This window comes from Hoplias malabaricus, chromosome 3, assembly GCF_029633855.1.
Source record: "Hoplias malabaricus isolate fHopMal1 chromosome 3, fHopMal1.hap1, whole genome shotgun sequence".
Lineage (NCBI taxonomy): Eukaryota > Metazoa > Chordata > Actinopteri > Characiformes > Erythrinidae > Hoplias > Hoplias malabaricus.
The window spans coordinates 31,266,451-31,397,678 of record NC_089802.1 but is presented as its reverse complement, the minus strand read 5'-3'; the positions used below and the strand labels follow the sequence as shown (position 1 = coordinate 31,397,678).

Here is a 131,228-nt window from a genome sequence, read left to right as displayed (position 1 = left end):
TACACAGAGTATTTTCAGTCTTTTACGAGAGGTCCTTTGGCTCATTGTCTAATAATAGCCACCGGTGTTCTTGAGGGACACACACACACGCACAGTTGTAGCATTGCAGTCAGTCTGAATCTTTGTCCCCCTGGATAGTGTCTTCTCCAGATGTAGGTTTTAGGATGCTGCCACGTTTTACAGTCGTTCTCTCTTACTCCCACTCCATTTCTCTCTATAGCTCTCATTTTTTCATAGCATCTGTCCAGCCTCATCAGTCTGACAAAGCAAAGACAAGCACATTCTTGATTTTTGCAGTTGTTTGCTGTAGGTTCATTTTATTGATGTGGATCACTTGCTGGGAGTAAGTGGAAAGTTATTTGTTTTTATTAGGGATTTAGTAAAGAATTAAAATTATTTGCCTGAAAAGATAATAAATAATAAATAAAATAAATATATCCTGGCCGTATAATTCTGCATTCATATTTTCTATTCCACATTAAATTGTTTAGCTCTTATCTGGCTCCAGTCCACTATCAATGGTGCAGCAGTTACACTCTGTTACCTACGCCTACATGTGGCAAATATTCATCTACATCTGGTAACGATAAGGCTTTCATTCCTTCTTAAAATGCTCTCTATGCTATTTTTTCTCATTCTAAATATATCTTTTCCTTTACAGAAGAGATAATTAGTACTTTGTGGGCAGCTACTGTTGGACAAGCCACCATTTTGTGTACATAGCTGGTATATAAGATTTGATAGTACAATATTGAAATTAGGGGCACTATGATTAAGTACAAATGCTGTTTTTCCTATTCCAGTGTCCTTATTTAGGTATAAAATGTCCTGGATTCCCATCTGTAAAAAATAATTTGTTCATATTGTCCACACCAAGGTTAAAGTTAGCTGACTTTTATTCAACCCCAAGCCACTGGTGGACGCTCAGGGCTTTGAGGATGTTAGCAGCTAGTTGGTTAAATAAGTGTGAAGAGACTTTTATGAAGTGATATCCTGTGTGAGCAGTGTGGAGTATCGAGAGAGAGAGAGAGAGAGAGAGAGAGAGAGAGAGAGAGAGAGAGAGAGAGAGAGAGAGAGAGAGAGAGAGAGAGAGAGAGAGAGAGAGAGAGAGAGAGAGAGAGAGAGAGAGAGAGAGAGAGAGAGAGAGAGAGAGAGAGAGAGAGAGAGAGAGAGAGAGAGAGAGAGAGAGGTTGGTCTGGCAGGCTCAGGAGGATAGGGCAAACATCTTTGAATTAAATTGTATAGTTCAGCACTTGCTAGTCCTGGGTACCTCATGCTGAAATCACTGAGATTATTTTAAACATCTACAACCCAAGTCCTTCATAGTGGCATCTTGTTGTATATAATATTCCCTAACATGATTTCCAGAGTCTTAGTCTCAGCTAAAGGCTATGTTACACCTACTTTGTAGCACCTTCAGCTGTCATAGTGCCTTAGATTAATACATGAAAGGAAATGTGACATGGCATTGGTAGAGAACACACAAGAAGGGAAAAAAAATCAGATGTAGTGTACAAGCTTGTGTGGAAAATATTTGTGCATTGAGAAAATAGACCATCATACACAGTATATTGTTGTAGTCGGGTCTAAATGGTAGATAAAAAACATAAAATTTACAGCAATATGTGAAACATTGTTAGTATTGGTCGGAAGTTAATGGAACAAAAATATAATTTTCAACCATTTTATTCTGTTCATTTGTTAGGAAATACAACCTCTATAGCAACGGCTATTTCTAAAATATGACAAATAATATAGCAGACAAAAACAGAGATAAATTATGCTGTTCCCAAAACCAACAATTTGTTGCATATACTTCTATATTGATGCTGGTGTCAAATGAAATAATTATTTTTTAGCTATATAATACATTTGTAATTTGTCTGGTTTAATGTACTGAATAAGGTTCACTCTCACATAATTTTAAGTGAGTAAAACAGATTTCAAAAATCTAGTTAATATTTATATACTATGATATATTTGAAAAAATATTGATTATGAAATTTGAACAAAACTGCGTAAAATCAAGCTACTTCTTTACACATTCTGTGTTACATTATGTGGTATCATTTGAAAACGTATTAGAGTGAACCATTCTCTAGTCTTGTGATTGCATTTAGAGGGTGTTTTTTATTTTTTTTATTTTTTTTGTCAAGCTGTCATTTTGTATTGTGTAGAAAAATGGTTTCCACTATGTGAGACCAACTACCAACTAGGTCACAAGACTTCTTGTCACATCGCTGGATTTTGACTTCACATCTCAGCAATAGATCTCTTAGATTAGTTAAAGCCTTAGCTGGATGATTTACTTGGAGGAGCAGCACTGAATGATTGCATTAGACTACAGGATTGGTTGGGGAAAAAAGCCTGAGGCTCTAAAACATCACATTTCAGCCAGGAGATATACAAGGAAGTGGACTGACAGGCCTCCATGACTTTAGCTGGAGATGTATACTTATAATAATCATTAAATACTTGTAGAAAATTTACAAATACCCTTATACATTTTTATATTTTCTTTACCATTTCATTTGAAAAAGGCATTTTCCAAATTCTTTCCCCCTTACAATTAAGTAGGCAGTCCTCTGTACTATGACAGATTTAAAAAGTCTATGGTTCAGTGTGAATAGGCAGCAAAAGTGAGTTAAGCTCATTTGTTTGCATACTATGTTATGCACAATTTAAAAAAGAAAATGGGAATAGAGGAAAATTCAATTTTCTACAGTATTCAGCCCTTAAACATTTGTAAACACGTCACTGAAAGAATCGTCTCTGTGCCCTGAAGGAAAACTTGTAAAGCTTAACTACAGACGACCACAGGTGAATTTTAAACAGTATTGAGCCATGGACTATGTCATAATTCTTAGATCCAAGAAAAGATGGGGAGGAGGAACAAGAGAGAAAGAGAGCAAGAGGGATGAATGACTAATATGAAACTTTTCAGATCTGAAGGTTGAGATATTTTTTCCTGTTAATGAATTTAGAAATTGGTGCTGTTTCCAACACAAAGTGTAGCTAGATGACAGGGAAATTTTCCATCTTTTTTAAAAAAAAACCTATAGAAGAAATTTAAAAAATATAAAATGAACTTGAAAAAGCATTATTATTTTTAAAGGCTAAGCACCAGGTATATGAAAGTGGCAAACAAATAAATACAGTGGAATTTGAGTTCCTAACTTGTGTTTATTGATAGTCAGAAAAGATGTAATTTCTTACTAATTCAAGGAATAAGGTTTAAAAGACCGTTGCTTCCCCCCCCCCCCTGGTGTTTGGAACGGTGTTTGGAAACTCTAATAGGCGTCTTGCATGTGACGTAGATGGTGGACAACAACTCTGGAAGTTGCACTTAATTTAATGCAAAATGACGAAAAGGTGTTGTTTTTGGCTGCAATAATTCAACGTACAGTGGGACATCTGTGCACAAATATCCAGAAAATGGACTAAATTTGTCAACTTTAAACGGGCACTTTGGAAAGGACCATCCCCTCACTCCGTTATCTGTAGTGCTCATTTCACTGGCACTTTTCCAACACTATGGGCATGTAAGGAAACCAACGAAAGGTGTTCAAGAGCCTCTGTATACATGGAGGTAAACAGGGTAGGTACACTTACTTCGCCTGTTTTAGTTGGTGTTAGTTAACGTTAGCTTGACTTGCTAAACTCGGTGGCTCAGATTATACTCAGCTACGTAGCTGCATTACGGAGGTTTACAGTGTCGGATGAATTTGAGTTCGACTTCGATCACATTTACAAGAATAACAGTACCTCTAAATTTGAGTTTAGCTTATTGCTAGGCTATTGTCATGAATAATGTTTGTTATTTAGCTAAATACTGTCATAACAGTCAGTCATAACTGTGTTTTACCGCGGCGTTGTTCAGCTGTTGTCCACCAGTGACGTCACGATTGCGTTCAAGAATTTTACAGTTTCATTTTTTTTTTCCATCAATTTAATAAAATTGTCAGTTTTAAAGCAAATTAAGCATGGTATTTTCTTTTTAATTCACACTTATATATGTCAGTAACTGAAATAACTTGAAATATTCATGGAGGTCCATTAAGGGGTGCTTAGCCTTTAAATGAGGGTAATATCGTAAATACTGCATGTACTGTATTGGATGCATTTATGAACTTCTGTTTTCTGTGTCATCTGTTGGCCTTAGGGTGTCATCTGTGGCTTCTGTAAAACTCTCCTCAAAATGTACCAGTTATTTTCTTATAGTGACATGAAATATATTAAAATCCTGATGTGGAAAGTCACAGTGTGTAAAGGAGGACTGTACTTTTTTTATGCATGTGTAAAAACAAACGTCTGTGCAAATCCTAATTAGTAATATACAGCTTATAAATAGTTCAATAAATATGAGTACATGCCAGCCATACATATTTATTTTCCTTTTTTATTCAGTTTCATTTGCCAGGTTCTAAAAATGACTGGACTGTTCTTACCTTCTTTTTTTTCTCCACATCATGTCTCCTCTCATCATTGTTGGCTAACTGATATAAATTGCTTTGTTGATTATAAATAGTATGTTTTGTTTTTCATTGCTCATATTGTTTGTTGGAAGGACATGTATGAGTCAAATCACTGCTTGTCTTGGATCACTAACTCCCTCTTGTTCTCATTATCTCCCAGCTGCAGAAATTGAAGCGCTCCCTTTCCTTGAAGTCCGTGATGCGGAGTAAAAGTGTCGATAACTTCTTCCAGCGGACGAACTTTGAGGTTCCCCCTCGTCCTGACCTCATTGCTGAGTCTCCCCCTCCTGTGATGGAGTCCCACTCCCCACCTCTCTTTAAGGAACGCCCTTTGACCTTTGACCGGTCACCATCCCTGTCGCCGTCCATCAGCCCGAACCCTTCGCTGTCTTCTCGTTCACCTTCAGTGAGCCCCTCCCTCTCCATCAGCTCAAAAACCCCACCCCAGTCACAGCCCCACCCACAGAAAACACACTGTTTCCAGGAGTATGTGTTTCGCCGGCCTACCATTTGCCAGCAGTGCAAGCAGGTGATCTCAGGTATACTCACCCACACACACACACACACACACACACACACACACACACACATAAACTGAGCATATTTAACTTATCTATTGTAATACTAGTTGTAGAGTTTGTCTTTAATAACATAAATAAAAATGTCCTCAGGTCAGCTCAGGTAAATCCTTATGTAACTTGATGCATATGTTAAAAAGTAAGACTTGATTAATTAAGCCACTGTTCAATTTTCTCTTATTAAACAGAGGCACTCATTATAGGGAGGGGGTTCTAATAAAGTGGCTGTAGTTGTATTCTAAGGAACGTGAGTGGTTAGTTCATTAGGACGGTAGGGTGATGCCTTCCTCTTTTATCCTTCAGCCCCTCAGCATTAGGTTTGGTTCCATACTGTTTTTGGTGGTCCCACCTATTTTTGGGCGATTTCAACATAGTGGCAAATTGCCCCAAAGTGGTCTCTTAGACCATCACGTTGAGGCTTTTTTTCCCCTTGAGCTGCAGAGCCTTCAGTTTATTCTCAGTGGGTTCCAAGAAGAGTCACCGCAACATTCTTTCGTCATATGAAACCTGAGGTGCAACCCCCATCCCCCCATCAAATTTGTCAGGAGCAGCCACTGCTAAGGATTTCTACCAACTGATGAGACACATAAGTGTAGTGTCTTCACAAAATACTTTCCTCAAGAATAGTTGTGACAAAAAAACGTTTAGTGCAATACATATTTAAATCAAACAGAATAGAGTGAGCATATGAAGACTTGTTTAACTTAGCAGTTGCAATTAATGCTGATTTCAGTTTATTTTCTCTCTCTCTTTTTCTCTGTAGGCAACTCAAAGCAGGGTTTGCGCTGCAAAACATGTAAACTTGGAGCTCATCTTTGGTGTTCTTCTGAGCTATCCCAGCAAGTTTGTAATGGAAAAGTGAGTCTCTCTCTCTCTCTCTCTCTCTCTCTCTCTCTCTCTCTCTCTCTCTCTCTCTCTCTCTCTCTCTCTCTCTCTCTCTGTCTCTCTGCATGCGCTCAGACACACACTCAACTGTTACAATCTCCTGTTTTATACACACACAGTAACAAAACATCAGCCAAAGTGTCTTGCTTATAAAAATACACACAAGTTCAGGCATAATGAAGTCTATTTTACACACTGTTGTCTGAATCTCTGTGTTGATATTCCAGCTTCCCTAGAAATAGCCCAATTAATACCAGCAGTCAGTTGGGTGCCCGCCTTCCACATGTGGTGGACCACAGTAGTGTTTTAGGTGTCATCATGCCGACACTGCCTCGGAGAGATAATAATAATGAGTGTGTGAGTCAGTGAAGAGCCTGCCTTTGGTTCTCGCACACTTAACAGCCTCTTCTTCACCATTATCTCACTTTAGCAAACTAGGTCATTGAGCCTGAGAAAACAGCCCTGCACCACAAAAAAATACTTTTCAAATGTATACATCTACTATTATTCTACTATAGCCAAGTGATTGTATGTAAATGATCTTGCAGCACTGGGAGTAAGCCTCTACTGTTCTTAAAAGGCATTAAATTGGATATCAGAACATTGCTGTGATGATTTAATAGCATTCAGCCACAAGAGCATTAGCAGCTTCAGGTTCTGATGGGAGACTAATTCTGGACCATAAACACCAGATTTTAACAAAGATATTGTTTGTTGCTCCATCATTTCAGAGAATGCAGTTCCACTGCTCCACAGCCCAATGCTAGAGGTTTTTTTATACACCTCTAGCTTACACTTATAAGGAAAGTCTAAAAACTCATTTCAGTGGCTTTCAGTGAATATTGCCTATAATTCTAATAAAAATATACTGCTCAAGATAACAATTTTTTGCAGTGTGCAGTCAGGATGTGCTGAAAGCCGAGTCCCAACAGGGAGAGTGAATTAAAGAACTGGCAAATAAGGAGGCAGGGCAGAGGATGGGAACCAGAAAAAAAGAGTGAGTGCAGGAGATAAGAAGGATACACTGATCCCGGATGAGTCTGAATTTGTGACAGAGGACAGGAAGATTCTGTCAACGCAGGGCAGCTGATAATGTCACTGAGAATCGTCTCTCTGCCCCTACCACCCACCTCTCTCTCTCTCTCTCTCTCTCTCTCTCTCTCTTTCTCTCTCCTCATAGCTGCTGGTGTGCACTGCAAAACATCTCTCTCTTTCTCTCACTCCCTGACTCCTTTAAGTCACTGTTCTTTTTTCTATCTTACTATCCCTTCCCTAACCTCATTTCCTCTCTTTCTGTCTTCTGTTTCCTTCTCTTGCTCTCTCTCACTCCTTCAGCCTTTCTTATTCTCCATTCTCTCTCCGTCTCTATCTCTCCATTTCCCACATTATTTCGCCACAATTTTCCTCTACTACTTTTTTCTCATCATATATTCTCCCATTTCTTTCACCTCTTTATCTCTCCTTTCTCCCTTTATTTAGGACATACTTTTCTTTCTGTTTTTCTTGCTTTTTTCCCCAGTGTCACACTTCATGTCTGTAGTCTTTTATCAGCCTTCACTGTCTCGGTGTGTGTGTGTGTGTTATCCTTCTCTTTGTGTCTTCCACCTTGCTGTACGCCCAAAAGTCAGTAAGTAAATCAATATCTTGTGAGAGCAGACGGTGTGTCCAATACTGCGTATAATTCAGAGTGAGCAGGAGGCGTCCATGGCCAGTGTCCAGAGCGGCAGCTGAGCTGTGGATGGGGACAAAAACGCACTCATAAATGAACATACCACTCAGTTTGTGTTTTGCAGTCTCACAAGACAAAAATCTGTTCCCAAATCACCAGCACCTTATGAAAATATTGCCTGCTGGAATTAATTTGTAGGGATTATATCTTCAGTGAATGCACCTCATGTCTTCCAGCAATTGTGAAATAAAATTAAATCAGAATAGAGTGTAGTTTGTATGCTATTAGCTGCCAGTTAGTGTAGCATACTGTCAGGTGATAATGTTTGACAACAACTATTTAATTTTTAAACAACAAAATAAAATGACAAACCAGTCAAGTTTACCTATCACTAAACCCTTTTACACAGTATTTTTTTGTGTTGTGTTGGCTATATAGAGTCCCTGTGTATTCACTAGTGTCATCCATTTCACAAGACACAGCATGGCTTGTTGAAAATGGACATGTGATAGAAATTGTTTACGTAAACAACAGGGCTGTGAATTACCACAAGAAAGTTTTTTAGAACATTAAAAAATATTAGTGTTAACTACAGTACATTTTAGAATTATTTACATATTTTGTATTTTATCTGCAATGTTAACGTTTGTGTGTGTGTGTGTGTGTGTGTGTGTGTGTGTGTGTATGTATGGGGTGCTGGTATGAAAGTCTAATTCACTGCAGTATTACTGGAATTTGTAAGTACATCAGTATATTATTAACTAAGACCCCCTAAAAATATAGAGAACACAGAGGCTCTGTAACCAGAAATGAAGGACTAGAGGTGTGTAAACAAATAGGCTCTTAAACAACTCTATTACTACTTACTATTTACTTATCATAAGAATATCAGTAAGCTGTTTTTACAGGGGTGTCTTAAAATGTGTACATGTTATGTGATGAAAGTTGGGCATAAAATGGAGATGATGCTAAGGATTTAATACTAGGTTTTTGTTGCAGGAGTTGGTCGAGATGATGCAGCGCATGTTCTCTCAGGAATGTGATATTCTCTGCCAATTTGAATCCATTATTTAGAGCTTTCAGTGAGAATTCTGCACTTGTTCTTGTTCAGGCTCTCAGTGGAGCAGCGCCTGTGTGTGTGTGACAGAGAGAGAGAGAGAGAGAGAGAGAGAGACAGAGAGAGACAGAGAGATAATGAGGCAGTTAAGAAAAAGTTCCAGTTCATTTTGTAGAGCCAAAATCTTTCTCTCTCCAAGATCTGGCCGCCTGCTGCTTGGACTGCTTTTGTGTCAAAATCAGCAATTATGAGACCTTTGTTTTTTCCCGGGGTCCTATACTGCTGCCCTCCACTTGTGACACCTTCCATTTTTCTCTGGTCCCTTATGGCCATGTTGCTCATTTGTTAGGTAAGAGATTTGGTGAGAATAGCAACTTGAGGACAAGCACAACAATCTCGGTCATTGTTGACCTTATGGACTGGCTGTAGAGGACATCATATGTTCTCTCTCTCTCTCTCTCTCTCTCTCTCTCTCTCTCTCCCTCTCACCTAACTTGTGTTTACACTCATTGTTCATTTTATCAGTTCCACTGGCTCCAAAGCACTGCTGTGTCTGATCCACTCATATCAATTCAACACCCAAACCGTACCTGTTCTACGATGGTCCTTTGTGGGTTCCGACCATTTGAAGATCAGGGGATAAGAAAGTATGCAAAGAAACAGGTCTGTAACTAGAGTCTGTAATTGTAGAACTACAAAGTGCTCCTGTATGGTCAGTGTTTACATCCCCTTTGCTTTTGAGACAGCATTACATTAAATGTTCAAATTCCACTGTAAGGATTTGATTGCATTCAGCCTCAAGAGCACTGGCGAGGTCACATATTCATATTCAGTAATTAGTTCTGATTAGTTCAATGTCTAAATGCAGTTTTTTTAATTATAAAACTGTCTATATATTTATAATATGTATATGTAAATATACTGTGAGGGGTTTGGTGTGTGCTCTGTGTCCATGTGGGTTTCCTCCGAGTGCTGCAATGGTCCAAGATTCAAAAGTGTCCATAGGTTTGAGTGCGTTAGTGAATATAAGTGTGTCGCCCTGTGAAGGACTGGTGCCCCCTCCAGGGTGTATTCCTGCCTTCCAGGTAGGCTCTGGACCCACCGCGACCCTGAACTGGATAAGGGTTACAGATAATGAATGAATGAATAAATATCATATACTTTTAGAAATACAGAGGTTTATTTTTTATCTTGTTCTCTGATTAATTTTAAAAAGTAAGATAATACAGATTTTTTTACTCTGCTATTGTTGTAATTTATTTGCATGCCTCACAGAAGCCTCCCTGTGTTTGTCAAACTCAAGTTGACACATTGTCTTCGGAGTTGACAGCTTTGACTCAGCAGCACCTAATAGGCGCAATTACATTAGACTGTGTGAGTAGAGCGAGGAGGCCCGAGTCAGAGTCACTCAGCCGAGGTAATGAGCAGTGAAATTACTCCTATAACTCACACACACACACAAACACACACACACACACACACACACACACACACAGCATCTCTCTCTCTCTCTCTCTCTCTCTCTCTCTCTCTCTCTCTCTCTCTGTCTCTCACACACACACACACACAGAGCATCACACACACAAAGGCTCAAGAAATAGAAAGCCTTCATTTATTGACCCGCCCCTGCTCTTGGCAGGGAGATGCAGCAGCGATGAGTGGATGAAAAGTGATGCAATTACATTGTTCCTCTCCCATCAAATCACAACTGGGCCTTGGCCAAAACTGATCACATGTCACAGGACAACAATAGAGTGATTTCGTTCTCCCTTTCTTTTCTTAGGACCATTGAAACAGACCCACGCTGCTTGAAATGACAAGCACATACACCCACCCCTCACTTTATGAGAACGTCCTATTGTACTTTTTCACAGGGCACTTTATGAGCCCCACTTACTTTATAGGGGCACTTTTATAGGTATAATCACATACTGTAGCCCATCTGTTGCTGCCCCCTCTAACCCATTAATCAATGGACAGTTTCTGACCTCTGTATTACTGTTGTCCAGATGTTTTTTTTAGTGACACTGACATTATAACGTTACGGTATTATCTGTGTGTGCAGCTGGGATGAGTGTATTTGGGAAGTAATAAGCAAATTTAAATATACGTGCAAGATCTAGGGGTGTAATGGTAGGGCTGCAACAAAACACTGCTCACAATTTAGACAAAAAAAAACACTAGGTTTACAGTTTGGGTTCTCACAATATTTTGGTCAAAATATTAATCAAGAAATATGATGGAGTTGTAGAATAATCTGCTAATGAGAGAGGAATGTGGTGCATTACATGAACTCATTGAAGTTGGGTAGTTGATTGGTGCTGGTTGTGTTGAATGTATGCTTTAGATATATAATAAATATAATCCATATTCTCCGCTTAAACAATATCAGGGGAATGTTGTTATATTGAATATCAGTATAGCCTCATGCAGAAATATTACTGAATAGCTTTGAGCATTATATTTCTTTTATACAGTTTAGTGAGTGCCATTTATTAAATAACAGACAGAACTGACAACAAATGATGATGTGTTGGTTTATTTAATCATTTATTTGACTCCACCCACATGAATTGTTCCACAACATGACTGGGAGTGGGCTCTTGTAGACGTTATCCTGCACAATACCCTGCTGCTTTACCACAGGCCAGTTAATTTGTATCATGTACATTCATATGTAAAAAATGCTCAAGGAAGCTGATGCTGTAGAGCTCCTCTTTAAAATGGGCTCTAGTGATAATGCTTAATTAAACATTAACAGAACACACCCATAAAAGTGGAGTGATACATGCGTAGACCCATTGATGTACTCTGTATCTGTGACTCTGTCTGTGGTTATTATCAATCGTGGGATGTCTTTTGTCCATTCAGATTACTTGGTCTGACCTAGCCGTTGTAAAATGTGCACTGAAACATCTTCACAAAGAATATTTTGCATTAAAAAAATTAATGCATGAAAGTTTCACGATAACACTTTAGCATTGCAGCAGTAATTATTAATGAATATTTTGTATTTTGTGTAAATAAATGTAACATTTCTCTGTAGTTCTTCTGCAAATAGAAGTAGCCTTCTGAAACTGCCCTATTCTCTATATAGTGCACTATTTAGGGGTTCTGCCATTTTGTAGCAGTATCTACAAACATAGTGGACACATTTCAGGGCACTCAAATGATTCCACAATGCACCACAAGCCAATAATGTACAAACCCAATGTAGTATCCGAAATCAGACTCCTGAATTCAGTTCCCTACAAAAGTGAACTATATAGTGAGTAATAAAGGGAGTAGTTAATAGGGAGTCATTTGGGACACGTTGCTTTTTTTTATTTTATTAATGTCTGTGGATGGGCATTGGTCTGAAATAATTATACTAATGCATTCATAACCAAAACTGTTACAATTTCCAGTTGAGTTTCAATTTATATGTGATTATCATTTCATGTTATACTTGACTATATTATTATTATCATCAAATCACTACACACACAGATGAAGGGGTTGTAGCACAGGGCAGTGTTACTGCTTTGTTAAGAGATAGCCAGCCTACTAAAATATCCAGGCAAGAGCAGTTCTGTGGTCAGAAACTGACAAAGGATGGAGGGTTAAAGGATGTCTAACAAAAGCTTAAAAATGGTCTCTTAAGTGAAGTAGTTTGACCAGGAGGTTTGTGTTGTTGATTTTACAAATAAAAATCATAAAGATTATAAAAAAATGATTAATTTATAGGTGGACTGGTTACTGGTGTGTAAACTTTTTTTTTAACATCCTGGACAGTGATGTTCCAGATGACAGACGTCAACTTGAATATTATCAGTGAGGGGAGGGAACGGGGTGCTTTCACTGCCACAGGGAGAACACGCACACAGTCAAATGAAGTGTGTGTGTGTGTGTGTATATGCACACTTACTTTTTCTTGCATGCTCTTTCTAATTTCTAATTTCTAAGTCCATGTTCAATCTGACTGTAGGCTGATCTGGAAACATGTATTACTGGCCAGTCCGTGACCACATGGTCTTTGTTGACAAGACATTATTTGGTACTGATACCATTATCAGCTCAGCAGTGATGCTTAGACTTTTTTTGATGCTTTATTATTTAATTCTTCATTGGACAGTTTCTGACCACAGTTGTCCTGATATTATTGGGTAACGTTGTTAGTGTTGGTGTGTATGGTATGGACAAATGTACTAAAAATACATGGACGATGTCATGATAGCTAAGGCTATAACGGGTTGCAGTGGGGTGCTTATTGATCAAGTTGTAGTATAAATAAGGAGAGTATTCGTTTTTAATGTCATCATTTGTATAGAACATTATAATACGATACTGCAAGCAACCTAGTGATAATATTCATCATAGAGATTGTAGAGAATGGGTGCTCTATTTATTATGGAGGTTTTTTTGTTTTTTGTTTTTTTGTAAAAACAATTTTAAAAATGAGGGGGAAAAATGTGTTCAGAAGTGTGCACCTGTGCAAAATACTAGCAGACAGCGAAGCGCTCAAAAATCAGGGTTTTTATTTTTTATTACTTTATTACTTTTCTGTATATACTTCAGTTAAGAGATTTTTTTGTTGTTGGTGTCAGTGTACTTAGAGAGTTGGTAGCATTGCCAAACGACAGTGGCAAAAACTGAGCTGCTGGCATTTTGCACTGTGAGAACATGCCAAGGAACAGAAACACAGGCTTTCTCAGCACATCTTCAGCAGAGGCATCTTAAAATAGAATCCAACCACAGCACTTTTCCCCTTAAACCTCAAGTAACAATGATAACGTAAGAGATGTCTATATATGATATCCTCTACCTCTTTCTCTCTTTCCCTCTCTCTCTCTCTCTCTCTTGCACGTTTATCATTCTGTCATTCCACAACCTCTACTCTCTTTACTCTTGTGTTGTTTCTCATCTCCCTACCTCCTTCCCATTATTACAGAGCCTATTTTTGGCAATGAACAGTTCTCACTGATGTATTGCTGACTTGTATCTCTTGCTTCTCCTACCTCTTTCTCACTCTATCCTTCTTTTCATTTGTCTCCTTCCCTCTAATCTGGCAGTCAGGGGCATTCAAACGGAACTTCAGCTCACCTCTACTCACCAATGAGCTGTTTGGGGTTGTAAAAGAGACTCCACCTCCCCAAGGTAAGAAAAGCACCTGTTTACTTGTTTTTATGTTGCTCTAAACTTCTGTAATTTACAAGTGTAAGCACGTCCTTCTCGCAGATGACAGGAGAGGTCACCTGTCTTCCACTCACTATATTAGAAACCTCTACTATATACTTCAGCTTGCTGGCCACTTTATTAGAAGCTCTTACACCATTTCACTGCTTTATTTCACCTCCCTTATCCATCTGCTCTTTAAAGGAACACTATGTAGTATGTGTACCTTAAAATTACAGCTTCTAAGTAATTGTAATGTTCTACTGAGCTGTTATAGGGAGAATAGAGCCTCTCTTGCAGCTACGCCATGTCCTCAGCTGGTTTACTGCACTAAGCAACTTCTGAATCACGGGGCGGAGGACTCTCCCAAGAAATGTGTAACACTTAATGGCACATAGCTCACAGGTGGATGGGTGCCTAGCTACAAGAAGAATCTATCTCTGTATTCCTGGTACAGACATTATAAGGCAGAGAGGGCAAGGAGTAGGAAAAGAGAGAGTGAACGGCTGTACAAGAGTTAATACTGGACCTAATTTACACAGTAGATTGAGCTGAAACAGACGTGAGGACACAAGTGGCAGCAGTAAGTATTCGTTGTCTTTTTTCATGTGATGCGGTGCTAGTTAGTGATGGTTTTGTTGATGAAAGTGTTATAGCTAATCAGTTTCTGAGAGTTACTGAGCAGTGAGCCAGGGTTTGCAGCTGTTAACTTTAGCTCACTTTTTCATGTTAAACATTGATTTACGTAATAAATGCTTTTCGTCGGTTACATTTTGTTTTGGTGGAACCCAAGCTTTGTTGAGGACAGTGTTATAGTCTGGTTTTGAGAGTTACTGATGAATGAGGGCAATTGCTAGCATCTGCTTACTTTAGTCGCAATTTAGCATCGATTCTGCTAATAAGTGTTTTGCTCTCGATTACTGTGGTTATAACGGCTAGTGTACCACCAAAGTTACACTTCATGGTTGTAATAACATAGATCAGTGTGTAATATGAGTGATATATGGGTTTTATCTTGTAGTCGACATTATTTTATTCAATTAAGTTCTCTACTTTTGTAAACATCACTCGATGAGTGAGTGGGTAAAAGAAAAGAGAGAGAGAGGTGTGTGTTTGTCTGTGAGACAGGGAGAGTGTGTGCGTGAGTCAGTCATGTTTAAGTGAGTGAGCTAATGAGCAAGGGAGAGAGAGGTGTGTGAGTCTTCATTTCAGGACAGTACTGTAAACGTGAATTACACTCAGCAGCAGGTAGGGGGTGCTCAGGGGACAAAAAAAAGCCAATTCTTACATTGTATTCCTTTAACCAATTCATTAGAAACACCCTGCTTATACTTGCACTGACTGTCCACTTTATTAGAAATTTCTGCCTTGTAATTTCAATGGCTGCCCACTTTATTACAAGCTGTATTTACACTAATGAGTCATTTTATTTTATGTCAGTTGTACTGGTTTAGGGTGTCACAGTGGTGCAACAGGTAGTGTTGCAGTCACACAGCTCCAGGGACCTGGAGGTTGTGGGTTCAATTCCTGCTCCAGGTGACACTCTGTGAGGAGTTTGGTGTGTTCTCCCTGTGTCTGCGTGGGTTTCCTCCGGGTGCTCCGGTTTCCAAAAACACACGTTGGTAGGTGGATTGGCGACTCAAAAGTGTCAGTAGGTGTGAGTGTGTGAGTGAATGTGCGAGTGTGTGTGTGTGTGTTGCCCTGTGAGTGACTGGCGACCCCTCCAGGGTTTATTCCTGACTTGCACCCAATGATTCCAGGTAGGCTCTGGACTCACCACGACCCTGAACTGGATAAGGGTTACAGATAATGAATGAATGAATGTACTGGTTTATTTTAATACTGAATGTGTTTAAATGTGCACTGTGTGGCTGTATTACCCCAAAAAACATATAAAATACCTCAGGTTATTTTTATATGCTCATTATTAAAGCATCAGCATACAATAACAATTTTTGACCTTGACCCTGTTTTGCCTTGGGTAAACCTGTTTGCTGCGTTTTGACTCTTTCTGTGACCCTTGTCCGCTCTGTTTAATTTCAATTTTCTCATTTTACAAACGTATACAGTTCAGTAACACACTACTGTGTGTGTGTGTGTGTGTGTGTGTGTGTTCTAGAGCAGGGAAAAGGGTCTGTGGACCCTGTGTATGAAGCCTTGCGATATGGAACCTCTCTTGCACAGATGAGCCGATCCAGTTTTGGAAGCATCTCAGAATCACCATGCCACCAGGTAACCCAACATTAACACCTTACAGGATGACTATGTTTTGTTAATACCACTGCAGCTATGAGGGAAGATGGATTTAAGATGTTTTCAGTGATGAACCCCTACAGGTTCGTTGTGACCCATACTTAGGTTCATCACATTCATAAATACATCATATAAATTCAACTGTGTTGATGACCAGTTTGGCTTTTTATTCGTCATCCTCCAGCCCTTTATCAGTGATCAGTTTCTGGTTTGAAAGCTACTGATAAATCGCACAACAGCCCTCTACACTCTTTGACTGTACACTTATATAATAAAGGTGCATGGTAGGTGGAACTCATAAAGTGTTGAGTGAGTGGGAGTAAAAGATAGAGGTTTGTGCGAGTTTGTAAGAAGATTAACAGATCATTGTTTGTAGTAGTCATATTTCAGAATGGATGGTCTGCAAGTAAAAATATAACTCCACCATAATTCATTGTCTTTTTTCAGTTTCTCGTGTTATGTTTCTCTCTCTCTATCTCTCTCTCTCTCTCTCACTAGAGTAATGGAGGAGAGGAGAAGTTAGAGAGCCAAACAATTGCTGAAGAAGAATCTGCCCCAGAGTCTGAGGGTAAGACATTTTTATGTCCATGAGTTACTATCTGGCACCTGTATCCCATTTTTTTGGGAGGAAAACTATTGACCTCTCATCTCAGCTGTGACAATCTGCCTGTTCATATCTGCTAAAACATTTCCCCCCCTTCTTTCTTTTTCTGTTCTCTCTTCTCTTCCTCCCTCACTCCCTCTCTCTCTCTAGTGGTTTCTCTGGCTGACAGTGAAAAGTGTGAGACAGAGGAGAGGGTCAGTTTAAAGGTGAGAGATTTTTATGGGATGTTTATGAGGGATATTTATGAATGCATTCCTGTTTTTTCTTACTTAATAATTCCTATGCCCTTACCCTGACCTTGCACTTGATTAAAAACTTAAGGACTTAATATGATTTTTACTTCACAAATATTTCGTGGAGTTTGTGTATATGCTTGTGCGTCTTTGGCAAAAGTTTTGGCAGCAGTTGGCTAGAGTATGGGAAGTGGAGCTACAAATATGAGGTTTCTTATGAATAACACAAAATAAAAAAAATATTGAGCATAAAAACAATGCAGAAAAATGAAATGTGTTCTATTCCATTTTTAAAACATTGTTGTGTCTGTAAATTCAGGACCAGAACTGAATATATATTATTTCTATCCCTCGTCCTTTTTTCTGCCTTTCTCTTTTTTGTCACGCAAACATATATTGTGTGTTTTTTATTTTCAACCTTGTTTTCTTTGCTTCTCCATCCACCCTCTGTCCACTTTCTATTCATTATGTCTTGCTAACAGAAATCCAATATTACATATTCTCGTACCAACATCTCATTCTTTGTGTCTGTTCAGATTCAGACTAGAGATTATTCAGTGGAAAGTTCCATAACATTTGTCTGTGTGTGGGTGTGTGTTTCTAGGCCCCTAGACGCATTGAAGTTCACTCCATTCACACATACGTAGCGCTGTACAAGTTCCTCCCTCAGGAGAAAAATGACTTGGAACTACAGTAAGTGACACACTCGTCAGTCTGTGTGTGGGTGTACGTGTGTGTATGTTTCTTTGCCCTTGTGTACACCTATTCTTATTCACCCTTTCATACACACACACTCTCACACAATCTCATTCCTCTCTAAGCCCATCAGTTCCCACTGCGGTATGAAATTCTGATGAGGAAGCAGAAACTGACACCAAACTCTAAGTCCCAGCGGATCCTGCAGGCTTTTTTTCCAAACACTCGGTGTCTCAAGAGCAGTCCAATGTCAGTTGCTCCCTGCACTGAGGAATTACACCACTCCGGCCTGGGCTTCAAAAGGAGTTCATCTTTTATTCTAGAGATAGCTTGAGTCCTTCAAGCTGCTTAATTAACAACTGCCTTTGTCCATTTCATACGGATATGTTCAGAACATACTGATTCTAATATAGGTATTCCATTCTGTCACAGACTGTGCTTTAGACTCTTGAGTGCCTTTGAAAGAGACAAAAAAAACATGAATCTAAATTCACTCTGTATGTCAGACATATACATGTTTGAAATATGTATTAAAATAATGAAAAAAATCTTTAGCTGTAACATCACAGGATGAGAAAGACTGAGATACTGCTTTTGCAAGTTTTCAATCCAACTTTGAAATGCTGGATTGACTTTCATTTATAGGATTAGAGTCAGTTGCCACAAATGTTTCAGCCTTCTATGAAAGCTATGAAAGAATAAATTGTAGTTAATCTATACAGGTGTAAAATGAACGTAAAACACGTTTTACTTAAAAATAATTGTTCTACAACAAAATTATATGTGTAAATTAACTCAGTCATCTCTGATATCTGTATAAATCTGTGGCAAATCCCTTGTATGTTGTAGTTATGAACTAGTTTACGCAAACTGAAGAAGTGAGCTGTAAATTATGGAAACCATGGCTTTTTTCTGGTAAAGCTAGACAGAGAAGCAAAATAGGGCAGTAAATATATCAGGATAAAGAGGAAAAAAGTGGTGGATGTGTTATTGTAACATGGCTAAACCCTTAACAGAGAGAAAGAGAGAACAGAGTAAAGACAAAGGAGCATTATGGAGAAAAGCTAGCTCTCACCATCTGCTGCTCCGGTGAAGGGGAGGGGTGTCACACTGCTCAGATGCAGCAGGGTCCGCAACACAGTGTGAGACCACAGAGTATAAAAAAGCACAGAGCAGTACAGCAGACCATCACACACAGATCGGCTGCACAACGTATAGGTTTAACAGAAAACTCATAAAATACAGAAAAAATAATGAATTTTTATTCACACTTATTCATAAATGCCTGTATTATTAGGCACTGTCCCAAATATTTTTTAACCTAATGAGGATGCATAGTATTTTGTGTAAATCTATACATTTAGATAATAATTTTAGTTTCAGAAGAAACTTTGTTTTGTGTGTGTATGAAATCTAATCTATTGTCATGAAATCCATGCTTTTAAGCATAAATGTATGACAGCAATACACCTTACCTGCCAAATTTTGTTATTATAGTTATTGGTTTTACTTTAAAAAGGACATATTCCTGAGTACATTTCACATCGTTTTCTCTCTTGAGTGCTATCTCACTAGTTTATTCCATATATCTACACCAGAGCCAGCCTTGTTAACTGTCATAGACAACAAAAATGAAAGTCACTCATGTTTATCAGTTCTTTTCCATCAGACACTTACGGAATTGGTCTTTACATCAGGTAAAAGCACACTGATCACTCTGTAGTTTTGACTTTGATTCCACTTTTTTATCCACTCTTTTTCTGTATGAATTTACTTGCTCGTCTAGTTTCCGTGCTGCATTTGTATGCAGAGCATACTGTAATGAGATTATTATGAGGAAATTACTGCTCCTTTCACTTTAAAGGTTTTTTATTGTTTTCACAATAACAGTTACATACAGGAGAATAGCCTCTGGGCCTAACACAACAGACATCTTGTAATAGCTTTTTCTAGAAGAATAGAAAGGAAATACTTACGAGTCCATAAAACTGATCCATGCACATGTATTCCAAAATATAATTTTCGTGTATAATTTGTGGCAGGCCTGGGGACCGTGTGCAGGTGATGGATGACTCAAATGAAGACTGGTGGAAGGTGAGTGCCTCAATTATGGCCATCAACAATAGTCAGTTTTCAGTTTATACAACATGATATGGTTGCCGGTTAATTGTAGTACCTTTAAGGGTGAAGATTATATAAAAAGCCATGGGCAAGGGGTGTATATGTGCAAAACATAATAAATATTCTAAAACCAGTATGGTTTTACCAATATGTTTTTAATAATTTATTAAAAGTATTCAGAAAAAAATATTTTCAGCTCTGGTACAAAATGGCTTCTAGACAAAGCATTGGTCCAATCATCTGGAGATCGCAGATTTGAATCCAGGTGCTGCAACATCCATCCGAAGCCAGGAGTGCTAGAGAGCACAGTTGGTCTTTCTTCCTGGATGTGTTTGACAGCTCCTTCTCCCTCTTCTACCCATGGTGCTAGTTAGCATCTGTTAGTTGATGTACAGGTGGATATTGCATTCTCCTGTGATGAACTAAACCAATCAGTAATGTTACATTAGTGGCAGTTAATGGGAAAAAACATGTAGAACATGAAGAAACGTAATAAAAAGGCTATTTTTATTCTTCCAAAATTAACAAATGTGTAGGATATATTTAACTAGTCTGTGTAACTAATGTGTTTTGGACTAAGACTAGAAGTATTTAGACCAGATATACTCAAATACAAAGCTCAGCGGTCCACCTACCTAAGACCCAGGGAGTGGATTTCACTGTCATCTTTTCTTCATACAGAACTATTTTGATGGCACAGGTTTGTCTTGTGGATATGATATTAGCCTACCTTGTCGATATGCTGAGTAGCTTTCCAGGAACACATTTGAAAAGCTAAGGGATATCATTTTTGTTTTGGAAATTGTTTTACAAGCTCTGTGATCATGAGAAACAAAAGAAGATCTCAGATGTTCAGGGTTGGGAGGCGGGTATTTTTAACCATCTCTGATGTTTTGCTGAAATTTAGGTCTGTGCTCATAGCCTGCCTAGTGAGTAACCTATAAAAGGATCTGCATTTCCTGAAAGGAAAATCTCAAAATATCTTGGTAAAAATGCCCTAGAGCTTTTAAGTAAGCTCATGTTGAATATAATTATAATCAAATCTGACAAACCAGAATCAATCCTGCTGAATTTCCACCTTGAATTTTTCTACACATCAAACCCTTTGGCCACATCATGTAGATGTTGTGAGCTTTATTGTTGTGTTCTCTGGATCTTCAGAGAGTCCCTGCTGTGAGATGAAACCCTAGGGTTTTGGGGTCATTTTTATTCCTTCTTCATCCTGGTGTCCCCTGTGTATCACCATGAAGACCTTAACTCTAATACCACAGATCTAACACACAATTGGATCTGCTTCTCAGTGGGGTAGGAAATGGACTGAAGAAAGCACAGGGTCTCAGTTGCTGCCTTCTTTCTTCTCATGTTTCTTCTCTTTTTTCTGTCACCTCACTCTCTTTTCCAAGTCTGCTGCTCGTCTTCCTGATGGAACATAGGCTGGAGTCAGTACAAGGCTCCATTTTTCATTCTTCTGGCCAAAGCACTTGCTACTGCTATTCATAGAGTCCTTGTCGACAACAACAGAGTGTAATGGCTCTGGTGGAGGGCTTTGACAAGGAGGAAACAGCGCTTAATGAAAAATTAATAAGCTTTCCTATCCCCTAATGGAAGAGAGGCCCTGAATAAGAGCAAAGCCAAATGCCAGCTCACCCTGGAATAAACAGAAACGCACGTAGACCAAGGAAGTGATGTGGCCTTGTGGACATGGACACACAAATTGACACACACTCACACTGTCCTTTATGTTCTCCCTGTTTTTCAGTCTGTTAACACCTGCTTATTCTCATAGTTATTACCCTGTATACTTTTCCCATACAGACCTTCACTCAGGATAGGAGATGTGAATAAAATGATTTAAATAAGTTTAAAAAAAAAGCCATAATAAAGACCTGCTTTTAATTTAGTTATATACAGTACTTATGGATTTATGCTGCGCACAGTTCAAGTTAATTGTCACTGTGTCTTTAGGACAGATGTATGTAAATGAGCTCTGCTTCATTCACAAAACAGTCTAAGCTTAAAAACACTCCTAATAACATCAACATTAATAGGCAGGGTTAAAATGCTACATGCTGTGTTGGTGGACATATGGAAATGTGTTTTTTTGTGACACATGTAAATAGTGAGCTGCTTTTACAGTATACTTTTTTATATAGCTAGAGTTCACTAAATGTTTTGAAACAGTGACAGCATTTGCCTACTACACCACACTATAATTTCTTTGAGGTATGAAAAACTTTTTGATGGTATGAGTCCAAGGACACATTTGTAATCGAGGTAATTGTGTGAACAAAAATTGACTGTCAATTTTTTGTCATGTTGAGAAAAGCAACCCAAACTGCCACAGAAAAATCACAAAGCAAGCCTTGGACAAATTTAGAAGGACAACTCCAATCAACAGGAGGCATTACACATACAATAGCAACATAAAGAAGAATGACAATGTAATAACAGTAATGTAAGCAGTAATAATCTGTGATAACGTGAAGAACCTTTGATGTGCTTTTCATTTGACAGAGTGTTTTGTGAGTCATACAAATCAAAAGGGCCCCAAGAGAAAAACCACCAAGATTTTTGGTAGGGGTTGCTATGGAGACTAACTCTGTGTGTGTGTGTGTGTGTGTGTGTGTGTGCCCGCCAGGGGAAGAGTCATGATAAAGTTGGCTTTTTCCCAGCAAACTTCGTCCAGAGAGTGCGTCCCGGAGAAAGAGTGTGGAGAGTCACTGAGAGCTACCCTGGCAACCGTGAGAAAGGTCAAATGACCGTGAAAGATTCGCAGGTAAGTGACACACTGATGCACACATATACAAACACACTCTCTCTCTCTCTCTCTCTCTCTCTCTCTCACTCACTCACATACACAATTACATGTGGAGGAAAATCTGACTCATGCAAATTCAACAGGTCTGAGCTGTAGACTGTTTACTTTTCCATTTTTAAAACCGGCCCACTCCATTTACACTTTTCCATTAACCTTCCCTGACCTCCCGTGGTGTTCACCCAAAGCCTTTATTTATTATTTTGTTTATTGATGCTTTCTCATTCTTCAAGGGTTCTTTAATTAATATAATATTTATATAACACTGAACAGCCAAAGAACCATTAAATATCAATTGTTCTCCCATAAGGGAAATGGGGGATTATACAGAGACCCATACATATTTGTATATTTTTAACACCATTAGAAAATGTAAATCCTTCTTTGCCTGGTAGACATGTCTTTCCCTGGATGGATAACTTTAGTATGTGGTTCATTGTCAGTGCTTAATTTTAAACAAAAATGGGTAGATGATCTAATGTAAGTAATTTTGTACTCAATTTAGTAACTACATCTAAATTGTGTAAACTTACAAATTTTACTAATTTTATAAACTAATTTCCTCCTGCTTTACTCCTTGATGCCAGATTTGTGTGGGTAAAGGTGAAGAGACAGACGGTTTTCTGAAGCTGAGCAGTGGAAAGAAGCGTGGTCTGGTGCCCTTGAAGTGCTTGGTGGAGATATGAACCATATTCTTGTTCTTCGCTCAGACTGAGGAACAACAGGAGATACCACACCTCCTCACCTCTCACACCCCAACGGCAGGGACACACCATGCGTACATGAACAAGAACACACACACACACACAAACAAACTGATGAGAGGGAGAACTTGGATCGGCTCAGAAGAGGATGAATCCTCAGCCTCCAATGGATGTGCGTATTTTTTGACTTGCACGAAATGGAGAGGTAAAGTAGAAGAACTGTTGAATGTTTTATGTAGAGATGAAGTAGACCAATGAAGGGATAAATCAGATGGATTAGGCTTTCCGGAGGCCAAATTATTGGCAGTTAACCGGCTGCTCTGACCTCTAACCTCTCTCAGCTACGGAATGACCTCTGTTGGACCAGTTGCACTGTATCTACCAATCTGCTGTATTTGTGTTGGGGGAACCATTATTGTAGCAGAATAGCAAATTGTAGATGACGTTGGTCTATATTTCTCATATTATCACTGTCTGCTGTAAGAATGACTGTTTGTGCTCTCTTCTGTAGTGAAGGGATAATCACAAAAGCTGACTGTGGAGAAAATTCATCTAGAAGGGAATGGTTTATCATGTGATCATTTCCATAACAGCTTTTGTGGATGATGCGGTAGATCTGAGAAGGATAGAAATTGAGGGTTGTGGGTATTGCAGCCTATGTATGACCCTTCAACATATGGTTTTAATACTTGTAGGATGCAAACAGGAAGCTGTTGCTATGTGAATCTGATGTGTCAGTCTGTCCGTGAACCTGGTTCAACGAATCCAGACAGTAACTTCTAAATATTTTCACCATTTTGAGTCATGGTCATATGTCAGCTCAAGTCATCTCTCTTAAGTCTTTCTGTCTGTGTGTAATATTGCCTAAAGGGACTCTTAACACATTAGTTGGAATCTGCTTTCTCCCTGAAGCATTACCAAGGTATCTTTCTCCCACTGCATTAGACTCAATCTCTCTCCATCTGTCAATTTCCTTTATTCTTTACAGCTCTCCTGCTGTGTAAATCTTATCCAGTTCTTGAAGTCTGTTTCTTTCAAATTGAATATGAGTCCAACATGGCCTTGAAAACTTCACAGAGATTCTGATTCATCCTTTTGCCCAGTTTAATGGTGGAGCAAACCATAGCCAAAAGAAGTAGAGTATGTTTTCAGTAGAATTAGGAGAAAAATATGTCCATTACAAACACTACATTTAGGCAGTAAAAGAAAGAGCATTATATTTATTACACCATTAAAAGAACATTTTATTATAATATTTATTTATTTATTAACCATATTTAATAATACACTGCTAATGGCATTGTAGAACAAATACCCAACTATGCATCTGTTCTTCATTTCCTAATCAATTTAATCACAATCAGCTTGGACAACAAAATAAAATCAGATCATTATAGTGAAAAACCAAACTTAAAACCCAGATATTGGGTCACAATACCTTTTGAAATGATCGTGGTAAGGGCTTTTTGTGTTATTTAATTCTTTAAACACTTTTAAGCATGTTATGAATCTTCAAACCACACTGCAGTATTTTCACCAGCTGGAGTGGGCAACAAAACGACACAGTGTTAGAGCCTGTATATGCACGACTAACCCTACTATAACATATACATAAAAGTGTACCCCCATCTTTAAAAAAAAAACAAAAAAACAAAAAAAAAAACAACAGAGCCCACAAATGTAGAAGCGCAGAGAAAACAACTTCGGCATCTGCATTAATGGATAGCACCAAGTGCTCTTGCATGGCATTGGCCTTCACAGCATGAGAAATCCACAACTCATATTATTAGCAAGCCTACGAAAGCCTTAAGGCAGTTGCCAAATGTCATCAATGAGTGATTGTCATTAGGAGGTTTTTAACAGCTGAATCATGCATGCAACGAAAGTGAGGAGGAATGATTTTTCTCTTTGGGAGAAAATGCTAAATGCTTCGGGACCAGATGGCAAAATACAGAAGCAAGTCCCTCATGTACGATTACTCTTCCTTTTGGTGTCAGTATTGACTTCTTGTTTGTCTGCCATGGTTTGTTACTCTTAAAATTCATGTATATTTATTCCGATACTCAATGGCATACGACACTCTTCCTGAAACTTAGCAATAATTCTTTTGTCTTTGCTCTGGAAGAAGCCAGTCTATTGTAAAAAGCTGAAGAATCACCACTGGTAAGAATACACCACTGGTTTCCCAGTGAGAAATTATTACTTACACCAGACACATAGCACTTTTACTGAATACATATTCATGTTTAAATTTACGAAGCACACAATTCTGCAAATGAAACATTCCCATGTGGGAAGCACTCTGTGAAATGCGCTAAGCTTTGAGTGGGTTAGTCACGGTACTGATGTGATTTAGAAATGTAGCTAATAAATTAATAAATAAAAGTTTACTTAATTATACACACCATTAATTGCAGAAATCAGAATCAGGACATTTTTTTCTGAACCACATCTGTGGCTGAAGATCCAGGTCAGAATCCACTGATACCTCGTAATAATTTATAGGCTCGGGTTTGTCTGACAAATCCATAATCCAGCATCAATAACCCCAGGCTCAGCACTGGCCTTCCCCTGTGCGCATGTAAACATCAAATGTGAATCCACATTAAATATTTCAATAAATATACGGGAAAGAAGCTGGGGTTTGGGTCGTCCCTGTCTTTAGTGTTGTGTTGACTGAACAGTCTTCTCTGGAAGAAATCATCTGTTTTGGAGTTGGAATCTATTCCACATTAGTCATATCTTGGTAACTATTATAACACTGAAGCTAGGAACACAATCACAATTCTCTGTTATTCAAAATGACAGAAAACAAAGCCAGGCTGTTTGGACACAGAAAGGAACACATCTAGATTAGACATATTAAAGGTGACATTTTACCCCTTTCCCACAAGTTCACACAGTTCCCTGGGGTCTGAATGAATTGTCTGTGGACATGCTTTGGTCAAAATACAAGGATCAAGCACCACATTGTCTGAATAACCCTGTTCAGAATGACTTGTTATAGCACCTGTTTCTATAAATGACAAACCATACGTAGCTCCCTCAGGACAAGCACCGGTGTCACACAAGGTACATCCATGTTTAAGCTGTTTTAGCCCTGTTCCTTTCATCCTCTGCTCTGGTTTCACTTGTTATTCTTGGTTTCCTTCTCTGCTCTCATTTTTGCTTTTTTTTAGCTTCGTTCTCTCATTTCTCTATTCTTGTTTTGTCAGTTTTACAGTTTAACCTGCTCTCACATAAACACAGGTTTAGCACAATGCACCTGCACTGATCAAATGAAATAGCAGTACAGCAATATTTGGACAAAATTTACTTTTAATAGGGACAGGATGGAAAATGTATGGGTGGCATTATTGCACTTAAAGATGAGTTCATTCATTCATTCATTATCTGTAACCCTTATCCAGTTCAGGGTCACGGTGGGTCCAGAGCCTACCTGGAATCATTGGACGCAAGGCGGGAATACACCCTGGAGGGGGCGCCAGTCCTTCACAGGGCAACATAGACACACACACATTCACTCACACCTACAGACACTTTTGAGTCACCAATCCACCTGCAACGTGTGTTTTTGGACTGTGGGAGGAAACCGGAGCACCCGGAGGAAACCCACGCGGACACAGGGAGAACACACCAACTCCTCACAGACAGTCACCCGGAGCGGGAATCGAACCCACAACCTCCAGGTCCCTGGAGCTGTGTGACTGCGACACTACCTGCTGCAGCACCGTGCCGCCCTAAGATGAGTTCATATGTATTATAATTTTCTTAATAATATACCTCTATAGCTACAATTGTTTTAAATATTACAGAACTTGCGAGGCATCAAAGTTCTCTAAAACCCTTTTCTAAATTTTTCACAATATAATTTTATAATAAAGAGTCAACATTAGCGTACAGTGAGAAATTTTAGCATCATGGAGTTTAGAGGCTTATGACACATGAATGAGGAGAGAAAGCCCCCCAGAACAGAAGCATGCATGCTATTCATATGAGCAGAATAGAGAAGGAGCTCTTAGGTATTTATTATATTTTATCTTATTTTATTTTGTAGCCAAATATTAATACACAAAATCCTTGGACATTTGGATGATTTTACCTGATTTTTTATACATAACCTGCTTACTGCATATTGACAAATTTATTTTTGTTTGACGGGCCAATTCTAAAAGCTTGGTTATAGGATTCTTTGGAGAAAAAAAAGTTTGGATATCTCTGATGTAGGGTTGTATACTCTTGTATAATGTGGCTTAATGTACATATTTACTTCAACTCCTTTCAGCAGTTGGTTGAACATATGAACGTATAATAACAATGCTTCCAGTTCCATTGTGTTTAACTTTGTCGCTAAACCTTTTAGGACTAGTCCAAGGTGAATTGGGAACAGACTCTGTGACCTCAGCAATGTCTCTAACCAAGCTGCTCCAAGAGCATCACCCCATCCACCTGCCCCTGGGGCGTATTTCCAAAAGGAGAAAGCGCAGCCTTGTTTCTGCTGATAAAACAATATCCGGGTGTCATCTGTAATAAAGGGAGTGAGCTCTATTTCAGCAAGCAGCACAACCTCCGGCAGCACTGTCCAAGAGCAGACAACAAAAACAATACACGACCCGCCTCGGTCACAAACTGCTTCAGCTCCAGCCTCCTGGGCCTGGCAAGAGGCAACAGCTTCATCACAACACTGACCACTGGATTAAAAATAGTCTCTACCCCCGAGCTGTCTGCCTCATAAATAAAACCTGTCTGACTTCTATAAAAAAAGAAACACCAATAGGGACACAGCACTTCCTCAGATTAAATACAAGCCCACTGTACCAGCAGCAGTAGGCCCAGCTTGCTAATTTATTTTACTTTCTATTTTTCAGGAGAACAAAGAGACTGGAGAAATGGAACACCTAAAAATATCAAAGATAGAGACTTCCATAAGGCAATGCAAACAAGAATCAGCCAGTCAGTCGCTATTACAACAGGCCCAAGTTACAAAGACTTAACAGTCCTCCTATCTCCAAAATGGCAGCTAAAATCACAAACCCAAATCTGTTCTGTGGTGGTACTGACCATTGAAAAACAGGGTGAAATGGGGCTAACAAACTATTCAGAGTAACAGATGGACTACAATCTGTAACTTTAGAACTACAAAGGGCTCCTGTATGAACAGTGGAGTTGGCACACCACAGCTACACATCATCGCCTTCTTTGTGTGTTGAGTCATATTTAATTGAGCTGGAAAAAACACTGAATTATGTAGATCTCTCACACTCAAGATTTAGCTCTTCACCAGTGTGCTGCAGGTTCTGCTGTTCTAACAATTAAATCAGCCTCCTTATGATACCTCCATCTGGGACATAGACGTTCAGTTTTGCATGCAGTTTGTATAATGTCCACACACAAAGATATTAATTAACTGGGACACTCTGGAATAAGCACAAGCCTAAGATCACCATCCGTAGTGCCAGTATTGGACTAGAGGAGTACAAACCCCGTGGAGCAGTGGAATTGTGTTCTCAGGGGTGATGGAGAACCATTTAATACCTTTTGGATGGCTCCAGAGTTGTAAAACATTCTAAGCAATCCTCAGCCATGAGTCCTAAAGGGTACATCCATCCATCCATCCATTATCTGTAACCACTTATCCAATTTAGGGTCGCGGGGGGTCCAGAGCCTACCTGGAATCATCGGGCGCAAGGCGGGAATACACCCTGGAGGGGACGCCAGTCCTTCACAGGGCAACACAGACACACACACACTCACACCTACGGACACTTCTGAGTCGCCAATCCACCTGCAACATGTGTTTTTGGACTGTGGGAGGAAACCGGAGCACCCGGAGGAAACCCACGGGGAGAACACACCAACTCCTCACAGACAGTCACCCGGAGCGGGAATCGAACCCACAACCTCCAGGTTCCTGGAGCTGTGTGACTGCGACACTACCTGCTGCGCCACCGTGCCGCCCCTAAAGGGTACACTGCATCTTTATTATTTTTGGCAGCACAAGAAAAATATCTGGGTACTTTAACTGTTTTTGATGTTTGTGTTCCTTAGTATGGGAACAAAACCTCAGCAGTGAAAATATATGTCAAGCAAGAACACGAGAATGTAAGAATACACTAGAAAGCATATTGAGAAACTGCCAGTGGCTGGCTTCACATGTCTCAGAGGAATGGAAGCATGTCTTAGTCTTCATCTTACATTATTGGTGGAGACCAGGGCTGTGTCCCAGTTGTGTACTACACACTAAAACTACATATTACATACTATGGTGTGAGTTCAGCAGCCTAGTACACAATATATTAACATACTACACTGTTTCTTACTAACAGGATGTGATGAACTGTTGCTGTGACAACACTCAGCATAACATAATGCTGAAACTGAAAAATCACCCTCTACACCGCATAGTGTAGGTCATAAAATAACAATTTCTGCACTAAAACACTGCATTGTATGTCAGATAACAAAACTACTTATATTAAATATAAACGTCATGTCCCACTGTCTAATTATTAGTGCACTGTCTGAGTGAAGTATCCATTTTAGTAGTAGGAGTAGTCAGTGTAGGGAGTAGCTCTACTACTCCATTCCCATTTGACTGAAGGACAATAGTGTTCATCGTTACATACTCAATTAACTGGCTCTAAGTATGCATTGTGTATTTTAGTTGACTATACTTTAACACTTTTAACTATGCTACATACTGAAACACTGGTTAGAATTAGTATTAAGTGCACAATTGGACCCAGCTCAGGTTGGGTAAAAAGTTAAAAACGGAAAAAAGGCGACTTACAGACTACTTGACAACAAAGGTAGGCCATTCCTACAGGGGTGCAGTTAGAGCAAGGTGACACAGCTGAGCTGTCATAGTTGGCTCTGACTTAATGAACCTTTATTAAACCATTAGTTCTTAATTATCCTAAGAGCTGGAGGCAGAAAGGGGGCCAGCCCAAGCACATCAGCAACAGAGACCACTTTTCTTTGCAGGTGCTCAGTACATTTTCAGGGTTTCAATTCTTCCAATCACTGCCAGGTATAATTCCCACAGTTGGGCCTCTGTGTGATATGGCACTTGAGAATGCAAAGTTCTCTTCTCATTTGGAAATTTGACATGTCATGGCCCATGATTCCCATTCTTTGCAATTTCCTGCTGTTTCACCCATTCATAGGAAGAGGGGCTGTCACACAGCTTCAGGGTCCTGGATTCCATCTTGCCTCATGTTTCTCTCATGAGAAGTGTGGCGTTTTCTCCATGTGTTTGTGTGGGTTTCATGTGGGTGCTCTGGTTTCTTCCCACTATTTGAACATGTGTTTTGATAAGTTTTGCACTTACAAAAAAATTAAGATTTTTCATTTAGTCAAAGAAGTAGAGACAGTGGACTTTATTCAAATTAAAATTACAAATATAAACATAATACATTTATTAAATGGCATCAGTAAAATAAAATTGTCACAAAGGACCATTGATATGCATACACAGGTCCAGCCCCCTGGACTCTAAGGAACTCTGAAATTCAAAGGGACCCTTCTGGCAAAGGAAAGTCAAACATGGAGGAACAGGGCAGCCTTGCCCTTAAGCAGGGGAATGCCTCACTCCCTGTGGAACCAGAATGCACAATGTTGAGAGTACAACTAACCTGCCAGAGACTGCATTGAAGATTAATGCTCTAACAACTGAGTAAACTTTGGTCAGATATAACCTCCGGCAAGTTGTTTGTCTCTCAAGATTTTGCATTCGGTTTCCTCAGAGTGCAAGGCACACCCTTGTTTTAGGGCGTTTTCTCACCAGGGTTATTTCAAATTTCAGAGCTCTTCAGGTTCCAGGGTTCTGGACCATTGGTAGCGGAAGCAGACCCCCAGCAATATGATAAAACACAACAAGGTTCAGTAAATATTATAAATTACCATTAATATAACTATAATAGACTGTTCAGCCGCCAAGCAGTGTCTGATGTAACAATCATCTGGAAGTCTGAAATGTGTCTAAAATAATTGTGAAACTACCACCTTACAACAAAGTACAAGATACTGAAGTATTTTCATCGTCTCCTCAATTTTCTGAACTTTAACCCAAGCCTTAGATACAATATGTCTCTCTCATTCATCTTGATGCCGCCCCCCTACCCCCACCTCTCTCTCTCTCTCTCTTTCTCTCTCTCTGCAGTGTAGTGCAAATGAAAGACCGCCCTGTGTAAACGAGTTCCAGTTATCAGTTCATTTCCATGCTAGTGACAGGAGAGATCAAGGGAAGATTGCCAGGCAAGAGACTCTCAAACTCCTCAGCCATGCTATTCTTACCCTGTAATTACACACAAACAATTCCACAACCCTGGGTGACATTAGCATATGAGCTGAAACCTTAAAAGGAGACCAAGTAAACACACCTTCATTTTCCTCACCAGTTCTCATACATGTTATTCATCACTGGATCTTCCATTCCAGAAACGGTAAAGTATTAGGAACATTTCCATTTAAAAGCCAGCCTTTGTATGCACAGCCACCAAATTTAATGACTCTCCTTACTAACCCACATAACTACATCCAATAAACCACATAACCAAACTCAGCAATCCAAATAACCACAGCCCCATCCAAAATAATCACACTCAACACCTCAAATAACCACTTTCCACATAACACCCATGAACCCAGCCTTCATAAGCACACCCTTCAATCCAAATACCCACTCCAGCTATCCCATTTATCCACACCCACTAACCCAAATACACACAAACAAACAAACCAGTCGTAATAAACACACTCCATCCCACATACTACTACATCCACTATACCACAAATACACATCCATCTTAACTACATTCATCAACATACACAGCTACATCCACTAACCAAGTCTTCATAAATGACACATAATTTTAGCCCCTTAAGACCACCCAAGATGATCTTAGAGTTGAATTAGAATTTTCAGTCTCAAACCTTCAGAGGTTTGTTTGTGGATCTAGTGATTCTTTTCCTTTAGCATGTAAGCTAGCTTCTGTATTTCTGGTAAAAATCTAATATGAATAATGCATAAGTACTGTGTAATTTTAATGAACATTTCACAAACCCAGAGAGCACGAGAGTATTCTCAATTGAATTTGGAATCAATGGCCAGAAAACATCAATTTCTTCACAGACAAGAACATTCAGAATTATCCAAATTGTTTTTGCTCATCACAGATGAGTTTCCAGTATGTCATGTATTATTACTATGCTCTCTGGTGTTTTGTTAGACAATAAATGTGGAAAGAGGTCTTTCTTTCTTTCCATACCTGGACATTTCTGCATGAGAATGGTCTGTTCTTTCTCTTGTCTCCAGAGAATGGTGGCACAAAATGTCATATATGGAATAACTCCCTTTCTTTTCTGTTGAAATGTCAAATAAAACATTATCAGAGCTGTTATACATCACAGAGAACTGTGTCCTGTGCTTTGAGTCCCTTTCATTCTTTTTCCTCCTTTTTTATACGTTCCTTCTATTTCTGCCTGTTTCTCTGAAGACTCACAGTGGGGGTCTCTTTGTTTTAAAGGGTGCAGGCTACGTTTATACGGAATCCAATAAAAGCAATTCCTGCTATACACCTTGTATCTACATTCGTCCATTTTATCAGGTCCACTGACCATACAGGAGCAATTTATAGTTGTGCAATTACAGACTGAAGTCCATCTGTTTCTCTGCATACTTTCTATCCCTATTTCACCATTCTTCAATGGTCAGGCCCCATTATTTGGGTGTACAAGTGTATCAGACACAGCAGTGACACTGGAGTTTTTAAAGCCCTCTGTGTTACTGCTGGACTGAGAATAGTCCACTAACGAAAACCAATGGGTTTCATTCTGTGTACACTAATAACGGACAACCAACACAAACTGTACAGCAACTGATCAGCTACTGTCTCTGACTTTACATCTACAAGGTTGGTCAACAAAGGAGGAGAGTCTAACAGAGTGGACATACAATGAGAAGTGAGAGAAAGCACTAAAAAGAATAGTAAACATCATTAACAATGCGGCAGAGGCATAGAACAGAGATTCGATTAACCTCGGGGTAAGGAGGCTAAGCTGGTTCAGTGAACACAGTGGACATTTTGGCAGTTGTTTTAGCACAGTCATTTGAAAGGGTGAATTATGCAAATGAAATCAAAAGCTGACAGAATTGATCAGAGTTTAAGTGTGTGGAAAAAGGCATCTGATCTGATTGCTGAGAGATGTGCCACACACACAAACACAAATGCCAGGTGATGTCATTAATTTTCAGCATGAGCTTATTCAGCGTGGGCCTATCAGTGTGAATGAGCCTTGCTGAATGTGTGTGTCTTTATAGTGTATATTCATTATTTTACAACAGCACATACACTATATAGGGAGGCACGGTGGTGCAGCAGGTAGTGTCGCAGTCACACAGCTCCAGGGACCTGGAGGTTGTGGGTTTGAGTCCCGCTCCGGGTGACTGTCTGTGAGGAGTGTGGTGTGTTCTCCCTGTGTCTGCGTGGGTTTCCTCCGGGTGACTGTCAACATTGGTAGGTGTATTGGATTAATCCAGAGGTTAATTGGAAGAAAGGCTGAACTAATTAAACCAGCACCGCCTCAAGTTCTATCCTCTGAACACAGGATCTTCTGGGAGATCTCTTGTCAGTTAGTGAAGCGTATCATGCAACCCCTGCTAATTTAATATGCCATCGCTCACCATGAAAACAGCTTGAGATCATGTGATCATTAATTCACTTTAGGTTTTTTTTTTAAGTCCAGCTCAGTTCGTCTGGGGAACTGAGTCTAATCCCTCTGAACTGAACCTACACCATTGTAAAACGCATTACATAAAAGATTTATGCTGGAATATTCCTTTAAAGCAGACCAGACCTCCGTGGCAGCTACAGGCTACACAACTGCTAGCAAAAACATATTAGCATATTAGCTAGCATTAACATCAGTTTTTCAGACAGAGCGGGCGAAGCCTTTCAGAGACATGAGGAAATACGGGGGGTTTCATATTCAGTATTAATTCTCATCCCAATCCCGATACTCAAAAGTGTCCCTAGGTGTGTGTGTGTGTGTGTGTGTGTGTGTGTGTGTGTGTGTTTGTGTGTGTGTGTGTGTGTGTCTGTATGTGTGTGTATGTGTCGCCCTGTGAATCACTGGTGCCCCCTCCAGGGTGTGTTCCTGCCTTGTGTGCCCAGTGATTGCAGGTAGGCTCCGAACCCTGAACTGGACAAGCAGTTACAGACAATGAATGAATGAATAATTCTGAAATAGCTGTGGGTTCAAACCCTACTTAAATCTCCCAGTTGTCTAGAAGCAACTCTAAATTGATCCACTAGGCATTAGACTTGATTTGAATGGAATCTAGTCCACATTATTTAACCCACACATGAGCCTAAACTGAAATGTAGTTTTGTTGTTGTTGTTGTTTTAAATAATCCTACAAAAAATATATAGTTTTTATACTAAAACAATGACATTTGATTATCAGGCAGTAAAATATATCACCAAAATTCTACAAAAATATATTGGTCTTGTAAGTCCACATCATTCCCATGAGTGCAGCTGAAAGGGAGGGTTTCCTTTCAAAGACAAAATATAAAATTCAGAACTGAGGGGGCATATGCAACTGACATTTCCACGTCATGTCTTTACTCCATCTCTTTGGAACCAGGTCTGGGGTTAAACATGTCTTTAAAACCTAAGAAATATGAAAATGATGGGGCTATTTTATGCTTCACCCTGCAGTTAGCAGCTGAGCATGTGCCAGTTATGCAGTCTGCTGGGGTGCATTGGTATGAGAAGTTGAATAATCATACTGAATATGAAACCCCCCTGTATCTCCTCATGTCTCTAAAAGGCTTCGTCCACTCTGTCTGAAAAACTGATAGTGCTAATATGTTTTTGCTAGCAGTTGTGTAGCCTGTAGCTGCCACGGAGGTCTGGTCTGCTTTAAAGGAATATTCCAGCGTAAACCTTTTATGTAATGCGTTTTACAATGGTGTAGGTTCAGTTCAGAGGGATTAGACTCATGTTCCCCAGACGAACTGAGCTGGACTTAAAAAAAAAACCTAAAGTGAATTAATGATCACATGATCTCAAGCTGTTTTCATGGTGAGCGATGGCATATTAAATAAGCAGAGGTTGCATGATACGCTTCACTAACTGACAGAGATCTCCCAGGAGCGTTGTAGCGGTCTTCAGCAGTCTGCTGCTCCTCAGAGGGAGGAACTTGAGGTGGTGCTGGTTTAATTAGTTCAGCCTTTCTTCCAATTAACCTCTGGATTAGTCCCTCTCACTGCACCCTGCAGAACTGAGCTAATGAAACCAGACTCCACTGGCTCCAAACACATCCCTTTCCCTGTACTTTGGAGCGAGTGTTGGTTGAGGTTATATTTTGATCCACTGTAGAAATAGATTCCAACTGGAGGCTATTCTCTCCTCCCAATTTAGAGGTCAAGTATTATCAGCAGATCCATTTTTAAGCCATAACCCAATAATGTAATATTAGCCGTGCTTTCTGTTAGCAAATAACTAAGCTAATCCTGTTACTCATTGCTTGTGGCCCAATATATTTGGATAAAATATTGTTAATGCCATGATAGAAACAGTCCAATGACAATAAATTCTTGTCAAATTATTATTATTATTTTTCCTTGGAATTAATGTTTATTTGTATTAAATAGCCTATAAGCTAGGCTAGCAATGAAAACATCTTGATAACACAGGTTTCCAGTGCTTTTACACTGTATTTGCAGAGTATTGTATTGAGAGGACACTTTCCAATGTTCATTAAATATGTATTTTTAGTGACTGGTTTTATACATCTGTATAAACTTAGTACGTAATGTATCTATTGGCTGTCGTTATTCAAGTCTCTAAATAAAGTCATTGCATATTTTGCATAATTTTGTATTTATAATTGACAATTTAGAAGACAGGAATATCGTTGCAGGGAAGACAAAATTGATTAAACACCATAAGTATGTTTAGAACTACAAATGAACTTTATTCTGTTGATTCCTGCTTTGTTTGTTTTTATTTTTGTCATTGAAATAGGCCATCACTTGTCAAGATAACTTCATGACTTTAATGCTTTGTCTAGACCCATGTTACATAAATCAATTTTGTCCTCTATTGTTGAATGTTAGATTTAATCAGAAGACTTATGTGGGGTACAACCCTCCTCCTTTATCCAGCAAAGTGACATTAAAAGGGACACTTTTAATTTTACATTTTTTTTATTATTTTTTTTTTTTATTTTTTTTTTTTATTTAAGCTTTCTTTGTTCCAGTTTCAAAGCTAATATACACGTGGTGCTGGCTCACAGAAAGAGTAGGTCACCTGACTGAGACTATGTGAGAAAGATACATATACATCCCGCTCTGGAAGCCAGGAGGTCATCTGTGGCTTTGGGCCTGCGCAATTCATCTGAAGTTTGGATGTGGAGTGCAGAGGTTGTGGGACTCCTCTCTGCTCTGACTGTAGCCACTGGGAGACTGACTGCCAGTGAGTGTTTTGGGACAGGGAGGGGCTCATGGCAGCACTTGCTGCTCGTTGAGGACAGTAAATGCAGAACAATATATTCTGTCACCAAAAGTCTCCAATAACACCAGAAAAAGTCGCTTGATTTGTCGCTAGATGCTCTTTTGAAAAAGAGTCACTAGAGGGGTATGAAAACTCTCTAAATATAGTGACAAAGTCATTAAGTTGGCAACACTGTTATACTTTTATTTGCTGTCCCCAAAATTTCCCTGTTATGATTTTGAAATACTGTAGCACTCAGCTGGTAATGAAAACATACAGATGATATCAATGACTTCATTCATTCATTTTCTGTAACTACTTCTTTCTGTTCAGAGTCGCAGTGGATCCAGAGTCTTTGTGTCAAAGGCAGGAGCGCACACTTAAGAGTGTGCCAGTAAGGGCATCACACACTCACACACTCACCCAGTCACTCATACTCACACCTGTGGCCAGTTTCACACACTCACCCAGTCACTCATGCTCACATCTGTGGCCAGTTTCACACACTCACCCAGTCATGCACACACTCACCCAGTCACTCATGCTCACATCTTTGGCCAGTTTCACACACTCACCCAGTCACTCACTCACACACTGCTGTGGACAACTTCCAAACCCACACAGACACAGAGAGAACACGACACATTTCTCACAAACAGTGAATGAGACAAATCAATCCCTAACCCCAGGACCCTGGAGGTGTTTTGCTTGAGCCATGAATTGTGTGAAAATGATGTAGCAGCGAAATATTAAAGTACGCTAAAGAATACTGTATACAATGACAAATAAACTCAGCTAGAAGCCATCTATGTGAGAAAAGCTGAAAAGTATTTAATTTAAACAATCATAAGTGACACTTGAGCCAGTGTTTTAATTCTAGGGCTTAATAAACAAAACACACAAAGTAATCAAACACTTTAATGAATTTTGTGAAGTTTCTGTCCAAGTGATGAACATAAAAATCATGATATAGAGGCCTTATTATCAGAGGGATTCGCTCCAGTTTGGCTCATGCTATAAAAGCTCACACAGTCCTCTAGAGACAACAACCCAATTTTGAGGAAACATCACCAGTTTGGGGCGCACAGCACTGCTCTGACAAAGTGCTCTTGCTGCTGAAAGTGATTACTTCTTTCTTCAGGTTGACTGTACTTACCCCCTCTGTTCCTCACTCTCTTCTTCTCTGCCATAAATACATTAGAATTCAATGTGGTTATAAAAATCTTGAAAGCGGAGCTGGAATCCATTAGAGTGGCAGAGGGAAGGATCTTAAATCCACGGGACAAGTTCTTTTGGCTCTCTACAGCTCATGTCACGCTGGATTTGAGCATCCCGGCATATTAATTTTTCAGCTGCCATCAGCCCTCCTTTCAGCTTTACTTCTCCAGTTTTACCCGCACCGCTCCCTCCTCTCTCCCAATCCCACTTTCAGTGACTTTACAGACTGATGTCAGTAATCTGTTCTTTTTGTCCTGTTCCTTCCTGTTAGACAGAAGAAATGTGGAGTTTGTGAAGAAAGGACGAGGAAGGTCAAGGATTCTCGCTTCACTATTAAACTGTTGGCAGTGTTCTGCTCAGTCACGCCTTAAAAGCTTGTACGCTTAGCCTGAGTACTCATAAAAAAATCAGGCCCTGGAAGATTAAAAGTGGCATTGGGCATGGGTGAGAGGATAGCTGTTTTATGAAACAGTTTTACAAAGTAAAAAAAAAGGTTTTCAGTGTACATTGTCCCTTTGGCCATGTTGCTGCCAAAATCTAGTTCCACCACAAGTGGGTGAAATGCTTTGGTTGCTGTTGCTTAGCATCAGAACCTTACAGAAAAAAAGTGATTAATAAATATATATCTTAACGGATTATAACCAACCACATAACTCACTGTTGCTAAGATGGTTTTAGTTAAGCATCAAAAATTTTCACTGCTAAATGTTGGTGATTATATAAGTTTAATTCCTGCCAATGGACTTCATTACCACTGAGCCACTGAACCTACAGTCAAACCCGTAGAAGACTGCACACACCCTCTTTCAATAAAAAGGTATGATCAGGATTATTTAACATTTTTCATTTGGTATGCTGATATATAACTGGTCCTAATATTGAGCCGTGAGAGATACTGCTTTCAATAGCAAGTAAGAGTAACGGAAATTGTGTAAGACTTTACGCCATGGAGTTATGATGGTAGCAGACATTAATAGAAATCTTCTCATGCACCAGGGAAATGTGATCCTTCTTTAAAATGACAGCTTATTATACAAGGTTTATAAAGATCTGCTCAACTACACATTAACTGTTGGATGTCTACTGATGGATTTTAAATTTCCTGAGTAAAACTGCTTAAATATATAAGTGCGTACAAGAATCAATATTTTAGTCAGTTCTATTTTAGACATTTGTATTGTATTTTGTGTTCCTGCGGTGCTGTTTTGTGAATGGTCACCACTGATGGAGGTTTTAGACAAAAATGATCCAAAATGTGAAGAACAGAATGCGTCACACTTCAGTTCCTGGGCTCATAGACGCTGCACGATCGAAGTAGTTTCACTGCGCTTCTAGAAGGTAATCGGTACGTAAGTGACGTTATAGTAAAATACTTTTACGTTTACTGCAATAACAGTATATTTTCTTGAGCACAGGTTTAGAATGCTCTACACATCCCTGATGTAAGAACGGTATCAGACAGCTGAACAGGTGACAGAACAGAGAAATACCTACAGCGCACTAATTCACCATCTGTGCCTGGGTTGTAATTAACTCCAATGCTACGCTAACCAAACTCTACCCCAGGGACGCCTCATTCACCCAAGCTTTCAAATTTAGCTCGTTTCCGAGCAATTCAATATTTGAAAATATCTCACTGACAACATTTAAAGCCCAATTGGTTTCAGTTTGCCTCACAGGAGAGAGACAGAGAGAGAGAGAGAGAGAGAGACAGACAATGTGATGACCTTCAGAATTACTGTGCAATCTCAAGACTATGTGTGCAGTGCAGTTACAAGCAAAATTTCCTGAAACGTTGGTAGATTTTGTAAAATGAAAAGTCTAATCTAAGTCTAAAAACCTATCAGGGCATTCATTCAAAATAAAAAGTGGATTTCCAATGTTTTTCATTAGAAACTGAATATATATATATATATATATATATATATATATATATATATATATATATATATATATATAAATTTAGTTTAAAAAGTGACAAAAAACTGTGAAACTTTTACAGGATTTCGAAAAACATTTGAAGATATTCCATAAGATGCAGGTGATCATGATTATGTATCATGATATGTATCAGTATCATGATTGTGTACAAAAGGAGCTTCCAACAATTTGCAGACAAAGATTGTATGTGGCACACAGCTTTGTGGGGCAAACTTTGTGAGAGAATTGTACATGACATTTGAGCCCTCCGACAGCATGACACAGTAATCAGTCATGCTGCTGTGATAAATACAGCTAGAGGCGCAAAAGACAACATGAGTGAACAAGATAAGATTTTCCTGGGAAGCCCATGGTTATTTCAGCAAGGCTCATTTTGTATGTGCTACAACGATATGCCCTCATTTACAGAGTGTAAGTGTTTGACTGACATGCTTTTATCAGATAAAGGAACAGTAGATAAAAGTTTGTTTATTTTTTTTGTCCCTGTACTTCTTCTAAAGTCTCAGAGTGTAATGCATATTACGGCACTGTCCTGAAATCAGTGCAGTGGAAGAGGGAGAGTAGTTTCCTACCCTCTAAAAGTTACATAGTGCAGTCTCTGCAGTGCTAAGCCTGGAGCAGCAATGACAGTTCACAATGATTCTGAAGCTGCAGTTTTAAGGTAAAAAAATGACATAGTGTTCCTTTAAATTACAGAAAACAAATCCGATTCCTCTAAATAAGTCCCATATTTATGAATTAAGTCTATCTCCATTCAAAGAGATTTGTCTAGTCTTGTATGAGTGGAAATAACTGGCCTAGAGCTTTACTCCAATTCCAAAGAGTGGACAAACTCGCTTATGAGGACTTTGAATCGCTGCAGGAGAGACCCTGCTTTTGGATTTCAACAGAGCTGGCTGGTGTCACATTGCGGATTACTGCAGACATCTTTGCTGACTTGCCTTGAGTGGGACATGTTGCATAACACTGCAGGTTGAGATACTACACTAACTGCCTGCGCTACAGAACAGAAACAAAGCCTTGCTGCTGTAGCATATGCAGAGGCGGGGAAAGGGTTACAACCGTGAACGTAAAAGCAAGCCTCAATAAACCTTTCAGAAACCTTAAAAAAGGGCTGTATTATAGACCCTTACAAAAGCCACATCTGGTGCTTGCGCTCTCTCTCTCTCACTCTCTCTCTCTCTCTCTCTCTCTCTTGCATAAGACTTTTTCATCTTTGGCAGAGCAGTGAACCTGCAGTAACCCCTCCCTTCGTCTCCATTAGGGACTGAAGTCTCGAAAATGAATTTTCTCCCCCTCATCTCCCCCCGACATGAAGGAGACCCTGGAGTATGATCAAGGCTCTGTGAGCAAACTCCATTACGTTTTAATAGATATTGATTCTGCATGACTTCACCAATCACTTACTTATCAGTCTGGATGCAGAGATTAAAGGAATAGTCTAGTGCTTTATTTGATGCATCTGTGCTCTATGGACCATTACATTACCAGAGACAATAAACAGTACACAGGGCCGGGGGTAACACTGTACAATGTGAAACGCTATAGAAACGTCACCACATTTTCCTCTAATAAACTGGTGTAGTCCCATTTGTTACTCCATTGTCTCTAAAGTACTGAAAGGGCTGTTGATTTTCAAGTTGTACATTCCAGTTGCGGGTGGCATGGTGGTGCAGCAGGTAGTGCTGCAGTCACACAGCTCCAAGAACCTCGAGGTTATGGGTTCAAGTCCTGCTCCGGGTGACTGTCTGTGAGGAGCGTGGTGTGTTCTCTCTGTGTCTGCGTGGGTTTCCTCCGGGTGACTGTCTGTGAGGAGTGTGGTGTGTTCTCCTTGTGTCCGCGTGGGTTTCCTCCAGGTGCTCCCGTTTCCTCCCACAGTCCAAAAACACACGTTGGTAGGTTTTCTGCATTTTGGTGCAAGGCTTGCTCTCCTCACTCTCACATCCCTCTGGCTCTCTGTAGTGAACTGGCTATGAAGGGTAAACAAAAAAATGTATTGCCTTAGTTCAGTGAAGCTTATTTTGAAGCTGCCATATTGACTGGATTAACTGTGCTCATTTTCTCCCACTGCGACAGTTTGAAGAAAAAATATTAGTTAGTGACATTTTGGGTCACTTCTTGATTTAAAACAAATTGGTTCACACTGGAATATTCCTTTTCAACAGGAGTTGGCAGTCTCTTCTTTCTCCGATTCTCACTTGGAGACACTGAGATTTTTTCAACTTGGTCAGTGTACTCCAACATTAATAGCCACATGCTAATTGCTAATTGCTAATAAATGTCTGCTGTTATAGAAGACCAAAGAGGAGACAGTGTGTAAATGAAATCTGATTCTAGATTTGGTGTCAGTCCCTCGCCAAACTCAAAAAGGACATTTGAGTAGTACAGATGGAAGAGTAGACTCTATTTGAAAGCAGGAACTGGGGATATTTGGAAGGCTATAGGCATTAAAATAAGTTAGCACATTGCTATAGGCCTGGGTGGGGTGTCAATGAAACACAGCTGGGGGTAGATTACACACAGCAGGGCATCAGTTCAATGAAGCAGCTTTTCATTAAACTGCCTCTTCTTCCTTTGGAGTGTACAGATGTGTACACAGGTTTTGGTAGTCCTTGATTTTTTTTTTTTTTTTTTAAGTGAAATGAAGTTAACAGATCCTCCACCATAGAACGCAATGCTACCAAGTTGGGAGGGTGAGGAAGCATGTTCTTCTTCCAAACCACTGCTTCTTTTTGAACTGCTTCAAATACTGGAAAGCTCAAGATGCACAGAGGAGAACACTAAAGTCCAATTTATGCTTTAGCATCAAATCTTCGTTGCAGGCAACAGGTAGGTTCTGTGTGGAATCCTATGCTATAAACTGACGCACACCTTCCCAGAAATGTATCTACGTGTCACATTGTTGCAGACTGCAATGACGGTGATTGGACAGCTGGACTAACATATATTAAGTTGGGGAGAGAAGCCGAAAAATATGAACTACTCTTTTCCACTCTAAAGAGACTGTAGATAGCAGCAAATTCATGGTCACAGATTTCCTCAGACATTGGTTTGGACATCACAGAGCAAATAAAAAGGTGAAACAAGGAAAAATATGGACGCTGCTGAAAAAAAAACCTGGAAACAGGCAGGGAAAAAAGTGCCGATTTCCTATTTGTTGCTTTCCTGGCACCGTATTGAAAACTACACTCTGTTTCAAATAGCACCTGATGTCCTAAATAGTGCACAGATTATAAAAATAATACTACCACATAACTACACTGTGTACTACTTAGTACAGAATAAGTTTCAGGCCTAGTGCTGTGGTGGTTTAGCTGCAGGACAACGCAGACACCAACGCACTAGTATAATGCATTGACTAGTGTCACACTGACAGGTGAGGGAAGAGTGAGAGTCATCTTATCCACACAGAGATGGACAAAGACCAAATGTGCGAGCAATAAATGCTGTATCATGTGAGCAATATTGCAACTCTGAGACCTTTTGTAACATAGCGTCCACTTGAATGAAGGACATTCAGCTCTGTCATAAATACAAACCCATTTTATTTCATCTTCTCTGTGAAGGATCCCTGAACGACCCTCTCACCTTTACCTTCCACTCAAGCAAGAAGGTGGTTTACATTGTTTTGACACTCGTTCATTTTGACATCCTTCATCCATCTTCGTTCTGCCAGGAACCATGTTCAGAAGAGAACGAGGGACATGGACAGTGACACGAAGAAGAAAGCACAGGTCAGGAGACAGCGCCAGAGCTTTGAGTGGGGCTCAGAGGTTAAATGGTATTATGGTGGAGTTTCAGTGAGCTTGGCTTCATTCACACACACACACACATCAGTAGTGCTCCACAGACCTGAGGTTGTACACCTCCAGCCTAAAGCAATCCTATTAGTGCAGGCTTACACTTCACTGAGCAAGCCAAAGGGCTGAGATTAGAAGATGTTTAATTAATTTGGGAACATGCCAAAGGCTTAGGATCATATTTGCTCTGTGCTGACGCTCAACCCTCGCTTTGTCTCGCTGTACCTTAAGGGTGTGATCAAGCTTGGCAGGTTTGGTTCTATTAAAACAAACCCAGGTCTGGTTGCTCTGTGAACAGCTGCGAACGCTGCCTTGTAAACACTGGAGAACCAAAACAACCAGATACAGCTAGACCCATTGCTTTCTCTGCTTTGGTTTGTGGAAAATATTGGTTTTGACACTTTTAACTGGAAATATGTTTAACGTCTGTTCCTGGGGTCATGGGTAGCTACAGAATGCATAGATTTACTTTTAAAACTCACCCTTACTCGAGCCTGAGGAAATGTTTTTAAAATTAGGTGGATCTCCGAACAATAAGCAGAACTGAGCAGGATATTTCTTTCAAGGTCTTAGAAAAGGGCATTTCAGCATTGGGTCTGGTATGTATTTATAAAATTTGTTCATAATTCAGTTTCAAAGATGTATATAAAATCCTTCAGAGAAGTTTGATGTGATGAGTTCTCTTCTAGAGTCACATTGGTGTTGATAGGAACCTGATAGGGCTGGGAAATTAATCGAAAACTAATCGAAATAGACATTCAGAACTTCTAATCGACATAATCTTTTCTATATGTGTTCATGTACTGTTCCTTTAAAACCATGCTACCAAGCTGTAGTCATGTGATTCTGCCCCCTATCTGCCACATGGAAGTAACCTAAACAGTGAGGACGACTGAGTGACTCAAGCAGCTTGTACCAAAGTCACACACAACGTCTGTGGTTTGAAGTCAAATGTAAACACTGAGAAAAAACAGTTTCAGTGACCAAAGCACAATCACACACCAAATATAAACAGTGCTCAAAAAACAAGTGAGGAACAAGCTCCCAGCAACATTAGAAAAAATATCCCAGCTTTAACACTGGAGCATATTTACAGCACAAGCCTCGTAACTGAACTATGAGTCAAAAAATTAATAATAATAATAATTGTTAATTAATCGTATTTGTGGTAAAATGTACAATTAATCGTGATATTGATTTGTGCTCATATCGACCGGCTGTTTGTTTAAGCTTTCTGTAACAGCTTTTTCTTGTTGCACAAATAAAATTAGAATCAGAATTTTATTTTTAAAAAGTATATTGGATTACAGTTGTGAATATGGCCATTAAAGATGCTCAGACATGAGCACATCTACTTAAGACTGAAGGGGAAGACAAGCTGAAATTGTGCAGCATGTCTGCAGTGTGCACAGTGGAGCTGACAGGAAGAGGATGCATCTTCAGGAGCTCAGACATCAGAGCCTGCCTCATCCTATTAGAGAAAATACAGGAAAAATGCAGCCAGCGCAGCTCAAGATGGAAAAACAAGGATCGCCATGACTACGGCATACGAAACAGGAGATCAGAATCACATGCTGTTGTTTTTAAGAACATCATTGTCATTTTAAAGCCAAGCTAGAGGGTGACTAACACAAAATGTGCATCAACAAGTGGGTTCCACTCCCCACAGTTTAGTCACTGTCACTTCACCATTTGGCTAAATCCCCCACCCCCTGCCAATGCCACCAACCTGGGGTGGGGGGGTGGGGGTGAGGAGCGCAGCACATTTCATCCAAGACACGTAAAGACAACTGCCACTTTTTTACCTGCTGCTAACACAAGCTCAGCATCCTTGGAGGAGAATACTAAGTGTCCAGACCAGCTATATCAGGTTACAGACACCCACACAGGGTAGAATGACACTGACTGATAAGGATAGAGGGGCCCAACCTACCCACGGGAGCGAGGACAGTTTTGCACTCTTGGCATTGGATGACTGAGGGGATGACACCAGGGATCAAACCATTCATTCATTCATCTTTCGTAACCTCTTCATCTTGACCAGGAGGGTCCAGTCAACCCATGAAAACACAGAGTAGTGCTGGACAATAATTTAGAATCAGTAACAATATGTTTCAATTACAATGATATGATTTACATTATGATATACATTTTTTAAACCATTTGTCACCGAACTCAATTTTGAAAGTTAGTTTAAAAAATATTAATATTGACAAAGCCAAGAGGTTTATTCATGATGGTAATTTTTCAGTGACTTCTGTATTGTTCACATCAACATTGTGTCGATAGAAATTAAGAAATAAATTGTGATATAAATACTGGCCGTATCGTCCATCCCTAACACAGGGAGAACCACACCAAGGGACTGGACCCAGGACACTGTGTCTAAAACCAGTTTTGAGTTATTAATTACGTACTAAAGTGTTCAGTTTCGTTCTGTTTACCAATAGGTCAGCCTACAAATCCCATGTATTTGTGTAAGTCCTTGTCTCTTTATGGTCCTTAGAATCAGCCTAATCCTGTCCTCTTTTCCGCACTCGGAGACACTACCAAATTAAACCCAAGCTATTTTGAGTCGGTCCGTATCCAGCCTGAACAAGCCGGACTTGTTATTGTGTTCCTTTCCATCAAACGACAGCCATGAACAAAGAGCTATGAATAAGTTTATATGAGCACATTCAGGCCTGATTGCTGCCCCGTTGATGATGCTGCCGGACGCACCTGTGGCCACAGAATGAATAGATTACCAGCATGTGGCGACGTGCCTCGCGTTTTTGTGGCTGGATGATCTTCTCTTTTTCCCTTCAGCGCACACCAGAGGCAGATTAAAACCGTCAGCAGCCGGGAGATGACTACTCAGGCAAAAGGCAAATCAATCGATTAGTTTTCAAAAAGGGACAGCGTGTACACACTCCAGGTCACTCGCATTTTGTCACTGTTATAAACAAACCATGTCATTTTTACCAGAGGTAGAAAAAAACAACAACATCCTTTGTCAACTTTATTGTACAAACAAAACTAAATTGAATTCCAAACATGAAATGACACCTCCATCACATACAGAAATATGATACATGGCTATATAAAGATTTCATATATGACATGGCTGCCATGTTGGTGACATGTCGTAATGGGTTTGACCTTTCACCCCCACAGGTTGTGACTACTTTCGACATATTGCAAGTATATATAATAAGTAATTTTTTTAGGTATAAAATAGATTTTTGCTAGGCTATTTTTTATTATTTTTTGTTGAATGAAATGACAATTGTCATTTTATCATTCATTCCTTGTCTGTAACTGCTTTTTTCCAGTTCAGGGCAGCGGTGGGTCGGGTGCCTACCTGGAATCATTGGATGCAAGGCAGGAACACACCCTGGAGGGGGCGCCAGTCCTTCACATGGCAACCAATTGTCATTTTTAATTATAAAAATACGTTAAACACACAACTAATTTTTAAAAAACATGCACATAATCATCTAGTCCTTTATGGATTTTGTGCATAGATATGTGCCATATCTCAGATATTCCTTTTGTATTTCAGTTTGGGGTATTCCTCATCAAATGTTCACATACAGGGGACGTAATTGATTTTGAAAAAGGCATGGTGCCACATTAATGTTCTCCTTCAAGCGTGTTGTGTGAACTGATACACTCACGTTCTATTTTATCATGAACTCTGAATATGAACTTCCACACACAGGCCACTATATAAGAAACCTCCCTTTATGCTTCCACTCACTGTCAATTTCAGACTGCAGTTCACACTTCGTTTCTTTCTGACCACAAGGATGACTGTAGACGAGATTTTAGTCGAATGGCACCTCGAATAATCCTTCCAAGGAAAATGCATCTAACATTTAAATTATATCAGAAACTGTCCCATGGTTCATGTTGAAGCAATGTCTGCTTGTCTCTGTTTACTATGACATGACTGACTTCTGAAGAGATCCCGGGTTGATGCACAGCAGTTTTACAAAACACACTACAATCCACAGCCATCCACCACAAATCCCAGCTGCAGGCTACATGTTGCTGTATTAAAAACAGCCAGGGAACATCTCACCTTAACAGCCTCCAGTCATATTTCTGCACTCAGTGTACCAGAGTACAGGATGCAGGAGACATTTCAGCACGTTTTTCCCCTCCATTCTTCATGTTCTTACGTAAGACGGCTGACTCATGCCGGTGACTGCAAAGCTGAAGTTTCTTTCAGATGCCCATCTCTGCTTGTTTTAAAAGTCAAGGTCAGTCTGGTTTCTAAGCGACGTTTTTATGACTTTGTGTCATTCCTCTGCTTTGTGAAACTGAAGGCCACCCTTTCGTGATCTAATGAAAAGAATGTTCAAAAGCTATTTCTAAGTTTTGAATATATTTTGCATGCTTCCAAAATATTAAACTTACACTAGAGTTCATTTTAAATGCTGGTATGGTGGATGGTGGAAAATGCACTCCCAGCGAAAACCGCCACACACCAGGTACAACGCAAACACAAAACGCACCCACCACACACACACAAATACTCACACACTCAACTTTAATACACTTAAATAACCTCTAAATAACAAGTGGGTGGCCGTTGAGCATGCTGGGAGCTCCCCCACAAACTTTGTGGACACACCGTGACCCTGAACTGGATAAGCGATTACAGACAATGAATGAATGTATGAATTTACTGCCTATGTGGCTGTTAGTACTGTGGGAATTAGAGCGCATTTTTAGTTCTTATAATATTAAACCATACACACAAGAAAAAAAGCATTTTCTTACAGAATTTTTAACAAAACACATAACTGTTCTAAATAAATGAGAGTTGACCTTTCATTTATATACTATATAAAGTAGTTGCTCAGTGCTACAATCAATAACATAATTTTATTAATCTGGACCCAGTGATTCCTATCTTGCTATGTCCTGCAAGCTTAGCATTGCCACTCTGGGGCTCTTCTTCATTCTGTGTTTGATCAGAACACTTCAGGGACTGCATTATTATTACCAGAATATATAAACCGATGCTGGAAAGTGAGTTTGAAGGAGGCTAAGCTGTTTTTCGCTGCAGAAGCAGAAATTGAAGCGCAATAGAAGTAGCGAGGCTTAAACGAAAGCAGCCGCACAAATGGTGTAACGATCGCAGGAGTGAGAGGTTTAAGGTCAGGGCCTTTTACTGGAGAAATGATGAGATGGTGGCCTCAGGAGCGAGAGAACAGCCTTATCTCCAGCCCACAGGCCCTGCGTTACGGAGGAATGAACCATAACACAACACACACACCCCCACATGCTTACACTACTATTGGCTCAGACACACTGATTTATAACACTGCACTTAAAGCCTCAATCAGCATGTTTCCACTGCTAAAATTACCCACCAATATCACAGCACTCCATTTATAGGAGACCACAATATAGCAGCAAAAATATCTCAAACAAAATTTTGGAAAAATGTGGCAAAGTAAAAAAAATAGCGTTGCTGACACACTGCTCCAGGGTCTGGGTCCTGGCCTTATGTTACTGTCTGTGAGGAGTTGACTTCTCATCATTTCTGCTCTGGTTTCCTCCAGAAAGAAAGTCATCCTTGGTTCCATCCAAACTGAATTCCAGAGGACAGTAAAGGTTTCAGACAGTACCTCGTGGGTTTTTACTAAACAACGCAATATATTATGGGTATCTATCTGCCATCTGCCACAGTAAATTATTTGTACATTGCTTATTGTGGTGCATTGTGGGATTGTTTCAGTGCACTGAAAATTGGGGCCTATGTTTTCTGGCACCATTACAAAATAGCGGAACCCTAAAATAGTGCATTATATAGTGAATAGGGCACAATTTCTGACACTGACTGTGTTCAAAGGTGTGAGTGACTGGGTTAGTGTAAAATTTTCCACAGGCCAGTGTGTGTGTGTGTGTGTGTGTGTGAGAGAGAGAGAGAGAGAGAGAGAGAGAGAGAGAGAGAGAGACCGGTTAAGTTTTGTCCATCCTTCCACTGTAAGAAATGTCGGTTAAAAATAAACTAAACAAAGAGCCTGCAGGTGTTCTCAGGAGAATCAAATGGCTGCCCCAGAGCTCAGACCTCAATATCACAGAATGTGTTTCAAATTAACTGGATAACAAATGCCAATTTTGGTACTGTTTTATATAGTTTGATATTACCATCCCTTGGTAGTTTGATGCATTTATGAGGATATCAAAGGCACAAACTGAAATTCAAACCTCAGCGGTGGGCACACTGCTCTACAAAACAGGAATCTGTGTGCAACATAAATAATGTAAGGCATGACAAGAAAATGTCAGAGGTACTTACCTCTGTTTTGGTTAATGATGCAGCATCAGAGGAATCACAAGTGTGTGCATGGACACGTCTAAGATGTGGCGCCATCTAGTGTCTCTAACATGTAACAAGAGACAAGATGTGGTACTTTGAGGTTTAGGTACATGTGAAAATCATCTGTAAAAGCAGATGACAGCTTTATTTCAACCTGTAAATAAGAATGAAATTTGAAGTCCTCGGAAAACCTGGAAGCAAGTCTGTCATAAAGCATGGGAAGCAGGATTTATGAATTTCCCAGATAGCCCACAGTTGAGGACTGTCTAATAGGAATATCCCTCATCTCTTCATCTGTTAGACACATTACTTGAGGCTTCAGGTTCCCTGCTGGTCATCAAATAAACCCCTTTTTATAACTCATCTCTGGTCATTAAACGACATATTTCTAAGAAATTATAATCCCCTCATCTTAAAAGTGACTGGTGATCTAACACCACACCACCTTCATTCAGTATTGACAGATCTATGTATATGTAAATAACCAGGCCTTTATCTGCACTCTTCAGCCGCAGCTCAAAGCTCCGCCCACATGTTGACAGGATTGGCGCTTTTTGTTTATGACGTCACCACGCAGACACGTCAACAAGGTAGCCTTGATTTTTTCGCTTGAAGTGGATTTTACATTTACATTGTCTGGATAAATGCTGCAGTCTTAGAGCCCCCAGTTCTCATTCATCCCACTGTAAATATTCGACTTATTGATTCTTAATTTTGCCTAGTTACAAATTATTTTAAAATGGTATTTCCCTTTCCTGAATTATCATGCAACATCTCACCCCATGTTCATATCCACATCCATTGATGCCCAAACTTGGCGACCTTGCATATATATTGTTGAGGTTTGGTTTAAACTTAATTTCCATTTGAGATGTTCTAAAAATATTCACCAAGGAAACGTTCACCACAAATTCATCATCTTTGCTGTGGTGCATTGCTGGTTGTGGAGAGTAAATATGCTATAGTTCACAACCTCTCATCTATTAATGTCGGCAATTTACTGAAGTCCAACTGAAAAGGTTTTAGAACATCCCTTGGATCAAGTTATAGCATCTTATATTGAAGCTGGGAAGTAGATTCAGAGCAGACTTGTGACCACTGATTTAAAATTATAACCAAAAATCTGGTTATTTTCAAACACACACAAAAAAAACTTCTCAATGCTAGTAAATACTAGCTTTCGTTTCCAATTCAGGAGTAAACATTCCACTCACTTAAACCAACTTCAGTTTATGAAAACATGCCATTAAGGATCAGTTTGTGCCGTCCGTCTACTGTACATTTGAACAAGTTTTAAATACACACAATGCATGAGCAAAATATTAGTTTTATTTTCAGTTGTGTAAATTTTGAATGCATAAACCACAGATCCTAGGGTTTCCTAATTTAAATAATTCTTATCCCAAAAAATGATAAACTTCATAGACAAGGCTTTGTTTAGACAGCTACATTATTTTTTTATAATTACTATTAATAGAAGACAAAAGATAGAAACAACTTTTTTTTGGGTTTTATTAGAACTTAAAAGGGGGCAGGTTGAAGGCTTATTTCTTGGTCTCCTCCTCCTTTGACAGGGTTTTGATAATTTCTTCCTTCTTGGCCTGCAGACGTTCCTCACGGCGCTTACGAGCCTCACGAGTCTTAGAACGACGAGCCTCAGCCTGGTCACTGCAGGGGGAAAGAAACAACTGTATAACATTTGTCCCTTTAAAAAGACATATTTCCAAAAGAAAACAGAATATGGTTTGACATACGAAAGGAGCTTCTTGCGAGCCCTGTCGGCCTTCAGCTTGTGGATGTGCTCCATGAGGATGCGCTTGTTCTTAAAGACGTTACCCTTGGCCCTGAGGTACAGGCTGTGGTACCTGTGGGGTTGAAGAAAAAACCCTGTTTAATTCACTCCTAGTAAACAAGAAAATGTTTCACTTTAAAACAATTTAGTTATTCATGATTGTTCTGTAAGTATTAGTAATGCAGAAGTGTAAAAACACATTTACTGTAATGGACTGCTATTCAAACACTTAATATGCATTTACTATACACTAGACATACTGGTCTAACTAGCCTGTGACCAACTCAACCTGTATTTCTGAAGATATGATATCCCATCATCAGCATCCACTAAAGAGATGACATCACCTATCCCTAAATCACGAGCAGCAGCACGACCATTTCATCAGTATTCTCCTGACACTCAGTAAAAGTTCTTACATGTGCCTGTCAATCTTCTTGGATTCCCTGTAACGCCGGAGCAGGCGTCGAAGAATTCGCATGCGGCGCATCCAGCAAAGCTTCTCAGGCATACGGGCGTTCGCTGTACCCTTCCTCTTACCTTCACAGGGGCAGAAAAATACATAACAAGTCAGAGTCATTTCATTTAATAAAGAATGAGGCATAAAGTTGAATTCAAACACTGCATTTCACCCCCAATGTGTGCTCAATAACACAGCCGAAGTATTCTCATATCCAAGACCAGAGGCAGTACAGGCAAAAATGTTTAACCTGAGGTTCTCAAAAAGGTCCTAAAGTCATACAAGACAGCCCACATTTTTACTCCCTGAGGACCAGGCTGAGAACCACTGCCCAACTAGGTGAATTTTCACATGCCTTCTCCAATTGACAGAGAATTCCAGAAAAAGTTTTGAAACGCCGCACACATTCTTGATTCGGGAGGTACTATGATTTCCCATATTAAAAAAAAAAAAAAAAAAAAAAAAGTGCAATGCTTCATTATTATATTAAGCAATGTTTACATTGCAGAAACAGTAGTCTCAATATCACCTACTCAACCATTTACACAAAGGAAATACATTATTTTGACACCCACCGATACCCATGTGGCGACCCTTGCGGCGTGCCAGTGTGTTTTTGCGGCAGCGAGCACGGGAGTGCACCGTGACGGGCTTCTTGATGATCAGACCATCCTTCACCAGCTTGCGGATCTGCTGGCCTGGAAGAAACAAGCTCAGATTGAGAAACTTTACCAATCACTCAATGAGAGAAAATTGCCATTTATGAACTGCAGTGTTCACAACACAAATCACTAAAGCGAAGCTATACACAGCAACATTCTACCTGAAGGTATCCCTATAAATAAGGAATACGCACAACAGGGGAAACTTTAGTTACAAAAAAAGCACACATTACACAAACCATGCCCTCTATAAATCAAGCAGAGGAAAAATGATATAGGATATTATATAAAAAAGAGTATCCAGCTATGACATCAATAGTGTAAATTTAAAAGATGTTGCATTTTGCACTAAAAATATTATTTTTACTGTACTAAAAACTTGTACTATACATTTTTTTAATATAATTTACTTCTGGCAGTGGATTTTTAGAGCAATTGCCTAATAGAAGTATGAAACGATGTTTGGAAGGTTTCCATTCAGAGATGCATTCAGGACCAAGGGGAAAGCTGACGGTCTTTTGTTAATCTCTACACCACGTTTAAGAGGTACGTAGTTATGAAAACAAGAAGTTTATCGAAAGTAAGGGAATGTCTTACGGGAGTTGGCATTGGCAATCTCATTGGTTTCATTGGGGTCCAGCCAGACCTTCTTCTTGCCACAGCGCAAGACGCTGGACGCCAAGCGCTTTTGGAGCCTGAGCATGCTGAAATACACATTTTTTTTTAAAATAAATTCAACATTCATAGCACAGAAACAAATAAAGTTACAACTTCTAAATTGCTCAATGATGTATTCTAAAAGCAAATATTTCTTAAATCACAAAACAAGCCCATTAAATTTAGATTACTGTGTTGAACCCAATTACTGTTGACACTCAAGACTTAACATATAATAAAATACTTCCAGAAATTCCATTTAGCTGTGAGAGACTTTAATAATGTTTAGACGACTGTACCTCAAGACGAACTTTAATTTTAAATGTTATTTTGCTGGCAAAAGCCCAGCTAACAACACTGTAAGCCCAAAATATACCACTATACCTTGAAATATTCCTAAAGTGTTGTCAATACACAGAATGTCCGCATGGTAAACTGCCCAGATAATGTCGAGTAAATACTAGTAAAAGAGCTGAACATTGAAAATATGGAAAAACATTACGCGTTAGGTTTTTTTAATACATATATTTATTCCGTTTTACATAAAAATGTTATATACAGCGTGCAATTCTGCTCTCTCTCCATTTAAGGTGGACGGACTGTTCCAAACAGGAGCTGGCGCATAGGAAGCGAACCTCACCCTCGTGAAAGAAGCTAATATCGGCCTTTAGACAAAATATAATTAATATATCTTTACACGGTGACATTATATACTGTATTAAATATTCTACATCCTCATTATTCATATTAAACCCGTGTATTCTACTATTGCCTAAAACAGGGCCCGTGCGCCTGAGGCCTCCAACACATTTCTACACCTTTTTAAGACTTTTAGTAATTGTATACAGACAACAGATACGTCCTGGGTCGACTGTTCCTTAACGACCACTTAAAGAAAAACGTACATTTATAATGCTCGGTTTATCTGCGTGTTTTTCGGTGTTTTTAGTAGGTTCTCAGCTCCTGCTCTTACCTCATGGCTGCGGGTCTTAGAGAGAAAAGAACGAGGTGGCCGGAACCAACCAATATATGCGCATGCGCATTGAGCTCTAAAGCACCACGCACAACAGACTGGATATAATGTTAAATATAGAGAAAACATGAGTAATAACTAACGTTACATACAGAGTTTTATTAGTTATTAAGCATAAAATACTGTCTAAAAGTAGCAGCACAGCAAAAGCCTAATTTTAAAATAGTAAAATGCAGAACATCCCCGCCGTTACTATGATGGTATGTTCCAAAAAGTAGATGTATGGTTTATTTTCCATTAGAGGGCGCATACATATACACACACACACAACAGGGGTAGGACAATGAAACTGAAACACCTGGCTTTAGAAGACCACAATAAGTTATTAGTATGGTGTAGGGCCTCCTTTTGCGGCCAATACAGCGTCAGTTCGTCTTGGGAATGACATATGCAAGTCCTGCACAGTGGTCAGAGGGATTTTAAGCCATTCTTCTTGCAGGATAGTGGCCAGGTCACTAAGTGATGCTGGTGGAGGAAAACGTTTCCTGACCCGCTCCTCCAAAACACCTCAAAGTGGCTCAATAATATATAGATCTGGTGACTGTGCAGCCATGGGAGATGTTCAACTTCACTTTCATGTTCATCAAACCAATCGTTCACCAGTCTTGCTGTGTCTATTGGTGCATTTTCATCCTGATACATGGCACCGCCTTCAGGATACAATGTTTGAACCATTGGATGCACATGGTCCTCCAGAATGGTTTGATAGTCCTTGGCAGTGACGCGCCCATCTAGCACAAGTATTGGGCCAAGGGAATGCCATGATATGGCAGCCCAAACCATCACTGATCCACCCCCATGCTTCACTCTGGGCATGCAACAGTCTGGGTGGTACACTTCTTTGGGGCTTCTCCACACCGTAACTCTCCTGGATGTGGGGAAAATAGTGAAGGTGGATTCAGAGAACAATACATGTTTCACATTGTCCACAGCCCAAGATTTGCACTCCTTGCACCACTGAAACCGACATTTGGCATTGGCTTGAGTAACCAAAGGTTTGGCTATAGCAGCCAAACATCCCTTTCAGACAGCTTCCTCTTGCATCCACAGTTAATCCAGTTGGATGTGTTTCGTCCTTCTTGGTGGTATGCTGACATTACCCTGGATACCATGGCTCTTGATACATCACAAAGACTTGCTGTCTTGGTCACAGATGCGCCAGCAAGGCATGCACCAACAATTTGTCCTCTTTTGAACAAAAAATGTTGTGTGCATTGCAGCATTTTGAGCAAAACTGTGCTCTTACCCTCTGCTCTTACTGGTGCAATGTGCAATTAATGAAGATTGGCCACCAGGCCGGTCCAATTTAGCCATGAAACCTCCCACACTAAAATGACAGGTGTTTCAGTTTCATTGTCCAACCCCTGTGTGTGTGTGTATATATATATATATATATATAATTTATTTTAACCACTTTAAAATTAAAATTCTTCCAGATCTTTCCTATACTTTCACAATTTTGTTTTCTTAAAAGTTCAGTTTAATAAAATATTTAAAATAAATAAATAAAACACTTGTTATACAACTCTGACATTGTTTCCTCACCATTTGCTAGCTCACCAGTCTGTTATGTGCTCGAAACTGGTCTGAGTTGACAAAGCTCCAGGTTCAGTAAATGGCTCAAAGTAAAATTCCTCAGTCCGGTATGCTATGCTTTCTTTCTGTCTGCTCACAGCAGAGCAAAGGTATCTGGAGATTTTTTTAGACAACGAAGATAATTCCAAATGTTGAAAAGCATGAACCAAGATAAGGAAATTATTTTATTCCTGCTCCATGGGTTGGCAAAATTGACTTATTTTTGCTGTTTTGGATTACTTGACTGCAGAAACACACCGTTCAACCTTAAAATGTAAACAAATCAGAGAACAATGTTTCCCCACAATCATAGACTTCCCCATTAATGGCAGTAAATGCTACTTTATGTACCTTTAAGCCTGTTATTAGACTGATTTCTGCACAAGATGGTGCTGAGATGTGATTTTTTTGTTGAATTTTACTTAATAATATGTATCAGACAAACACAAGCCCTTAGAGAGGCTATATTGTGCATATGAAATTAGAACACACACGAGGTTTCCATAAGTGATAGTGCTGGAATTCTTCAATAAAATAGACAAAGCCTTTATTCAGAATGGTTTCCCTGTTGGAGGTACAAATTGCATTCACCAGGTTATAAATTGCAATATCGCAATGTGTCACATTTTAATACTTATCACAATTCTTTAAATATTCATAACTGAATTATGTCATATGTAGTGTACCCATTTAAATCTGTGAAATATTTTACATCTTAAAAACACTCCAACATAAAGATCAAGTGCACAGTCCTAAACAATCTGTCCGATATGAGTCTGTTGGTGTTTTCTGAAGTTGCTGGAATGACTGAAGCGTTTTCCACAGAGACTGCAGCCGTATGGTCTTTCCCCTGTGTGGTATCTCTGATGAATCTTCAGGTAGCCGGACTGACTGAAGCGTTTTCCACATATGGTGCATAAATATGGTTTTTCTCCTGTGTGAACCCTCTTATGCTTCTTGAAGTCTCCAGCATGGCTGAAGCTCCGGCTGCAGAACGGGCAGCAGAAGCGCTTCTCGCTAAAGTTCCTGAACGATAAACCATTCAGCAGTTCATTGTGTCTCTGGTTCCTTGCGTCTAGAGCAGCATTAATGTCATTTATTTCCTCAGCCGTCAGTCTGTCTAGAGGTCCATTTAAATCAAACTGGACCAGTCCAGAACTGCCAGGTTGTTCAGCCTGTTCGGGGTTTGTGCTAAATGCCCCAGTGTCAAAAACTAATCCCTGAGGCATATAAGTGACATACCCATCTGTTTCCACTTCCGTTTTAATTTCGTGAACAGATAGAATGGGTGGGTTTACATTTAAGACATCACCAGAATGTGTATTTGTGACTAGGTTTTGATTTACTCGGCTGTCTGTCCTTTTAGGGGAAGAGTCAGGCACTAAAACCTGATGCTCCATTTTTGCTTTGACATCAATTCCTGATGTTGAGGGTTGTTCTTTTTTCTCTGAATCGTGGGAAAACAAAGGGGGACTTTGGCAGGAAAGTTCAGAGTCAATAAAATTTGTGTCTTGTTCACTGGGTATATCTGCACTGTTCTGATGCTCTGCGTTAACACCAGGCTCCACTTTCTCTCTTATGTCTCCATTTGTCTGAGTGCAGTTCTCCAATCTGATGGACAAAGAACCATTTTCAGCCCTTTTTACCAAATCATGGCTTGGACTAACAGCGTGCTCCCCTCCTGAAGAACACATTGAAACATGAGCAGTTATTTATAGGGTGTATCAAATTATTTGAAACTGACATTTCCAATATATTAAAAACTGTATGCTTCACCACTGTTTCTGCAGGATTTGTCCTGGAGTTCCTGCAGTCTTTTCCTCAGCCTCTCGTTTTCTCTCTGTGTCCGGGCAGTTTTTTCCTGATATTCGGAGACCGTCTCTCTAACAGCCTCCAACACTTCTTGGACAGCCGTCGTGAGCAGCTTGGCAACCCGGGCATTCAGTCGCTCCACTTTCGACATCCCTAACAATAAAGAAGACAAATACACACATTATAGACATGATATAATAAACTATAGAACACAATGTCATATGTTAATGCAAATACAGTAAGTCTCCTACTGACGAACTTTACATGATACTTACATTTATATCCATTTGTTTAAAATGTGTTTAAACCAACACTAGGTAATATTTTTACCTTAAAATTACAGCCTGAAAATCATTGTGACACTTCACTGACCTGTAACAAGGACAATAGAGCCTCTGTCATTGTTAATCTGGGCTCAGCATTGCAGAAACTGCACTATGTAAATTTTGAAAGCCAGCAGTTGCTAAGTAGTTGCTATGGCACTGCTAAGGTCTTTTTGTGTGGATGCCAAGGTGCCCTAGGTGGAAGCTAATGTGTTACTTAGGGGCACTCCTTTGTTCTGTTTTTTTTTTTTTTGTCTATTCATCAATTCTGGGGCATTATGTCAATTTGTTGAGTGGTTTTATTTAATTAATACTTTATGTGTTTAGATTATTTAAATATTTTTATATTCCAATTCCTTAATATCCTTAAACAACTATGTTTCTGTTAAAAATCCATTGCTTTTTATTGATGTATTTTTATGTAATTTTATGTAAAAAGCTTTAGAATCCATTCATTCCTATTAGACAAAAATTGGTAAACAATCAGTTGCTTCAGAGAAACCATACAACCAGTGATGAACTGCAAAAAAATTGGCAAAATTTACAATTTGCAACTGTAATGATAATTAATCCAATCAGACAAAACCAACTGTTTCATGTTATAGCTGTTGGTCTATCAGTATCGGCAGATATGAAACTGTACATTATAAATACCGCATATCGGTATCGGTGCAGCTCTACATTTCAATCACCCATGTTTGTCATAGGCACACGTTATTTTCACACGATATTCTTGAAAGGCGTCTATCTTTTGAAGACAGCTGACTCCACTTACCTGCTATTAACGTCTTCTTTCTCCTATTTTAGTTTCCTGTTTTTCTGATGTGGTAAATTATGAGGTTCTGAGCTCAAGACTCTGACCTAACGATAACGTTATCGAGATAAACTCAGCATCACCCGCTGAACTACACAGTGCTGAGGGCTAGTCGAGGAATTTGTCTTTAGAAGCCATCACTAAACACACCTAAGGTTTATTTCTTCCTCGGAAGTGTGTTTCTTTTTTTAAAAGCTCGACTCTAAACCCAAATCACAAAGGCTAGCCTTGCTAGCAGGCTAACGTCAACAAAGCTGGTGAACGGAGCTTCACACTGGGTTGCCAGACGTCTGCATCAGAAATCCCCCTCACTGAAATTAAGATTTTAAAAATCAGGAATAAAAATAAATTAATATATGAAAATAAAGGAAATGTACTATTTGAACATGAAGGTAGTGAATATAATAATGGGATTATGTTCCTATATTATTAATATTGTTATTTTATATAGCCACATTTTCTTAAACAGGGCATGTTTAATATGTTTTATTAACTGTGCACATTTTCTTTCATTTTTATAGTAGAATTGTGCACCAATGCTATAAAAGCCAAATGTTTCTGCAGGTCTTTAAGTTGGGCGTTTTGCTTTGCCTGTGTGGTTCAAACATAGCTGTAATATTTCAGAATTTTATTCCAGATCTTGCCTAGATTTTGTAGTTCCCATTTTCTTAAAGATGGTAAAAAGATGTTCCTCGCACGATTTTCTAGAAAGGCGTTTATCTTTTCAAGACAGCTGACTCCACTTACCTGCTGTTAATGTCTTTTTTCTCTTATTTTAGTTTTCATGTTTTTCAGATGTGGTAAATTATGAGGTTCTGACCTCTGAGTCTGGCCTAATTAAGTTATTGAGGTAAACTCAGCATCACACACTGAGCTACACAGTGCTGAGGGCTAGTCCAGGAATTTGGTCTTCAGAAATCATCACTACCCAGTTAACAAGGAACGTCCCTGGACGTTCAAAATAGGTCTAAATGTAGTCTGTCGGTCAAGGGCATATTTTAAACGTCAATAGACGTCGATAACCTCAGTGGACGTCTAAAACGCGTTTTATAAAAGTAATTTATTTTGGGACCAATTAATAACGTCAATTGACGTCCAAATAGTCTCTTTTCAATGTCTGTGTTTGGACGTCTTTTCAACTTTCATTTTCAACCTTAACAGAAGGCTGATTAGACGGCAGCCATTACGTTATTTCAACGCTGAATCAACGGCTAAATGTTTACTGGGTAAACACACCTAAGGTTTATTTCTTTCTCGGAAGTGTGTGATTCTGTCTGTAAAAACTCGACTCTAAACCCAAATCACAAATGCTAGCCTTGCAAGCAGGCTAACTTTAAAATTAATACACATTTGAGTCTGTTTATAGAGTAATTTCCATAGTCCACAGTGTGGTGCTGAGATGTCTTTTCTGCAGTTTGTGGTTTTACTTAGTTTTCCCATCTGTAAGTAAAGGCCCTTGTGAAGGCCACACTTTTGTGGATATATACTATACAAAGGGGAATTGCTGACATCCTTGATCATGAGATTCATCTCTGATATTTACAAAATGGCAACTTAGTGAAATGCAGTGATGATATTCTGTGGGGTATATAAATGAATAAGTACCTGTATGTTTAGCGTGGTCTTGATCACTGTGATTTTGCTTAATTAAAATTAGCACACACTTACACTTGCATGATATCCATAAGTGATGGCACTGGAATTTTTCAATAAAAAAGACAAAGGCTTTAATGAATATGGATATTTACTCATTTGAACCAAGTCCATGAAATTCATTACATCAAAAACATAATTTCAACATCGAGATCAAGTGACTGGCCCTAAGCCATCTGTCGGATGTGAATCTGTTGGTGTTTTCTGAAGTTGCTGCAGTTACTGAAGCGTTTTCCACAGAGACTGCAGCCGTACGGTCTTTCCCCTGTGTGGTATCTCTGATGAATTTTCAGTGAGCCGGACTGACTGAAGCACTTTCCACATATGGTGCATAAATACGGTTTTTCTCCTGTGTGAACCCTCTTATGCTTCTTTAAATCTCCAGCATAATTGAAGCCCCGGCCGCAGAATGGACAGCAGAAGCGCTTCTCGTGGAAGTTTCTGGTCGATAATTGGTTCAGAAGTTCATTGTGTCTATGGTTTGTCACGTCTAGAGCAGCATTAATGTTGTTTATTTCCTCAGCTGTCAGTCTCTCTAGAGGTTCATTTAAATCAAACTGCACCAGTCCAGAGCTGGCAGGCTGTTCAGGCTGTTCAGGGTTTCTGATAAATGCCCCATTGTCAAAATCTAACTCCCGAATCATATAACTGACATATCCGTCTATTTCCACTTCGGTTTTAATTTTGTGACCAGATAAAGTGGGCAGGTCGACAGTCAAGTCATCCGAGTGTGCATCCGTGATTTGGTCTTGACTTACTAGGTTTTCTGTGCTTAGAATGGATGTGGCATTTTGGGTATTGTAGTCTGATGCTTTGCAGTGTTGATGCACTAAATCCTGATGCTCTGTTTTGACTTTGACATAGAATTCTGATGTTGCAGGTTGTAGATCCGTCTCTAAATCACGAGAAGAGAAAGGGTGGCTCTGGCTGGAAGTTTCAGAGTCTGGTTCACTGGGTCTATCTGAACTGTTCTGAAGCTCAGCGTAAACGGCAGGATCCACTGTCGCTGTAATGTCTCCGTGTGTCTGAGTCCGGTTCTCCAGTTGGATGGATAAAGAACCATTTTCAGCCCTTTTCTCTAAATCATGGCTTGGACTAACAGCATGCTCCTCTCCTAAAGGACACAATGAAACATGAGCAGTGATTTACAAGTTGTATCAGATTATTTGTAAGTGACATTTCCAAATGAACCTAACGCAGCTCAGTCGGGTCTGGTCAGGAATACACTGACCAAACATCACGGGACAGCGTTATATAAATTAATTATGAAATAAAGTGGTGTTATCTCAGGGGAAAGCTTGGGAACGTTCACACCTGTATAAGTTGTGAGGGGTTATCTTGTGAGTAAGGATGAACATATAATACCATGCATCAAAGAATGTTAAATGCCCTCACAACACCACCCACTGTCATGTCAGGTTTGAAGTCGGATAATTCACGTAGCCTCGCGAGGAGTTCACATGCCAGTGTTCAGCCTCACTCACAACATACACAGGCCCACAGCTGGCATTCCCAAGCTGTCCTTCTGAGGTAATGCCACCTTATAACAAATGAACATACTGCTATCCCATGATTTTCGACACATTAGTTTAAAGCTAAAGGACTTGCCACCTTTTCTGCTGGATTTGTCCTGGAGTTCCTGCAGCCTCTTCCTCAGCCTCTCGTTCTCTCTCTGTGTCCGGGCAGTTTTTTCCTGATATTCCGAGACTGTCTCCCTCACCACCTCCAACACTTCTTGCACAGCGGCTGTGAGCAGACTGGCAACCCGGGCGTTCAATCGCTCCACTTTCGACATCACTAACCATGGAGAAACACACACACACACACACACACTTTAGTGTCTTATGGTAATGGAAGCACAAACCCCATTTCCAGGAAATTTGGATGCTGCGCAAAATAAAAAAAAAAACAGGCAATGATGCAATTCCATATATTTAACTGTGAATAGTACAAAGGCAATATTTCAAGAGTTGAAACTGATAAATTGTGTTTTTTAAATATATTTTAAGTATAGTGTTTTAGTAATACAACAAAACATTAGTGTTTGGTAATACAACACAAAAACAACAACAAAAATGTAGGTTAATTAGCAGCAAGTCAGTGACATGACTGGGTTTAAAAAGAACACCTCAGAGATTTTAGCAAATGGTATGTAGTCTTTTGGGTTCACCGTCTAATTCAGAATGAGATTCATCGCAGTGTGCGGACAGTCTCTATCATGAGTCTCCAGCACATCCGTCTTGTTCTGACGGACGTTCTGCGCGACTGTCTTGCTTTTTTGAGATGAAGAACTGCGTTATTATCATTCCATCGTTTCCTCTTCATTTTGTAAAGAAATGTAGAGCGAAGTGTCATCCACCACTAGGATGGGATTCGGGATTTCTCTTCCTAACGTTATATTCATAACAACGAATTAACACATTCGCAATAACGTCAGCCTGCATTACTGTTTACAGCTTTGACTTCATAATTTACTCACCTTAATTTAGTCCTTGTCTCTCTTGTATAGTTTTATTCCGACGCGCCCTGTGCTCAGACCACCACTGTCGGGGTCTTTATTATTATTCTGTTGAGGTAATGGCGGTTGACAGAACCTGAGGTGCATTGCCTCCACCTACTGAGCTGGAGTGTTTTGTTTGTGTGTGTGTGTGTACCATATAATTTTAATTCAAACATCTTCCCGTTGTTTTGTCATTTTATGTTAATTGCATAGTATTCAAAATGACAATATTAATTTTATTCAAAATTAAAATTGACAGTGATTATTAGATGCGATTTTAATCCAGTACATTGTTTATAAAACTCATGTAACCGCACCATTTGTCAGCTATCTGGTCTATTTATGCACTGGAAAAAAAAAGGTCCTGTGTTTATACACAGCCCTGGCTTGGTAAATGGGAAACAAACTAATGGTTTAGACTTCCTCTCACTTTTCCTGGCTGAGCCACAGCTGAGAAATTGCTTCTGGAGGGTCTTTGGACGGTGGAGAGACCTCAGAACTTTCAAAACCATGAAAAGGTTTGATGACTTGTTTTTGCAGATTCAGGTATTTTACTTAAGGTAGAATTGAGTCCAACTGCTAATTTTCCATAAAAGTAAACGGTTACTGAAAGTGCTACTAAGCTAAACAGCTTGAGTTACAAATGGGTTTCTCTGATCATTTGAACAATGGTGGTAAGTTCAACTTCAAACACAAACAAGATACAGTCAGCTTCTTCCTCAAACATATTGTTCCACTTTAAAAGGATTTGGAACTTCTGAATGAGAGCAAAAGAAAAATCCAGCCTGTGTACCTTACCCATCCCTCACCAGTGTGCAAAATGGTTTTTACAGATAGTCTTGTACAACAGTAACTAGTGAATACCAATGCTTCCTTTTGTGTTGAGTACATTTTAGTTAAACAAAATATATCCAACTGTCTCCGTTTTGACAGTACCCCATTCATACGTTTTATTTATTTATTTTCTTTAAAGCCACCGGTAGTATTTTTACCTTAAAATTAATTATAAAATTGTGATGCTTGACTGACCTGCAGTAAAAATGCCTGTCATTGCAATTCTGGGCTCAGCACTGCAGAAACAGCACTATATAACATTTGGAGGGCAGGAAATCACCATTTTGTGAAACTGTTCCCTGCTCATCTGTATCTCATCTTCATACACTGTTAGTGAAGTTAACTTATTAGAACTCTCCTTTCCATCTTAAAAGGTGCAGCGTGCAGTATCTTTATGATACCTGCCTACCTATGATACCTGAAATGGGTGAATTGCAACAAAAAACTTTTTTTCAAGATTCATTTTTGGGGTGTGTCTGTACAGAAATTCTATCTGTATAATTAACAGGTTTTGTAAGATCTGCATAATGTTCACACACATTATTGCTACTGTCCTGATTATGACTTAAATACAGTACAGCAGAGATGAGCCTAAATTTGATTTATGTTCATTAGACAAATGGTACATTCAGAAACAATACATTCAAGCTCATATGGGTGTTGTTTCAATAAAAAAGAAAAAAATCTAAACAGTAACAATGTTCTGTCATTACAACGTATAATACACAGCACAGTAGTATTGTTCATTTGCAATAGCTTTAAAAATAAAACCTCACAAAAAATCATCTCAAAATGTACACATTCAAAAACCTCACAACACTGAACCAACGGTATACTAAAAAAATCACAACACAAATTGTTCTGAATATTTAAGGCAACTAAATACAACACTTTTCACTGTTTTCCATCTTCCATTTCTGAAAACATTCTGAAGTCACCAATACTTTCTTTATAAAGTTACAAGCACTCTACGAGTCTTTCCCCTTCAGGGCTCACCCTCTAAAGTGGTCTCATCAAAGAGGCTGAGTAGGTTTTTTGGCTCAAAGCCGGACTTGTTCTCATTCTCTTCCCAGCTGCGGCATAAGCGGATGGAGGCCGGAGAGTCTGAGGTGCGCTGGGGATCCACGGATTGATCACTTCGAGCTGGAGATCCTAACCGGATTGGGCTAAGACTAGGCGAGCCAGCAAGCTTGTGTCTGGAGCTGCTGGAGTGGATACTGGAGGGTGTGTGTGTGAGGTTGTGGGTTGGAGTGTGTGTGAGAGTGCTGGCAGTGTGTGCGCTAGAGTTTGGCAGTGGGGTGGAGGTGCTTCCAACAGATAACCTGGACTGCATTCTGGATGGATGACAAACAGAATATCAAATGAGAACATAATAACAGTAATGAAAATACAATCAGAAACTCTACATGTACTAACCCCATTTTCAAAAAGATGGGATGCTATGAAAAATATTAAAAAAACAAAACGCAATGATGCGCAAGTCATTAAAACTATTTTGAAATTGATGACAGCAAAGACAAAGGAGCATGTTTAGCATCACATCTTCATTTAACACTCTTCTCAAACTGTTAGGGTTTTGTGTTTCATAATGCACCAGTTGTTTTCAGTATGTGACAGGTCTGGACTAGGTTAGCCCCCAGACTCTTTTAGTAAGGAGCCATGCTGCTGTAATCGTTGCAGATTGTGGATTGGTCTTGTCTTAATAAAATATGTAAGGCCTACTCAGAAAATTAAAAAAGCATTATAAATTTTCACCACTCTGTCCCAACTCAAAAAAGAAAAAAAAAAAAAAAAAAAAATTCTCAGTTTTAACATTTGCAATGTTGTCTTTGTACCGTTTTCAATTAAATACAAGGTTTAAATGATTTGAACATCACATTGTTCTTATTTTATTTTTTTACATTTTACAAATCATCCCAATCTTTCAAGAAATGTAGTTTATAGGTCAAGAAAATAGGTGCTGAATATCAATATTATTATATATAACCATCTACTATTTTTTACTTTTTTTGAAAGAGCAGCGTTCTTTGTCATAAAAAAAGCTACACTGGTTAGCTATAACATCATGACCACATAACTCTGTTGGCTGAATGTTTCTGGTTGGTGGTTGGTTACTCCAGCAGTAACACTGAGGTGTTTAAAAACTCCAACAGCACTGCTGCGTCTAATCCACTCGTACCAGCGCAACACACACTAACACACCACTACCATGTCAGTGCCATTGCAGTGCTAAATATTATACACCGGTCAAACAAAACCTGTCCTGTGGTGGTCCTGATCATTGAATAATAGGGTCTAAGAGGACAAAGTATGCAGAGTAACAGACTGACTACAGTCTGTAATTTTATAACTACAAAATGCTCCTGTATGTTCAGTGGAGCTGAGTATGGACATTTTTGCTCATAAATATTTGAACTGAACTTTGGGCAGTGGAAAATGGCATCAAGCAATAACACAAGGATGTGAGAAAACACAAGAGGTGATCTCTGGCATGATGTATGTAAAATGCTCATCTGTAGTACAATAAGGCATTCAATCATTCATTCATTATCTGTAAGCACTTATCCAGTTCAGGGTCGCGGTTGGTCCAGAGCCTCCCGGGAATCATTGGGTGCAAGGCAGGAATACACCCTGGAGTGGGCGCCAGTCCTTCAGAGGGCAACACTCACACACACACACACACACACACACACACACATACACACACACATTCACTCACACCTACGGACACTTTTGAGTCGCCAATCACCTACCAACATGTTTTTTTTTGTTTTTGTTTTTTTTTGTGGGAGGAAACCGGAGCACCCAGAGGAAACCCACATGGACACGGGGAGAACACACCAACTCCTCACAGACAGTCACCCGGAATGGGAATCGAACCCACAACCTCCAGGTTCCTGGAGCTGTGTGACTGCAACACTACCTGCTGCACCACCGTGCACCGTATTCTTTTAACACAATGTAATGAAACTGTTCCTTCTTACTTGAGACATAATTATATTAATATATAAATGTAACAGAATGCTGCTCTATCATTCTCCAGAACCAAAATACGAAAGTCTAAGGCTTTGGATGTTGTACCTATGTGAGAAGGTAGGAGAGTGTTGATGGATGTCTGTGTTTGGCAGAAACACAAATTCATCTGTAGGGGTGTCAGACTCTGAGAGCATTGCACTGTGCTGCAAAGCGCTAACGTCACCCTCTTTCTCCCAGCTCTCTCTGGGGGGTGTGCAGGGCGCTGGTGGAGGACAGCGGGGAACAAAGGGCAGATTGAGGGAGGACAAGAAACTCCAGCCTGCAGACAAGATCAACTAAGAGGGAAAGAAATGCAAATATTAGGCATGTTTCCATTTGGCTGGAAATACACCTGAGCAAGCAGAGCAGACTAAAGCCCCAGAAATATCTGAAGTTCCTAATCTAGAGTAAGTTTGTTTTCTGTGGTCTCCTGAAATAAATCTTTCTGCACCACAAATCACTGACCGGTCAAATGTTATATTCAGGCCATTTTTATAAACTTGTGGTAGCTAATGTTACTGAATACTGCCTTAGAAAACAAGAACAACTAGTGATTAAAGTGCATAAGCGGACCCACTCGGATGCGTGATTAAAATTCTAAATGAAATCATCAACCAAAAATTCACATTGCATTTGTTTTTTATGCTTCATTATACAGTGTTAATTTTGTAGGTGTACATAGACCTGGTCCAGGAAAAACGCTTATTTATTATTCAGGTGGAATCTATAATTCTTCAGTTTGTGTAAAAGGATTCAGGATCTCCTCTTGGCAAGACCAGAGTGTCTGATGAGTATTTACCTGAGTAAGTGTGAGTATGGACAGCCAGCTCTCGGAGAGCCACAGTGAAACCTGCCGTCTCCACCTATGTTTACGAACTGAGGGCAGAGCCAATAGCTGCTGAACTGTAGCTCTGTCTCTGGGCTCTGGAGCTAGCATCAGCTTCAAAACTTCTTGCAGCTCTGGAGACAAGGCTAAAACAGACAAACACAGGGGTAAAGATACACTTGCATTCAACCAAACCAAAGTAAGCCCCCACACAATGCCTGCTGTACCGCCATCCTCTGGGGATCATGGCCATTGAAAAACAGGGTGAAAACAGGCTAACAAATTATGCAGTGCAACAGATGGACAATAATCCATCATTGTAGAACTGCAAAATGCACCTGATAGTGACGGTGAATGTAGAAACAAGGACGTAGTTTTAATGTTTTTGCTGATCAATATATATATATACAGTTCTGTTGGGATTCTGTTATTATTTATCTTCTGTATCTGTAAATGAAAAAAAAAAAAAAAAACAATTTGGCTCGGACAGAGAAACTCAAAGCTATTCACAGAACTTCTGCAGAAGCACCTAGGGCTGTGTGAGTTTTGCTGTTGTGCTGTTCTCCAGAATCATATACAGCACCTTTAAATAAGAACTCTTGCTTTTGGTTCGCTAAGGAAGCATTTATACGAATAAACCATTATTCTTACCATCTACAATGAAATTTTATGGATGAGGTAATATGTGAATTAAGCTCACAATCCATCCGTTTGCTCAGGGAAATTAATGCATATTTGTTAAAGTATACCACTTTAAGAAAAGGACACTTCATACTTACAGTTTATGAATTCTGAAGGCAGGCAACCCTTCCTGAGCTGCTGCCAGCCATCTCCTCCTTTAGGCACTTCAATATTACAGGACAACTCCAGGATGGACACACCCAGACTACAAGTGAGAAAAGACAACACAAAGAAAGGGACACATCTGTTTATGTGCCACTTGTGTGGTATCTGCAGTAAAAGAAATGTACTGTAATTCTGGTCATCTTCAAGTTTTCTAGTATTTCCAAAACTATTTTTTTTCACTTTGTGTTTAAAAGAATAAAAACATAATATTAATAGGTCTAACAAACTCTCATCATCCAGTCCCTTGGTGACGAGAGTTTGTTAGACCTATATATAAGGCTACAGAGCATCATAGTTAAAACTTAGTTATTATTTTGTTTCGTAGTAAGTGTTGCATCAATCTTAAATTAAATAGATTAGAAGTGATTTCACTCACCTGAAGACGTCTGCAGCTGTTCCATATTCTCCCCTCAACAGCTCAGGAGCCATGTATCGTGGGTCTCCCTCTTGTGCATCAACTTTCTCTTTTCTCTCTCTCTCTACACCGTGTTCCCCTTCTAAGCCTCCATCCTCACGCTCCCTGGGCAGCTCCAGCAGGAGACCAAAGTCGCCCAGCTTGAGTCGTCCAGAGGGAGTGAGGAAAACATTGGCGGGTTTGAGGTCCAGATGAGCAAAGCCCTGAGAGTGCAGGTGATTAAGAGCTGACAGCAAATCACAAAGGTAATCCCACGCACATGTCTCATCTGCAAGAATAAAACCAATGCAGGGGTTTAAATTATTATCCCCACTTTGAATATGAACACCACTGTCAGATAATTATATGAAATAACTAGGGTTGTGAAAACCTATAATAATGAACTGTAACCAGTAGAGGGTAGAGTACTATGTATTTAACTCTTATTAACTATGTATTTAAAAAGTTTTAAAACATGATATTTTAGACTTTTTACTTAAATGGCAAGTGCACCTACCAAAATTTCATAATTTAAATACACTACATGTTCCTTACAAAAGGCTATTATTTGCAAGTTAAAGCCCTATGTATCTCCAGGAGTGAGCTATTAACTGTTTGACATAATCCAGTATTTCAACACAACACTTAATAAGGTTCCTTAAAGGCATCTTTGTACAATACGATCAAAGACTCTCAAAACATTTCAGTGGATGTTTCTTGGAAGAAACATGGAGCGTTACATGGTGCTCTTATTTACCTGTGGCCTTTATGTTTGTTTTGGTTCATTTAACCTCAACTTTTATATAAATATTTCCCATTTCCCTGTCATTTTGGATAGAACATTATTTGAAATAAATATAAACATCATTAAAAACATGTATAAGTAGGGCAGCACAGTGGCGCATCAGGTAGTGTCGCAGTCACACAGCTCCAGGAACCTGGAGGTTGTGGGTTCAAAATAAAGGAGCAAACATCACTGACAATGTGTAAATCAGATTAGTCACTGAGTTATCATGACGTTAAAACACGATGCTGTGAAGCTTCTGTGTCCTGCAGCTGACCTAGGTTTGAAGGCTGGTCCTCAGAGTGGAACAGGAGGCTGGTGCAGCAGAGCTCAGTCTGGATGTAGAGATGTCCTCCTTCTTCCCAAGCAGCACTGAAGCCCAGGATGTGTGGGTGTGGATGGAGACGCTCATGATTTTGAGCCTCTTTGATGCTCCGGGAGCGTTCAACTTCTCCACGGAAACGCTGCACTGAACGCTTTACAGCATACAGATGCCCGTCCAACAGACTCTTCACCTGAGAAACAGATTAGATTAGAACTGCTGGGAGTGATTTACACTTTACAGCAGCTGTGGGGTACAAATCACACAGCAGTGCTGCTGGAGTTTTTAAACTGGTCACTCTATTAGTCACACCCTCCCTGTGGGTCCGTCTTGTACATGCAAAGTCATAGACAGTTGCTCATCTGATGCTGAAGAGTTTGTTAGTCATGCTCCAGTCATTCGTCAGTGGTCACTTGATGCTTTCCAACTCGTTGCTGTAAATACTTCCTACAATCACAGACATCTACTTTCAATGTGGAAATGCATTAACACATCCTGTACAAGGGGATCCTTTGCAGTTTCTATGCATTTGCAAAGAATGTGCTAAAGCTTTTGCCCAGGCCATATTTCCTATTTTATTTTCTCCCCAATATGGTTAACTCACCAATTACAAGCTTTACATTAACTGCATCCTATAAAAATATTCCCAGGTTTTCTGTAGAGGATGTGCACTTATTGATGAAGCATGTTCACATTTTTACACAACTATACCACTGAGCTGACCTTATAGACCTCTCCAAAGGAGCCTCTGCCAATGAGGCCGAGGTTGATGAAGCACTGGCTGAAGAAGGACTGTGGGCGCTGTGGATCATACAGAGAGTTCAGCCGTGGGTCCTGGGTCAGGGTGGAGGAGAGAGGGGTCCAGGGCGAGCGACGCTGAGGAAACACACGACTCAGAGGTGGGCAGCCTTTAGAGGGAGGCCGCGGGGGAAGGGACCGAGAGACAGGCCGCTGAGGAGAGAGAGAACCAGAAGAAGTAGAGGAGAAGGGGAGACGGCGCTTTTTCAGAGAGAATGACTGCTGGGCGTGGGAGAAATGCACAGGCACTGGCAGAGGAGTGCTGACCATCTCGGCTCTCAGGAAAAACGGACACGGCTCTCCTCACTCAATCACGGGCAAGACCTAAAGAAAAATATCAACAAAGCTACATTCAAGATCTAGTAAGTCTGGATCATATAGTGGAAAACCAAGTTCGCCTTGCTTCTTACAAGTTTGACCCAATACATTATATGATTAAAAAAATAAAAAAAAAACACTGGCACTTCATCCATGGATGTTCCTGCATGTCCTAGGGATCAAACCTGGTCCTCTAACCATTAGGCCACGCCTACTGATGGTGGATGCTAGGTACAGGATTACAAACACCGCTCCATGTCATCCCAGATACACAGGACGAAACCTCATCCCTTATGTAGTTCCACTACTCCACAGGCCAGTGATGGGGGACTTTTACCTCTCTAGCAGACACTTGGCACTAAACAGGGGGACCTTAAACTCATATGCTGCTTCTCATGAACCTCCCATTTCAATTTATACCATTAATTTATCACCATCAATATCTGGTGTCCTATCCAGGTTGTGTACCCGCCTTCCATATAGACTCCGGAATCAGGATGAAGTGGTTACAGAAGATGAAAGCAGGCAGTATAGATGGCAGGAAGGAAAAGAAGAAAGGAATATCTAATCCAGCATTCCCAGCCTTCTCGTGATTACTTATAAGTGGTCTTCAGAGGGAATGGGCCTTTAAAACACAAGGCAATGGAATAAATCACAGCAAAAGTGTTAACAGAGTTGAAAGAGAGGATGACATGAATTGGTCAGTAATTCTCGGCTTCAGTTTCACCACAGACAGGTCTGCAGCCACATAGTTTCATTTTATGTGTGGTCGCATATTTTATTAACCTGCTTCACGAATAACTAGTTCAGAACATACGGGTAAAGAATATTAATTTGCCACGAATAAACTTAGCAGTATTACAAATGTTAAAACAGCCCTAAATTATAAATGTGGATCATAACCTAAGATATTTTATAATGATATGGGTGTAAAGAAATATTTGAAGGAATGCATTCAGTTCCAATAATCTACAATAAACATTTGTTGTATTTCTAGAAGGTGTAAAACATTTACTGACTCCCAATGGCTGTCAAACCCTGCCCTAATATTACACGTTTAACCCTCCTATATTCCCCTCAACCTGACCAGAAGACAGTTCTGTGCTTAGTTAATATGTAAAAAAAAAAAGCTCTGTACAAACAGTGTCGCCTACAGTAGGTCGTTTACTTCATGAAAACCAGTATTTTTCAGTGTTCAATGACTACTCTATCATTAACGTTCACCCATCCAGTCTGACAGTCCTCACTACATTAGCTAACACTGTAAATAACAACTCAGATAACCACACTGACACCTCACACCTCACACACAGTCTGTCTACACCGACACACGGTCTTTTTAACGAACTTCTACTCGAGTTTCTATGTTAAACAGCGACTATTTTTCTGTTTCATCAACATTTTACCCTTACCGTCTTTTCCTGCTGTTTGAAAACTCCTCGCCCCGCGCCAAAACAGAGCATGACGTAATGAAGACACGTCAGTTACGCACAAATCGTAGCCTGCGCCTCCTCGCGGGTATTCTGAGAAGTCAACGTGGATGGTGTAATAAGCAGAAGAAACGTAGATTTCGCAGAATACCTGCTCCAAACGCTCTGAGAAATGTTACAGACACAGGCTGTATTCGGAACGGCGTACTACTATAATACATATAGCATACTACTATTAACCAAATTCAGTACGCGAATAATATATAGTATGCAATTCCGAATACAGGCAAGGTCATGGGCAAAATCCCTGGGGATATTCCGCAAAGCAGGATTTCTTAGTTAGGCAGCTAACGTAAGCCCAAAGTGGAGCCTGTCCAATAGGAACAGAGCTGTGGTTGATGCCTATTGGCCAATCCTCAACTTTGGGCTTAAGTTAGCTGCCTGACTAAGAAATCCTGCTTTGTGGAATATCCCCAGGTCAAGTGACAATTCCTGCGTATTTTCTTATGATATATATGCCAACCATTTATTTTTTTCCCCATACAACTGTTAAATTAGAACATTAATACCTTTAAGAACATATAAAAATACCTTTTTAAAATATGTAATGCCTTATAAGTGGTTTAAATAACTGTACATAGTCATTTTCATTCAGTATGAGTGGATTAGCATGGTCCTCAAATGCAAGTATAAACTTTTCTTAAGCGCTTTATAAATGTTTTATTAATCCATTTATGGGGAAAAAAACTGGGCAAAGTTTCATTTGATTTTGAAAACCCTAGTGTGGATCCATGCAATTAGTCATTGCCTCTGTTTCCAAAACTTGCCTGCAGTTCAAGCGCTCCCCCAACACACACACACACACACACACACAAAAGCTGATGGGATTAAGTTGTTGATCTGTGATGTAAGAAACGCCAGCTGCCTGAATCTGCCAGTTTGAGGCTGTCTTTAAACACAATTTCAAAACTGAGATGTTAAACAATGGCTTTGACTACTTATTTAACTCAAAATACATTTCAGCACATAGACAACACCACACGGATATGTTAACACAGGGTACAAACTCGATTTTCACTTTGCATAATATCGATGGCGTTTCCCTTTAACGGATATTGCGTAAATGACTTTGTTTGTGCGTAAGTTACGATAAGGGTATACGTACAGTGTGAGGATCAGTGGGTGGAGAGTCGGAGCAACGTAAACTTCAGCTATGGTGAGTAATGAGAATCACCGAAAACCGGAGAAATAACTGCGTTAATTAAAAGGGAATTGGCCCAGAGCCGTCTCCCGTGGTCCGCTAACTCCAGGGGCACGTCTCTGTTAAACCCCACTATCGGACATTTGGATATTTACAGAGAAATGGAGCAGTTTGATCATTTACTGAGAAACATTAGCCTAGCCTAGCCTCTGATTAGCCTCAGCCGTGTGTTTGGTGTCAGTGGTTAACAGCGCCCTGAAGACCCCTAGTGCAAAAGACAGTTTTGTTATAAAATACTCGTATTATTAAGAGTTAAAGCGATTTAGATCATTAATAATAATAATAATAACCTTACTAGTTCTCATTTATAAGCGGTTTCACGATATAAAATTTTTTCCTTTAAAAACACACAGTTCTGAGGGTAGTTTTAACTTCGACACCACTTTTCAAATAATAAGAGGATTATTGATTATATAAGTATTTGTATTCTGAGCCTCTCTTGTTGATTGAAAGGCACACATTTTATTTATTTATTTGGAAACCTTGTTTCCAGGAAATTAAAAAAATACAATTGAAACAATAATCTGTGACTTATTAGCGCTAACTCTCTTGAACGATTGCAACTTAACTGAAAAAGTTGCATAGAAAAGATTTCCAAGGAATAGATTTATTTTCACTGAACAACTTGAATATATTTTGTAAGTTGAAAAAAATATATATTCTAAGCTAAAACCCTTGTTTACAGCTTTGTAACATCCCTTTTCCTACACCGATAGATTTCTTCCAGTATTTCCCTAATTTGTTCATAATGCTATATCTGAGAGATGGTGAAAGACCTACATTTGTAATCTTACATTGAAAAAATGTGGAATTATTTTTTTTACATTTCTCCCATGAAGTTTTCAAACCTTGAAGAGCCATGACTCATCTTTGCTTACAAAAATGTTTAGCTTATTTTCCCTCCTGTCTCCATTAATATTATATGCTAATAATATTACATTTTAAATGGTTAAAGGTATCGTTTTTGCTTCGAGATTATGCCTGAGGGCCTTTGGTTTTTAAATAAAATCATTGTTTATAACATTTCCCTTACATGTGGTCCATTTATGTTTGGACCATGTCAGTACCCTTAGTTTAAAGGAACAAGCTGCACTGTGTGTGACTGTTCTACTGCTTCCATCATATCAGTTTTCCTTATCAAGTACATTACAGGGTTTTTGTGGATATTACAGACCTTGAACTGTAAAATGACCTCGGGGGTGTTTATTTAAAAAACCAAAAAGGAATAATATAAAAAGTAAACATAGTTTGATGTGTTTTACCGCTTTTTCACAGTAACTTTCCTGGATGAAATTCCAAAGAGATGTAACACTTTCAGAGCATGTTCTGATTTCTCTTATGTTGCTTGCTCTCTCCCCAGGATGTGTTTTTAATGATTAGGCGTCACAAGACGACGATCTTCACTGATGCCAAAGAGTCCACCACTGTTTATGAATTGAAGAGGATTGTGGAGGGAATCCTGAAGAAGTCACCAGAAGATCAGAGGCTTTACAAGGTGTGTGATGGTGCAAGGAAGGTGACCTAAAACGCTTTAGTAGTTTGATAGCTACTGTTGTGTGGTTGGATTAGTTGCATGACTAAGATTTAGTACAGTTAATATTATCATAATTCTTTTTTTTTTTTACTGAACACTTTTTTTCCTTCTATTAACTACAGTATTAGAGCAGTTTAAAACAGATTAGTGCACATCATATTTACATCATCTTGCGGTCTCGTGTAATGTGAGTGTGGGCTGAAAAGGCACAATGCTACTTCTGATATATAAGGAGTGTTTGTAAGCATCACTCTACAGAAGTTTTGTTTTACTTCGGTAGTTACTGCTTGATGTATAAATAGTGGGTTAATGGGGTAGGGTCATTGGTTGATGGGTGAACAGGCTAATCATGTGCACTCTGTAATTATAAAAACACACACTCAGACCACCAACCGGTCAGTAAAAAGATCTGAATGATAATCTTATCCAGATTAATGAGCAATTACTAATAAATTAATGAGAATATATAATGTTCATTAATCTGGGTGTTGCTTTATTTACAGCCGTGGCAGTAGAAAACAAGTGCGGTAAAATAATTTAATAGAGCAATAGATTTATTGAACTGTGCCAGTCAAATTGATAGCTTACTCTGCATGGCCAGTTCACTAGAGAGAGTCAAAAGGACCTGAGAGTGTGGAGAGAATGGCTTACCTCAAAAAAAGAAGTTGTTTGTTGCGGAAAACTGAATGTTTAAAGATCAGCGGACAGAGCAGAGTATGTTCTTTTTTCCTGCGGCCAGTTTTAAAGAGTGTGTCTTACAATTTCCAAAAACTGGACATTAATCAAAAGCATTAATGTGAAGTGCCAGTAAGAGATAAAGCACAAATATTAAGATGTGGGCCTTGGCTGGGAGGAAATTTTAACAACTGCCCTCAACTGAATTTAAGTGAATACCTCTGGTGTAGTGTTAGGAGGGGTCAGCTAACGGAGGGTTATGGGTTCAGAACCCAGCACTGGCTGAGGAGACAAATGTGTAGTTTGATATGCATGACAAGCTGGTTAGAGGAAACAGTTCTTTTATAATTTATTATAACATTGCAGTGTAGATTTTAAGCTTTTTTTATATATATATATATTCGCTGAGTAAATGGCGGGGTGGCACGTTGGTGCAGCAGATAGTTCTGCAGTCACACAGCTCCAGGGACCTGGAGGTTGTGGGTTCGATTCCTGCTCTGGGTGACTGTCTGTGAGGCGTGTGGTGTGTTCTCCCTGTGTCTGCGTGGGTTTCCTCCCACAGTCCAAAATCACACATTGGTAGGTGGATTGGTGACTCAAAAGTGTCTGTAGGTGTGAATGTGCGAGTGTGTGTGTGTTGCCCTGTGAAGGACTGGCGCCCCCTCCAGGGTGTATTCCCACCTTTCACCCAATGATTCCAGGTAGGCTCAGGACTCACCGTGACCCTGAACAGATAATGAATGAATGAATGAATGAATGCCATAACAAGAAAGGAGGGAGTGGTGGCCAAATTTGGTAAATTTGGATTTATTAGCCTGTTAATTAAGGTATTAAATTCTCACATGAGTTACTGTCTGTTAACAGCACTAATAATAATAATGCATGTAAATGCAAAAGACGCAGTCTATCGGTTCAATCATTGCAGAAAGCTGTTGTGCAGGTACAGAAGCTTTGAAGCTTGGCCTCATTAAAATCCCTCTGTGTGTGTTTGTGTGCTTGTGTGTTTCAGGATGAACAGCTGCTAGAAGATAGTAAAACACTGGGGGACTGTGGCTTCACCAACCAAACAGCCAGACCACAGGCTCCAGCTACAATAGGATTAGCCTTCCGCAAGAGTGGTATGTCTCAGAATCACCTGCTTTAATTCTTTCTTACTTCATCATGTCCCAATGTGTAAAAATGTGGCAAAAACTTTCAATATGTTGTACAGTTTGCAAATTCCCTAATATTTATATATATATCATTTTGATTCATTCAACCAGCTGTACTTCAGCATCAACACCCTAAAGTATTTGGACTCACACGTTGATGCATTCTTGTTTAAATACAGCTTTTAAATTGCTCTCTTGATAAACACAAAGTTATTTCCAGTTGCTTTCACAGTGACTTTGTTATCACTGAGGTGGTTCAAATATGCAATATCACTTACTAGTCATTGGAGGTCTTCTTACGCAGACTACACAAAACAGTACTTGCAGAAAACAAGGGAACAAAAGCAACAGCAAAGTAGAAGGCTCTAGTTCCCTTCAGAGCGATGTGTAACAGCAGTGAATAAGAGAGCAGTTGGAATGTGAGGCCTCTGAAAATGATGAAATTGGAAACTACCTTAATGTTATTTTTGTAATTAGGCTTATGTTAACTACTCACAGGAGGAAATTGTTGTTATTTAACTACTTAAACTAGTAAAACACTGTTTTGAAGTGTTTTTTGTTCACTTATACTGTTAAAATTGGGTTATAAAATAAAAAAGTAAGCTATACGTTTCAGCTAACCCTCAGTCCCTGCAACATAAGAGTGTAGATGTTTCTGCTTTAAATGTTCAGCATTATACATAGGATTTTAAAGTTATTGTGTTGCGGAGTTGCTGAGTAACCAGTAGTTTGCAACTCAGGAACTGCACACTATGAACTGTAATTTGAACTGTTGATATCCCAACGCAGTATGGTCAGACTGAAGTTTACTACACTCTTCATGAATGCAGGGCATCTGACAATATATCAATAGCAAGTGGAGACTCATATATGACCCTATAGAGTTTAAAGAGTTGATGATTACTATTGTCACATTTTCATTGGGGTTTCATTGTGGGAAAGACTGAAGATTTATTTGGCCATATTTGTTACTATGCCTTCAAGACTGATGTGTGTAATTTAGCTCAGTGCTGTACTGGATAGTGTTTCATACTACAAAGCACCCCAGGCTTAAACACGCCTTATAACTTCAGGAGATGGGGAAAAAAAAACATCTATATGTAAATTTAAATAAAATTTCTATATTTAAATGTGTTATCATATCAATGATAAATTCAAAACAGGTGTTTTTTTTACTGATTTAAATAATGTATGCTTTAAGTTGTAATTCTTAAACAGAAAGAAAGCTATAATTGGCCAGTCAAACAATTAAAAAATCAGAATTGGTCAATAAAATTGCAACAATCAGTGGACTCTAAACTCAACCTTGCTTTCATAGATGTATTTTTTTTTATTTAAATTATTTGTGCTAAATCTCTGTTTTCATTTGTAGATGACGCATTTGAGCCCCTGCACGTGGAGCCATTCTCCAACCCACCAGAGCTTCCTGACGTGATGAAGCCTCAGGACTCGGGAAGCACAGCAAACGAGCAGTCTGTCCAGTAAAAGCGAGGAAAATGAGAAGGAGGACCGAGCGCTCTGTTATGAGGAAGGGTCCAATTCACCCGGACTGAGTACTTAAAGGGATTTAGGGGTTTTAATAAACCAAATGGGGCATATTGTCACCCGCAGCCGAACTGAACTGAATCTACCACTCCTCAGAGTGTTCACACAAACCTACGCAAAGAAATCCAATGTAATGTTCTAGGTCATGTAATTTACTCATTCAGGACTGATGCTCATTTCAGTCTCACTGACTTCCAACACACTGGCTCCATCGACTGACCTAATTTCTTTAAGCCAAACAACACTGGGCTTCTTTATGTAAAAGGCTGCTTACACCATTTGTGTCGGTAGTTTACTTTCAAAGAAAATAAGAAGAAAAGGAAGCGAAAAAGCAGTCAACCTTCACACTTTGTTTGGATGATTTTACTTTAATTGGGTCTGAGCAATCTCCCCATTGTGGATATGCTCAGGCACATGTGAGACTTTTACATTTTAATTCGCACTGAAAATGTATGTTTGAGTCTTTTGTGTGTGTGTGTGTGGGTGTAAATTGTTCACTTTGAATTTGCCCACTTCCCATCTCTCAGCCCTCCTCTAAATTGATCAATAGTGCATTATCTAATTTATCTTCTTTTTTGTGATTTAAGCATTTAGGAAACAACCCTTTTAGACAGTTATATTAAATCATAATTTTACACAGTTGAAGCACATTTTTCTCTTTTGTTTGTGGTGGTATTTGTAGTGAGTGCACTTCAAAATCTTACAAACAAACTTCAGACAGATGTTGTTCCACTAAACTGCTTGTGGTTCCGTTTCTAGCCATGTTCTCTGTAGGCTTAATTACGTCTTAAAAAGATACCACACAGGTACCGTTACTAGCCAAAATATTTATTTAATGCTAATTTCAAATCACAAATTGCAGGGTTCAAAAATTAATAAGCTGTGTCCAGATGATTGCCTGATCCAGGATGTCCTATAGACATTGTTGTTTATCACCTTTCACAAGCAAATGCTGCTTGTGTTACCTGACATCCATGTGATGTTGCCATTTAGAGTCTGGGCATTACCTAAAGGCCCCAACTCGCATTGCTCAGATCTTCACCACTGACCATATAAAGCTGTTCTCTTGCATCCTAATACACCAGACACTGACGTGCTGCTTTGATGAGCAATGTTTTTGTGTTGTCTGGAAGTGGTTTTAATTTTGGGGATTTTTATTTTTCAGTAATGACAGTGAAGACTTGGCATTCTTGGACACTTCAGTCAGCATTCAATCAAAAGAAGTGCTGGTCTTTTTGAAGCAAATTGAAATTGATTTTAAAGTGGACACATTATACCCCCTTTTCCACAAATGAACACCCAGGGGTTCCCAAGGGTTTTATTGAAATCTCTGTACATACTTTAGTCAAAATACCACAAGATTTAATCACCCCAGCACCTGTTTCGAGCAGCCAGTTTGACCACCTGTTCCTTTAAACAAGAACAAGCCATTGCTCGCCTCACCCTTAAGCACGCAGCAACGAGAAGTGAGGTGCAGAATTCTAGATTTTTGATCAGAGAAATCCCAAATGATATGTTCTCCCCATATCCTTCAGCTCTTGAAGCAGATGACCATGGAATCAGTTCAGTCATGCAGAAAAACCTTAGGACAGACCAAGGCCATTTTCTTAGTCATGGCAAAGACAGCTGAATACACCAGCATGACCTCAGAGGCTTCACCACATGATGCAAGTGCCAGTAAGCCTCAGGAAGAGAAAGGCTAAAAATACATCAGAGCATTCTGGCACTCAAATCTGCTGAACAAATAATCCCATCACCAAAATACATTTCCAACACTGTGACTTTACAGAAGAAAGAAAGAAATTGAAAGTTACCTCACTGTCTAAACAATTAATGCCCCGTTCATTGATAACATGGGTTCAGAAATGGAACGAACTCTGAAGGATAACAGCAGAAACCAAAGTTAAAGAGAAATTTTGTCAAACTTTGGGCATTTCTAATTAAGGTAACCACAATATTGAGAGAAGTCTGATGTTGAATGCTCTGTCCTAAAGAGAGTTAGAATTGTTCACAGTGGTGGTGATGGGAACCAGACATCTGAGAAGTGTACTGCCCCTAATAAATATGCAGATTTTTTTAAGTGATTAGTAGGTTTTGGACTAAAACTTTTTAAATATGTTAATGGCTGAGCTATATTTGATTGACTACAATTTTACTGTCATCAACATCCTGTATAATAAATCAGGTTCCATTGTGATTGTGGAATGTAAATAAAATGCTGTATTTGTGTTGTAGACATGATGCCTGTGTCCTATCACCACCACTGTAAAGAAATCTGAGTTTATGAATCTCTACATCAATCTCTCAAACCTGTCCCAGAGTGCCATCACTCCAAGAACAGTTTCTCTGCTCCACAGCCCAATGCCAGCTCCTAGAGTCGTGTGCAGCCTGTCCTGTTTAAATTCATGTCTTTCTATGGAAATTATACAAACTGTTCACAATTAAAGTGTGTTTCCACAACACTGTGCTTTCTTAAAGCAGCTGTATTCACTAATTGTAAGAAATGATTTCAGGATGTGAAAACGGACTTGCTTCTTTATTGAAAGTCATGTTCTATTTAAGTTCTCCTTTAAAACACTTTAGACAAGAGTATCAATTCAAGGGGCATTGGACAGAAGTCACTTGTCCACGACTTAGTCATTTCACGTTGACCTATTACAGTTTCTAAGAGACAACCATGAATTTGAGCAGCATATTTAGACAGAGGCATTTTGCTGCATTTATTCAGTTATACAGCTCAGGGTTGCAGTGGGGGCCGAGCCCACCCGGAATCATGGAGTGCACCCAGTGCATCACAGGGCATCACACACTCACATATGTGGACACTTATCTACCTACCAACCCGTGTGTTTGTACTGAAGCAGGAAACAACAGCACCTGGAGGAAACCCATGCATATACAGTGAGAACACACCCAACTCCTCACAGACAGTGACCCGAAACGGTTGTAAAAACACAACCACAGATTACGGAGAAAAATGTATTACTATTTCAATTTGGAATTTTTAATATTGAATGCATATTATTGTAGTATGTTCTGACTTTACAAATATATGCTCAAGATAGATTATTCCATTAAACATTCATTTAGCAGAATTACACAATTTTTACCACTCTTGTCAAAGTGTTGCTGGCATCAAATCTTGTCAAAATGTACATATATTTTCCTATATGATTGACTTGTATATCATTGCATTCTTTTTTCATTACGATTTTGCACAGCATCTTAAACTTTTTGAACATGGGATTGGTAAAATACATGTAAGTGGATAAAAGTGAATAAAAAGTTAATCAGACACCTCAGAAAAATGTTAGCATTAACATTAATAGCATGTTTGCAGTGATTTCTCTAGGTTCATTGCAGATGTAGAGAAGCTATTCTGCCACTTTCTCCACTTTATTCCCGCCTTCTCTACTCTCTATCTCTCATGTTTATACTGACGAGGCCAAATATGGGCTAGGAATGTGAAGGGTGACGTCATCCAGCGGGGAACCGAGGGGAGTGGTAGATGCACTTGGGCCCCGCCCTCTGCCGTTATGACAGCAGACTGAAACCCCGCCCCTCAGCTCACTTAATCCGCCAGTTTCGCTTGAAGAGCAGCTGTTTGGCCGTACCCACTCTATTACGTCACAAACACCCGTCAGGTTTGAATCAGTTTAACTGACCCCATCTTATCATTAATCTTCCTGGCTGCTTTTCTTCACTCACAGACCCCAACTGGAGTTTAATGTTTCTATCAAATATCAGAAACTTCACTCTTAGATGCATGGTTCTTTAAGAATGAACACTCAGTGAGTTTATTAAAGAAATAAATGAAAGGGAAAAACAACAACATATATTGACTCACTTTTTGCTTTCTTTCTTTTTTTTTCTATTTTTAAATATATTCAGCCCACATGTTTTGAAGTTCTTATGTTACTAATTATGTAGTAAAATTATGCATACTTTAACTTTGAACTGTTGAACTATGTAGGACTAATGTCACACTAATTTATGATATAGTATAATATTTATATATTTTAAGATTAGTTGTATAAGGATTATTTGTGGATCCTAAAATATTTTCTTTCTCTGAACACTTTTGAACATGTTCTTTTTGCGACATGATAAAAAAATATCTAACCCCGTCCCGAAAAAAGACAGACAATCTGTGGTCAAACCCACGCGCCCCTGAACCGTTATCTTTGGCCCCGCCCTTTGGCACGTCCTCTTATCAGATGGAAAGCGCCGCTGTTTTAAGGTTACGCCCCTACGCCGTAGTCTCCGCCGGAGAAATGGGCGGGGCTGAGGAACTGTCCCTCCCTTCTTTTCCTCTCTCTCTCTCTCTCTCTCTCTCTCTCTCTCTAGTCCTGGACTAAAGGAGCTGCCCAAGATAACGGAGTTCATAATTGCTGAAAATATAAACTACAATACAAACTACAACACCCTGAACTGAGCCTTTCTCTTCATCTAGACGGCAGAGAAAGTTCAGAATTTGCGATGGAGGATTTGGGTATGTACTTTTTTCATATTTACATTCCCTGACCATAAAAAAAGGACATGGGCAGTTTCTCTTTTCTTCTCCATGATTGTGGTTGGCACAGAAAATGATGAGGAAGAAGGGAGGGGGGGCAGAGGGATGGCAGAAAAGTGGATGGCTTACTGGCTTACATTAAAAAAGCAAAGTACTTTATAAACCTCAACAGCATGATCCCCAGCAATAGATTATCACAGGTTAGAGGAGTTTGACCACTAGGAATGACCACTAGATGCACAAACATCTGTCTTTGTGTTTGTAGAGCCTTAATTACACAATTAAAATGGTTCTTTAAGGGTTCTCTATCCACATCACCTTTTGTATAAATAGCTCTATTGAGCTTTTCTTTTGTGTGCAAATGACCAATGTTTCTCAAATAACTATGGCCTCATAGCACATGGAGGTTAGCTCGACTCCAGAATAGAAGCAAACTCCCTGGCGGACACATCTGGTAGCATTTGGGAGGCACCAGACTGAGCCAGAGCCAAGACTTTCAGGACTTCCAGGATTTTTAGAACGTGCAGAACTGACCATAACTCCAGTCAGACTCAGTTACAATCAAATTCAGAAAGGGACTTAATCCCTGACCACGGGAGGGTTTGAAGTATGGTCGTGGTTTGGTGGCACAAGTGGGCTTTGGGCCACAGTTTGTGTCACAGGCTGTTATGATCCCAATGATTCTGAATGATCTTCTGTTTAACATCCTAAATATATTCTATTTAAAGTCACAAAATGGGCTCCTTCTAGGTGTTCCATAGTAGAACCACTTTTATTCCTCTAAAGTACATTTCAGTGTATAGATATTATACACTGGATTTTAAAAAGGATGCTCTAACCACTCTTGTCTTAGAAGGAACATAGAAGAACCAAAATTAATTATTCTGTGACACTGCTCTAAAGAAACATTGTATCTGTGTGACACAGAGCAGGATGGGTTCCCTTTTTGAGCCTAGGTTCCTCTCATTTTTTCTTCCTCCTGCTCAAAGCTTGTTTTTATTTAGGGAGTGTTGTCCAAAACATAGATTTTTAGTACATATTTATTAATCTGAAATTCTGAAAAAATACTAGTATCCACAACAATACGTAATCCACAGTATCCACCACTTTAATAAAAAATGTTTTAACTTGTCTGCTTAGACAAGCTCAGTTTCACTGTTTCTCCAAGCATCTCCTAGCAAAAGTTTGAAAAACCCCAGAGCGAAAGAAGTCTATTACACTCTCCAAGACTCCCAGTTGTGGATGCTGTGGCATCGCTGGGAACTAAACTTGCAATCTCCTCATAGTCTATGGATTTGATTCTGTTCATTTCATAGGCACTTTCCAGCTCATATTTGTGACATCATTTGAGCACAGCAACTGTCCTTCATATTGTGTGAAAAATTCATGATGAACTAAACAATAGAAATACTACATATATTATAAAGTTACTATTTTGGAGATACAAGTTTTTTTGTTCTTTTTTTTTGGGGGGGGGGTTTGACAGCAACCATGTGGTTTATAACTACTACAGCTTCCTTATAATTGACTTTAATTATGAATACTTTGGTGTTTTTATTCTTTATGCTAGGCATGTTAGCCAGATAATTTTTCCAGCTTTGGTGTTTTTACTATTTATTTTACGCAAAGTTAGCTATTAGGCTAACAACAGCAGCACACAACTAAACACCACACACCCCACCACTTTCAAATCCATGAGTTTGCTCATATGCTAAATTGTTTAAATTGTAGGAGTTTTATGAACTGGTCTTATGGACCAGTCTCAGTCATTACCGTTTCCTAATAATATGTGATATGAACAGAAGTGGTCTAGTATTTTCAACCATTGTAAAAAGCACTAAATAAATAAAACTGAATTGAGTATTATCAGATAAAACTTGTAGCATTTAGAGTCTAGTTCCTCAAGATTAAAAAATACTTCATATTCAAAATCTGATCTGAACATTTTGCCATGAGGCCTGTGTGTGTGACATATTTAAGTGACCAGAAATATGCTTACTAAGCATTACAGCACATCTGGATTTGATTTAGCATCCGGTTGGGCCACGCTCACTTTCTTTGCAGCCCACGAGTGTGTGTGTGTGTGTGTGTGTGTGTGCGTGTGTGTGTGTGTGTGTGTATAGTGGTTTCTGTCTGTTTTCACACACACTTTAGATGGAAGGCAAGGGCTGCTGAGCCTGTGTGTGTGTGTGTGTGTTGCTTTTCTAAGGCCACGCCAAAGAAGCAGACAGCTATCTCTAAATATGGTCAGAATTCCTACTGGAAAGAATTTTAGCTCCTTATATGAGCACTGCTTTTTCATGTGTGTGAGTGTGTGTCTGTGTGTGTGTGCATGTGGGGTTCTGAGTGTTTCACAGACACAGTATGAATCACTACAAGGCTGACCGCCAAATGCTCTAAAAGTAAACAAATGAATGTGATCGTGTTCATCAACGGTAGACGACCTGCTAAAGCTGCTTATGCTAACCATAACAACTCAGTGAATTGGAGTTCTTATTTTCATTGGTCATTGTAACAGCTGAAATGTAGGCCAACATTAACAGAGTGGAGATTTCACTATTTCTGGTGAATGAGACTAGAACAAGGTGTTAGCAATCTCTGCTTTAGACACACAAATACATATTAGAATGTCTGTCTGTTAATATAAATTGTAATTACATTCAGCGGTTGTGGTTGAGCTCATTTTCAGATCTGGTTAGTGTCAAATATTTAATGGTTACACAAAACAACAGACACATTTTCCTCAGGCCTCCCATGCAGTTCAAGTGCAGGTCATTCATGTAATGCTAACATTTGTATGTTAGCATTAGTCTTGTTTAAAATGCAAATAGGACATTTTAAAATATATTTCCCATATGTATTTAACAGTTTTTTTTTTCAGTTTCTGGGCACTTGATCTGACACAAAAGTGCAGCGAAAAAATATAGGTTCTAATATTGTGTAGAAACATGTATACACTCTGTGTTTTAGCATATTGATTCTGTGCATTGTAATAGTGATTACACAGAGTGTTTGTAGACGTACATTAAATATTCCCAGACTCATATTCTGTGTGTTGAGTTACTCTAGTTACGATTTGATCTAGATATAACATTGGAAAGGTATATGAAACAATTGAATAACAGGGTTCATTCTAATGTCTTATCTGTTTGTGGCCAGGAGTCTATTTCAGATTTTGTAGGATTGTCCCTCTCTACAAAACAATGCTAAATAATGAGAGCATCTGTTAGTTAACAGAGTTAATTACATTAGCATCAGTGGCCCTTCCCTATTTGGTAGTATTTTATGATGAACAGACAGGACAGAAATGGGATTTTGTCCAAAATGTGGCTTTTTTTTCCACTGATTCAACTACAAATGGTGTTCAAAATGGGCATGTTGTCGTAGTGAAATGTAAAAAGGATACAATCACTCATTCACAAATGTGTCAGAAAATCAGAAACATTAAAATCCAGTACTTTATCACTCAGCTGAAAATATTTGTGTTGGCCAATTGCTTTGTTATCTAAACCTTCCATTAGTTCTGAATGAAACCATTAATATTTATGTAAAAACAAACTAGAGAAAACATGTTTTCCACTTTGCCACAACTATTCAATAACTGCTTTGTTATTTGCACTATGTAGACCAGTACAATCCCTTTGGCATTTGGACAAGCAGGCATTTTGTATTAGTTGGTGAAAGGCTAATAGGAAATAATTACATGATTTCTGCTATCAGCTGGCTGACACTCTTCCTTTTTTACATCCTTTTCACTGACCCTTCTGCCAAAACTCTGCCATTTCCGTAGTGTGGCCTCAAGCCTCTGGCAGTGCTTCGGCTCCCTGGAATGTTTTCAGGACCTCCTCCCTGTCCCTCATGTATTTTGTGTTTTCTCTTGCAATCATTGGCCAGGTTCTGATTGGCCTTACCAAGGTTTGTGTCCAAAAGGCTGCCTGATTGGTGGGAGTGTGTCTGACATGCTGTCTATGTGTGTGGTCACTTCTGTGTGTGTCTCCTTGTAGGAATGTCTGACCCGTCTAACTACCCCCTCAACCCTCGCATTGTTATGTTTGGTACGTAGCTGTGATGCCGGTCAGTCTGCTGGTCTCCCTCTTATCAGGTTTGGACACACGACTCAGTGGGCAGGGAGAACTTTTCTTTTAAATATCTGTTCCACATTTCTTTAGATTTCAGTGATATAATAAAACCAGCAGGATGCTTCGAGTGGCGAGTTTGGCACCATTTCTTATAGTGAGTGCACTTTAGAAAATGCGGACTGGTACGTTTTGCCCAGTGGGTGTGTGTCCACTTCTCTGCATATGTAATATTGTCATAAGTGCTCTCTGCCTGTCTCTCCTCATGCTCTTTTACTTATCTCCATCCTTCAGCTTGCTTTGTTTGCCATTGCATTAACCTAATTTCACCCAGTTTCTATCCACAATCATTTAATGGCTGTCCCTGGACCGTGTCCAGAAACACAAACATCCTACCATCACAGTAATCACCATATCACTTCCACAATCATTACAGTCCCTACTGTTTTTTGAATGTTCTTCATTATAAGCACGCGGTTCCAGATATTATGTGGGTAGTATATATATATATATATATATATATATATATATATATATATATATATATATATATATATATATATATATGCGCAGTGAAATGCATGGTGTTGATGGTATATTAGTGTATGTTGTGCTGGTACGAAAGGATCAGACACAGCAGTGTTCTTGGAGTTTTTCAATGCACCACACTAATACACCGGCACCGCATAATTTTCACTGTAAATGAATGATACACACCGACCCAAATAATACCTGCCCTGTGGTCTTCCTGTGGGGTCCTGACCATTGAAGAACAGGGTGAAAGGGGGCAAACAAAGTATGCAGCCCCAAAGATGGAATACTGTCTGTAATAGCAGAAATATCAAGGGCACCTATGTGGTCAGTAGAACCAATAAAATAGACAGTGAATGTAGAAACAAAGAGGTATGGCTGTTCTATGTATATAATATATGCCTACGTTTTTGTCCAACAGATGGCGCTATTGCTATGAACGTATACACTCGGTAAAAATCAGTAGCGTGACTATTCTGGAGACTTTTCTGCTTGGTTGTTTCCCCTAGTGGACAAAAACAATAACCAAACCAAAAGCTGATTTGGGAAACTAATATCTGAATTGTTTTTATGTAATGGGGATTTCTGCTTTGTGACATCCCCTTGTGATAAATAGAGATGTAGAGTACGTATCTATGCTGAACATCATCTGACTCTAGCTAAACTGAGAGTCGCTCAACACAGATTCTCAATGAACAGAAAGTGGCAACACCCATGGCCACATCTGTCGGTTGTGACAGTGAATCATCTGACTGTATAGAGTTATGTTCTTGTTTTTGGCTATGAACATCTATTTTAAAAGGGCATAGTTAAAGGGGAATTCCATAGATTCCTTATTTCAGCATAAATGAATGGTTAGGCCATAAACACAGTCATTAATGTTCTGATACGAAATTATATTTTGTAGAAGAACTTACCCATTTACTTAACTGGAACCAGAGGTTGCTTGTCACAAATAAAAAGATTTTATTTATGTTCCACCTCTGCGAGTGTCTTCTGAGTTTTTGTGTGAGCTGTTTGTGTACAAAACAGAATCTGTGTATTATTTCATTTGAAGATTGTTTTGTTTTTAACAGAAAAAGCACAAAGAAAAGATTTCCATGTTTTCACGGAACAAATTAATTTTATTTTGTAAATATAACTATTGGTATCCTCGGTTCCCAAATGATTAAGCAGTGTAATTAGTGGTAGTGGTAAACGATTCTTTCACAGTTTTTTTTTGTGTGTTGCAGGTGTCAAGTTATAAATGTGTTTATATTTACAAGAAAAAAATGTTCAGGGAAAACACTGGATATTCTGTCTTTGTGCTTTTGTCAGTTAAATGAAACTTCACAGAAATAACAAATTGCAGATTCTTGTTTGTACTGGCTCTGAGATAAAATGTGTTCATTCTGAAAATAATCAATAAATAAAAAGCTTTGTGGACTTTGTTATAGAACATGATTCACCAGTAGTAAATAAAACATAATCTTAAATCCAAAACTCTACTTACATAAATTATTCATAAACTCAGAGAATGTATTTGAATTCTCCTTTAACAAAAAACATGAAATAAAAGGTATTAATTTATAGTTTTTTGTTTTTTTTCGTAATTTCTAAAATCTTTTTTCTTTATTGTTGGAGATGATTTTTACACTTAAAAATATACCTTATAAATGACATGAAAATAAACTTGTTTAGAGATGTATTATGATTATTATTGTTGTTATTATCAATAATAATAATAATATTAATAATAATAATATTTTTAATATTCACAGTTATAATAATAATAATAATGTCCCTCCTTTTTAACCCTGATAATACCATGATTCTCTCTCTCCTGCAGATGCTCTCCTGGCTGATCTGGAGAGCTCTGCCTCTCCTCTGGCCCGCTGCCCTGTCCTTTTGACTTCTGACCCTCCAGCAAACTCAGACACATTGACAAACAGTGCTCCGGAGACTGTACAGCCCCGTCCTCCTCCCCCTGCCTACACTCCTCAACAGGTTAGAGAGTGAACCCCAATACGGTACAGGAGACACACGCCTTATTTCAGTCATGTGATATTTTTTTCCAGGTTTTCGGTTTCCTCAGTGGAGAGGAAAACGTGAAAAGAAACAAATACAAGTTTCTAAATTCCATATCATTTATAGTTAATAGCATTATCACTCCTGTAGTAATGTCATAATACTGTCTTGTGGTGCCTAACAGATATGGGCCTTTCAGCTGGGTACAATCTGCTGTTACTTAGGCCTTCAGGAGCCGAACTGAGGGCTTAATATCAGATTAGGCACAAACCTAACAGGAATGACTATTACAATTTCAACCAGGGAGTTGATCATTTCTTGGATTTCAATTGACTGCACGAATACCAGGGTTTCCTCCGGGTGACTGTCTGTGAGGAGTGTGGTGTGTTCTCCCTGTGTCTGCGTGGGTTTCCTTCAGGTGACTGTCTGTGAGGAGTGTGGTGTGTTCTCCCTGTGTCTGTGTGGGTTTCCTCCGGGTGACTGTCTGTGAGGAGTGTGGTGTGTTCTCCCTGTGTCTGCGTGGGTTTCCTCCAGGTGACTGTCTGTGAGGAGTTTGGTGTGTTCTCCCTGTGTCTGCGTGGGTTTCCTCCGGGTGACTGTCTGTGAGGAGTTTGGTGTGTTCTCCCTGTGTCTGCGTGGGTTTCCTCCGGGTGCTCTGTTTCCTCCCACACTCGAAAAACACATTGGTAGGTGGATTGACACTCAAAAGTGTCTGTAGGTGGGAGTGTTGTGTTCTCCCTGTGTCTGCGTGGGTTTCCTCCGGGTGACTGTGTGAGGAGTGTGGTGTGTTCTCCCTGTGTCTGCGTGGGTTTCCTCCGGGTGACTGTCTGTGAGGAGTGTGGTATGTTCTCCCTGTGTCTGCCTGGGTTTCCACCGGGTGACTGTCTGTGAGGAGTGTGGTGTGTTCTCCCTGTGTCTGCTTGGGTTTCCTCCGGGTGACTGTCTGTTAGGAGTGTGGTGTGTTCTCCCTGTGTCTGTGTGGGTTTCCTCCGGGTGACTGTCTGTGAGGAGTGTGGTGTGTTCTCCCTGTGTCTGTGTGGGTTTCCTCCAGGTGACTGTCTGTGAGGAGTGTGGTGTGTTCTCCCTGTGTCTGTGTGGGTTTCCTCCGGGTGACTGTGTGAGGAGTGTGGTGTGTTCTCCCTGTGTCTGCGTGGGTTTCCTCCGGGTGACTGTCTGTGAGGAGTGTGGTGTGTTCTCCCTGTGTCTGCCTGGGTTTCCTCCGGGTGACTGTCTGTTAGGAGTGTGGTGTGTTCTCCCTGTGTCTGTGTGGGTTTCCTCCGGGTGACTGTCTGTGAGGAGTGTGGTGTGTTCTCCCTGTGTCTGCGTGGGTTTCCTCCAGGTGACTGTCTGTGAGGAGTGTGGTGTGTTCTCCCTGTGTCTGTGTGGGTTTCCTCCGGGTGACTGTCTGTGAGGAGTGTGGTGTGTTCTCCCTGTGTCTGCGTGGGTTTCCTCCGGGTGACTGTCTGTGAGGAGTGTGGTGTGTTCTCCCTGTGTCTGCGTGGGTTTCCTCCGGGTGACTGTCTGTGAGGAGTTTGGTGTGTTCTCCCTGTGTCTGCGTGGGTTTCCTCCGGGTGCTCTGTTTCCTCCCTCACTCGAAAAACACATTGGTAGGTGGATTGACACTCAAAAGTGTCTGTAGGTGGGAGTGTTGTGTTCTCCCTGTGTCTGCGTGGGTTTCCTCCGGGTGACTGTGTGAGGAGTGTGGTGTGTTCTCCCTGTGTCTGCGTGGGTTTTCTCCGGGTGACTGTCTGTGAGGAGTGTGGTATGTTCTCCCTGTGTCTGCGTGGGTTTCCTCCGGGTGACTGTCTGTTAGGAGTGTGGTGTGTTCTCCCTGTGTCTGTGTGGGTTTCCTCCGGGTGACTGTCTGTGAGGAGTGTGGTGTGTTCTCCCTGTGTCTGCCTGGGTTTCCTCCGGGTGACTGTCTGTTAGGAGTGTGGTGTGTTCTCCCTGTGTCTGTGTGGGTTTCCTCCGGGTGACTGTCTGTGAGGAGTGTGGTGTGTTCTCCCTGTGTCTGCGTGGGTTTCCTCCAGGTGACTGTCTGTGAGGAGTGTGGTGTGTTCTCCCTGTGTCTGTGTGGGTTTCCTCCGGGTGACTGTCTGTGAGGAGTGTGGTGTGTTCTCCCTGTGTCTGCGTGGGTTTCCTCCGGGTCACTGTCTGTGAGGAGTTTGGTGTGTTCTCCCTGTGTCTGCGTGGGTTTCCTCCGGGTGACTGTCTGTGAGGAGTTTGGTGTGTTCTCCCTGTGTCTGCGTGGGTTTCCTCCGGGTGCTCTGTTTCCTCCCACACTCGAAAAACACATTGGTAGGTGGATTGACACTCAAAAGTGTCTGTAGGTGGGAGTGTTGTGTTCTCCCTGTGTCTGCGTGGGTTTCCTCCGGGTGACTGTGTGAGGAGTGTGGTGTGTTCTCCCTGTGTCTGCGTGGGTTTCCTCCGGGTGACTGTCTGTGAGGAGTGTGGTATGTTCTCCCTGTGTCTGCGTGGGTTTCCTCCGGGTGACTGTCTTTTAGGAGTGTGGTGTGTTCTCCCTGTGTCTGTGTGGGTTTCCTCCGGGTGACTGTCTGTGAGGAGTGTGGTGTGTTCTCCCTGTGTCTGCCTGGGTTTCCTCCGGGTGACTGTCTGTTAGGAGTGTGGTGTGTTCTCCCTGTGTCTGTGTGGGTTTCCTCCGGGTGACTGTCTGTGAGGAGTGTGGTGTGTTCTCCCTGTGTCTGCGTGGGTTTCCTCCAGGTGACTGTCTGTGAGGAGTGTGGTGTGTTCTCCCTGTGTCTGTGTGGGTTTCCTCCGGGTGACTGTCTGTGAGGAGTGTGGTGTGTTCTCCCTGTGTCTGCGTGGGTTTCCTCCGGGTGACTGTCTGTGAGGAGTTTGGTGTGTTCTCCCTGTGTCTGCGTGGGTTTCCTCCGGGTGACTGTATGTGAGGAGTTTGGTGTGTTCTCCCTGTGTCTGCGTGGGTTTCCTCCGGGTGCTCTGTTTCCTCCCACACTCGAAAAACACATTGGTAGGTGGATTGACACTCAAAAGTGTCTGTAGGTGGGAGTGTTGTGTTCTCCCTGTGTCTGCGTGGGTTTCCTCCGGGTGACTGTGTGAGGAGTGTGGTGTGTTCTCCCTGTGTCTGCGTGGGTTTCCTCCGGGTGACTGTCTGTGAGGAGTGTGGTATGTTCTCCCTGTGTCTGCGTGGGTTTCCTCCGGGTGACTGTCTGTTAGGAGTGTGGTGTGTTCTCCCTGTGTCTGTGTGGGTTTCCTCCGGGTGACTGTCTGTGAGGAGTGTGGTGTGTTCTCCCTGTGTCTGCGTGGGTTTCCTCCAGGTGACTGTCTGTGAGGAGTGTGGTGTGTTCTCCCTGTGTCTGCCTGGGTTTCCTCCGGGTGACTGTCTGTTAGGAGTGTGGTGTGTTCTCCCTGTGTCTGCCTGGGTTTCCTCCGGGTGACTGTCTGTTAGGAGTGTGGTGTGTTCTCCCTGTGTCTGTGTGGGTTTCCTCCGGGTGACTGTCTGTGAGGAGTGTGGTGTGTTCTCCCTGTGTCTGCGTGGGTTTCCTCCAGGTGACTGTCTGTGAGGAGTTTGGTGTGTTCTCCCTGTGTCTGCGTGGGTTTCCTCCGGGTGACTGTCTGTGAGGAGTGTGGTATGTTCTCCCTGTGTCTGCCTGGGTTTCCTCCGGGTGACTGTCTGTTAGGAGTGTGGTGTGTTCTCCCTGTGTCTGTGTGGGTTTCCTCCGGGTGACTGTCTGTGAGGAGTGTGGTGTGTTCTCCCTAAGTCTGCGTGGGTTTCCTCCAGGTGACTGTCTGTGAGGAGTGTGGTGTGTTCTCCCTGTGTCTGCCTGGGTTTCCTCCGGGTGACTGTCTGTTAGGAGTGTGGTGTGTTCTCCCTGTGTCTGCCTGGGTTTCCTCCGGGTGACTGTCTGTTAGGAGTGTGGTGTGTTCTCCCTGTGTCTGTGTGGGTTTCCTCCGGGTGACTGTCTGTGAGGAGTGTGGTGTGTTCTCCCTGTGTCTGCGTGGGTTTCCTCCAGGTGACTGTCTGTGAGGAGTTTGGTGTGTTCTCCCTGTGTCTGCGTGGGTTTCCTCCGGGTGACTGTCTGTGAGGAGTTTGGTGTGTTCTCCCTGTGTCTGCGTGGGTTTCCTCCGGGTGCTCTGTTTCCTCCCACACTCGAAAAACACATTGGTGCCCCCTCCAGAGTGTGTTCCTGCCTTCACCCAGTGATTCCGTGTAGGCTCCGGACCCACCGCAACCCTGCACTGGATAAGCAGATACAGACAATGAATGAATGGATGAATTCACTTAGACATGGAACATCTCTGACCAGCTTCAACAGCAACAACGACATGTTAACCTACTACTAGAATCCCATAGGGGTGCTAGCAGAAATTAGCCTTATCATTGAGGTGCTTTTGCCCTTTGTTTTGCCTTTTGTGTGATCTGAACAGAAGGCTGAGCTCTTATAGTCATCCTGTAACACTTATTTTTAATTGTATACATCTCATTTACAGACAGTTTCATCTGCAATGAAGTCAAATGGCTCACAGAACCCAAACCCTGACAAACTCTACAGGTAAGTCTTGGAGGCCTAGTTTTAATAGTACTCTATTTTTTAATAATTATTTTTAATTATATGTATAATTAGGTACTAAAGCATTAGCAAGGCATGGATTCAGGAAAGCTGTCTTGCTTTTATCAGCCTAATTCTCAATTTCCTGATACACTGACTGTCAATTTATTTGCTAATTCACTTACTGCCTCAACTCCGGATGTTTCTGCCTCCTGTGCCAGGCCCAAAGGCAGTTGTTCCCCATCCTAACCACTCCCACTCTTTATCTCTATCTGTCTCTCTCTCTCAGCACTGTTTGTAAGCCCCGCTCGCCCCGCTCTCCAGAGCCCCCGGCTTTCTCCTCATCCTCAGTGCTGGGAGGTGGTCTCAGTGAACTGGATCATTTACTTCAGGAGCTCAACGCTACACAGTTCAACATAACAGGTTTGTGTGACATGTTTAATTAATTTACGGCCACCCAAGGGGTGACTCAGGTAGCTCTAGGGGCACCCCAACTTTTGCATTGAACTCTGTCTACCCCTTAAAAGCACCCAGTCACAGCTGTGTTCTTTAATAAAAGCTGTTTCTAGAAATTAAATTCTTGTTGTGTTTCCCTTAGAGGAAGCACTAAGGTCACATTAATCACTACCAGTACACACCTCAGCTGCCACTTCATTCTCACGTGCTATTGAAATGACGAGCAGATATTCCTGAAGAGAATAGATATTAGATGATAATAATGAAGAGGTAACAATCACATTTAAAACAAAAAAATGCAGTTTAATAAATTATAAAAATTGTAAGAGAAATTTGACACAGAACAGACCTGGCGTCCCACCAAAATCACCGCCTTTAGATAAACTGAAACTAAACCTTTCATCTCGGAGAGAGGACAAAATCCAGCTCTACTCCATCGTCAGATCTGAACACACCCTCAACTTACTGTCTGCCCCTTCGCTGTGAGAAGATTTTTCACCAATATGGGTCTGAAAGGACGTGGAGCAATGACAAAAAGGAAATGGACACAAATATAAGCATTTGCACTTGAACGAAATATATCTAAATACAGGGTGGGCCATTTATATGCATACACCTTAATAAAATGGGAATGGTTGGTGAAATTAACTTCCTGTTTGTGGCACATTAGTATATGGGAGGGGGAAAACTTTTCAAGATGGGTGGTGGCCATTTTGAAGTCGGCCATTTTGGATCCAACTTTTGTTTTTTCAAAGGGAAGAGGGTCATGTGACACATCAAACATATTGGGAATTTCACAAGAAAAACAATGGTGTGCTTGGTTTTAACTTAACGTAAGTTTATTCTTTCATGAGTTATTTACAAGTTTCTGACCACTTATAAACTGTGTTCAAAGTGCTGCCCATTGTGTTGGATTGTCAGTGCAAACCTCTTCTCCCACTCTTCACACACTGATAGCAATACCGCAGGAGAAATGCTAGCACAGGCTTCCAGTATCCAATATTATGTGGTTACAGAAATGAGTGAATGTATAAATGCTTTCTTTTTTCTCCATGACACTGTTACTGATTTGATGAGTAAATAAATCAGTGAAGTGTGGCAGCTGATTTGTTTGGAACTGATTGTGTGTGTGTGTGTGTGTGTGTGTGTGTGTGTGTGTGTGTGTGGTTATGTATGCATTTCCTGTCTTACACTCCTATTGTCTGTTTTCCAGATGAAATCCTGGCCCAGTTTCCCACCACTAAAAAGGACGAGCGGGACAAACCCCCGAAGCCTACTTCCTCCTCCGGGTCGGTTTTCCTGCCAGTGTAAACACTCACATTTATGAAGGCTGATGCGTGCCCATACACTCTGTGTTGTAATCCTGGAACAGCAGAGGGAGCACCATCCCCATGCCTTCTGCCACGTGGTCACTTTTCACTGGCAGCACTTGGCAAACAATTACACTGATGTGGACAAATGTTTGTGGACACCTGCTCATCCAACAGTGCTTTTTATATGAAGGGTGTCAACAGATTGTTCAGTCCCTTTTTGCTGCAGTGACAGCTTTTACTTTTCTGGGAAGTATTTACTCTAAATGTTGGGACATTGCTGTAAGGATTAGATGGCATTCAGTCACAAGAACTTAACTGAAATCAGATACTTACGTTGGATTGTTAGTTCTAGATCACAAACACCTCTTCAGTACTTATGATATATGCTTTCGGAAGTCTAGTCTCAGTCCATAGTGTAATTTAAATAAATACATTTAAAATGAATATGTGACAGTGTGGAATAAAACTATTTTTATTCTCTCTGTCAGAAGAACATTATTTTTTAAGTTTCATTTTTAATTAAAACTTTAGTTTTAGACTGGCGTCCCCTCCAGGGTGTATTCCTGCCTTGCGCCCGATGATTCCAGGTAGGCTCTGGACCCCCCGCGACCCTAAATTGGATAAGCGGTTACAGATAATGGATGGATGGATGGACTTTAGTTTTAACAGAATTTGAAACTCTTAACCTGTCTTTGACAAAGTGTGAATAAATATTAGAATGAATGGACCTGTAGAAATGGTCCAAAATTTGAGCAAAATACAAAAATATCTTGAGAAATCATTGTTCTAGCGTGTTATAATGCTTTATAAGTGAAGCCCTGTTTGTAATAATGTCGTCTGTTACCTGTGTTTGTGTTTGTAGCTCAGCGAAGCCCTCCGCCACATCTGCGACTCAGGAACTGGATAAACTCATGGCGTCTCTATCAGACTTCAGGGTCCAGAGCTCAGTGAGTACAGGTTCTGCACTGTCCACTTCAGCAGCAGAGCTGTGGTCAGAAACTGACCAGCGATGAATGGAGTACACAGGGTTAGATGCATCATACAGTAGCAGATGAGCTACAGTCTGTGCTTGAGGAGACCCTTAAGTTTCAGTCAAAATATATGTTTTTCCTTTTTCAGTGTTGATAAAAGTACAGAAACCTAACTGTTACATAAACATTTATGATTTATTAACTCATAAATTCAATATAGCTTTTTAAGAGACCACCTTGTAGTTGTTCAAAGAAATCTTCTGGGATATTATTCCACACTTTCACTGTTCATTCTCAAGTGTTTGTTGCATTTTAATCTCAATCAAATTCAGTAATATTCTCAGTGACATCTCAGTGATGCAAGCTTTGGTGAGACAATGGATTATTTTTGCATCAAAATTACAGCTTCAAAATCACTGTGATTTTTCACTGACCTACAATAGAGCGATTATAGACTCTGTCATTGCTACATCTGGCTCAGCACAACTGAAACTGCACTATGTACCTTTTGGAGGGGGGTAAGTATATATTCTTAGTAGTTACACTGACTCTGTCCTTCCCTTGTCTTTAGCCAGTGGCGCCAGTCCACACGGTGGTCACTGCTCCACCACAGCCAGTGGCCCTTCCCACGGCTTCATCCGGTGGCTCATTGGACAGCATGCTGGGTCTTCTCCAATCAGATCTGAGCAGGCAGGGAGTGTCAACATCCTCCAAAGGCAACTGCTCAGCCTGTCAGAAACCAATTGTGGGACAGGTCAGGACATTATCTTCAGACACTTAATCTGATTTTTTTTAGTTAAGGATAATAAGGATTATTAAAATGTACAAGTTACTGTACCTATTTCTCAATGATATACCACTCTGGATCTTTTTAAATTAATTATTAAAAATAATTTAAAAGTATGAAAAATATACATTTTATAGCTATATCTAACTGTAAAGGTTTTAACATCCTTTTATGATATTGATGTCTTAAGTGAACATAATTGAACACATCTTCCCATTCTTTGGTTCACTACATATAAAGGATTAAATGGCACATTTTCTATATTATTATATTATTTAAATATTATATTTGTTTGAGAAGGTGTGTCCAAATATTTGCACTTATGTATGTGAACACAATTTGATTTAGCTAAAATCATTGATACCAAATTATTAAGCTACTGAGTAATGGTGTATGTGTATCTCATATAAATGCTGTGTGTAGCTGGTGACGGCTTTGGGCAGAGTGTGGCATCCAGAACATTTTGTATGTTCAGAATGTGAGTGTGAACTGGGAAACAGAAATTTCTTTGAGAAGGACGGCCGGCCGTACTGCGAGCCTGACTACTTCAGCCTGTACTCACCACACTGCGCTCAGTGCAACAAACCCATTCTCCACGTAAGAGCTTTTTAATATTTATTTTCTCTGTATATTACAATCATAACACATTTACTATGGAATATTCTGGACTGTAATAGAGTATCAGTCCCTAGTGTATGTTGTTAGTAGTTGACAGCTTCCATGGCCTTGTACTTTGTATAGAACAAGCTTATAACTTATTAATATACTTACTCACATTTAGCAGGCTGAAAATCCGCCACAAGGGGGCACCATTTACACTCATTCAGCTTTTGAAGCATCGTGAGAGCAGTGGCTCGCATCATTGGCATTTTATATATGTACTTGTTTTTTGTAGAAAATGGTCACTGCGCTGGATAAGAACTGGCATCCTGAGTGCTTCTGCTGCGTCAAGTGCAACCGGACATTTGGAGATGAAGGTAGTGGGATTTTAAAGAGCCTGTATAAAGTTTTAACATTATTTTAATCTAAATGCAAGATGTCTTTAGTTGTACACACACTCTGCTTTATTTATTCCTTATGTCTGAGAAATGTCCTGTGTGTAACAGCTATTAAAAGAACGCTAGGTAGTATTTTTAACTTAAAATTACACCTTCAAAATAGGGAGAAAACAGCCTCTGTCATTACTACTCCAGGTTCAGCACTGTAAAAACTGCACTATGTAATTTTTGAAAGGAATTTTTTGGGTAGGAAACCACCCCCTTGATTTAAGGACAGTGCTGTAAAAATTAATTACAATCTTACCTAGTGTTCCTTTAAGGTTCTCTGTTCTCCTGTTTCAGGTTTCCATGATCGCGAGGGGCAGCAGTACTGTCAGCAGTGCTTCTTGGCTCTTTTTGCTTCACGTTGTCAAGGCTGTTCTCAGCCCATCATGGAGAACTACATCTCCGCACTCAACGCTCTGTGGCACCCACAGTGCTTCGTTTGCAGGGTGAGTGAGATTGGGGTCTTAGAGGGTTTAGCTTTTTGTACGAAGCTGGTTAGTGTTCACTGTTCAAAATCTGACTGTCAGAAGAGCTGAAAAATCTGTGGAGGTACTGACTAGACCAGTACTACAGCAATATAGCAATTATTGTACTTTTAGTAGCCTTGAGATTAAGGCTGGGATAAAAAATAAAGACATTTCAAGGACATTTTTATAAAGAGGGGTGATATTTTTTGTTTGCAGAGGCAGGTTTCTCCTATCATATAATTCTCCTTCTATACACACACGAAAGTCCACCTCACACTGCTAATGTAAGATCACTGAAGTTTGAAATCACTTACTACCCGTTTACTTCAGGTTTACTTGCTTTTTAGCTGGTGGGGTACAGGGAGGGCCCTACTGTATAGACAGAGACTGAGGTCAGTTGTGCTTTGGAGTTATGGATGGCTGTGGCATCACTGGAGAACTTGTTTGATCTCTACATTTCTAATTCCTCTGTTGGTGTGTGCTTTTGTCTCCTCCATACTGATCAGGAGTGTTTCAGTCCTTTTGTAAATGGCAGCTTCTTCGAGCACGAGGGCCAGCCATTGTGCGAGGCTCACTATCACCAGTCCCGGGGCAGTGTGTGCCAGGCGTGCAGGGAACCCATCCTGGGACGCTGTGTCACGGCCATGGGTGCCAAGTTCCACCCCCACCACCTGGTCTGCAACTTCTGTCTGAAGCCCCTCAGCAAGGGCTGCTTCAAGGAGCAGGAGAACAAACCGTACTGCCACCCCTGCTTTCTCAAACTCTTTGGCTGAAGAGGCTGTGCCACTGTGTGTGTATGTGTGTGTGTGTTTGTGTTTGAATGTGTGGGGATGCAAAATTTAGAGGGAGTGTTTTTCAGCTGACATCAAGGATATTCATAGAAAGAAGGTCCTACCTAAATAGAGCTTTAACACTCCTTTAACAATTCTATTTTAGTTTTGCACTAGACCTACAGGGAGAATGTGGCTAAAAATTGATAGAAAATTTATAAAATTGGACAGATCCGGTCCTAAAATCTGCACTGTGTCTGAAACAGTGTCCTGTTCACTATATAGTGCACCATTTTTGGGTATATTTTTTTGTGGTACTCTGAAAAAATAGGGGAAAGTTTTCAGTGAACTCAAAAATCCCACAATGCATCTCAAAAAATAGTGTTCAGCCCATGTACACTAACTTTCACGAGTCGATAGTGGATACCCATAATGCACTGCGCATGAGGTAATGTCAGAAATTATTCACTACCCTCCTGAATTCAGTTCCCTATAATAGTGCACGGTATATAAATTAATTTAGCGAATAGCAAATAGGGAAATATTTCAAATACCGGGCAGATCGCAGGCATTGTTAAATACACAATATAAGCACATCTATGATCACCTCACAATATCTGAATTCCATATTAATGTGCCCAGGTTTTTTTTTCGATTCTCCCCGAACATCATGATATCAGGACAGAAATATAGTTGCTGTGGACAAAACTATATAGTGCACTATTTTGGGGTTCCCCCATTTTGTAGTAGTGTCCAAAAGCCTAGTGGACAATTTCAGTGCACTCAAATAATCCTATAATGCACCTCCAAAAGTGTACGGCCCATGTATACTAGCTGACGCTAGTGAGTAGCTAATACACATAATGCACTTCACTGAGGTTTGGTAAAAACCTACTTCGCTCCAAAAATCGTTCACAAACTTCCTGAATTCAGCTCTCTATAATAGTGCAGTATATAGTGAGTAATATGGGGAGCAGGGAATAGAGAGCCATTTTAGACACAGCAAGTGCTATACATTGTTCAGTTAAGTCAGTTCTACTTCCTGCAACTGCTCTTTTAGAGTAAAAGTCCCATCAGAGTAAAAGTCCCCCCTATGCTTTTTTTAACTCAAATAAAACACCTTGAATACACATGAACAGATTTTGTTTAATGGAGTGGCCATACCACATTATTATAGCGAAAACTTTATGTTCATGTTGTCTAGCCACAGTGATAACTCTAGTGGACTTCTTTGAGTGGCGGAAAAACAGTATCTTGTGGTTAATTAATAAATAAATCTATAAAATGAACATTGATATATTTAACAATATTTAAGTTGACTGTTCTTTTAACACCACGTGTTACAATGGTTTTATAATGGTGATTTTTATTACTGATTATAATAGGCAGAGGGCAGCACTGTGGCACAACAGGCAATGTGAATGTCACACAGCTCCAGGGTCCTGCGTCCTGGGTTCAATCCACACCTCGGCTCACTGTCTGTGAGGAGGTGTGTTCTCCCTGTGTCTGTGTGGGTTTCCTCCGGTGTTCTGCTTTTCTCTAACAGTCCAGGTGTGAGTGTGTGAGAAACTGAGTGTGTGATGCCGTGTGATGGACTGGTGCCCTGTCCAGGGTGTCTGCCTTGTGCCCAATTGTTTCTGGGTAGGTACAAATGTTTCCATTCATTGTTTAGCTGCATTACTCTCGTAGCTCTTGCACAAAGCTAAAGAAGCAGACCACTGAAAATAACTTTACCCATTGACTACATTCAGTAAGGGGGGGGGGGGGGTTGGATAATTTGGACTCACTCTCACTGATGACGTACACTGAATAAAACCACAGACAGGTGAAGTGAGTAACATTATCAGGGGTGAGATATGTTAGGCAGGAGGTGTACAGTCAGTTCCTGAAAATTGTGTGGTGGAAGCAGGGTAAATGGGTGATTGTAAAGGTTTGAGTTACTTTGACAAGGGCTAATTGTTACGGTCATAATGTTTTGGTCAGCAGACACACACACACACACACATGTACAAATACATTAGAGACATCACTGCATTACAGCTGTTTTTGAACAGAAATCATCATCTAAATTTATGATGATATTCAACAAGGCCTAAGCTGGCCGTTCTAATGGCCAAAGATTATATTTTTGATCCTTTAAGGCAACACTAGGTACTATTTTTTCATCAAAATTACAGCTTCGAAATCAGTGTGATGCTTCACTGACCTGTAATAGGGAGAATAGGCCCTCTGTCATTGCTACTCCTGGCTTAGCTTTACAGAAACACTTCCCCCTGTCTTTTGATTTCAGGACAAGTTGATTACACTCTGCAACTGTAGCCAGAGCCCAGGAGCACAAGTGCTAATTCTTACCTAGTGTTCATTTAAAGATGCAATGTGTACATTTTAGGGGAAACTATGAGCAGAAACGGAATATAACATACATAACCAAGGTCACAATAGTGTTTAATCCTCAGAAGAACAAATGGCTGCAAGGCTCTTGAGAATGTCCATTGATTTTTAACTTTGATGCAGCAGCTTGAAAAAGAGCGGTGAGTGGGGTGGTTTATTCAGCTGGCTGCAGTGTTCAACTTCACCACTAGATGCCACTAAATCTCACAAAAAGCACCTTTAAACTTCAAAAACCATACAGTGTTTTAAAGCTAGCAGAATAGTTTACAAAATATCCTAACAATCTCTAATTGTTACATTGGCTTATATTTATGAATTTTAAATCAATACATTCTTGTTGGTGAAAAAGTGCCAAACGTAATGGACATAAAGAGATTTTTTAATGTATGCTGTTTGGATATGACGTTGTATACAGAGGAATGAAAGCTGTAATTGTTTTGTTAATATATTTGCTTTATGCTGCATATCTTGTCACTGCTGTTGCGTATGTATTTTATATTTCATATTGTAGTTGTATGGCTTTTTTACAGAGTGAAGTTCATGATCCAATGCCAAAGATTTGTTATGATGTTGACGCTATACGCCGAGCTATCCACTCATTCCAATAAGCTGTATTTTACTACAACACTATGGAGGAAACCAATAAACATTTTGCTTCAAGTTGGAGTCCAGTCCAGTCACTTATTATTTTGATGCTAACTCATAATTACAGTCAGTAATAATATTACACCTGCCACTTTATTAGAAACACCACCCTTTTTATTCCATTTACTGGCTACTTTATTGGAAACACATCCCTTATACTTCCACTCACTGGAGACTTCTGAAAGTTTCATGATCATTGTTCATAGTAAGAGTAGCTCCACAATAAATAAACAGGACTGCCTTTTATGCTCAATTTTACGATGCTTTTATTGTCAGTGATATAGTTATATACAATGATACAATCTGAGCTTACCCCACGAGTCAGAAAAGTCACAAGAGCACCTGATACAGCACGCTACACATTCTAGATTAAGTGATTTAAAAGAACACTATGTAATATTTTCACCTTAAAATTATGGCTTGAAAATCATTGTGATGCTTGAACATAGAGCCTCTGTCATTGCTGCATTATGTAACACACATTCATTTCAGTGCTGTAAAAATGATTTACACAAGGGGAAGCCCAAGGATCCAAATGCACAAATATTCCCTAGTGTTCTGTAAGTAACAATTAAGTTGATGATTTAAACAAAAGAAAATATGAAAGCAGAAAACTAAAGCTGCAAATGAGATGATGTCCTCAGAAAGCGATGCTAACGAAAGCTGCCTTGTCCAAGTTCAGAGAACGGCGTCTCCTTCTGGCCCCGGCTTTGCAGTCCTAGAAGGAGAAATGATATGGATGACACAGGGATACAGGGAAAATGATTTATAACATATCAGATATTTGCATGCACTAATTTTTCTATTCTGATTTGACTGGTTACCATTTTAGAGACCCCTCTAATTGGATGGGTCTCCTGAATTTACCTGTACACAGTTGCCCTTGTTCTTCAGACACAGGTGCACCTCGCAGTGTAGGTAGATTTCGGAAGAGACACTGGTGAAGGTGAACATGGTGAAGGAGAACTGGGCGGTTGTAGACACACCATTTTTCAGCACTTTTACAGTTCCATCCTTGGGGTTAGGACAGCTGAAATAGTCAAACAAGAGCCATTGGGTTTGTGAATTGTGTATTCAAAGGCATACATCAGCTTTGGAATGCAATTTATCAAAGTAGAAATGTTAAACTAGAGTTACACAATAGACCGTTGGTTGACCAAGCTTTTCCAACTGGAGCCTGGCTTAACTCCAGTGTGCTATCTCAATGACAAACACAGGTTTCCTGTTTGTTACCTGGACCAAGTAATAGTTCAGTCTAGATCAACGACAAATTTGTAATAAATTAACGAGAAAAATAATAAATTTCATGAAACATGACTTTTTCTGGAGAATAATCCTAATCCTGTAGCTTCCCATAACCGACTGTTTACAATGTGTGGTCGGTTCACTGGAGAGAGCGAGTGGGGTTCACTTTCATAAAACAACAACAACAACGACATTTCTGCCCAGGTCAGTAGGTCTTTCTGTGAGTGGTTCGTACTCGTTGACAATCAGGTCCCAGCTGAGGGTGCTGCTGCTGTCGATAGTTGGTGTGGCAAAGCAGTGGTCTAGCACTGTGGCGATCTGTTGTTCGTCCACTCCGCTAACCGCCACAGCCACGAACACCGTTGTGTTCACACCGAGCACGTCCCCTCCACTAAACGGGGTGATGAAGGAATTGTTGGGATACGCGAGCATGGAAATCTGGTACGTGGCCTGGTCCTCGAGGTCCTTGAACACCGCACTGTGGAAAAGAACATCGTAAACCTCATGTACATGTACATCTTCAGGTGTATTATTCCGGGGAAACACGGAAACTGTTTAGAAATCACTGACTAAATGTTAAAACATTTGAAAATAAAAAAGAACCATGTTCATAAACATTGCTTTGAAATTGTGGTGGGTAATGTCTTGATGATTCTTTTAAATTTCCCCTTGTGAAAAAGATGTATACTTAAAGAATCTCTATGTAATATGTTTAACCCTAAAATGACTGCTTCAAAATCATTGTGTTGTTTCACTGACCTGTAACAGAGAGAATGGAGTCTTTGTCATTGCTACTCTGGGCTGAGCACTGCAGAATCTGCACTATGTAACTTTTGGAGGAGGGTAGGAAATTACCACCCTCACTCCCTGTCTCTTCCCCTTGATTCAGGACAGTGCTATAAAAGTAATTTACACTCTGCAACTGTAGGGGGAGCCCAGGAGCAATAAAAAACACAAACTCTAGTGTTACTTTAAGTATACTTTCTGTTTTTCACAATTGACATTCTACTTTATTTTTACTTTACTGAACAGAAAGGCGGGGCGGCACGGTGGCGCAGTCACACAGCTCCAGGCACCTGGAGGTTGTGGGTTCGATTCCCACTCTGGGTGACTGTCTGTGAGGAGTTGGTGTGTTCTCCCCATGTCTGCGTGGGTTTCCTCCGGGTGCTCCGATTTCCTCCCACAGTCCAAAAACACACGTTAGTAGGTGAATTGGTGGCTCAAAAGTGTCCGTAGGTTTGAGTGTGTGAGTGAATGTGTGTTTTGCCCTGTGAAGGACTGGCGCCCCCTCCAGGGTGTATTTCCTGTGACCCTGAACTGGATAAGCGGTTACAGATAATGAATGAACGAATGAACAGAAAGGCTTTACCCAGATGAGGCCTGGAGACCTATGGGATCAGAGACTTCCTGGTCAATGGGGAGCACACAGGTGAAGTTAATGTTCAACCAGTTGTGACGACTGATGATGCCGCTGTAACCAGCGATCTGAACTGAGTTTTTGTAAACAATGCTTGTGCTGTTTTCCTGAAAAAGACAAAACACTTTAAAGTTTAGTACTACATTTGTGCAGATGTTTAGCAATAATTTTTTTACATTCATCATTCTTTCCCCAGTGGACAATCTCACACACTGGTCACTCACACATTTACAGTTGTGGCAAGGTTCGAACCCAGGACCCTGGAGCCATATGTCTGTTACTTGAGCCAGACTATGTCTTAAAAGAGAAAACCTAAACCCCTGTAGGCTTAATGTGTGGTCATGTAAATTCATTGGTTATAATAATAAAACTAAATAAATAAATAAATAAATACATTAAAAAAAAACGTTTGACATTATTTAAGTCTTTTAAGGTTTTCTACAATACTTTAAATTTTGTGCCCTACCTGGACATACGTCCCACAGGGATTTTGATCGATGTCATACTCAAAGACCACCAGGCCATTCTGGACAGTGCCTGTGCAGTTGGGATTATTGAGGTGGAGGATGGAAACATCGAAGCCGGCTTCAAAGAGCTCACAGCGGGACAGAGATAGAGAGCCAGAAGTGCTCAGACAGGTCAGGGTGGCATCTGAGAGAAAGTAAAAGGGCATAGCACTGTTAATGAAAGTGATTATTTATTATTACAACAATGTTGTCTATAAAAAAAAAACACTCAGACGATACTGAAGAATTTAATAATTATAAATATTTTTAGTTTATGCTCCATAGAGTGGGCCACTTAAATGAGGGCAGCCATTTTAAAAATAAGTTTAGTGCAAAATCATGTAAACACATTTTAGGTGTACATACTAAAAATGTCAGGGTTGGGTCTTGTTGTACAGCCACAGCCATAAACTCCATTAACTGAGCTGCACACCTCAGAATCTGTGCACTGCAAGGCAGCACAAGAGTCTAGAAAACAAAAGACAAAAAAAGTCCTAAATAAAGACTGGAGGAAACCCACACACACACAGGGAGAACACACCAAGTTGCTCATTAACAGTGACGTGAGTTAAGGATCAAACCCAGGACTTTGAGACCCAAATGGGGTTGCTAATTAACCATATATATTTTTAAGGTCCTTTTGTCTAAGCAACAACTCTTATTAACTTAGTGTTCAACATAAATAAGCACACACAATATATATATACAAACATTGGAAAACATTGTTTGTATATATATAATATTTATAATAATGTCCATCAACTTACCATTTTGTGCCTTTGCCGCCCCACCTTCACGACAAAGTTAGGAGAAGAGAAAAAATGGATTTAGCTGCAATTTGACATCCTTTTTGAAAACACAGATAACACTGAGGCTTTCAATGAAATTCAATAAATTAAGTGCATAAACTTACTCAGAAAAAGCAGTGCAGCCAAATACAAAAGTGAACCCATGATGAAAGGAAAATCAACTAAAAGAAAAAAAAAACAATTTAGACACATATTCAGATATCAATTTTAGGAACTACTGCAAAATTCATATGTTGAATGCTAAACATCTTCACAATCCAACAGGATTCAGAGACACTTAGATAGATATATTTATACAGTTGTATGCAAAACAGAGGGCACACCTGATGACAGAGAAATAAGTGAATATATATACATGTGAAATGTGCAGAAAAATACTCCTGTAGAGAATGTGGCAGCTTACACTGACATTGAAAATCAACACTAAAATGTCATTTCACCAAATGTGGCCAAACTTTTGTTTACACCCATAATCACTTATTGATGTGCAAATGTAAAATGGCAGTGTATTGCTTTGCCATTTGATATAGTATTACTGAAATCTCACACAGATTCAGATGCTTGATTATTACTAAATGTATTGGAAACAGGATTAAAACCTTTCATGTGATCAACACACCAAACTTCTCACAGACAGTCACCTGAAGCGATGCTTGAATGCACAACCCCAGGATCCACTGTGCCACACATTACTGAAATTTTTTTATTTTAAATACATTACATTTTAATTAAATGAGTCATACATTACTCGAGGAAAACCTTCAGTATACAGTATGTTTAATGTAGAGTTTAAGAGTTTACTACACTAAGAGTTTAAAATAATTTATGGTAAAAATAAAAAATACTGAATAATATTTACATCATATTTTGCTATTTTACTATATGTATTTTTTATATATTACTGCATAATCACAAGAAAACTGTTAAAAATTTATTTAGCATATTAATAGAGACACTAAAAAACTCTGAATCTTGGTGTAAAGGAAATGTAAATAGTAAATTCAGGGAGTAATTTAAATACTGATAACTTGTTACCAGTGATTACAAATCTCAGAAAACACTTCTGGATTTAAAGCTTGTTTAAAGATCTCTGTAGATTTAAAATCACCATACTGTAGAGTCTACAAGATTTCCCTTGAACTTGAAGAGCACTATAACAGGAAACCATTTAAACACACTATGAAAAAACACATTGTTCAACAGAGATTACAAAGGGATTATGTCTGAAATTCCTGTGGAAAGGTAATCTAATCAGAATTTTTGTCGCTAACTATTAACATATTAGCATATTAGCATATTATATTGGCACTCTAATACCATAGTAGCAAAGAACATGTACTTATATTAAAAAAAATACTGTATATAGCTAAACTTTGATTGAAAACTTGAAGTGTAATATAACTATGGAATAAACAGTAATTCATTCAGTAATTCCAGGTTTGAAGCCAGTGAATCGCTGTTAGGGCCCCTATTAGAAAATGCTTACTTACCCAGCTGAGTAGATGAGCAGAGGCAATGTTCTACTGTCGGCACCAGTCTTCACTTTAAACTCTACCACTCTTTTGAGGACGTACATATATAGCTGTACATATATAGAGAGGAAGAATATTTTTGTTTCACTCCCACATGTCACATGTTCAAATTTGAGGTTAATCTTTTAGCATGATAACAGTTGGGGAACAGGATGAGCCTGTTTGACCTATCAAATTGTGAAAGAATATGTGAACGAAAGACAGACGAAACAGGTTTTGTCCTCCGGAAAAAAATCAGTGTATGAATAAGATGTTAGAGACAAAGAAAAAGACAGCAAACATGATATGCTATACATTAGCATATGATTAGCATCCAAAGAAACACATTGGTGGGCGCTATGGTTATCTCCAGATGTGTGTGTTGGCAGGGAGAGAACAAAATGTAAATAAAATTTTATAAAAATATGGCATTCATTTGCTAAATTCAAATTTACAGAGTTTAGCAAACTGGAGTGTTCTGTCATAACTGCTGCTCATTATTTTAAGCAAAATAAGTTGAATAATATCACAAGTCTCATTCAGGGCTGAAAATACCCTAATAACAAGAAGATGGAGGACCACTGTTGTCCCACTGAGGGCAAAGTATGAGGTCCACTTGTATTTTGCACAGCTTTTTCTGGGCAGACCACTGGTGATTAAACAGAATTTTAGACAAAATGCCACATTTTAGCACTTTTCCATTCACAGTTCAATTTACATTTTTTCCTTCATTAGGTTCTTTTGTTATTGTGTATAAATAAGATTAGTAAATAATTTTAATCCAGTACAGTGTCAACATTTTCAGCATTTAATCATTATATATCAGGCTTATACTCATTATATCTCCCATAGATGTTGGTAATATTTGTATTAGTTTGTTTTCCAGAATAAAAGTCTCTGTGAATTTAAAGTCTGTTTGAGGAGATTAATAAGTTATATTGTACAGGACAGTAATCTGAGTGGTCCTATGATGGACCAGCCGTGGTCTACAGTCTGTGGTATGCCAGTGGACCCATATATGGTCGCTGTCTGGTTGTCTAGTTTGATTTGGAAACTAACACGGTTTCTCTCTCACCTGTGACCAGATTCTCCTAAAGGTCAAACATTGTTCATATGATATCTTTTAGTATATCTTGCTTTTGTCTTTCAGTAAAAATAGGACATTCTAAAATCGAAGACAGCTGGGTAAAGAGGAAAGGGAGTGGATCTGAGTATGGCATGACTTGAAAGTCTTAAATAATCTGCCTTATATGAAAAATGACCAGATAACAGCACGGACAAAGGATTTCCTGCAAGTCTAATGAAATCAATTGTTGCACTAAAGGATGCCCCATTCGTGTAGGAAATAAATACCAAAATGAAAAATTGACAATTTGTGGATGCAGCGATGAATTTATATGATTTTTTGTTTTTGAGCTCATGCACCATTTTCCACTACAAAATTGTATCTGTTTTTAATTCAGTGCCATCACAGGGTCTGAAGACCATAGCCAGCCAATATTTATTTTTGGCCCTTGTCTTTTCTTTTTTATTTTTTGTCTATTTTTGGCTCTTTAAAACAGAGCTACTTCTGCACGCTCTGAATGTTTTCATGATATTATGTAATGTGAATTATGCAATCACCAGATTCTTTGTGTTTTTTTGTTTTGAGAAATGTTATTCCTGGATTGTTGCTCTGCTTGCCTACACAGAGTGGTGAAAACATCCCAAATTTGACTTCTGATAAATTCAGCCTTTCTCAAACACTCTTTTTAAACCCAATTAGACACCTAATGCCAATAAGCAAATTCAGCAACTAATTATGGAAACTGTGTTTGTAGTTATACTTATTTTCATGTCCAAATTAACAGCTGTTCATTTACACATGACATTAGTTCTACTAATTGTAGCTAATGACAGGTATTTTATAAATGTCCCCGCAGGTTGTTTTAAGAAGCCTGCTGAGAAATGTTATTGTGCTGGATTTTTAATGGGTGTGGGTTGTTGTTGTAGCAACAGAGATGATAGCTATTTTTTGTTCTATGATTCTAATTCATACCAGTTGACAAGTTCATGGCACACTCTTTAAATACCTCATTTAAAACAATTTAGAATCAAGTTTCTAAATTAAGCAGATTTTGTTGAGGACAAATAAAGCAAATATTGATTGAAACTTCATGAGTATGTAACATGTATTTTATATGCGTTTAGAATAATGCACAGGGCTTATACAGACTCTGGAGTTCCCATTCCTCCTGAATATCCAACAACATCGAATTACTAAAGACATCTGATTCAAAACTGAAAAATATTGTATGATTTCAGCAAAAATGGAAACAGTAAGTGAATGTCCATAGCACTTTTTATTGGGTTATGTACATGGTTCAAATTACAGGGGTGATTAAGAATTTGATATCCCTGCTCCAGAGAGTCACAACAATACACACTCAATACGGAGTACAACACAAGCCACATGGCATTGTTTACAAAGTAGTTTAAATATAAAACAGCGTCCACTTAAAAGAAAAAACATAATAATAATGCCATTTAATTGTCATGGAAGTTTGTATAAAGATATTTAATCCCAAAACCATTGGACCATTTCTACTGTGAAATTATCACACAGGATAAAGAGCAGTGGAGGTGCTTGAATGATGTAGTAAAAAATGGAGATTCATGGTACAGTAAGAGAAGTGACCAAAATATACACAGGTAAACTCAATGCAGTATAACGATTGCTGTATATTCTGAATATATTTATGAAATGTTAGCATTGATAGCATAGGGGTTGAGTGTGAATTTTTAGCAGCACTCAAGACTGAATCCAAACTGCATCCAATAACATTACATTCATTTATCATTATTTATTGTAAAATAGAGTTGCATTGCCACATTCAGATACTAGTTCTGTGTCAGAGGTAAAGTCATGCTAATCAGGAGCTCAAGCAGTTTCATTTCTGAAAAGGAATTTGCAGCATTACAGGAAGGCTTTTGAGAATGTTTGAAGATCTGAGGCTAAATGACATGTTTGTCAATGTTTAAGGTATGAACAAGTGAACAAATATTTCACAAGAAACAGTCCTTTTTAAAAATGTCTTTATATATTTATCATGTTATACATAAGTAACATTGCCAATGTTTCCCAAAAAAAAGTGTGAAATGGTAGGCACCAGACCCACTGTGATCCTGATCAGGATGAAATGTTAAAGAATAAATATAAATAAATATTTTTGTGTTTATTCTCAAATTGTTGTTGAAAATAATCTATTAAAAGGCACATATAAAATCCCACAGTAGTGTGCATGAAAGGAAATTAGTTGTTGTTAATTTGGGAGCTAATTTTGTTTACTGGGGAAATCCACATTAATACGTTTTACCCCGTTTGACTGAATTAGCAGATGATTGTGTGCACAGTACAATAGTAGTTGTGACGTGAAATGGCATAGAATAGTTCCCTGAAACTGGTGTGGTCTGAGGATTTTTAAGAAATGTTGCCCAGCAAGAGACTAACTAACTCGTTAGACAGCTATCGCAACATGTTATACAGTATACAGTGTAATTTCAAAGGCTTTTCAAACCATCATTTCAACAGACGTCATTTGCTATTTAAAAGGCGGATACATATTATTTTATTAGAGGATCTGGAGACTACCAAACCACACACTGAAATATACAGTACAAAACAGTCTCGTTTTCTTTTCTTTTTTTTCGTCTGCCAAAGTCTGAACACAAAGAGTTATACAAGATCTTCTGGATCTGCTCAGCTCAGACGCAATGAGAAATAAGATAATAATAAGATACTGAATAAAGACAAAGAAAATGAGAATGGAAGAAAAAGGGAACTGAGTTAAAACGACTAAAAAACAGAGCACTCAGGGTCGGGGTGAACAATGAGCGGCTCATTATCATTTAAAGCAACAGGCATTGAAACCGGACGTTCTTAACAGGGCTTTTCAGACAGTGGGAGACACTTATGGTAAATTGTTAGACATTGCCCCCTTTGAATTAGACCATTATCTAATTATAATATCAATTAAAGAAAAGCAGAATATATTCCCTAAAATATCTAAGTAGTCGTGGTAGTAATGAAAGTTGCAAACATGTTTAATTTCATTTGACCTAGAGAGGCCTGTGAAATATGATCCATCAGTCCAAAGAGTTTCCACTGCTCCAAGTATATTCATGCGTCCTGGATTCCCGGCTATGGCTGGCTGCAGCATCACTGAGGATGAAATTTGTCATTTCCAGACACAAGACATTTGGGCCATTAGAAATCCTGCCAGTTGGTCTCAATAATTCCACTGGGTGCAATCCCCCTTAAGAAGGAAGCTAATATTACATGCCCCTGGTGCCCAGGAATTTACTATCAAAGAATTCCAATCTGTGTTGACCTGTGAGTCAGGCGTGGACACTAGTGATACTGATACAAGTGGTGCTCTGCTGTATGGGAATTTGAATACTGAATGTTCCTCAGAAATAATTTGTATGCACTTTACTTGCTTTGTAAACATTTTTGGGAACCCCAAAATGAAGGAAAAAATAATGAAATGCACCAGAGCATTTCAGAGCACACAGATTTTGTATTAATTGAATGAACTGAACAGGAAACTCAATCTTAGTAAATTAGTCATTGCTCAGAAATGAATGCTGTCTATTTGGTATTTGTCTCAGGTTCTGAAGTACAAACCGGTTATTTCCAAAAACTCTTTCATTCTGGGCAAGGAATCAACACTGTGAGCAGGTCTACCCGGTATCACTGGGCACAAGGGGAGAACATACCCCCAGGAGCGCCAGTCCTTCACAGGGTGAAACACACTCACTTTTGAGTCACATGTGTTTTTGGAGTGTGGGAGAACACACCAAACTCTTCACAGACAGTCAACTGGAGCGGGACTTGAACCCACAATCTCCAGATAGATAGAAAGACAGAAAGACAACATTTAAAAAGAAAGAAAGAAAAAGAAAGATATAAAATAAAACAAATATAAGACATAAAAATAGACCAAAAGGAAGAAACCAAAACAACAAAAAAGAAATATACAGGGGTTGGACAATAAAACTGAAACATCTGTCATTTTAGTGTGGGAGGTTTCATTGCTAAATTGGACCGGCCTGGTGGCCAATCTTCATTTTGCAATTGCACATTGCACCAGTAAGAACAGAGTGTGAAGGTTCAATTAGTAGAGGGTAAAAGCACAGTTTTGCTCAAAATATTGCAATGCACACAACATTGTGGGTGACATACCAGAATTCAAAAGAGGACAAATTGTTGGTGCACATCTGTGACCAAGACAGCAAGTCTTTGTGATGTATCAAGAGCCACGGTATCCAGGGTAATGTCAGCATACCACCAAGAAGGAAGAAACATATCCAACAGGATTAACTGTGGATGCAAGAGGAAGATGTCTGAAAGGGCTGTTGCTAACTCGGACTGTATCCAAAAAACATAAAACCACGGCTGCCCAAATCACGGCAGAATTAAATGTGCACCTCAACTCTCCTATTTCCACCAGAACTGTCCGTCGGGAGCTCCACAGGGTCAATATACACGGCCGGGCTGCTATAGCCAAACCTTTGGTTACTCAAGCCAATGCCAAACGTCGGTTTCAATGGTGCAAGGAGCGCAAATCTTGGACTGTAGACAATGTGAAACATGTATTGTTCTCTGATGAGTCCACCTTTACTGTTTTCCCCACATCCGGGAGAGTTACGGTGTGGAGAAGCCCAGAAGAAGTGTACCACCCAGACTGTTGCATTCCCAGAGTGAAGCATGGGGGTGGATCAGTGATGGTTTGGGCTGCCATATCATGGCATTCCTTTGGCCCAATACTTGTGCTAAATGGGCACGTCACTGCCAAGGACTACCGAACCATTCTGGAGGACCATGTGCATCCAATGGTTCAAACATTGTATCCTGAAGGCGGTGCCGTGTATCAGGATGACAATGCACCAAGACACACAGCAAGACTGGTGAACGATTGGTTTGATGAACATGATTGAACATCTCCCATGGCCTGCACAGTCACCAGATCTAAATATTATTTAATAAGACTGGTGAACGATTGGTTTGATGAACATGATTGAACATCTCCCATGGCTGCACAGTCACCAGATCTAAATATTATTGAGCCACTTTGGGGTGTTTTGGAGGAGCAAGTCAGGAAACGTTTTCCTCCACCAGCATCACGTAGAGACCTGGCCACTATCCTGCAAGAAGAATGGCTTAAAATCCCTCTGACCACTGAGCAGGACTTGTATATGTCATTCCCAAGACAAACTGAGGCTGTATTGGCCGCAAAAGGAGGCCCTACACCATACTAATAACTTATTGTGGTCTAAAACCAGGTGTTTCAGTTTCATTGTCCAACCCCTGTAGAAAGAGGTACAAAACAGATGAAGGGGGAAAATCTGAAGAAAGAAATGAATAGAAGAAATACAAGACAAAAAAATAGCAAAAAAAAAAATAAGTAAAACAGATGAAAATAATAAATTAAAAGTAATAAAACAATGTAACTGTTGTATTTTTAATGGCTCCTCTTTTATTTCTGAAAATGAGATTTGGGATGATGATGCTTTCTCAGAATTCTAAAAGTTTAAAAAAATCTTTGGATGTGAGGGTTAATGTAGAGACACAAATTTAAATCCACTGCAGGCATAACCCAAAGGAAAACACTATTGCTCATTGGTTGCTCTGTAATGGCTCACTCTCTTATGGTGAGACATAAAGGTGATTCTCCTCAAATTTATTAGAAGGAACAGAAAGAGACAAAAAGGAGACATGAGAGGGATAAAGGAGATAAAGGAGAGAGTATAGTATAGTTCATTTGGCAAATTTGAGCCCAGTTTGAGACTTTACTGAGATCTCCACTGAAACTCCAGACAAGACACATTTGAGATCACTCAGCAGACATTGTTGAGCATCAGGAGACTTACGCTAAAGTCTCCTTTGTTTTTCCATCTGACCTCGTTGTTGTCTAGGAGAAACTGCTGAGACATTAAGGAGATGTCCTTTTGGATCTTTCTTTCCTCTGGGAAGACACTGCTGTCACAAAGCTACGTGGCCAGATTTCCAGGTGAAACATACTGTACTGCATACACTCGGTATGCAGAGTGATGACATCAGTACAGAAGCCTAAAGTATCTTTGAAGACTTAACACAACTGGTAGCATTTAAAATGCTAGAGTACTAGAGTTGTTATTTAAGAGCCAACACTGCAGGCTTACAGTAAAGTAAAGATGGGATGAGGTGGATTTTTAACATTCCTCCGGGTGACTGTCTGTGAGGAGTGTGGTGTGTTCTCCCTGTGTCTGCGTGGGTTTCCTCTGGGTGACTGTCTGTGAGGAGTGTGGTGTGTTCTCCCTGTGTCTGCGTGGGTTTCCTCCGGGTGACTGACTGTGAGGAGTGTGGTGTGTTCTCCCTGTGTCTGTGTGGGTTTCCTCCGGGTGACTGTCTGTGAGGAGTGTGGTGTGTTCTCCCTGTGTCTGCGTGGGTTTCCTCCGGGTGACTGTCTGTGAGGAGTTGGTGTGTTCTCCCCGTGTCTGCGGGCGTTTCCTCCAGGTGGTCCGGTTTCCTCCCATGCTCCAAAAACGCATGTTGGTAGGTGGATTGGTGACTCAAAAGTGTCCGTAGGTGTGAGTGTGTTAGTGAATGTGTGAGTGTTGCCCTGTGAAGGACTGGCGCCCCCTCCAGGGTGTATTCCTGCCTTGCGCCCAATGATTCCAGGTAGGCTCTGGACCCACGGCGACCCTGAACTGAATAAGTGCTTATAGATAATGGATGAATGAATGACTTTGATTTGATTTCTTTAGTGTTTATTTAAATACAATTTTCAGTTAATTTTATTCTGTATTTATTCCTTTTATTATTAATATTATTAATATTAGTATTATTCATATTACTTCCTTTATGATTGCTTTTGGATTTGGCAGATGTTCCAAGAAAAACATGCATACAACACATTCACCACCATATTAAGTTTTTTTTGTGCCCTTTTTTATATTCCAGTCAACCAGGAAATCACTGTTGACTATGCAAATGTTGCTAAGGCACTCAGGCGACCTTTCACATATGAAACATAAATGGTAATATTCTTCCCTCAGATAGAAGTAGGACTATTAGGATTGTCTTCTTAAGGGAATAATAATTGCAATAAGTTTAGTATATTATACAGTGTTATATTGCCCTTGTCCAAATGTTTAGAACACAAACACAGTGAAGCTGATGAGCTTGAAATATTCTGCTTGTATAATGCACGCAGGTAGTTTAAGTGAGTTTTTTAAAATCACAGTCACTGTTTATTTACAACTTGGTGCCAAGTTTTTTTGTGATTTAATTACTGTACCTTTTATCCCTTTGTGACAGATTTTCCCATGTGCTATGTGTATAAAAATATATTGTTTGAGTTACAAGGAAACGTGACTGAAAGCTATTCTCTCTTATTATGTATCTGAAATGACTGATGACATAAAGGTATTTCAGCTATGCTTTTTTTACCTTTTAGAAAAGAACAGGCATTAATGTTTTGTCAGTTCTGACAACGTTCATTAGTGTTGCAAGGAGTCAGTTTTTACCGAACCATGTTCACTTACTAATTACCTTGTAAAGCAATACACATGATTGTTACAGACCAAAAGTTTTACCTCAACTCACTTGTAGACTCTGACCTGTCCTGCTTTGGAGTGAGTTTAGGACCTCCCACTCCATTAACAGACCTGTGTAAATACAGAAAAAAATATATACATAGAAATGTGTAAATGCAAAAATAAATTCAAGAGAGTTAATTGACATTTTACATCTACCAGCTATAATATCAATTCTTTATTTATATATTAGGTTAGTTATATATGAAATTATTTAATTACATTATATTATTTTTAGCCCTTTACTACAATAAAACAGAGCTTGTTACATGTTCCACCAGTTCTACTCTCTCTATTATCAGGGTGGCATTTTATCTTGTGGATTCAAATCATTGCTCTCTCTCAAAAAGAACAAAACAATATTCTTAGGTAGTATAATAAACCATTATTTATTATTAAAAAATAAATTAAAATAAAAAAAAGGTTGACATTGCTTAACTGAATGGATGAGGTACAGCAGTGCTCCTAGAGTTTTTAAACCCCTCAGTGACACTGTGCACCAACCAAAAGGGGGAAAAAAACAGCTAAAAGCATCCTGTGTCCACTGATAAAGGACTAGACGATAACAAACAGAAACTCCACAGCAACAGATGAGCTACTGTCTCTGACTTACATCTGCAAAGTGGACGAATGAGGTAGGTGTGTCTAACAGAGTGGACAGTGAGGGGACACAGTGTTTAAAAACTCCAGCCACACTGCTGGGTCTGATCCACTCGTACCAGCACCACATACTAACACAACACCACCACGTCAGTGTCACTGCAGCACTAAGAATAGCAAAATAATACCTGTGGCGGGCCTCTCGTGATATTAATCAGTGAAGAATAGGGTGAAAGAAGGCAAATTATGAAGAATAAGAGATGGAGTGCAGACTGTAATTATACAAATACAAAATGCACCTTTATGGTAAATATTGCATATTATATATACATATTATAATTATAGGTCTATTTTTATTTGGTTTTGTGTAGTGCAGAGAGGGTGGTATATGTGCGTATGTGTGTGTGTGTGTGTGTGTGTGTGTGAGAGAGAGAGAGAGAGAGAGAGAGAGAGAGAGATTGAAAGGATGGGTTTTGGACCAATGCTGTTTGGATAATGAACGTGAGACCCGCCCCTCCAGCTGTTGGCATTTAAAGATGATGAAGAGCCTTAGCGTGTGTCTTTATGGAAACGTTTAGCGGTCTGAGAGTTTGGAGGGGTGAAGAATTGAGAATTAAACACGTAATTCAGGCAAATGAGCGATTCCCAGCATCCCGTAAGTAAACAAGTTGGATGCTGACGAAAAGACAACGTTAAGTGAGTGCTGAACGGCTAGAAGTAGTGAAACAAGATATATGTCCACTATCACAAAAAACAAATGCCTGCAGTTACAGGGTGCTTTATTAATTTGAACATATTTTTGTGGCTAATTGTTTTTCTGCTGGAAAAAAAGCAGTCCTAAAATTTTTCTTTTTTTTCACTTGAAACTTTGAGATTTTAAATGGGGTTCACTGGCTAAAATTCACCTAATTTCAGTGACCTCAAAGTTTAAACCGCATTTTTTTCTTTGTATTAGACATATATAGTATAATGAAATTATGACGCCGTTTAAATGGTTCTGACCTGATATTTATTAGCTGTTGTTGAACCTGAATGCGCGGTGATTCATGGGAATTGAAGGTTACTGTTTCTCAGTGGCTCTGTAGGGAATGAACAAGGTGCTTTGTATTTAAAGCCGTGAAAACACAACAATCTGAACGCATACATGGGCATTTACCTAGTTAAACAGTTATTTGTCGCGTTAGAAAATGGTGCCGTTTTAAAGGTTAGAGAACATGGCTACTATATAAAACTACTAATTAAAAAAAAATGTAGCGTCCATGCTAATGATCCGAGGACGTCCATTTTTGATATAATACATTTTTTCTTCTTTTTAACTTAATGATTCCCCTTCTTAAAAAAAAAATAGTTTGTCACTTAATACCAACGTATTTTCATAAAGGGGACAATTATACCAAGTAAATGACGTGTTATAACTATTTTAAATTTAACTAATTTATTTATTGAAATCATCTTACAACTGTTGTCCAACCCCGTCTCACACCTATTCGTGTTCATTCGTATTCATATTTTCGACATTTTATGTGACAGTAACACGAAAACTCCTCATTACAGGGTTATTACTTATAACGTAGAAAAAGGCACAATGAGAATTACATAACATAGGTTCTTATTCCAACAAAGGCATAAAGTGTTTTATTATAATATTTCTCCTAATCAAGGCTTATTATTGGTGTCCTACTTTAGCTTTAACTCTAACAAGAACATTTCTTTCACTTAACGTTATTTTGACAAATTTTCGAAAGGTTAATACTGAAAAGGACATTTCTCCAGATATTATTTGCGTCGATATTTTAGAAAATGATGAATTAGTAACGTTATATTTTCCGTAAATAAAAATAAGACGGTGGTATTAACGGATGATAATGTAGGCCTGTAATGAGGAGGAGTTGTTACTGTCGCATCACACGGGGCACTGATATGAGTGGTGTTATAGTAATTACCCATTCACCTATAATTGTAATATTATCTCATAAAATATCAAAAATATGTGACTCTATCACGAATGGGTGTGTCGCAATGCAGCATTTATTTTAAAATGCAATAGATTTTATTTACGCTTTTATCTAATTTCTGTACGTTTGGAGTAATAATGATTGGGGAAAGCATTGATCAAAATTGATTTTCCATTTTGAATTTTTTTTTTTTTTTTCTCCCAGGAAGAAACGGAGAATTTGTCTCCTGATACAGCCTGGCCTGAAGATGGTGATCAGTGGAGTGATGATGGAGGAGAGATGGAGGAATCTGGGCTCCTGCAAGAAGTGGTGGAAGAGGATGAGGAGATTGACCTCTACAATGAAGAAACCTTCGGATTAGGTCGAGTAACATCCACTGACTTTCAAAGCTAAATGTAGTCATGGGCATTTCAGTCAAATACGTAATCTGTTTTTTAAATTTTTTATTTATTTATTTTTTAAAATAAATGACTCTTTCACAAGGCTCTCGTGTGAGACACACGCATTTCAACAAGTTCACATGCCATATATGGCATTCCTCACACTGAAATGAATCCTGCTCCCTACTCCGTCAGTTTCCAGAGATACCAGATTTTTAACCTCTGTGATAGTCAGAGTGACAAATGTTTTGCTTCCTTTGTACTATGTAATAGCATATAGTTCTCTTTAATAAAATGTCTTTCATGAGTGTGCACCTGTTCTATCTCTCAGATTTGAGTGCTGAGGATCTAGAAGCAGACCCAGTAGATCTTCTTTTTGTTGATGGAACCCAGCCCCTACCGCCACCACCAGCCTCCCCACCACCTTCCCCGAATGAGTCTTCCCCTCCTAGGCCTAAACCTCAAATCCAGCCCCAGGCTTCACCAGCTGCAGTTGATAAGGCCAGAATCCGCAGAGAAAGGACTCAGAAACAGCTGTTTGATGACCCTGCAGTCATGAGGACAGTGGAAGGTCCACCCAGTCTGAAGGTTGGAGTATTTTCCTTTTATAGTTTTCTGTTGATTTGTATAAGTGCTGTAAACGTTTTTAATGCCTTTTAAGTGTTGTACATTTAATTAGGGTGACCAGATCTGAGATGGTGAAAAAGAGGACACGTCTCGGGGGGTGGGGTGGGTGATGAGCACTCAACCCTTGCTGCCATTGTATGCTTAGCTGAACCCATGTGTCCTTTTAGGTCCTTTACACCTTTATTTGCTACACAAAACATGGGAATTTCTTTTTTTAATTAATCTGAGAACTTACATTTACGTTTCAGCATAGCTGCTCGAGATGAGGGTAGGTACATGAGCTTTGCCTGACGTAAACAAGGACTACTGATGTGCAAACTGACCAATTAAATGTTTACAGAGAAGGTTATCGCCCAATAACGGTGGCTCTACAGTCAGATCGTGCAATCAGAAGATTTTAGGCTACTTCACCACGCCCCCTTCTCACTCAAGCGAACCAAACGGAGTAGGGGAGGGCGGAACTAGTTTGTGAACGAAACGACTCTCAAAATTCTATGTAAGCTCGAGAAAAACAAAAACACAGATGTTTGTGAAATTCCGCCCGGACGTTTTTTTTTAAGTCTAAAAAAGAGCACTTGTCAGAGTAAAAGAGGATGTCTGGTCACTCTGTATTTAATACAATGTTTTTAATAATATAATTTACCTTTGTTGCCAATGTAATCTGTATATAGTGCAAGGAGTTGTTATCCAACATTGGTATTTCTATAAAAACATACAGGTGAGTATTTGTTGTCCTTGGAAACAGTCCATATGAAGAGATAACTATTTTGTATGTTTGGAACACCTTGTGGTAGTTGGATATATCTTAATTATTATTATTATTTACAGCTTATTTTCTTAACTGTCTTGTCAGAGTTTGGACAGTGCAATTGTGGACTGTGGCCGGAGCTCATACTGGGGAGATCTGAATGCGAATACAGTGAGTTGCTTATTTGTCTGCGATGGTATAGTGGGGATTTAGCCGTGCACTTTTAGGTTTATGTGAAATGTGGTATATGAATATATTCACAAATTCACTGGTCAAATAAGGGTACTAGTCTTCTGAGTTTACTTTCTAAGTGCAAATAACCACAACTGAGAAGATGGAATTACTTTCCAATTCATTTGATTAGATGTAAGCAAAGCTAACTAGCTTGGTTTTGTGTGTTGGTAGTTCAGCTGGAAGCATGTTGATTAGTAGCAGCCTAGTTAGCTCTCATAGCCACAGTAACTGAACCTAACAAACTTGGGAGAAGTTGTACCATATTCCTTGACTGGAGTTGATGATCTGATGTTTTTTGAGACTTTTGTAACCTGTGTGTACTCCCGGCAGTGGACGATGTCGCCATATCGCTCACCCAGACGAACACCGGTTTCCATCCTTCAGGTATGACTACACCATGCCAACGTTTTCTGTGTTGATTTGTGACTAATGCTACAGGATTGTTGTAGCTTTCAAAGCAAAGAAATCATTTAAGTTATATTTAAAATATAAAATCGTCAGTTATTTTAAAGTACATTGAGGTAATGTAATCTCTGATGGATGACTTTTTTTTTTTCGGTTTGATGCTGATGCTTAATTTATAAAATTATAAGCCTGGTTCTTGAGGCCAGCGCACACATTGTCTCATCTTCCTCACAGGACCAGGCAATTGTGGGAGTAATTGACAAGACAACTCGTGGGAGAATGCCATTTGCTTCCCCTGTCCTAAGATCTCCTCTACATCCCATTAGCCAGAGGAGGCTTCCTAAGGTAAGCTACACTCCCCAACAAAAAAAAAAGTTAAGGTAGAGGTATGTTATTGGTCACTAAAGGTACAGAGTGTGTAAATGTACCTTTTTTAAAGATTGACAGTGGTTTTAAAGTCTAATTTTGTTCGCTAAATGTATATTATATTCCCTTCTCCAAGATTGTTGGTGTTAAAGGTTTGAAGCTCCAACCAGTGTCTGTCTTTTTCCATTGTAGGGTTAAGTAACTGCGTGCCAACTTTCTTTGCATTCCACACTGACATTTATCTATGAAAGCTTCCTCAACCATGCTATGGCATCATCTTTTAGGTAACAGACTGTTTCAGTTCTTCTTTTTATTTTTGTCTGCAGATTCCAATGTGTCCTGTGTTGTCTAGCAGTCCTTTGCACCCTCAGAGTCCCTTCTCCATAAAGCAACATTACAATCAGGTGACCCTATATATTATGGCTACGTGCTTTCATTTGAAATGTCTCTGTAGTTCCTGCTGTCCCATGTTTAAAAAAAAAAAAAAAAAATTAAATTTTTAAAATAAAAATTTTAGACAGGAGCTCATTTGTTGCACATTATATTTCCCATTCTGTAGAGCTTTAAGTATGCAGCTTCTGAACACAGTTGCTCCTGGCTAAAGTTTGAGGTGAACTGCTCAATTTAGCACTGACATGAACACCCCTCTTTTGATTAAACCCAGTCAGGAGTTTTCTTTTCCCCGTCCCCTACACGTTTCCACGGCCCCCAAGCGCTCACACCCAAAATGATGCAGGTGAGGTTTGGACCTAATTCCCCAAGACCCAGCCCTTGCTACAGCCCTTTCTCAGCTCCCGTTCAGAGATTCAGGTGAGCCACCTTGTTTTTAAGCTGGCTGCTCTCTCAGGCAGTCACGTTTTAAGCTGATAATTGTTGAACCTTTTTGGCTTTTATTAGGCTTCCAGTGCTGGCCACACAGTTCCACCCCCAGCACAAACGGCTGTTGAACCAGCGTCCCCTTGGATCTCAAAGGTAAGATTCTGTTTAGAGAAAGATGCATGGTCTGCATTGTGTTGGACACCTCTGAAATGTCTGGAGCTGTTTCTTCCCCAGAAAGCTGAAGGGCTGGGATCATTATGCTGAACTAATGTCTGCTAAAGAGAAGGAGTGGATCATCAAACTGCAAATGATGCAGCTGCAGAGTGAAAACCCATATCAAGACGACTACTATTACCAGGTACTACAGTACACTCTCCAGCCCCAAATCACAAAATTGTGCTTGTGGAGTGCACATGTGCATAGAACACATGGCTATGCACCTGCCCCTACACTGAGAGCCACTGGGCTAGACGTAGTCCCTGTCATGCTGGTTTGTGCTGTGAATGATTAGCTGGATTTCTTCTCTTGCACTGTGCCACCTAGTGGATGGCAGTAGCAGTTCATCTTGGTTATTTATTTATTTTTAGTTTTGCCATCCAAGCCTACAGCTTTACAGAACTTTCTGGATTATGCATATTCATATATTAAGGTGTTGTTCTCTACAGGAATTCTATAGGAGAATGGAGGCTAAACTGGCAGAGGAGGAGATGCTGGGGGACCGGTCAAAGAGGGAACCACCAAAACTCACCACACCATACGTCACCAAAACTGTATCCTACATACCAGGTCTGCTTTTACAAACTCTGATATGCATATTTCACAAGATATTGGCTCACATTTGACCTCGCTTTGACGCATGTGCTTTTCCAGTGGTCCACATCGAGGGTTCCCTGGGTCAGGTGGCAGTGTCTACGTGTTACTCCCCACGCCGGGCCATAGACGCTGTCCATGTGCACAACCCTGAAGTGAGAGTATTTTCATTAAAAATGAAATGTTCTACAAATGGTTTTTAGTGAGATTCATTTGATAGTTTTCTCTTGTTTTCCATTAGGAGCAGAAAGACATCAGGCAACAGAGGTTGGACGTTTTGAACACCATAGAGAAGGTAGTTAGCCATCTTTTTCTTCTGTTGACATGAAGATCTTAAAGGAACCAATACTAAATTGTCCAAAAAAATAATTCTCTACAGGACAGTGCTGTTAGTAAAATGAAAACAATATGATTATGGTCCTGTAGCCAATGTAATCTGTCTATATATGTGACTGAGAGGACTTTGACCAGTGTCAGATCAGTTAGAATTTCACCTCTTTGTCGACACTTGTGGTTGGAGCTGGACTTCATTTTTAGTTAGTTTAAAAAATACTAATGTTGGCAAAGCAAAGAGGTTCGTTTGTTGATGTCATGTGTTTTTTTTTTTTTTTGTTTGTTTTTTTGTTTTTTTTGTGTTCTGGGCAGTTTTTCCCTCTGGCTTTTGTTTATATCAATATCGTAATTGTATTGTATCAACTGAAATTTTAGAAATGTATCGTGATTATAAATTTTGGCTGTATCGTCCGGCTCTACTTGGGGTTGAAGGAAATGCTCTTGTAAAACTCGTGTTCCAAAAAACAGTCTGCCTCACTTTTTCAGGTGAGAATAGTCCTTACCTCAGGATGTAAATTCCAAATGTGTAGCACTTTTTAAAGCGATCACTTTATGAAGACTAGCTATTAATTTTCCTAGCAATTCTGCGTTGTATAACAGCTGTTAGCATGGCTACTAGTTTCCACCCCACTGTAATTTGTACTTGATGTTTTTCAGTTGTCTGCTCTACTCATTCTCTTGCTCTGTAGTGTTATGTCCTTATGTTGGGGGTGGAGGAAGCGGAACGGACAAAAGCGACAGTGTCCGATGAGGAAGAGAAGAGGAGACTGATGAAGACTGTCCAGAGAGGAGTAGAAGAAATCAACAGTCGGCTGCACAACTCCAGCTCTCTGTAAGAGGTTGATTTTGTCTATGTTCAGCCTTTGTTCATGTGCTGCTTTTATTCTTCTAACATTTTTAAATGCTTCTGCTTTCCTCAGAGAGTCCCAGGAAGAGTTTGTACAGTGTCTCCTGGTCTCCAAAGGAAAAAGGCTGCTGGCCAGACTCCTGCCCTTCTTGTCACATGACTTGGCTCGACACATCCTAACTGTGATCACAACACACCTGCCCACCCTAATGAGCAAAGATGCAGATGAGGTGAGGCATGGTTAATCCCGAAATATAGTCTCAGACAGGTTTGCTGCTTCGGTTTTGTGTTGGATCTACCACATTTAAAGCAACACTAGGTAGTATTTTTGCCTTAAAATTACAGCTTCAGTATCATTCTGAGTCGGAGATGCTTCACCGATTCATAATGAGGAGCAAAAATACCAAATTTTTAAAATTAGCGTTGTGTTAACTTCTTTAATAATTTACCCATTAAATCTAACTCAAATGATTGAATTGACCACTTCTAGTCCCTCCCTGTCCTGTACTCGTCTCTCCGGACTGTGATCAGCTCGTTGTCCTTCACGCAGCTAGTTGCTGTTCTCCAGGAGTTCACCTCTACCTTGCCTGACTCCAAAGACTCACGCTTGACATTGGCCTGTCAAAACAAGGTGTGGCACAACTTTTGTTTCTTTTAAGCCTGGCTTTACTTGGCCTTACCCCCACCCCCTCCTCCCATATTTTAGCTTGATATATGTAAAAATTCCTCTTACTTTAGCCAAAATATTAAAATTAAATGAATATACTTTTTTTAACATTTCTAAAATGGGTTGAAAATAATTGATGGTTTTATTAGTGAGTGATTTGTATCACGTTTCCAGAACACGTGTAATTTCTGTACAATGTGTGTCCTCAACACTGTTAATCCAGTTTGAATCCACCTTTTAAGATCCCTTTGGATACTCCCTCCCCCACATGCTCTGTTAGTGAAGCCATCAATAGAATAGAATTTGGGTAAACCTTGATTCACTAAATGGCCAGAAGTATATGGGCAGGAACATCTTTCTCTCTTCCATAGTTTGGACTCTCTCTGCTGTACGCGTTGCTGTCGCAAGGTGAAAGGCTCCTCACTTCAGATGTTCCCATGGAGCCCAGCATCGGAGACTTTGAGATCTGGTACCACTCCACACGTTACCATTAAACAATCTGTCTTAGGAGCATTTGTTTTTCATGAACCCAAAGTGTTCATTAAGTAATCTTACAAGAAGTCTAACAATTTTATTTTAAATATATTTTGTGCCAAAGTATTGAAGCAAAGTGCTCAGAATTTTCATTTTCTTCCTGCTTCTCTATAAGGACAGACACAGTTTTCCACGTAGCTCGCCAGCTCTCCCGGACGTCCCTGGTGGAGCCTCTCTTCCTGCCCTCGAACCTGCTGACGCTGTTCTGCCGATATTTGGACAAACGCACTGTCCAGCAGCTGAAGAACAACATGGAGTAAGTTGATTTTAGCAGTGGTTAATGGTAGGAATTTACAGAGTGTGTTGAGACCGGGAAAGTTGATTGTGATTGAGTAAAGTCATTATTTTAATGGTGAACATTTCATTAATATATATTAATTTTTTTTTTTCCATTTTCCAGGTCTTCTGCAGGCTATCTTGCTGTAGGCTCATGAGGGTATTGTCCCCCTTTTTGTTTGTTGTCTTTTTGTTGTATTGATCAGTCCTATTCAAGCAGTGTTTGCTTGGACTTTGCTCTTTTAAGGATTGGCCTTGGCAGCAGTGATCACAGCCACCACCACCACTTGATCATCTATGTTTATGTTTGGCCATAAATTGTGGTGGACAAGGCTCCCACTTCACAGTATGCCTAAACTAAATGATGCTGGATTCAGAGTTTGGAGTATATGGGGACTGATTATATTTCACCATTTTTTTCATGAAAAATGCATATTTATAATATTTTCTTTATTGGAAAATGGTTTCAATATCTATTTTTTTTGTAATGCAAATTGTCAGCACTTGTTTTTTTTTTTGTTTTGTTTTTTTATATTATCTTCATTTACGCACTGGATGAATGATAAATTCAGGCACTGTTGTATAGCACTTGCAAAACAGAATAAATGCAATTCAAAAAATATTGAGCCTTGTATAGATCATTGAAATTATGCATGACAGTAATTACTGTAAATATTACTGATAAAATGCACTTTAAATTTGATTTTCTGGCACACCTGCCAGTGCACAAACTGAAAAAAGACACCTTGTGAGCTGCCCAAGTCAGCAAATATAGGATGAATATCCATGGCTGAAGTGCCCTTGAGTAAGGAACCTATCCCCAAATGTTCCCCTTGCTCTGAGGATGGCTTCCCAATGCTCCATGGCTGTTCACTTCCCTGTTTGTCTTCACTGCCACGGATGGGTTAAATGCAGAGGTCAAATTTTGTTGCACAATGATCCAGTGGCGGGAAAGCTAACTTCAGAGGAGGGGAAGCTCAATTTCGGCCTACATCATAAAATGTGTCGGTTTATTTATATGTAAATTCTACCCTCCGTTCCTTTTTAAAGAAAATACTCTTTGACCCTGTCGTACCAACAAGGGGTCTTTTCCAGGGACTTGACTAGTGTCCTCTCAATGGCCAGCAGAGCTAGGCTGCTTAAACAGCCTTGGCCCATGTGAAGTGTGTCCGCTTGTGCTCCCACGGATCTCTACACCAAAGGATTGCTGATTCGCTCACTTCGCTGTCAATCAAAAGGGATTCAGCCTCAGACATCATCCAGTCATCATGCAGAAGCTGAGCGTCCGGGCCAGCCGAGGCCAGCCCACTGCCCTATAGACCCCCAGAGACGCTGAGCGTCCGATGGGTGGGACAAAGCCCAGCATTTATACAATGACCCGTCTCATTTCGCTATTGAACTCTGTGGACGCTCAGCATCCACACTGTTTAAAGCACTTTGAAGCTGCGGGAATGATTGAGAGGAAAGCCACGTCTTTACCAGTGATAAGAAGCTGATTTTGAACAAATGTTGAGCGCGTTGTAGTGCATATTCATTCAATGACATGTGCACAACAGTATATAATTGATCACTTTTTTTTTTTTTTTTTTTACATTTTAGGGGAAGCTGAGCTTCCCTAGCAGTCTTGGAGCAATCACCACTGCAATGATCATAAAGCATGTCACTTAAGACCTCAAATTCTGTTAATGTGGAAACATGTAAAAATTGTTTCCAAAGTAAGGAAAATGCTAAATTGTGCAATACAGTAGTCCTCCAGGGCTGAGAATAACTGGTCTACTTTATTCTGTGCACATTTGGTGGTAGGACAACCTCTTGGACTGTGCGCCAGTCCAGGGCATCACCCAGACAAGCATTCTCACTCACCTATGAACAGTGGAATAACCAATTCACCTACCAACGTGTTTTGAATGTGGGAGGAGACTGCACATGCAGGAAACCAGTGCAGGCACATGAAGACAACACCAGGCTAATGCATTAAGCGAAATTTAGTTTTAAAAATCGTATCTACATTAAGTGAAAACAAGCCATAATTATTATTTTTTTTAAATACCCAATCACTCAAGCTAAGGTAAGATAACAAGGCAGATATTTAAATTTGACATTTATAAACTCCTGCTGAGATTTTCATAAATATTTTGCTCTAAATTAATCTGCAACAGAGTATTACTCACAGATTGAGTGCCAGTGACTGCTGGTTATATATTTTTTAATGAGTACTCAAGTGACGAGATTATATTCTGTCATGTGCCTTTGGGTTTATAGCTGCCAGTTTTTCCAAGACATGGCCTGTAGCTGTAGTCTAAACGTTCACGTCATGCTATAGTTTCAGAGGCAACCCATGGACACTCATAAATGTCTGTCTATTACTGCTTATGTATGTTTACTTTTTAGAATTTTTTAAAAAATATTTAAATCTGTAATCATATTTAAGCAGCTGTGTAAAAGATGATAAACTAGAGTAAGATGTGGCACCCTGGTCTACAGCTCTGTGCTGTTAGCATGGCTGCTAACATGTGCATACATGCTGACTACTGGACAATGACATTTTCTTTGAACCCTCCCCTGTTCTTTCTCCATTTCATGGTCAATAGTGTCCAGGTCTTGTATTTTTATGTCAGCTCAATGTTTAGGACAGTGTGAAAAACTGTACCGTTGGCAGAGTCAGCATTGTCCTATTGTCTGGGAGAGAGCTGGTATGTTGCTGTTAGTGTGTGTCTCCCAAAAAGACCACAGAGACAGGAATAGACTCTGAGGGAAGAAAGATGAGGCCTTATGTATGGAATGTTTGAATAGAAGGGGGCTTGAGCTTGAAGAGTAATGTGGGCTTTGTGGAGCAATGCTGAGTTGTATTGTAGCTAGCAATTAATTGGATGATGGTAAAATACATTTTTAATTTTCTGGCACAGGGAGAACACACTACACTCTTCACAGACAGTCATGGTGGTGAAGCAGGTAGTGTCACAGTCACACAGCTCCAGGGACCTGGAGGTTGTGGGTTTGAGTCACGCTCCGGGTGACTGTCTGTGAGGAGTGTGGTGTGTTCTCCCTGTGTCAGTGTGGGTTTCCTCCAGGTGACTGACTGTGAGGAGTGTGGTGTGTTCTCCCTGTGTCCGTGTGGGTTTCTTCCAGGTGACTGTCTGTGAGGAGTTGGTGTGTTCTCCCTGTGTCCGTGTGGGTTTCTTCCAGGTGACTGTCTGTGAGGAGTTGGTGTGTTCTCCCTGTGTCTGTGTGGGTTTCCTCTGGGTGCTCCGGTTTCCTCCCACATTCCAAAAACACACGTTGGTAGGTGGATTGGTGACTCAAGTGTCCATAGGTGTGAGTGACTGTGTGTGTGTGTGTGTGTGTTGCTCTGTGAAGGACTGGTGCACCCTCCAGGGTGTATTCCTGCCTAGCGCCCAATGATTCCAGGTAGGCTCTGGAACCACCACGACCCTGAACTGGATAAGGGTTACAGATAATGAATGAATGAATGATAGTGAAGATGTTAGCTGATAGTAGCTTGAGTTTAAGATGTTAATTTATCTCACAGTGGAAATGCAATAGTCAGGTTCTGTTGTATTCTAGGAATCAACTGCAGTGGTGTACTCCAGCAATTCCTTCTCCCCTGGTAGGCTCATGGTCTTGTAAAGACCTCTCTTGGTTATGCATAAGAGCATTGTGCTTTGGACCATTATACATCTACTTGGTGTTTGCTCTCAAATTGTAGCCTTGTTATTTTCTTTTGGGCCTGATTTTCACTATGCTACATGAAGCGATAAGCTAACATCCTGTCCCCTAGGTTCCCTCTGTGGCGCCTCCTTGGTTCATACATTAACATTATGGACTTAATACAGGGTTCTTATTTGGAAATAAACATATAATTTTAAAATCACTCTTTTTATTACTCATACAGTAAGTACTGTCCTGTGGCCATTATATTTTGTTTTATTAGCTAACATTTTATATGACATTTACATGTCTTGTAGGATAATATTTTGTAATT

At 39.7% G+C, this 131,228-nt stretch overlaps 9 protein-coding genes across 14 annotated transcripts in view; 4 read left to right on the top strand and 5 right to left on the bottom strand.

The window, feature by feature from the left end:
• Positions 1–25,819, top strand: part of LOC136691877 (SH3 and cysteine-rich domain-containing protein 2-like) — a 35,889-nt gene extending 10,070 nt beyond the window's left edge. For both annotated transcript variants that reach the window (XM_066664781.1, XM_066664782.1), the window contains 10 exons: positions 4,636–5,014; positions 5,817–5,911; positions 13,716–13,800; positions 15,938–16,050; positions 16,570–16,639; positions 16,826–16,881; positions 17,513–17,601; positions 19,647–19,698; positions 22,364–22,501; positions 23,128–25,819. In XM_066664781.1, coding sequence (XP_066520878.1) covers positions 4,636–5,014; positions 5,817–5,911; positions 13,716–13,800; positions 15,938–16,050; positions 16,570–16,639; positions 16,826–16,881; positions 17,513–17,601; positions 19,647–19,698; positions 22,364–22,501; positions 23,128–23,226 — 1,176 coding nt within the window. In that variant the 3' untranslated portion in view covers positions 23,227–25,819. The remainder of the gene's footprint in view (positions 1–4,635; positions 5,015–5,816; positions 5,912–13,715; positions 13,801–15,937; positions 16,051–16,569; positions 16,640–16,825; positions 16,882–17,512; positions 17,602–19,646; positions 19,699–22,363; positions 22,502–23,127) is intronic.
• Positions 25,820–51,354: 25,535 nt separating this feature from the next.
• Positions 51,355–54,605, bottom strand: LOC136691861 (large ribosomal subunit protein eL19). Its single transcript, XM_066664749.1, has 6 exons — positions 54,570–54,605; positions 53,537–53,643; positions 52,853–52,975; positions 52,237–52,357; positions 51,780–51,890; positions 51,355–51,693 (listed from the first exon to the last, which is right to left on the bottom strand). The coding sequence occupies exons 1-6, from the start codon at positions 54,572–54,574 to the stop codon at positions 51,570–51,572; spliced, it is 591 nt and encodes a 196-aa protein (XP_066520846.1). The 5' UTR covers positions 54,575–54,605; the 3' UTR covers positions 51,355–51,569.
• Positions 54,606–56,678: 2,073 nt separating this feature from the next.
• On the bottom strand, positions 56,679–60,089 carry LOC136692520 (uncharacterized). 2 transcript variants are annotated; one of them, XM_066666001.1, is made up of 3 exons: positions 59,901–60,089; positions 57,981–58,169; positions 56,679–57,885 (listed from the first exon to the last, which is right to left on the bottom strand). In XM_066666001.1, exons 2-3 carry the CDS (start codon positions 58,165–58,167, stop codon positions 56,957–56,959), a joined length of 1,116 nt encoding a protein of 371 aa, XP_066522098.1. In that variant the 5' UTR covers positions 58,168–58,169; positions 59,901–60,089; the 3' UTR covers positions 56,679–56,956. The 2 variants fall into 2 exon arrangements, with proteins under 2 accessions (XP_066522098.1, XP_066522097.1); XM_066666000.1 differs by lacking the exon at positions 59,901–60,089 and adding an exon at positions 59,115–59,449 and having other exon boundaries at positions 56,680–57,885.
• Positions 60,090–60,817: 728 nt separating this feature from the next.
• Positions 60,818–63,420, bottom strand: LOC136692719 (uncharacterized). The gene is made up of 3 exons (XM_066666337.1): positions 63,286–63,420; positions 62,418–62,603; positions 60,818–61,920 (listed from the first exon to the last, which is right to left on the bottom strand). Exons 2-3 carry the CDS (start codon positions 62,599–62,601, stop codon positions 60,974–60,976), a joined length of 1,131 nt encoding a protein of 376 aa, XP_066522434.1. The 5' UTR covers positions 62,602–62,603; positions 63,286–63,420; the 3' UTR covers positions 60,818–60,973.
• A 1,315-nt stretch (positions 63,421–64,735) lies between these two features.
• pkmyt1 (protein kinase, membrane associated tyrosine/threonine 1) lies at positions 64,736–73,067 on the bottom strand. Its single transcript, XM_066664675.1, has 8 exons — positions 72,856–73,067; positions 71,051–71,449; positions 70,283–70,520; positions 69,204–69,510; positions 68,761–68,867; positions 67,955–68,127; positions 67,222–67,451; positions 64,736–65,474 (listed from the first exon to the last, which is right to left on the bottom strand). Exons 2-8 carry the CDS (start codon positions 71,393–71,395, stop codon positions 65,126–65,128), a joined length of 1,749 nt encoding a protein of 582 aa, XP_066520772.1. The 5' UTR covers positions 71,396–71,449; positions 72,856–73,067; the 3' UTR covers positions 64,736–65,125.
• An 874-nt stretch (positions 73,068–73,941) lies between these two features.
• LOC136691833 (elongin-B-like) lies at positions 73,942–81,491 on the top strand. Of its 2 annotated transcripts, none has more exons than XM_066664676.1 (4): positions 73,942–74,089; positions 75,495–75,629; positions 77,353–77,461; positions 78,867–81,490. In XM_066664676.1, exons 1-4 carry the CDS (start codon positions 74,087–74,089, stop codon positions 78,977–78,979), a joined length of 360 nt encoding a protein of 119 aa, XP_066520773.1. In that variant the 5' UTR covers positions 73,942–74,086; the 3' UTR covers positions 78,980–81,490. The 2 variants fall into 2 exon arrangements, with proteins under 2 accessions (XP_066520773.1, XP_066520774.1); XM_066664677.1 differs by lacking the exon at positions 73,942–74,089 and adding an exon at positions 74,754–74,772 and having other exon boundaries at positions 78,867–81,491.
• A 1,904-nt stretch (positions 81,492–83,395) lies between these two features.
• LOC136691647 (transforming growth factor beta-1-induced transcript 1 protein-like) lies at positions 83,396–103,534 on the top strand. The gene is made up of 11 exons (XM_066664310.1): positions 83,396–83,531; positions 89,988–90,145; positions 94,637–94,698; positions 94,985–95,118; positions 96,365–96,440; positions 97,327–97,411; positions 98,007–98,189; positions 98,646–98,819; positions 99,118–99,199; positions 99,563–99,711; positions 100,239–103,534. Exons 1-11 carry the CDS (start codon positions 83,519–83,521, stop codon positions 100,503–100,505), a joined length of 1,383 nt encoding a protein of 460 aa, XP_066520407.1. The 5' UTR covers positions 83,396–83,518; the 3' UTR covers positions 100,506–103,534.
• A 255-nt stretch (positions 103,535–103,789) lies between these two features.
• On the bottom strand, positions 103,790–109,116 carry LOC136692568 (pancreatic secretory granule membrane major glycoprotein GP2-like). The gene is made up of 9 exons (XM_066666092.1): positions 109,006–109,116; positions 107,620–107,676; positions 107,474–107,497; positions 107,073–107,174; positions 106,667–106,851; positions 106,153–106,307; positions 105,019–105,261; positions 104,406–104,568; positions 103,790–104,256 (listed from the first exon to the last, which is right to left on the bottom strand). Exons 2-9 carry the CDS (start codon positions 107,657–107,659, stop codon positions 104,179–104,181), a joined length of 990 nt encoding a protein of 329 aa, XP_066522189.1. The 5' UTR covers positions 107,660–107,676; positions 109,006–109,116; the 3' UTR covers positions 103,790–104,178.
• A 9,642-nt stretch (positions 109,117–118,758) lies between these two features.
• patl2 (PAT1 homolog 2) lies at positions 118,759–127,839 on the top strand. Of its 3 annotated transcripts, XM_066665772.1 has the most exons (20): positions 119,352–119,449; positions 120,405–120,561; positions 120,912–121,168; positions 122,061–122,126; positions 122,520–122,573; positions 122,829–122,939; positions 123,287–123,364; positions 123,625–123,770; positions 123,858–123,932; positions 124,014–124,137; positions 124,445–124,565; positions 124,650–124,744; positions 124,831–124,884; positions 125,612–125,754; positions 125,843–125,999; positions 126,260–126,400; positions 126,808–126,905; positions 127,086–127,226; positions 127,371–127,406; positions 127,494–127,839. In XM_066665772.1, exons 1-19 carry the CDS (start codon positions 119,390–119,392, stop codon positions 127,402–127,404), a joined length of 2,112 nt encoding a protein of 703 aa, XP_066521869.1. In that variant the 5' UTR covers positions 119,352–119,389; the 3' UTR covers positions 127,405–127,406; positions 127,494–127,839. The 3 variants fall into 3 exon arrangements, with proteins under 3 accessions (XP_066521870.1, XP_066521869.1, XP_066521868.1); XM_066665773.1 differs by lacking the exon at positions 119,352–119,449 and adding an exon at positions 118,759–118,900 and having other exon boundaries at positions 127,371–127,838; XM_066665771.1 differs by having other exon boundaries at positions 127,371–127,838.
• The last annotated feature ends 3,389 nt before the right edge of the window (positions 127,840–131,228 follow it).

Excerpts from the sequence above, each read along its gene's own strand:
- LOC136691861 (XM_066664749.1), bottom strand. Across the intron at positions 52,976-53,536 it reads GATTGCCAATGCCAACTCCC|GCCAGCAGATCCGCAAGCTG; the intron begins GTAAGACATTCC and ends TGTTTCTTCCAG. Across the intron at positions 52,358-52,852 it reads GGGTCGCCACATGGGTATCG|GTAAGAGGAAGGGTACAGCG; the intron begins GTGGGTGTCAAA and ends GCCCCTGTGAAG.
- LOC136692520 (XM_066666001.1), bottom strand. The coding sequence starts at position 58,167 with ATGTCGAAAGTGGAGCGACTGAATGCCCGGGTTGCCAAGCTGCTCACG. Across the intron at positions 57,886-57,980 it reads CAAATCCTGCAGAAACAGTG|GAGGGGAGCACGCTGTTAGT; the intron begins GTGAAGCATACA and ends TGTGTTCTTCAG.
- LOC136692719 (XM_066666337.1), bottom strand. The coding sequence starts at position 62,601 with ATGTCGAAAGTGGAGCGATTGAACGCCCGGGTTGCCAGTCTGCTCACA. Across the intron at positions 61,921-62,417 it reads GGACAAATCCAGCAGAAAAG|GAGAGGAGCATGCTGTTAGT; the intron begins GTGGCAAGTCCT and ends TGTGTCCTTTAG.
- pkmyt1 (XM_066664675.1), bottom strand. The coding sequence starts at position 71,395 with ATGGTCAGCACTCCTCTGCCAGTGCCTGTGCATTTCTCCCACGCCCAG. Across the intron at positions 70,521-71,050 it reads CCTTTGGAGAGGTCTATAAG|GTGAAGAGTCTGTTGGACGG; the intron begins GTCAGCTCAGTG and ends TCTGTTTCTCAG. Across the intron at positions 68,868-69,203 it reads ACAGCTGCAGACGTCTTCAG|TCTGGGTGTGTCCATCCTGG; the intron begins GTGAGTGAAATC and ends TCTCACTTGTAG.
- LOC136691833 (XM_066664676.1), top strand. Across the intron at positions 75,630-77,352 it reads AAGATCAGAGGCTTTACAAG|GATGAACAGCTGCTAGAAGA; the intron begins GTGTGTGATGGT and ends TGTGTGTTTCAG. Across the intron at positions 77,462-78,866 it reads ATTAGCCTTCCGCAAGAGTG|ATGACGCATTTGAGCCCCTG; the intron begins GTATGTCTCAGA and ends TTTCATTTGTAG.
- LOC136691647 (XM_066664310.1), top strand. Across the intron at positions 95,119-96,364 it reads TACACAGTTCAACATAACAG|ATGAAATCCTGGCCCAGTTT; the intron begins GTTTGTGTGACA and ends TCTGTTTTCCAG. Across the intron at positions 99,200-99,562 it reads CCGGACATTTGGAGATGAAG|GTTTCCATGATCGCGAGGGG; the intron begins GTAGTGGGATTT and ends CTCCTGTTTCAG.
- LOC136692568 (XM_066666092.1), bottom strand. The coding sequence starts at position 107,659 with ATGGGTTCACTTTTGTATTTGGCTGCACTGCTTTTTCTGA. Across the intron at positions 105,262-106,152 it reads GGTCTCCAGGCCTCATCTGG|TGCGGTGTTCAAGGACCTCG; the intron begins GTAAAGCCTTTC and ends TCTTTTCCACAG. Across the intron at positions 104,257-104,405 it reads ACAAGGGCAACTGTGTACAG|GACTGCAAAGCCGGGGCCAG; the intron begins GTAAATTCAGGA and ends TTCTCCTTCTAG.
- patl2 (XM_066665772.1), top strand. The coding sequence starts at position 119,390 with ATGGGCATTTACCTAGTTAAACAGTTATTTGTCGCGTTAGAAAATGGT. Across the intron at positions 124,566-124,649 it reads AACTGTATCCTACATACCAG|TGGTCCACATCGAGGGTTCC; the intron begins GTCTGCTTTTAC and ends GTGCTTTTCCAG. Across the intron at positions 127,227-127,370 it reads CAGCTGAAGAACAACATGGA|GTCTTCTGCAGGCTATCTTG; the intron begins GTAAGTTGATTT and ends TCCATTTTCCAG.